Genomic DNA, 144179 nt, shown 5'->3' with positions numbered 1-144179 from the left:
ATGCAAAGGATATCTAATGGGCACAACACTTTTTGTACACCTCAACCTAGGTAATATTGAAATTTTCTCAATGAGGCACACCATCCTGATAAGTACTTGGTCAGATAACACACCTAATGGCGTGTTTTTTTGTGGATGTCCATATCACTAGGGAAAAAATGGTGTATAATGCGTGATCGTCCATGCAAAGCACATCCGATGGTGACAATACTTTGCACGCACCTCAACATAGTTGAAACAAACTTGCGTGCAAAGTGGAGCCCCCATCTGATAAGTACTTATTTAAATAACACACCTACGGCCATGTTTTTATATGGTTGTGCATGACACAAAGGCCAAAACGGTGTTTTATGCTTGATCGACAATGCAAAGCATATCCGATGGGCACAATACTTTGCACACAACTTCAAATAGGTGGCATTGACTTACATGCAAAGTCACGTTCCCATCACATAAGTACTTGATCGGATAACACACCTAGCAGCGTGTTTTTTTAGGGATGTGCATGACACTAAGGCAAAAATGGTATTTAATGCTCGATCGACCATGCAAAGCACATCTGATAGGCACAATACTTTTCCTACACCTTAACCTAGGTGGTATTGAAATGTTCTCAAAGAGGCACACCCATCCGATAAGTACTTGGTCAGATAACATACCTAAGGGTATGTTCTTTTGCGGATGTGCATATCACAACAGGAAAAATAATGTATAATGCGTAATCGACCATGCAGAGCATATCCAATGGTGACAATACTTTGCACACATCTCAACCTAGTTGAAACCGACTTGCGTGAAAACTGGAGCCCCCATCCGATAAGTACTTGTTTGATTAACACACTTAGGACCGTGTTTTTTCATGGTTGTGCATGACACTAAGGCAAAAACGGTGTTTTATGCTTGATCGACAATGCAAAGCATATCCGATGGGCACAATACTTTGCACACACCTTCAAATAGGTGGAATTGACTTACATGCAAAGTGGCACGCCCATCCCATAAGTGCTTGATTGGATAACATACCTTGCAATGTGTTTTTTTATGGATGCGCATGACACTAGAGCAATAATAGAATTTAATGCTCGATCGACCATGCAAAGGATATCCGATCGGTACAACAATTTTTGTATGCCTCAAACTAGGTGATATTGAAATGTTCTCAAATAGGCACACCCATCCGATAAGCACTTGGTCAGATAACACACCTAAGGGCGTGTTTTTTTGCGGATGTGCATATCACTAGGGAAAAAATAGTGTATAATGCGTGATCGACCATGCAAAGCATATTCGATGGTGACAATACTTTGCATGCACCTCAACATAGTTGGAACGGACTTGCATGCAAAGTGGAGCCCCCATCCGATAAGTACTTATTTGAATAACACACCTACAGCTGTGTTTTTATATGGTTGTGCATGACACTAAGGCAAAAACGGTGTTTTATACTTGATCGACAATGCAAAGCATATCCGATGGGCACAATACTTTGAACACACCTTCAACTAGGTGAAATTGACTTACATGCAAAGTGGCACACCCATTCCATAAGTGCGTGATTGGATAACATACCTAGCAGCGTGTTTTTTTACGGATGTGCATGACACTAGAGCAAAAATAGTAATTAATGCTCAATCGACCATGCAGAGGATACCCGATGGGCACAACACTTTTCGTACACCTCAACCTAGGTGGTATTAAAATGTTGTCAAAGAGGCACACCCATCCGATAAGTACTTGGTCAGATAACACACCTAAGGGCGTGTTTTTTTGCAGACGTGCATACCACTGGGGAAAAAACGGTGTATAATGCATGATCGACCATGCAAATCATATCCGATGGTGATAATACTTTGCACACACCTCAACATAGTTGAAACGGACTTGCGTGCAAAGTGGAGCCCCCATCCGATCAGTACTTGTTTGAATAACACACTTAGGACCCTATTTTTTCATGGTTGTGCATGACACTAAGGCAAAAACGGTGTTTTATGCTTGATCGACAATGCAAAGGATATCCGATGGGCACAATACTTTGCACACACCTTCAACTAGGTGGAATTGACTTACATGCAAAGTGGCACGCCCATCCCATAAGTGCTTGATCGGATAACATACCTAGCAACATGTTTTTTTACAGATGTGCATGACACTAGAGCAAAAATAGTATTAAATGCTCGATCGACCATGCAATGGATATCCGATGGGCACAACACTTTTTGTACACCTCAATTTAGGTGGTATTGAAATGTTCTCAATGAGGCACACCCATCCGATAAGTACTTGGTCAAATAACACACCTAATGGCGTGTTTTTTTTGCAGATGTCCATATCACTACGGAAAAAATGGTGTATAATGCGTGATCGACCATGCAAAGCATATCCGATGGTGACAATACTTTGCACGCACCTCAATGTATTTGAAAGGGGCTTGCGTGCAAAGTGGAGCCCCCATCCGATCAGTACTTATTTGAATAACACACCTACGGCTGTGTTTTTATATGGTTGTGCATGACACAAAGGCAAAAACGGTGTTTTATGCTTGATCGACAATGCAAAGCATATCCGATGGGCACAATACTTTGGACAAACCTTCAACTAGGTGGAATTGACTTACATGCAAAGTGGCATCCCCATCGCATAAGTACTTGATCGGATAACACACCTAGCAGCGTGCTTTGTTAGGGATGTGCATGACACTAAGGCAAAAATGGTATTTAATGCTCGATCAACCATGCAAAGCATATCCGATGGGCACAATAATTTTCCTACACCTTAACCTAGGTGGTATTGAAATGTTCTCAAAGTGGCACTCCCATCCCATAAGTGCTTGATCGAATAACATACCTAGCAGCATGTTTTTTTACGGATATGCATGACACTAGAGCAAAAAAAGTATTTAATGCTCGATCGATCATGCAAAGGATATCCGATGGGCACAAAACTTTTCGTACACCTCAACCTAGGTGGTCTTGAAATGTTCTCAATGAATCACACCCATCCGATAAGTACTTGGTCAGATAACACACCTAATGGCGTGTTTTCTTGCGGATGTGCATATCACTAGGGAAAAAATGGTATAATGCATGATCGACCATGCAAAGCATATCCGCCGATGGTGACAATACTTTGCACGCACCTCAACATAGTTGGAACGGACTTGCATGCAAAGTTGAGCCCCCATCCGATAAGTACTTATTTGAATAACACACCTACAGCCGTGTTTTTATATGGTTGTGCATGACACTAAGGCAAAAACTGTGTTTTATGCTTGATCGACAATGCAAAGCATATCCGATGGGCACAATACTTTGCACACACCTTCAACTAGGTGAAATTGACTTACATGCACAGTGGCATTCCCATCACATAAGTACTTGATCGGCTAACACACCTAGCAGCGTGTTTTTTTACGGATGTGCATGACACTAAGGCAAAAATGGTATTTAATGCTCGATCGACCATGAAAACAATATCCGATGGGCACAATACTTTTGCTACACCTTAACCTAGGTGGTATTGAAATGTTCTCAAAGAGGCACACCCATCCGATAAGTACTTGGTCAGATAACATACCTAAGGGTATGTTTTTTTACAGATGTGCATATCACTACGGGAAAAACGTTGTATAATGCGTAATCGACCATGCAGAGCATATCCGATGGTGACAATACTTTGCACACACCTCAACCTTGTTGAAATGGACTTGCGTGCAAACTAGAGCCCCCATCCGATAAGTACTTGTTTGATTAACACACTAAGGACCGTGTTTTTTCATGGTTGTGCATGACACTAAGGCAAAAACAGTGTTTTATGCTTGATCGACAATGCAAAGCATATCCGATGGGCACAATACTTTGCACACACCTTCAACTAAGTGGAATTGACTTACATGCAAAGTGGCACGCCCATCCCATAAGTGCTTGATTGGATAACATACCTTGCAACGTGTTTTTTTACGGATGTGCATGACACTAGAGCAAAAATAGTATTTAATGCTCGATCGACTATGCAAAGGATATCAGATGGGCACAACACTTTTTGTACACCTCAACCTAGGTGGTATTGAAATGTTCTCAAAGAGGCGCACCCATATGATAAGTACTTGGTTAGATAACACACCTAAGGGCGTGTTTTTTTGCGGATGTGCATATCACTAGGGAAGAAATGGTGTATAATGCGTGATCGACCATGCAAAGCATATCCAATGGTGACAATACTTTGCATGCACCTCAATGTAGTTGAAACAGACTTGCATGCAAAGTTGAGCCCCCATCCGATAAGTACTTCTTTGAATAACACACCTACGGCCGTTTTTTCATATGGTTGTGCATGACAGTAAGGCAAAAACGGTGTTTTATGCTTGATCGACAATGCAAAGCATATCCGATGGGCACAATACTTTGCACACACCTTCAACTAGGTCTAATTGACTTACATGCAAAGTGGCATGCCCATCCCATAAGTGCTTGATTGGATAACATACCTAGCAGCGTGTTTTTTTACGGATGTGCATGACACTAGAGCAAAAATAGTATTTAATGCTCGATCGACCATGCAAAGGATATCCGATGGGCACAACACTTTTCGTACACCCAACCTAGGTGGTATTGAAATGTTCTCAATGAGGCACACCCATCCAATAAGTACTTGGTCAGATAACACACCTAATGGCGTGTTTTTTTGCGGATGTCCATATCACTAAGGAAAAAATGGTGTATAATGCATGATCGACCATGCAAAGCATATCCGATGGTGACAATACTTTGCATGCACCTCAACATAGTTGAAACGGACTTGTGTGCAAAGTGGAGCCCCCATCCGATAAGTACTTATTTGAATAACACACCTACGGCCGTGTTTTTATATGGTTGTGCATGACACAAAGGTAAAAAAGGGGGTTTTATGCTTGATCGACAATGCAAAGCATATCCGATGGGCACAATACTTTGCACACACCTTCAACTAGGTGGAATTGACTTACATGCAAAGTGGCATTCCCATCGCATAAGTACTTGATCAGATAACACACCTAGCAACGTGTTTTTTTTACGGATGTGCATGACACTAGAGCAAAAATAGTATTTAATGCTCGATCAACCATGCAAAGCATATCTGATGGGAACAATACTTTTCCTATGCCTTAACCTAGGTGGTATTGAAATTTTGTCAAAGAGGCACACCCATCCGCCGATAAGTAGTACTTGGTTAGATAACATACCTAAGGGCGTGTTTATTTGCAGATGTGCATATCACTACGGGAAGAACGTTGTATAATGCGTAATCGACCATGCAGAGCATATCAGATGGTGACAATACTTTGCAGGCATCTCAACCTAGTTGAAACGGACTTGCGTGAAAAGTGGAGCCTCGGGGGGGTCACTCCTCATATGTAACCCTATCACGTGAGTTCAACAGAAGGACATTTTCAATATCTAAATTTTACAAAAGATTATTTACATAAGGGAGTATTTAAAATAATTTTGGGAAAAATTTACAGATCTGTATAGAAAAAGGGTACATTTTATTAATGAAAATTTTACAGATAAGGGATTTTAGAAATAGGTCTTGAACACACGTGATATAGAGGGTTTGTACATAGTGACCCCCCAAGAGTGGAGCCCCCATCCAATAAGTACTTGTTTGATTAACACACTTAGGATCGTGTTTTTTCATAGTTGTGCATGATACTAAGGCAAAAACGGCGTTTTATGCTTGATCGACAATGCAAAGCATATCCGATGGGCACAATACTTTGCACACACCTTCAACTAGGTGGAATTGACTTACATGCAAAGTGGCACACCCATACCATAAGTGCTTGATTGGATAACATACCTAGCAGGCTCATGTTTTTTTACAGATGTGCATGACACTAGAGCAAAAATAGTATTTAATGCTCGATCGACCATGCAAAGGATAACTTGGCATGTCCATCTGATGAGTACTTGATCGGATAACTTCTCCCGCCAATAAATTAAGTACTAATTAAAATAATAAATGAGTAGATTATTAAAAAGAGACTAATATTTATGTAATTGTTGCTACTACAGCTTGCTTGCGAAGGACTCTCACAAAGGAGATGGCTATAGATTTTGTTCCAGTGATGGATGTGATTTTATGTAGCAAAAGAGAAGTAGTTGCATTTCCTACAATCCATGATAGTGATCCCAATTCAGTTTGCCACTTTCAAAGACTTGGCGAAGATAAGGTGGCAATTACTGTATCAAAGATTCTTAGTGCACATGTTGAGCTAAAGTATAAATGTGGAGATATGGAAACACTTGGAGATGTTATGCCCTACAATACATCCAACAAATCATTTATAGCATGGGACAAAGATGAGACTTATGCAATAGACATTATCAAGAATACAAAGTGCACCACCTTGGATTTTACAGTGGAGGATTGGTCATTTGCACAGATGAGGATTCTAAAAGTCACTGATGATGGTATGGTTGATAACATAACATCCTTATGTGATCCCGCTATGGGTAGGCAAGAATATGAAATGGAGCATGCAATTTTTAAACATGAGAAAGAGGCACGTGGTTTTCAATGATAAAGACAAGGTATACTACAATATCAAAGGACCTAAAAAGTGTGCCCATGTGCTAGGCTCTATCACTTCAAATGTGGATGATTTCAATATACTCAATTATAGAAGTGACATCTTATCTGGAGTGGATGAGTTCATTGGTTCCAAGAAACAAAATAATTTTAGAAGCGAAGCCTTATCTGGGGTGGATGAATTCTTGCACAATGAGAAGGGCAAAGGTTTCAATAGTGATGTCTTGTCAAGTGTGGATGAGTTCATGCATATTAACAAACCTAGTGTCAATCAAGCTTGTGCATTTGTGAAAGCCATGCAAGATGTCCCAATGAGTGATGTTCTCTCAGGAGTGGAAGAGTTTCAAGGTTCTCAATACTCTCGCCGGAATATTGAATTCATTGAATGGTCCTAAGAGTATGTTAAAAACGAGGATGAGATCAACAAAGGATTATTCAATATTTAACTTTGATTGTGATATGGACAAGGATGCAACGACCAATCATGGATGCTTGGTTACAAACAAATGTGAGGAGAGGAAGTGCATAAATACAGATAACAACATGCACGAGGAACGAAAACGGTCATACATATGCATGAAGAGAAAGCGAATCCAGGCAGATCCACAAAAGCAACCAAAGAGGAAGAGAGTAATGAAGGAGGAGAACATGTTAAATGCATTGGGATATCTATGTTGCAAGCGAAGATGTATGCGCTTCATTGATCTTGCAGACATCAGGGAATGTAGAGGACATGTGTGGCAAAGAAGAGGAAGCGAAAGAAATGAATACCTTCTCACAAGTCTCTCTTGCTTTCTTCAGAATGGCAATAAAAGGCTAAGTTCAAGACAAAAGTTAAAACCTCTCGTAAATGGAAAAAGGATTTGCAATAAGGCATATCGCAATATTACTGGATTATCCCATGGTACATATTGGGATTTAGTCACCAAGGCAAAGGGCGGCAACAAATTTAGCATTCACAGTAATAGAGGAAGGTCCAAATCAAGAATCTCAACTGTCAGGGCAGCAGCAATTTTGCAAGACTTCATACATGAAAATGCTTTACCTCAACCCCATATATCTACCAAACTCCCTAACGGTGATGCGATTAGTGAAATGCACCTTCCAATGGGCTTGGCAAAGCTCGAAGTATTTGACTCTATTGCAGAAAAGCAAAGGCAAAGAGGGGATGCTGTAGCTTCTTCTCATACTTTGTATACTCTTTGGAAGAAGAAATTTGGATATGTTAAAATCCCAAGGAGGCAAAAAATGTCAAAGTGCAATGTCTGTGATGATTTAAAGCGAGCGATTGAGAGTGCAACATGTCTAAATCAAAGGGAATTATACAAAAAAAACCGAAAATGTCATCATGACCTTATTCGACATTCTAGACAAAAATATGCATTTTGGAAGGAGCAAGCTATTTTGCATCCCGATGACTACATGTGCCTTATTGTAGGCGGCATGGATCAGAATACAACAACATTGCCTCATTTTGTTGCCACTCCACCTAAATTACAAGGAAAGCACTTTCTAAAGACACATCTATGTGGAGTGTTAGTGCATGGAATTAAGTTCTTTGCAGATATATGGATTGATTCCTTGCATCTACATGATAGCAATCAAGTTGTAACATCTATTATGAAGGCAATTCGCAATGTACATGTAGAAAAATGTCGCCTACCACCGACTTTGAGAATACAAGCTAATAATTGCTGGTGAGAAAATAAGAATTACTCATATTTGCATTCTGCTCCATGCTAGTTGCTCATCGAATCTTCAATGAGGTCGAATGTGGATTTTTGTATGTTGGGCATACACATGAGGATATCGATCAGGTTTTTAGCACAGTCTCAAGGGAGCTTAAATGCAAGGATGTGAAGACAATAGATGACTTGGTAAGAAGATGTGGCAAGCAAGTTGGTGGTCGTAAGGAAAGTACAGTATGTGAGAGGCTCAAAAGAATGTATGATTGGAAGAGCTTCATTCTACCTTTCATACAAACGGGTGGTGATGCATTGACAAGTCATACCAATCCACACTACTTTCGTTTTTTTTTTAAGATGAAAAACCCGTAATGCAATGGCAATAGTATTCTCATGATACAAAATGGGAACCTGAAGAACCTTACAGTCTCTTAACTTCAATTCCCAAGAAGGAAAGGTATCCAACATGGGCTCCTATACAAGAATTCAATGAGAGGTCTAACTGTGAAATAGAAGGATTAAAAGTATTTATTACATACAAAGAGGAAATGCTCCGGAGATATCCTGATTCGAAGCCTACTTGGAGAGAACACACTACCACTGTAATTAACAAGACAGTTCATAACGATTTGCGCCCAGCTCCAGTCTTTGAAAATGAATTTGTATCATTACTCCCATGTCCATATTGTGGACCAAAGAAGAGAGAGTTTATGCCACAAGTAGATATAGAGGTCGATTGTTTTGTTGTGGTTCCGCCATCGGATGATGAATATGAGAATGTGAAGTTTTGGGTTGCAAAAGTAGTTGATGTGCAAAGAGATGACCAAGGAAGAGCTACAACATTTACAGCGGTATGGTATGAGCCAAAGGGCAGGAAGGAGAACATGGATAACAACACATTGTATACTAATTGTATAATGAAGGAGTGGGTCCCAAATGATGAAGCGGTCTCTCAAGTTTTGACAGAGACAATCATAGTGTCTTGGCATTCAAGGGCAAAGAAATCAAAGAAGCGCATGGGATATGAGGTAGAAGGAAAAATAAAAATACCATAGCAAACTATTTTGCATATACACGAATTTTTAAGGATGCTCGCCATGGAGGAAGTAGAAGGAGATAGCACAAATGAAGAATGTCCATGATTAAAGATTTGTATTGAAGTCCATTGAAGGATTTTATTTGGGTTCTAGGCAAGAAGCCAATCCAAGGCAATTATAATCAGAGTCATGAACTCCTATGTCAAATGAGAGTCAAAATATGCACTGGATGTCACCCAAGGGTCAAGGCTTGCCAAGACAATAGGGAGTTAATGCAGATGGCACCTAGCAAGGGACTATCACATTGAGCAATAAGACAATGGGGAGTCAATGCACCCAAGGGGCAAGGCTTGGCAAGATAACTTGTGGGAGTTAATGCAGATGGCACCTGTATTTTGCACTGGATGTCACCCAAGGGTCAAGGCTTGGCAAGACAATAGGGAGTTAATGCAGATGGCACCTGGCAAGGGACTATCGCATTGAGCAATAAGACAATGGGGAGTCAATGCACCCAAGGGGCAAGGCTTGGCAAGACAAGTGGGAGTCAAATTATGCAGATGGCACCTGGCAAGGGACTGTCATGACATTGAGCAATAAGACAATGGGGAGTCAAATTATGCAGATGGCACGAATTGAGGCTCTTTAAGAGCAACAATTTAAATTGTAAACATATGTTCAATCTATATCATTTTGGATATAAAGACTCTAGCTGAGAGCAACATTTGTCAATGTAATCATATAATAATAGCTATAATTGCTATTATACCTCTTTGGTTGAATACAAAACTTGGGTCTTATGGCATCATGTCTTTTTTCTATTTATTAAAAGATTTAAAAATTTTGTGCATATTGCGAGTGACAATGTTATTTTCATGAAATATTTAAGTCTCCTTTCATGGATTTCTAAATTTATCACGTCAAGGAAAAATATTAAAAATAATTGAATTAACAAATAACTTAGATATAGCTAGAATTTCTAATATAGGATTATTTCAAATTCTTGCATGTTGGTGCAAAAGTATAGATTGAAAAAACAATATTTTTATGTGAATATGATAGTGCCACAAAGTGAACTTTTGATTTGGGAAGAATATTTTCAAAAAAGTAAAATTTTGATTTGGGAAGGATATTTTCACAAAGTAAAGTTTTCATTTGGGAAGGATTTTTGGGCTTCGTCCAAAAACAACACAAAAAGTCCAAAATTAATGAAATAGGTGTTTGTAGTAATAGTCTCATTTGTCCACCCAGCTCCTATCCAAACTCTACCTAAGACTCTCTCCTAAAAAGCCAAAACAACCCATATAACCTGCTGATCATAGCCCAAGTTCCACAAGTGCCTGATGAGGTGGGTTCTAGAACTATGTCAGAGGCTTTGGAAAAATCCACAAAGCACTAATAATCCCTCTGTCTCCGTGCCTGCACATCCTAAATAATACATTTGAGCATGAGAATGCGGTCCATGGTCCCATGATCATGTCAGAACCCAGCATGTCCATAAGCTCTAAGCCCCCACATCTCTACGAGTCAACTAATCTCAAAATCAAGCATTAATGCACAAATCTTGGACACGACATATCCAATCATAATGGTCTTGTAGCTTTCTAGATTCATGGGATCCCTTACCTTATGGATAGGTGCAATAGTATTACGAGTCCAAGTGCATAGGAAGCCAGTTTGAAAGCAAATTGGTTCATTAATGAGATTTGCTAAGATCATGGCAAGGATGTTAATCCCATATGTAATGAATTCAATGTATGCACCCTTATGATCTTTCACTCGACCGTTATGAAGCTTCATCACACTGTCCTTAACATCCCCCTTAAAGACAAGTGTACTATCTTGTGTCTCATCTCTATCTGCCGCCTCCCAAGTATAGCCACTGACCCACTGGTAGATGATGCTCGGACTTTGATGTATCTCCATGTAGAAGACTGTGTCACAACTTGTATAGGATTTTGAGAAATTACATGGTTTCGACAAAAGGTTACCATTACAGCTCCAAATGGTGCAAGATACTTGGTCTCACCTGTTTGAGTCCCATAGACCCTATCCCCTTATGTGGGAGAGGGGCCCTATGCCTAACTGAGGCTTATAAGGAGTCACCCATCCTGTACTATTGCCCACTTCCCATCCTTCTAAGCTTGATCTTGCTACTATAATACAGTGCATCTCTCCTCTACCTATAGGGGGTTGATATCATCATCCATGGAGATTGATGGGAGATCTCGTAGGACGGATCTATCATAAGGAAGCAAGTCATGCCTCTACATCATGAAAACATATAATGAGGGGCTACTCTCGATTTGGGTCTCTCCCTACTTGCCAATAACTCTTGCTCTGCTACCCCTAGAGTGGTGGCCACAAATCTATCCAGGTCACTCATCAGTGTACTCTCAGTGCACGGAATGCCACGAACCCTAATTTTTAGAGCCTCACTAGCTCTCTGCTTTGCTACTCCAAGAGAGTAGCCAAAATTATTGGCTTCTCTAGTTCCTGCTTGGCTACATCCACCCATCTTGATGTCTCCTCAATGATAGATTGCATACTCACAATCTTTGCCTCAATAACTGGCATGCTCCTTAGGACTATACAGATAAAGGTGAATTCCTTCCCGAGCTGTGAAATGTCTCGTCTGAGCCTATATATAAGGCCATCTTGTTCTTGAATAACGTGGTACTACTCCTGTATGACACAAGCTAGATCCTCAGTGTATTGGGCATGCTCTTGTGTGAAGTGAGTCACCTTTACCTCAAATGCTTGTATTCTGTGTACCTTTATGAGTAAAGCCTCCCATGTATCTAGTAGATCAGCCAGCTAAAAGTTAAAAGGCTAAGGTACAAAATCATAAGGTTGGGGTAGGAAGAACATCAGTGATAGAACAATCTTGGTAAGAAATGAAGATGGTTGAGATATGGATGAGAGAGAGATGACTAGGGCATCATCTCTGGTGGGGGTGACCCAAGTGATGAATCGGATAAAGGATCTATGACACAAGAGGTCGATGATAGACCACCAGTCATGGGTGTGGATGTAACTACAACTACAGGTGTCACTATAGAAATAGCAGTGGATGAAGTAGACCTCATCAATGTAGTTGTAGCTAGGATGGAAATGGATCCTATTAATGTAGATGTAGGTGTGGTTATCTGACCCCCAGTCGACCATTTTGGGTGGACTAGGTCTATCACCCAATTGAGCCTAACTGACTATGACTGGTGGCTATATAAGAGCAAGCCTGTGAAGCCCATTTCATCACACTGGCTATAGCAACCCTGATTCCTTAGCATCCAGCCTCTGTCTTCTACTATTTCTAGTATGCCATCGAAGCTTCTTTCACAGGAGCACACAGTTGGGAGGCAGCACCATCTATTGTATCAGTTCTACAGTAATCAAATTTTTGATTCTCCATACTATCTATTTTCTCTCTTACGTACGAGATCCTGTTATCTGTTGAGCACAGACGTATTATTTTCTTACATGGTATCAGAGCCTGGACTCTAGTAAGAAGATTTGGTAGTGTGTTTCTATTTGCAAGCAGATTGTGAGAGATGGCCCAGCCCACAAGACTGCGAATCCCACCGTTCGGTGAAAGTGGAAAGTTGGATGGCTCTAGCTATCCTCTCTGGAAGTTCAAGATGAAGACCATCCTAAGCGCATATGAGCTTTGGGACACTGCTACTGGGGTGGACGTGAGGCCGGTTTCGAGACCGAATCCAGCCAATACAGGACAACAGATAGTACCAACTATGGATGAGATTCTCACATGGACAAGAAGAAATGCAGATTCCATCATGGCATTAATTCAACATGTCACCACAGCGGAGGAGGCATGGACGGTCATGAAAAATCAGTATGAGACCACAAATCAAACATGGATTCAGAATTTGGAGACTCAACTCGCGAATGAGAAACTGTCTGATTTTGAAGCGGCAGAGTTCATCACCAGGGTGAAGAATCTGCACGATCAGATGACTGCTGTGACATGAAGTTGGGGGTAATAAACTTCACGCACCTCTTCACTTCCTACTGCTTTCGAACTTACTGACAAAGATATTTATCATTGAGAATGGGACATTAGAAAGAAGCTTTTATGCCAAGATACCACACCATACTTTCCTCCATCAGATGAGAATGAAGATGGTAACATCCCAAGTGATGTTGTAATCAAGCATAGGGAGAAGGAAAGGATCAGTAGAGGCCATAATCTCAGCGAGCTAGTCTGCACCAAAAAGAAGAGCGATACATTATTGAAAGAAGATCTTGTGGCTCAACATGACATGAATTGATATATATCAAGGAGTTTGAAGGGGCTGATAAGGTCAGATGGGTAGATTCTGAGGAAACATTGCACCTCCTTCATAGACACCTTTACACTTAGCTCAAAACACTCTACAAACTACCCTTAGATGTAGAGGCCTATAACCTTCAATAGAGACATGATATCAAAGATTCAAGAACACAAAGAGATACGCCTTAATATGGGCTTCGTGCTGATATAAGTTTTAATGAAAACAAACAGATGGTTGAAGAGATATGGACAGTTTACTGGAAGGGGGTAAAAACTATCATGAAAATAGACTATCAGACACATAGACTCATAACATTTTGCTGCTTTATTTGATTCAAGATCTAAGAACCTAGAGACATGCCACTTAAAGAGAGCTTCGTGCTGATATATGTTTCATAAGAAACAGAGAAGCGGCCAAAAAGTTATGGATAGTTTACTAGACGGGGGTAAAAACTATCATGAAAACATACTGTCAAACACAGAGAATCATAACTTTTGCAACAGTATCTGATTCGAAATCTGATCACACACAAACATTCATCTTAAAGAGAGCTTCTCGTTGATATAAATTTCATTAAAATCACTATTGAGCAGAATGTTATGAGCAAAATACTAACAAGGGGTCAAACTGTCATGAAAACTGCCCTCCACCCATGCTAATTTCGCCTGAGCGGGATGCTCCCTCAAGACTCCACCTTCATCAACGATCCACCCCTCATAGATTTTGCCTAGAAGAGGGGAAGAAATTTTCATGGTGGCTCAGGAAACAGATGGACCATGTGTGCACAGTGAGCAGCCAAATAGAAAGAACTTTTAAGGCTTTGCAAGAAAGAAAAGGGAAGAGACACTCAAGAGAGAGAGAGCCTAAAGTGACCTTCATTACCAATAGAGTGAGAATCCACTCCAACACTACAAACACAAGGCAGAAGAAGAGGTTTCATACATACAGGAGGGAGCAGAAGCTCCAAGACTACTCATAGAGAGAGAATAAACTAGAGAGAGATGGACTCAAGAGTCTACATAAGAGAATATCTACAAGAGGGAGAGAAGGCTCATGGAAGAGGCTGGGGGAGACTAGAGCTACAACAACATGAGGCCTAATGGTGGAAGAGATTGATGACAAGGGAGGGGAGGGCTCCTTTTATAGAGATTTTGTTACCCTCCTTCACCCATTTACAATTGCTGCCTGTAGATTCCTTTCCCCATCAATCACATAAGCACATATGTCACCATCCATGTCCTTTTTGGCTACTCTTGCCATGTGTCCCATCACAAGATGCTCAAGACTCTTAAAATATTGAGAAAGTCAAGAGTCTCCTCACATGGAGCCCATAGGGACCCTCTCTTTTCCACATGTCCACATCCTCCTTATTCCACATAAGAGTTCTAGAAGGATTCCTCTTGACTTCACACTCCTCCACATGCCTTCCACATGCTTGGCATGTGGACTCTCTTATATTATTGGAACACATGGACATGAGCCCACCTCTTTATATGACTCACTCTTCCTATTTTCTAAAAAAACTCCATGATATCCCATACACAAATAACTCTCACCCCATACCAAGGTATTTATAATTCATACCTTTGGTATTTACAATGAGCCATTCCACTCATCCTCTCCATCCCATACAATATTATAGAAAATAGAAATAAGTGAGAGCCGCTAGGCTATCACTTGATACTCAAACTCTTATCAAACATAGAGAAAAACAATACCAATGCCAAATTAAAAATATCAATTTTTGGCGTCTCATCTTTCCTCCCCAGCAGATCCTCTCTAGTATAGAGAGGGTTTGCTAGCCCTCAAGGTGGTCAAGCATAGAAGAATTTAAGGCGATACTCATTGGTGCATTCGGGTATCACCATGCTATCAACCTCCTCAAGCTGATAGGTTCCATTCGTGAACTTCTTTTTGACTCGATATGGTCCCTCCCATTGACCGATAAACTTTTTGTCTAACCGCTTGTCCAAATGGCTATCAAATCTCATTACCAAATCTCCTTCTACAATATCTTTCTTCTTGCGTAATTTGGTGTCAAAACGGGCCTTGCGCCTTTTTTGAGAAGATTCCAAGTTTTGTAAGGCCTGTAATTTGCATTCATCCAAGGCTTCTAGCTGTACCAAGCATTGAGCATAGGCATCCTCCTGTCCTTCTATTCTTGAAACAGTTGTGCGAAGACTATGTATCACCAATTCAATGGGTAAAATGGCTTCTATTCCATACACTAGTTGGAATGGTGTAAACCCAATAGCTAGCTTGTGTGTGGTTCTGTAAGCCCATAAAACTTCTGCCAAGTGCCTATCCCAATGCCTTTTCTTGGTGTCAACAAGCTTTCCCATTGAATTGCACAACAATCCATTTGTTTTCTCAACCAAGCCATTACATTGGGGATAGTATGGTGTGGACATGCTATGATTTATCTTTAGCTTACGCACCACATCTTCAATTAGTTCATTTCTAAAAGAGGTTCCTCCATCAGTGAGAATTTCCAAAGGACAACTAAAGCATGAACAAATTTGATCAAAGAGAAATTTGGCAACTGTGCTTGCCTTGCTATTGACTGTGGCCTTGGCCTCTACCCATTGAGTTGCATAATCTGTGGGCACCAATAAATAATTCTTGTCTTGAGATGAGCGAGGGAGTGGTCCCAAAAAGTCCAACCCCCACCTCTCAAATGGTCCATATGCTGGAATAGGCTTCAAGGGCCTAGGAATCAACTGTCGCCTTCCAAACTTTTGGCATACTTTACAACTTTGACACCATTCATATACATCCTTATGAGGCGTGGCCAAAAGTATCATGCATTAAGAATTCTCCTAGCTGTGCTTGCTGAAGCAAAATGACTAGAGCATTCATGACACATTTCTAGGATTCTCCTAGTCTCAATGGGATGGACCACCCGATGGAGCACCTTATCTTTTCCCAATTTATAAAGAATGTCATCAACAATAGTATAGGGACAAGCCTTCCTTACCAATCTTTGCTTCTGTTGTGGAGTTAACCCTCGAGGAAACATGCCTTCTTCCACATATTGCTGAACATCTTGCAGTTCTGGCCATCCAGTGTCTACCAAAGAAACCACCCCCCGGTCTTGTACTACAATGGCTTGAGTAGCTAACTCATCTGCCCTTTGATTTTCTTTTCTTTTTATATGAACAAACTTGTAAAAATCACACTAACTACATAGTGCCATAGCCTTTTGATTAAGCTCCTTCAAATGAGGACTTCTTGTCTTGTAATGCCCTTGCATTTGCTTTACAATAAGCTGAGAATCTCCTCTTACTTCCAATTCTTTAACTTGACTTTGAAGACAACACTCCAAACCAAGAATCAAAGCATTATACTTAGCTACATTGTTAGTTGTGATACCTGGAAGCTCTTGTCCTCTTGCCCATACCTCTTGACCTTCAGGATTCATCAAGATTATCCCCCCGGCTCCTTGTTGGCATGAAGGACTAAAAGCCCCATCAAAATACAAAACAAAAGCTGCTGGTGGTGTATCCCTTTCATCTTTAATGTTCTCCTTACATTTCTTTTCTTCTCCTAGATCCTCCCATCCTGTGAGCAAATCTGCCATAGTGGACCTAGTGGTATTTTCAGTAACAAAAGAGAAAGAGAACTCTTGAAGCTCTAACAACCATTTTGCCAATCTCCCCCCAAAATTAGGCTTGCGAACTAGATATGCTAATACAAACTGAGAGGTAAGGAAGAAAAATGGTCGAGGTAATACAAACTGGTTGATGAAAAACTCCAAAGAGAGAGCTTGCTGCTCCATTTCTTCATACCTTGTTTCCACATCTGTAAGCTATCGGCTGGCATAATAGATGGGTTGCATTCTACCTGCCTCTCCTTTTTGTAGCAATACAGCACCAACTAAATGCAAAGATACACTTGGATTTACATAAAAGTCTTGAGACCAATCAGGAGGCTTCAATTTTGGGCCCTTACTCATGGCCTCCTTAAGTTGTTGGAAAGACTCTTGTTGCTCCACACCCCATTGGAAAGAAACTCCTTTTCTTGTCAACAAGTTCATGGGATGCACTATCTCTGTGAAATCATCACAAAAGCATTGATAATACTTGCTCTTTCCTATAATTCTACGAACACTAGTGACACTCTCAGGACTTGGCAATGCCATGATTGCTTGAACCTTGTCAGGATCCATTTGTAGGCCTTCTTGAGACACAATATGCCCCAACAAGACTACTTTTATTTGAGCCAAATGACACTTGCTAGGATTTAGACACCCTTTTGCTTCATCAATCCTAGCTAAGGCCATCTTTAACTTCTCCATGTGATCTATGTGCTGAGAATAAATGCAAAAATCATCCACAAACACCCGTATGAACTTTCCCAAGTAAGGCTCCAGAACTTGACTCATGAACCTTTGAAATGTAGCTGGTGCATTGGTCAACCCAAAAGGCATCACTCTATAAGCAAAAACTCCCCAAGGTGTGGCAAATGATGTTTTCTTTTGATCTTCCTCTTGAATACGAATTTGAAAGTACCCAGAATACCCATCACATATAGAATACATCTCATGCCCTGCTACTTGGTCTAGTATTTCATCTTGGAATGGCAAAGGAAAATGATCCCTCTTAGTGCATGCATTCAAAGGATGAAAGTCCACACAAACTCGCCACTTATTTCCTTTCTTTGGTGTGACAACTACAGGAGATATCCATTCTGAATCATCAACAGGAAAGATGAATCCTGCCTCAAGTAGTTGTGTTACCTCTTTCTTTAGTGCCTCAGCTTGGATCACCTCCAATCGCCTTAAGCGTTGTACAACTGGCTTGCTTTCTAGCTTCAACTCAATTTTGTGCTCCACAAGAGAGACTAGTCGAACCTATGAATAGCTTGTTGCAAAGAGACATGGAAAATCATCTAGCATATCCAAGTACTAGAGCTTCTCACTACCTGATAGAGAATCACCAAGAAGCTCTTCATTGCATTGGCGTCGTTTAGTGTGCTCCACATCCTCCACATGAAGTGTCTCTACAGGATCTTCTTGCACCACCACCTTGTTCCTTCCTGACTCATCCCGATCAGCACCAAGACAAAGACCAAAGGCCACTCCTTCCACTTCACCCTCTGAGTTGAACTCCTCAGAGCTACACCCTATCTCTTCTTCTTCATTGGTTAAGTCAGAGCTTGAACTCTCTGATGTTGAAGAATCCTCCTTGACAACTTCCTTTTTGTGGCTTCTGATGTTGTAGCGCACCTTCTTATCATTTCCCTGCAAAATCAATCCTCGAGTATCCCACTTTTAAATAGCCTTCACCTTGCATAGCTGAGGCCTTCCCAAAATCAATGGATAGGCACGTGCATCTGGCTTGGTAGGGATCACCTGAAAAGTAGTTGACATAGAAATTCCACATACATCCACTTCTAGATTCTTCACAACTCCCAAGGTCTTAACCCTAGTGTTGTCAGCCAATTTGATGCGATAAGGAGAGGTAGTACTAGAGTATTTTAAATCAACATCTATCATGGTCTTCTCACTCATGACATTAATCGATGCACCTCCATCAATGTACACATTAGAAATCACTTGACCATCAATGATCACATCAACCACAAGTACATCATCACCAACATCTATATCTACCTTTTGAAAAATAGGAATGGCACTTTTCTTCTTTTTCTTCTTTGACACTCTTGTGCTTGCTAGTTTTCCCCATTCCTTCCATAGTTTTGGAGACAAAGCAAGTAATTGACCAAAGGTGATATGAGCTTCCTTTTCCTTAAGGTCAGACAACAAGTCATAGCTTCCAATTCCTTGTCCTAAAGGAAAGTCTGACTGGCTAATTCTCCTTTTAGATGCCTTCTTTTCCTTACTACGGTGTTCCTCTTCTTGATGTTCCTCATCTACTTCTTCCTTACTTTCTTCTTCTTCTTTTGCTTTACCACGCCCCTGTTTAGCCATCATTACCTCTCTTTCCTCATCCCCTGAAGAAGCTTCTAACAAGGATACTTGTTTTTCTTCTTTCTTTCTCAATCTAGGACACTCGGAGTGATAGTGACCTTTTTTATTACATTCATAGCAAGTGACCCCACTCCTATCTCGAGGCCTATCTTTACTCTTTGGTGCTCTAGGTTGTCGTGCATTAACTAAATGCAATTTCAAATCAACAAACTCTGCCATCAATTGGGAGATATTATTATCTAACTCAGAGGACTTTGGTACCTGAGGAGTGCCGATTACCTCCACCTTAGAAGTTGAAGCTATTGAAGGCACAAAAGAGGATTCGATCTTTAGAGAAGCTTCTTTCTTGGTCGCAATGCGAAGTGCCTCCACGTATGTTGTTGGATTGTTTACTCATTACTTTTGAGCAAAGACGAGGCTCCAAAGACATAACAAATTTTCTCATCTTTAAGTGCTCCATCCCTAAGAGACTTTGAGGGGCCGATGATGCAGATGCTATAGCTCGCAAAGCTGCCCTTTCATACTTTGTCCATAAAGTTTCATATCTGATTGCCAACGCACAGACCAACTCACCCTCTCCTTGATAGAACCAGTCCAACTGCAACATCAAAGCATTTGGCAACTCCACTGCCCCAAATCTCTACTTCATTGTTGCCATCAGTTGGTCCCAGTCCTCCTTGGTAGAGTCTGGCAAGGTCTCATGCCAACTCAAGGCTACACCTTCAAGAAAATCAGGCAAAATCTTCGCCCGATCCTTCATGGACCATCCAGAAAGCCGGCATCCTCGAACAAAATCCCGAAGATAAGACTCCGAGTCTTCCCCTTGGGTCCCTCGAAACACTAGAATCTTCACCATGATGAAACACAAAAAGGAAACACCAAGATCCAAATAATATCCCAAACAAGATTCGAACAAGATCCCACAGAGCCTTAGTATACCAAGACCAACTTATTATGCATAACCACTTGTTGAAAACCCTCCACAATGTGATCCTCAACAAAATCTTCAAAAATAAGTGACCAACCAGCACCATGAAAACATTGTGTATACATGCATTCTAGAATCACCCTTCTCACAATAGGAAGTGCACATAAAAGCTTCAAGATATTGTACTCTTCATCATTTGCATAGCAAAAGAAGTTGAAAGCATTAAGAATCACCACTCCACTGTTATAGTCGAAAACTACCCAAAGACTCAACTCTTCTTCACACCAAGTTGCCAGTGCATGGAACAATCCCTAATTTATCATTGTGCCTGCTGCCGGCGTTGTCGATTCACCAACATATTCAACATTGCAAACATAAAGGATATGATCATGGTGACTGTGCAAATAGCTTGAGCATCACGTTCACAATCTTCAAGTTCTCTTAAACGGGTTGCAATCTCTTCTAATGGAGTTCTTCCAGGCATCTTCTTTATCTCATCAAAACACATGCCTCTTCTAGGGATAACATGCAATCAAGTACACCCGAGACTGTTTAGTAAGGTGGGATGAATCCAATACCAAATGTACCTGGTGTCTCCACCAAAAGATGTGACATGAAGTTGGGGGTAATAAACTTCACGCACCTCTTCACTTCCTGCTGCTTTCGAACTGACTGACAAAGATATTTATCATTGAGAATGGGACATTAGAAAGAAGCTTTTATGCCAAAATACCACACCATACTTTCCTCCCTCAGATGAGAATGAAGATGGTAACATCCCAAGTGATGTTGTAATCAAGCATAGGGAGAAGGAAAGGATCAGTAGAGGCCATAATCTCAGCGAGACAGTCTCTGCCAAAGAGAAGAGTGATACATTGTTAAAAGAAGATATTGCGGCTCAACATGACATGAATTGATATATATATTGAGGAGTTTGAAGGGGCTGATTAGGTCGGATGGGTAGATTCTGAGGAAGCATTGCACCTTCTTCATAGACACCTTTACAATTAGCTCAAAATACTCTACAAGCTATCATTAGATACAAAGGCCTATAACTTTTAGTAGAGACATGAAATTGGAGATTCAAGCATACAAAGAGATACGCCTTAATATGGGCTTCGCGCTAATATAAGTTTCATTGAAAACAGACAGACGGTTGAAGAGATATGGACAGTTTACTGAAAGGGGGTAAAAACTATCATGAAAACAGACTGTCAGACACAGAGACTTATAACATTTTACAGCAGTATCTGATTCAAAATCTAAACACCTAGAGACATGCGCCTTAAATAGAGCTTCGTGCTGATATATGTTTTATAAGAAACAGAGAAGTGGCCAAAAAGTTATGGATAGTTTACTAGACAGGGGTAAAAACTATCATGAAAATAGACTGTTAGACACAGAGAATCATAACTTTTTGCAGCAGCATCTGATTCAAGATTTGATCACATAAAAACATGCGCCTTAAAGAGATCTTCATGTTGATATAAATTTCATTAAAATTGGACTATCGAGTAGAAAGTTATGAGCAAAATACTAATAGGGGGTCAAACTGTCATGAAAACTACTTTCCACCCATGCTAATTTCGCCTGAGCAGGATGCTCCCTCAAGACTCCACCTTCATCAATGATCCAACCCTCATAGATTTTGCCTAGAAGAGGGGAAGAAATTTGCATGGTGGCTCGGGAAACAGATGGACCATGTGTGCATAGTGAGCAGCCGAATAGAAAGAACTTTTAAGGCTTTGAAGGAAAGAAAAGGGAAGAGACACTCAAGAGAGAGAGAACCTGAAGTGACCTTCATTACAAATAGAGTGAGAATCCACTCCAACACTACAAACACAAGGGAGAAGAAGAGGTTTCATACATACAAGAGGGAGCGGAAGCTCCAAGACTATTCATAGAGAGAGAATAAACTAGAGAGATATGGACTCAAGAGTCTACATAAGAGAATATCTACAAGAGGGAGAGAAGGCTCATGGAAGAGGCTGGGGGAGACTAGAGCTACAGCAACATGAGGCCTAATGGTGGAAGAGATTGATGAACAAGGGAGAGGAGGGCTCCTTTTATAGAGATTTTGTTACCCTCCTTCACCCATTTACAATTGCTGCCTGTAGATTCCTTTCCCCATCAATCACATAAGCACGTATGTCACCATCGATGTCCTTTTTGACTACTCTTGTCATGTGTCCCATCACAAGATGCTCAAGACTCTTAAAATATTGAGAAAGTCAAGAGTCTCCTCACATGGAGCCCATAGGGACCCTCTCTTTTCCACATGTCCACATCCTCCTTATTCCACATAGGAGTTCTAGAAAAATTCCTCTTGACTTCACACTCCTCCACATGCCTTCCACATGCTTGGCATGTGGCCTCTCTTATATTATTGGAACACATGGACATGAGCCCATCTCTTTATATGACTCACTCTTCCTATTTTCTAAAAAAACTCCATAATATCCCATGCACAAATAACTCTCACCCCATACCAAGGTATTTATAATTCATACCTATAGTATTTACAATGAGCCATTCCACTCATCCTCTCCATCCCATACAATATCATAGAAAATAGAAATAAGTGAGAGCTGCTAGGCTATCACTTGATACTCAAACTCTTATCAAACATAGAGAAAAACAATACCAATGCCAAATTAAAAATATCAATTTTTGGCATCACACTGCGATTGGCATCACCATCACCAGCGAGAATCTAGCAGGAAGGTGCATACAGATTCTCCCACCAAAGTATGACGGTCTTGTTATGGCGCTGAATAGAACAGAAATCTGCCTCTCAACTTTGAGGATTTCAGCGCAATGCTTCTGGAGGAGGAGATGCATCAAAAGACAAGGATTAGAGAAGATTCGGCTTTTTGGACCGGATCAAAGAAAGGTAAGGGTAAGGACTCTGGTAACCCATCTTCTTCTGATAAAAAGAGAAAGAAAAAGATCAAGTGCTTCTATTACAACAAGGCAAGGTACAAGCAGAATGAGTGCCGAAAGAAGATTGCAGATGAGAAGAACGGAGTAAAGAAAGAGTCTAGCAACAACGCACAGGTAGTACCAATAGAGCTGTTCGTAGCAATTGAGGAGATTTGCACGGAGGTAGTTCATGTACCTACGGATGAACCTTGGATCATCGTGTAAGAAAATAGTACGCAGCAGAAGATAACAACAAAACGCAAGTACACGATGGAAAGCTGGAGAGAATACAAAAATTTTGATATACCAAACTGCTGATACAACTGATGGTTGGCTGTCCACCCGTGCGCTCTACAGACAGAGCTTCGATGGTGATCTAGACAGATGCTGGACGGAGGACTATGAGCGTGAAGAACTGGTTATCTGATGATAGGGGGTGGCCACTTATATAGTGTAAGTGGTTGACGGTCGGCCCTGTAATAGGCAGTCGGCCTAATAGACAGTCGGCCTAGAAGACCAACCGACCCTTCAGAAAACATGCCGGCGGGCAGATGAAGGATCGCGCATAGGTCATACCGCTGGGGGCTTTGCCCCCAGACCCCCACCGGGGGCCTGCGCCCCCCGGACCCCCTGCTATCGGGGGGCTATCGCCCCCCCGAACCCCCCCTTTTTGCAGACGGGTATCTACTCTTGGCTCCTAAGCCGTCTCATAACCATCTGGTCTACTCTAAGACCCCTTCCAATGTCTAAACTGGGGATCCCTTCCAATATCCGATACCCATCATGGCTTCTCCTCATATGGGGGCCTTACAACATTGGGTACACAGAATATTGGTGGGTTACATGATGAGAGGTGGACATTTGAGCTAACTCTAACACATCAACAGTGGTGCATCGTGCCGCATGACCAGTCGGAAGGATTGGTATACCTCTCTATAGCTGGTAGGGAATGACATCCTGGTAACAATCGGCAATGATGTAAAATGTCCAGCAAAAGGAAAAGGTATGATTGCTCTCAAGTCAGATGGAGCTGTAAAATAGTTGTCCGATGTTCTTTATGTGCCACATATTAAGAGGAACTTGTTGTCCGTCTCTGCAATCACGGATCGGGACCTCAAAGTTTAATTCGATAAGAATGGTGCACAGATCCTGGATCTTCAAGGGAAGGTCATTGGTAAAGGCACATGGCACAACAACATTTATGAACTCTCAGCTTTCAGTGCTCGAGCAGATGTGAAGAACACTAAGTTGTGGCATGAGAAGTTTGGTCATCTAAACCTTAGTTCTTTAAAGGAGATGCATAAAAGTGGAATGATTGCAAACCTACTAGAAATTTATGATCTGCCCGATGTATGTGAAGCTTGCATGATGGGCAAGCTGCATCGGCATCCTTTTCCTAAAGAGGCCAGCAAGGCAAAGGCTCCTCTAGAGCTCATTCACACAGACCTCTGCGGAAAGATAAAGACGGAAGCTTTGGGTGGTTCCTACTACTTCATGATGCTGATCGATGACTATAGTAGAAGGATATGGACATACTTCCTGAAGACAAAATACGAGGCTTTCAGTAGGTTCAAGGAATGGCATGTAATGGTTGAGAAACAAACGGCGAGGAAGGTGAAGAAGTTGAGATTAGACAGAGGTGGAGAGTTCACATCGACTGAATTCGAGAGTTACTGCAAAAGTCACAGGATCAAGAGGCAAAAGCCCCCACCACATACATCACAGCAAAATGGAGTAGCAGAATGCAAGATGCACGTCATCTGTGAAATGGACCAGAGTAAGATGAAAGGGAAAGATTTGCCAAAGACTTTCTGGGCTAAAGCATGTAAAACTATAGTTTACATCTTCAATTGTAGCTACACGAAGGCTGTGAATGGGATGACTCCACTATAGGCCTTTTCTGGTAAGAAACCTTCAGCTGCACATTTTAGAGTTTTTGAATGTGACTGTTTTGTGCATGTCCCTGATGCTACCAGGACCAAACGGGAACCGAAGAGCCGAAAATGTATTTTCTTGGGTTACAGTGAAGAGGCGAAGGGTTACCATCTCTATAACCCTATTACCAAGAAATTAATTGTAAGTCACAATGTGGTCTTCTCAAAACAGCCGCATCGATTGGAGGATGCTTCCTTCCTAGACAACCAGGACCAGGATATCCATCTAGTACCATCACCAACAGCAGACCGAACTCCCCCAACGGTGCTTGGGAGGATTCAAGACAAAGAAGATGAAGAAGAGCTTGCAAAACCACAACGGCAATGGCCATTTCCGAAGTGGGTAAAGCAACTTTTAGACAGTAGAGAACCTCCAACCATTGAGGAGGAACCATCCGAACACCGCCGGTCCAAGAGATTAGAGGAGCAAAGAAGGGCGCAGGAACACTTGGTCAATTACGCTTTGATGACAGAGGTGATCCGTGCGGATGAACCCAAGTGTCTTGAAGAGGCACCGGGTGATGATAGGTGGATGGAGGCTATGCCGTCAAAGTATGGATCCATAATGAAGAACAACACTTGGGACCTTGTGGATCGACCACCAAAACGCAAGGTAATCGAAACCAAGTGGGTGTATAAGACCAAGTACAAGTCCGACGGCATGTTGGATAAGTACAAGGCTCGGCTCGTGGCAAAAGGATTTGCACAGGTACATGGTTTTGATTATCAAGATACTTTTGCTCCCATACCTCAACTAACCATAATTCACAGTGTTTTGGCTTTAGCTGCCTAGGGAATTTGGCCTGTGTTTCAGATGGACGTGAAATCCACCTTTCTGAATGGAGATATCAAGGAGGAGGTATATGTGGAACAACCACCAGGTTTTGAGATCCCTAGTTTAGAAAGTAAAGTCTGCAAACTGAAGAAGGCACTTTATGGGCTGAAACAGGCCCCACGAGCGTGGTACCAACGAATTGATGTCTACTTTCTACAAAAGGGTTCAGGAGGAGCCCATCTGATGCAAATTTGTATATCTTCAGAGAAGGAGGCAGGTGTATGATCGTGGTCCTTTATGTGGACGAACTTGTCATAACAGGGAACCATGAAGAGAAGATCGTGCAGACGAAGCATTTGCTAGGAAGAGAGTTTGAAATGATAGACCTCAGACTGATGCATCTCTGTTTGGGGATTGAAGTTTGGCAGGAGCCGCGAAACAGATCTTCATTTCACAGCTGAAGTATGCTAGAGAGATACTGAAGGCATTTGGCATGGCTGAGTGCAAGATAGTTGGTACCCCTATGGAGGTTGACGTGAAGTTGTCAAACGAGGATTCATCACCACCGGTGGATGAAGCGAAGTACAGAAGACTTGTGGGCAGCTTGATTTACCTATGCAACACACGGCTGAACATCAGTTTTGCGATTGGTGTACTAAGCAGGTTTTCTAATAAGCCCCAGGAGAACCATTGGAGGCCAGGCATGCGGGTGCTGAAATACATCAAAGGCACACTTGATTATGGCATCACCTATACCAAGGGCAACATCTTGATCGGATTCTGTGACTCGGATTGGGTAGGAGACATGGAGAGCAGGAGATCAGTGACAGGTTATTGTTTCTCACTTGGATCTGGAGTTGTGTCATGGGTCAGCAAGAAGCAACCCACAGTTGTTCTTTCTTCTACCGAGGTCAAGTACAAATCTACATGCTTTGCTTCGTGTGAGGCAGTGTGGTTGAGGAGGATTTTGGGGGACATGGGTGCAGTGCAGAACAAGCCTACGCAGTTATCATGTGACAATCAGAGTTGCATGGCGATTGCAAATAACCCGGTGTTCCACGCTCGCACAAAACACATTGAGATTCAATATCACTTTGTACGCGAGCTCATCATGGATGGAGAGGTCGACTTGGTGTACTATCTGACCATAAAGAATGCTGCGGACATCTTTATGAAGGCTCTTGGAAGAGACTTGCTGGAGAGGCATCTTCATCGACTTGGCATTGGGCCGAAAAAGTAAGTTCACTTGTGGGTGGACATTGAGGGGGGGTGTTAGATATCAATGCTCCACTCTCATGTAGCTACGCGGGAACCAGCTAACTCTACTTGTAAGCCCCCCATATGAGGAGAAGGCATTTGAGTAGCTCAGTTATCCGGTAGGTCCTGGTTTGGACACCATATGGGGGCCATGATTGGCCTGATGGTTGGACGACTTCAGATAGAGTTGGCACACTGCCAACTAGGCTACATGCAAGTGTGGGAAGGCATCCCTTGACTGACTGCATTGAGGGTACACGGAGCATTTCCCGAGGTAGCCCACTCTCAAGTTGTGGGGCTCGTTTGGAGCCTCAAATGATCCCAGATGGCTCTAGGCCCATTTGGAACCTCAGATGATCCCGAATGGCTCTATTTTGCACACCGGTTCTATCATATGGTCGGTGGCCTATTTCAGGACCGACCCCCAGTCGATCATTTTGGGTGGACTAGGTTGGTCACCCAATTGAGCCTAACCGACTATGACTAGTGGCTATATAAATGCAAGCCCGTGAAGCCCATTTCATCACTGGCTATAGCAACCCTGATTCCTTAGGATCCAGCCTCCGTCTTCAACTATTTCTAGCATGCCATCGAAGCTTCTTTCATAGGAGCACACGGTTGGGAGGCAGCGCCATCTATTGTATCAGTTCTACAGTAATCAAATTTTTTATTCTCCATACTATCTGTTTTCTCTCTTGCGTACGAGATCGTGTTATCTATTGAGCACAGACGTTGTATTCTTTTCTTACAGGGGGGGCTACTTTAGGACCATGGATGGGGGAGCTTCGTTGTGTGACTAGCTAAATAGCTAGGTGGAGTAGGAGCAGAAGCCAAGCAGGGCATAGTAGACAGAGGGGGAGGAGGCAAGATATGCATGAGTTGTAGGGCGAAAGAGAGCAGCCAAGCAGAGAAGTCAAAAGGGAGTGCGGGAGGACAGTATAAGGGTTGTGGGGGGTGTGGAGGAGCTACATGAGCAAGAGCTACAGTAGGCAGAAAGAGCTACAATGCACACACACACACACACACACACACCATATTATGCAAGTGCAAATAAGTAGCCATGGTAAGATAGCTTCGTTAATTTCTATGGCAATTTTTCACACACACACACAGAGCATATTATGCAAGTGCTAATAAGTAGCCATGGTAAGATAGCTTCGTTAATTTCTATGGCAATTTCTATGGAAAATTCTTTATTCTTTAATCTAAATTTCAATGGCAAATGGAAAATTCTTTTTCATTTAGAGTTTAGATTTTAATGTGGGATCATAGCCTACATATTTATTTAGGATTGCTAGTTTAGCAATTTGAATGGAATGCAAATGTAATAATTTCCTTTATTCCATAAATTTTAATTGCAAATACCAAATCTTTTTTATTTATGGCACATTTTGATTTAGAATTGCAACTTGCATTTTGATTTAGGATTGCTAGTTTAGAAGTTCCAATAAAGTTCTAAAAATTATTTTATTCTAAAAATGCTTTAGAGTAATTTGCTTTATCTATAAATTTCAATTGCAAATTATTTTTTATTTAGTGTTGTATTTTCATTCATACTCCACATGCTTCCCTTTTTTTACAGAAGTTCCATTTTCTCCTATTGCACTCCTTGTTCTCTTTGCCACTCGCATGATCTTCGAAATAGTCTCCACCCTAATCAGGCTAATTGCCTTCCCTTTTCCTTTATCTTCCCACTTGAGTCCACTGGTAGAGGGTTGATTTAAATCCTTCACATCCACATTGAATTCTCCTGACCTATCATTTGTCTTCTGCATCACAGGATAAACTTCTCCACCTACTCTTGCTGGTGGCTTATCACAGTGAGGGCTGATATGTCCCCACTCTCCACAGTTCCATCACTTCACATTGCTCATGTATCCCTGTCCTCTACTTGTTCCAGTTGTATTTCCTTCACCCCCAGCCTGTACATCTCTTATGTTGTTTTGCACACCTCGGCCTCTTCCTCTTCCTGCAGTCTCCATCCAATTTAGACTGAGTGACTTCATAAGCTCTACAGCATCATGCAAGTCCTTCTTCAGGGAGTCATCCTGCATAGGAACAGACATCGGCTCTCTTTGTGCATAAGCCTTTATTATTTCTGGACTTCCAATCAGATTCCTAGGCTCTTCTTGCATGCCAAGCTATCTCAGTCTCTGGACTTTCCATTCCTTCTCCCTGGCCACTCTGACAGCATCTTCAAAACTATCCAGATTCTTTAGCTCCACTTTCAATCTGAGTGTAGGCTTTAGGCCAGCTATGAAATGATCACGCTTGATCATTTGAGGTGGTACTTCTGGAATAAGAGCTTCGCACCACAAACTAGATTATGTATTGATTCACATCTTGTTCTTCCTCCTGTCTCACTGAGCATAGCTCTTTCCAGACTTCATTAGGCCTCTTGGCTTGTGCAAAATCTACAAGGAAAGCTGCTCTTACTACTGTATACTCTGGATTTTGCTACTGAGGATGAGCAGTCCTGAAGGTAGCAACTTGAGTCTACAACCATGCTTTTGCATCTCCCTACAAACAATAATTCAAGATCTGAAACAAAATCTCAGGGGTTGCCCTATCTTTCATAAGTACTATAAATTCCATCTTTTCGAGGAATCTTACTACATTTTCATACAACATCCCCCAGTACTCTGGGAAATCTTGTGCCATCCTCACAATCTTTCAATTGTCACACCCTGGCTTTCTCAACCACAACAAAACTGGAAGGCAACAAAACAAACACACTACTGAAGAAGCTCACTCTGCATCCGAAGAGCATTCTTTTTCCTACAGGCAAGCACTTTCAGAGAGCTCTGCACTCTGGCTCAGAGTCGAATCACATGTAGCTAGACTTCAATGCATCTGTCCTTCCTGTGACCACATTCTCCACACCACTCACACTGTATCACTCTCATGTGTGGATTTCTCCCCATTGATTGCAACACAACTCAGAACATCTGCTCTTTCAGTCTTGTAAACTGAAGTGAACTGCCTTTGTGGAGGCACCAAAAAGTGGATGAACAAAATATAGAGCAACAATGGTCTTTACAGCTACCTATATCCACCTCAGCATAACCAGAACTACACAAGAAGTATCAACACAAGATCTTTATACACACAGCATGACACTCTTGCAGTCACTAGGCATCTCCCTCTTCATAGAATTCAACATGCATTATGCTTTCAGGGATATCTTGGGGAATAGCTACTCCTTCTCATTCTTCATCATCTAACTTCAGTATAACTGACCAATAAGATTCATGTTCCACTGACAACACTATTTATGCATTCAAGCCTTCATATGAGAAACTCTCTACCTCTGGACCAAACTAAATTGACAAATACATTTCAATATATTGACCCTTCTTAGAATCTGAAGCTCAAGATCTCTGAAGGATCAGTAGCTGTGTGGGCTTCTAATGAATGTTTTTTCTAAGGACAAGGGAATGCATCTACAACCATGTCAAACATCCAGTGCAACTACTATCATAAGTTTGCACACTATGAAAGAGGCTGCCAAAAGAAGTAGTATGACCAAGGCAGTCAATCCAATAGTAATCGAGGGAATTGGATGTGAAGTCATGCAAATGCATCATGGTTGGCTACAATGAAGAAAATAAAGCATACAAGTTATATGATCCCATCAATCCCAAGGTCATTATCTCCAGAGATGTAATGTTAGATGAGGAATAAAAATGGAAAACCTCAAACACAGAGGAAATAGACTCACCGATTTCACAGTCATCTACAGAAAAGGTTGATGAAGAAGAGCAAATTGTCAGCACCCAAAGCATATGTCCAACACAGGAAAACATCAAACATTTACATGTAAGTCATCATTCCCAACATATAAGCTATAATCAGCCAACCTAAACCAAACATCAAGACACAAAAAAAAACAGACATAAGGATCCCAAGATAATAAACAAGTGCCCAATATAGAAGCCTCAGGTCTTCAGTTTGCCATCATCTTTGCACCTGTAGTTTGTCTCCATATACTCATCAAATGTATTTCAACACTCTCAGCCAAGTCATTTATGGTCAACCAAGCACTCTATTTCTGCCTGGAAAGTATCTCAACATAAGTGAGCATTCTCCAGTGATCAAGAGGAATGAACAACCACCTGATTCGTTCAGTAAAATCAGCCAACAAATTGTCATATTCTTCCTTAGGTTTTTCTTCTTTCCTTTCCAGACAGGTTCCAAATGTAAGCTTTGCTGCAGCAGACTGTCCAGCTTCAGAATCTTGCTTTTCCTATTCAATGGCACTTCCTACCCAGAAAAGACACCTCTTCTGCTAACTCCATACCAAAATCTCCAAAACAATTCTGATTTTTGCTATTTCCAGCCAGTTTATAGGCACCCAACACCTCTATAGACTCCCACAAACATAAACATAGCATCAACCCTCAAGCTACTGATAAACTCCATGTACTGGGCCACTTTTCTAGCAAAAAAATAGCTCCAAACCTCTGTATATGACTTCGGCTATTTCAAGATAGCAAAACTAGGTCGCCAATGCTCAAAATTGGAAAAATCCATCCTCTATGCCCTGCCAGATCTTCAAATTTCCAACCAAACAACTCTATGGCGCATTCTCTCTACTTCCCACACTAAAAGCGGTCAAAATTCAGCTTCAAACAACACCTCGAAATAGGTTGCCTATCTTAGAACAGCTTCTCCAACTTGCCAACGGCACACATATGCTAGTAGAGCCTCTCCTGACAACAAACTGCAGCCCAAAAAACAGGTCACCTACCTCTATAGCACCTCTTGGCATGCAATTTTCAGGTCTTCAATAGGTCACCCTACCCTGGAGCACACCTAGACACTGGCTCTTGCCTTCTGAGGTCCTAGCTCCGTGGGATCACGTCTTGGCACAGTTCTCCTGTTGTTGGAATATCTGAGCTGCTCTCAAGTCTCTTTTGGCTTGTTTGTTTGGGTTTCTACAATTCTTTCTCATCGAGAACACCACCTCTTAGCATTCCAATTTTACTAGTACCTACTATTGCTTGTAGGTCTATCCTTGTCAGCCTGTGTGATGACCAATAGCCCATATTCTTACTGTACCACCCCCATCGCCTGTCACCTTCCCATGATGATACACCTTCCCATCTTCTCTGATACTCTCAGTGTATGCCCTTCATCATCCTCGGTACTCCCAACCTTCTACAGAGACGTTCCCCAAAAGCTCATCAACCGCCTTGTGTAGATACTACCTCCCCCACTTCTCCTCTAAACCCCTGAGTTCTCATCCCTCCTACGTGAAATAACATGCGTCCCCCTTCCCCTCTCTTCCAGGACGATCTTCCATCATCTTCCATCCACCTTCTCCACGTATTTTTCCACTTCATCCTCCAAAAGATTCAACCCGCCATCACGTAGCCTACTATTGCATGCATGGATTATCTTACTTCAAAAGAAGCAACGTCATCCATGATTTTTACTCCTCTCAAAGGTTTTCTTGAACCTTAGGTCCATTAATCCAAAACCTTAGGCTTTAAGCACACCCTTATACACAACCTAAACCTTCTGCCACTTATAATTGAAGCCCTCAAACTAGGATATGAATGCTCACATGACTTACAAATCAGGAACCACTCATGACAAGATAACATAACACAGGATAACCATGAAAGACATGTCATCCCTCACCAATGTTATGGATAAATTTGTCTAAGGAAAAAGGCATTAATATGTGTGTGTGTTTGTATGTGTGGCAATAGTATAATAAAATATGGTGTGCATAGGGCCCAGGGTTGAGGTGGCAGGGCATGACCATGTGCCACGCTTCCACATAAGAGGACCCATAAGGTGTGTTGTACATAATCCATGGTAGTAATATTATAAAATGTAAGGTGGCATGGCTCCTCCATGTGCCACCCCTCCACCTAGGCTACATTTAGTGAGATATGGCTCAAAGTCCATGGGAGAAGTAATATAAAATAGGTGGAGATGGATATTATATTGGGTTATTCCCTCCATATAGGATAGGCCCATGTGGGGGAGCTATAGAAGGTCCAAGAGAGCAAGTTAAATAATGGGGAAAGTAGGATGAGGTGGCAAGATTCCTTTTGCCAACCCTCCACTTGTCCTCCTAGAGGTTTGAACATATTATAAAATTGGGAAGAGACCAAGGGAGTATCATAGACTTGAGATATGGGCCTTGATTTATGTGAAAAATTGAGGCAAAGGGTTGTCGCACACAATTGAGAGTGCGTAACCACCTAGCCCACATGGGACACTTTTCCACACATACCATGCATGTGGGAGGATGCATTAATTGGGAGAGACCCCCTCTTTTGGCTATAAAAGGAGGGGGCTATTCCTTGATGAGACACGCTCATTCTTGTAAAGCCACCTAGCTAGTACTTTGATATTTCCCTCTCATCTTTCAAATAAAGTATGGTCCTCTTCCCTTGATGTCTCCATCTTTACATTGCTCCTCCTATCATGTACATCCTTCTCTTCCCCCTCTCCCTTTCCCCTTGTGTCATAGTCTCCCTCTTCATTCCCTCCCCTTCTAATTCCTTTTCCCCTCCCATGATAATGTTTCGCCCTCACGATCTCCTTTCCTCTATGGCCCTCGAGCGTCGCCATGCTTAGCCTCTAGCCTCTGGTCTTGATTTCTTTTCCGGCTTATAGAAATGGTGTGGATATTGGGATTGAAATCTCCACAGCTAGTGGTATGAAATCTGTTACTCCTATGACTAGGTGCAGCACTACGGCCTCTTCTGTGCACAGTTCTCTTCTTTTGCACCTCTAAACTGTGTGCCTCCCTATCTCTACGACTGCAAAACCTCCATGCTTCTGCACTTTCAGTCTGCTTGCTTTCTGCTCACAGTTCCTACGTGTATTCTGGCTGGCGAATCTTTCGCTCGTACCGATCGCATCTATAGAACTGTATTATCTGTGCTCCTTTAGAGTTCCTGCGTGTGCATTCGATTCGCGTGTCTACTGTGTTCACCTGCGTGACAGTTTTTTGGGCTGCTATGTCTCCTGGTCGCGAACAGTTTTCTGGGCTGCTACGTCTTCGGTCGCGGATAGTTCTTCTGAGTTTCTACAAAACTGTAACAGCAGATCCCGCGCCCCCCCCTCTCTCTTCTCTTTCTCTTTCTCTTCTCCTTCTCCTCTCCTCTCCTCTCTTTTTATTAAAGAGTAGGATTTGAACCCAAGACCTCCCCCTTCACAAAAGGGAGACTTATCATTGGGCCAACAAGTTGAAAGTGATGAAAATGTAATGATTTTTGTTTATATATTGAAATCTTGGGAACTGTAACTCTCTAACTGTGGGGAGTTTACTCTTGCTGTAAAAAGAAAAAGTACTTTATTTCATTTGCTCTATTCACATCTCCTACCAGATCGTCGATTCGGAACTTCTCCAAGTCCACTTCACAGACGCACGCCACATGAGGAGGGTGGATATTTATGTCACTTCTCGATGCGTTTAAGGATTTGGTGCCTGGTCCTTTGTGCCTTACAGCTAATAATGCACGAGATCCCTTTCTTGATCTTCATGTCGACCTTCAACAGCTGATTGTCCAGTGCATTGTTCAAGGAGATGACGGGTGGAATGATACACCGTGGATGATTCATGGTGAAGAACTACTGATATGCTGGGAGAACTTTGATTTTAATTCTACTCATTGTGCGGTGATCGAACTACTTGCTGCTTCAGACGTAATTAAAATGGCATCCTTCATCGAAGAGTGGGATGCTCCCCAAGCTTGGGGAGAGATTTGGCGCATCTGCTTGTTAATTCCTGTAGATAAGCTTGTCTTGAATGGTTTATTCTCAATCTCACTACAAAGGTTTCTAGGCCTCGGCTATGGTTGGTAATGTTTCGACCAAGGAATCCATTTGTACCTAATCAACCTTTTGTGCCTCATTTTGAGCTTCAAGTTGTAATTCTTTTTGGTCTGAAGATAAACTATCCACAAAGGATTGCAAGTTTATTTGGTGCTGAACGTTTGGCTCAAGTGTTGAATTCTCCCCACCCTCTCCTTCTACCTATCCTGGACTACTGAGAAACTTGGGATGTCCAAGTTTTAGTCTTGGTGTGATGACATCTTGGATCCTTCAATTTGATGGAGCTTACAAACCTTCGACCAAGGCTGCTGGCGTGGTTGTGAAGCTCACTTCGTCGGGTGGTAAGGAGTATTGTTATAGCAAGTTTGCACCTGCAAGTACTTGCAATCAAGCTGAGTACTTGGCGCTCATTTTTGGGCCACAAAAGGCACAAGAACATCATGTCAAGCAACTTGAAGTGCAAGGAGATTCTCAACTAGTGTGTGAACAAGTTAGTGGAAGGTGGAAGGTCCAGAGCAAAGGCTTGGTTCCACGACATTAACAAGCATTGGAACTTTGCAACCAATTTGAAGAGGTAAAAATCTAGCATATCCCTCGAGCTCGAAATCTAGTTGCTGATTTCTTGGCACGTGAAGCTTGTACTTCAATCACGCATGATGCGAGTGGAAGCACCACCCCAACAAAGCCACAAGCCACGAAGGAGGGTGATCATTTGTAAGGAATGCAAAGGTTGTGGTCATCATGAAACTAAGTGTTGGGCATACTTGATACGAGTTTACCGACTTCAGAAGATCATAAAAAAGGTCCTCAAGGATGTTGCTTAAAAGAAGGATGCCAGACCGCACACCCCTTGAAGAAATAGCATGGTGACTACAAGAACTGGAAGAAGCTGAAGGTGATGTGCAAGCTCTCCAACTATTGACATTTGTCATGGCATTCTTGTTTGCCTTGATGAACAACCTTATGCAATGCCATGTCTCTAACCCTCGCTTGTAAAGATGGATGTGATATCATGAGGGTTGGTCCTTTTAAGATTGTCTATGTGCTATTCTATGCTGAAGATTCTTCTCGTGTAGTACTTCACAATACACCAGTCACACCCTACCCTGCCTATGTGTGCTTTGTGGATGTATCTTCACCTGATTTTCAATTCAAGCTTCCTCTTTCTATTGTTTGTCCATAGATAAGCCTCATCTTGCCTCTCTCTTTTCCATCTTCCAAGCATGGCTGACATTCCCGTGTTTTGTGGATGGGTGGAAGAAAATCCAAATGAGTATCTTGTGGCCTTCAAGCGCCGTTGTGTTTCTCTCAACTTTCTTACTGAAGACAGATAGCTGTTGGTTCTTCCCACATTTTTAGAGGGTTTGGCTCAAGTGTGGTATGAGAAGCAGGCCGAAGACGCTTGCCAAAGCTAGCCAAGGTTGACAGTAGTGATGATTGAGTATTTTGGCAAAGAAGAGGAGCCAAAGAATGTGTACTTGTAGGTGGCAAACTTTAAGCAGTCAGAAGGTGAGATGGCGCATCGATATGTGGATCGAGTGGCCGTGCTCCTGGACCGTTTAATTGCCACACAGGAGGACAATGCCGGATTTCGAGCTAGAATGACTCAGCATGTGCTAGGCTACCTTGTAGCAGGAGCAAGTGATGAATTCCACCCCAAGCTTAAATGGGAGAATCCAGAAACTATGGTGCTAGCACATGAGATTGCTCAAAAGTTTGATAAAGTTCAATCTGACCCCACTTCAAAGAATAGGATTGTCCCTCCGCAATCCCCTCAATTCCTGCAACAATAACATGGGGGGCCTAACTCAGGGGCATATCCCCACCCCTCATCAGGGATGTATCCACCGCCTCCACCTCAAATGTATGGTCCTCCCTTAGATGCTTACCCTCAACAGGGTGTATATTCTCACCCTCCACCTCGAAGATTTCCCCAGCCTCGCCCACAAGCCCCCCTCCTTTCTACTCCCTCGGCCCCTCCAGCTAAAGAGCCCCCCCCTGCAATAGAACTTGGAGTCAATGACCTAGCTAAGGCCCTGAATGATCTTCAGCTTGAGATGGTGGGCATCAAAAATCAAGCCAACCGCCCTCCAAGAGACCGTGCTAATGTTGTATGCTACAAGTGCCACCAAAAGGGTTATTATCGCACGGAATGCCCCAATATTCCAAGGGTGAATCTTCTAAGTGAGTCTGGCACTAAGGATTCTGATGTGGAGATTCTTGACCTCGGGAAAAGAAGTCATACCACCTCGGACCCCTCTCTAAACCATGGACCGGGCTGCCCTAGCAAGAAGGTGTCCTTCTCAGAGCCCTCAAATGTTGAAATCGCAGACCCACCAACAGAGAAGACTAAAAGATCCCATAGGAGTAAGTGGTCACCCTCGGATTTTCCCATCGGCTCAGAGCAAGAAGACTATTCGGTCGTTCAGGACCTTGCTCATCGTTCTTTGAGCATCACGCTCCCTCAACTAATAGCATTAAGCCCTAAGGTGAGATGTGAGCTGCAGCAAGGGCTCTCAACAAGGAGGAACAAGAAAAAGGGAAAGGTAAGAGAGGTATCTTCTATCTTTGAAGAAATTGATTGGCACCCACACACAGTCAATGTCATCATACATAATTGCAGTGTCAAAAATGTGTGTGTTGATGGGGGAGTTGCATGTAATATCATGGTGCCCCGAATTATGAAGAAATTGAATTTGAAACGTACAAGGCGTTCCTCCACTCGAATCAAGGTAGCAGATGGTCGACGATGTGGGGGAGGTATAGAAGGTCCAAGAGAGCAAGTTAAATAATGGGGAAAGTAGGATGAGGTGGCAAGATTCCTTGTGTCAACCCTCCATTTGTCCTCCTAGAGGTTTGAACATATTATAAAATTGGGAAGAGACCAAGGGAATATCATAGACTTGAGATATGGGGCTTGATTTATGTGGAAAATTGAGGCAAAGGGTTGTGGCACACAATTGAGAGTGTGTAACCGCCCAGCCCACATGGGAGACTTTTCCACACACACCATGCATGTGGGAGGATGCATTAATTGGAAGAGACCCCCTCTTTTGGCTATAAAAGGAGGGGGCTATTCCTTGATGAGACACGCTCATTCTTGTAAAGCCACCTAGCTAGTACTTTGATATTTCCCTCTCATCCTTCAAATAAAGTATGGTCCTCTTCCCTTGATGTCTCCATCTTTACATTGCTCCTCCTATCATGTACATGCTTCTCTTCCCCCTCTCCCTTTCCCCTTGTGTCATAGTCTCCCTCTTCATTCCCTCCCCTTCTAATTCCTTTTCCCCTCCCATGATAACGTTTCGCCCTCACGATCTCCTTTCCTCTATGGCCCTCGAGCGTCGCCATGCTTAGCCTCTAGGCTTTGGTCCTGATTTCTTTTCCGGCTAATAGCAATTACTCTGGAGTGCCTGATGCCCCCCACTGCTTTCCATCATCTCCCAGATGTCCCTGTAGAAGTATCTACCATCTGTACATCTGTGTAGAGTCTTTATGAGAGTATCCATAGCTCATTCGCTCCATCAACTAGCTATGTACATAGCTATGCACCTATCCATCAGCATGCAACAAGTGGAAAAGATATTTACATTTTTTATCCACACACTAGTGGTGCCCATATAACATGGGACGGTAGTACTACTGACAATAATACAGTTTTTACAGCCAGTAATAATACACTTACCGGTGGTAATATAGGGTCTACCGACAATAACAAGGAACTTACCAATGGTATTAGTAAAAGTATTGGCGGTAATAGTTTTACCAGCAATAAATTTGATACCACCGCCTGAAGTTTTTTGTGCAATTACCGGCAGTAGTTGCAGTACTACTGTCAATACTTGGTCGGTTGCTAAGTCAAGGCCACCGGATAGCGCAAAGGCGTAATTTTTCTCGTGATTGCTTTGAAATACATCATTGTGGCACAGGATCACATGAAAAATGGCACGATTTCGTAAATATGCAATCCTTCCTTAAATCAACTAAGTTTAACAATGGATTTAGTAGATTAAATGAACTTTTGAGATAGACGAGAGTAAGAACAAGTAGGTAGGACAGAAGTCTAGCTACCAAACTAATGCAAAGTTCATAAATTCTTTCACTAGATCACAGGGTCAACCTTTGCGAGCCTTGCCTATGCAACCACCTTTCAATCCCAAAGTGCTCCTTCGAGAAATGGATGATCGAGAAGCGCCTAATAGAAGGGTGTAATAATTAGGCAACAAGTTTAATAATAGTACATATTTGAAGCTATGGTTGCTACCAATCTCTACCTCTAGTTGAGGTTGATGAAAAAGGCATAAATACCATATTGAGGACCATTGTGATTGTGGCAAAAAACACTTTGTCCTTTGTGCCTTTTGTTTCCAAGGTAAAAAATAAGGAGGGAACAAGATTATGATAGTGTAGCTCAATGGGCAAATCTTTCCCCATATAGAGTTATAAATATTAGCCTTGCTACCACTTTTAGGGCAAATTTGTCAAATTTGAGACTCTAAAAATTAGCCCACCTTTATTTTTGGGCCAATTTATCAATTTTAAAGCTATAAATATTATCCCAACCAAGTTGGGAAAGCCTCTGAATTAGCCCTTGGGCTAAAATTTGCCCCTAATTTTTTCCCTGCCTGTTTCTTGATTCACTTTCTTCGACGCAAGTAAGATTAACTAGCTTTTTTAGTATGTGAGTACATGCATTGCATCATTGTCCTTGTAAGTTAATGTTGGACATGAAGTCATAGAAAGGTTTTAAGGGAAGAACCTGCTGCTAGAAGAAGATTAAACAAACAAGCACAACAAAATAAATACAATGAGAAAAATGATGCACTTAATGAGGATCCTATAATTCCAGCAATAATCATCAATTATTTTGATCCTTATTCAGCCCAAGATGAGGCGCACACACAAATGAACCGATTGACACAGACTACATTAGTCCTTAGGAAGAGAGATTACAAGTTGAAGCAAATACCACATTATACAAGGTGCAAGTAGATGTTGACTTACACAAGTATAATGTTGATTCTAAATATGCAAGCAAGTTATGAATGGATAGACAAAAGTATTTCATCCCTCTTTTGGTAAGACACTTTGAGTGCATGGAGCATCAAGTTTCTCGGGTACACGTTTCATTTGTCTTAATAAGTATTTGAATGTTTGGTATTCTCCTTGCATCAAAAATTGCTTCCAAAAGTAAATACAATGTCAATATCAAGAAGAGAGGTAAGGAAAATATTGACTCTTTAAGAATGAATTACAAGTCAATACATGTATTTTCTATTGACTGCATGCTTTACAATGGTATGTACGAACATGCCATGGTCTGTTGTCCCAAGTGTGGCATATCTTGCTATTGGCAAGACACACAAGGGGTTAAGGTTCCATGAAAGTTATTGTGACACATGCTTATATTACATGCATAAAAACCATGTGTTTCTGTGTGCCTAATTGAATATTACTATGGATTACCATTCTCAACCACTCCATGGATGGAACATTAAGAATCCCTACAACTACATAGAAAAGAATTGGTTGGAGTTTGGACTTGAGACCTATCATTTGCATCTTGGATTTTCTATGGATGGTGTCGATCCATTTGGACAACAATCCACATTATGGTCCACTTGGCTAGTAGTAGGGACTTGGCTAGTAGTAGTGATAATCTATAGTATTCTTCCATGGCTCACTATAGAGAAGGGGAATCGAACCTTGGCCTATCCTAGACAAGTATTAGGTGAAGGACATGGATGTGTATCTAGCCCCTATGGAGAATGAACATTATGGGCGACAAGCAAGTCTATGACATTTCACATCTGATTGGTGGCACAATCTTTGAGCTCAAGGTTGTGATAATGTGGACCATGCAATGACTACAACTTGCAAGATTCCTCAAGTACACAATTTGTTGCAAGGTTTCAACTCTCAATGAAGTCACCTTCTAATTAAAAGTTTCCAAATTTGCAAGTCTTCAAGTTTCAAGATACCAAGCTTGTCCATCTTGTGGAGATATTTTATTTAGTCACCATTGCTCAAATATTTCAAAGGTTCTGTATGAGAACCATAGGAAGTTTCTTCCTATAAACTATCTATATGCTAGTCCCCCACTCCTGAGATTTGAGGAGTGGGAGCAACTTTGGATGGATTTAGCCACACCCACACCTCCACTTGGGATGGCCATTTTCACATATATACTAAATATATGAGATATTCAAATGAAAAGTCAATTAGGAAGAAATCTAAAATGCTTGAAGAGTGACAATGTTAGAGAATGACTATCACAAACGTTTGTAGAGTTCTGCAAGGGCAATATCAATTGAGGTAGAATTTGATCGAAAACATCTCACAACAAAATGGTCTTGTAAAATAAAGAATAAGGTAATCCTTGAGAGTGTGCCTAATGTATGTTGTGGCCAAAATGCCTAACAAAATCATGTTTTGCAAAAGCAACAAACATTGTAGTGTATTTAATCAACTGCTCCCCAACAAGTTTACGAAAGGGCATGACACTAGAAGAGGCACAGATGTACGAGTCGAGCCACAATAGTGAGACATGTCTAGATATTTGGTTCAATGGCATATTCCCAAATCCACAAGGATAAAAGCAATGAATCTACATTGAAGAGTGTAAAGTGCATATGTACATTGGTTGCATAGATGAGATAAAGGCATACCAACTCTACCATCTAACAATAAGAAATCTTTTAAATAGTCAAGACGTCATATTTGAAGAAAATCTCATGGACACCACATGTGAATGTCATCCTCGGCATATGAAATGCATTTAAAGGCCAATCGAAAAAAGAGTAAAGATATTTGAACATATAGGATAAGCGATGAAAGAGATGTATTGGGACCAGATAACCTCTAATATATTTTAGGTCATCAAGGACTTAAGACATCATCATATCAAATGAAGGAAATAGTTTTGCTCTTGGGAAAAAAGTTGAATAGTTTTAGATAACATCAAAATCTTAACCCAAATTAAAGAGAATATTGATGGAGGAAGCAAAAGATTCTATTCAAGAACAATAAATTAACCTTAAGGTTTATGACTCTTGTCATTTTCAAGAAAATAGGATGTTTTGAAGAAGCAACCAAGTCAAAATATTGGATTCTAGCCATGGAGGAAGAATATAAAGGCATTATAAAGATCAAGTCATGGGACCTTGGCAAGAAAAACATTGTCGATTGGAAGTGGGTACATAAATTCAAACTTAGGGCAAATAGCATAGCCAAAAGAAGAGCAAGGTTGGTGCTCTTTTTGACCATTTATTCCTAGCCCAAAATCATTTCTGAGTAATTTGATGAGCTAAATCTAGAGCTTATCACTAAATTTCAAAGACGATTGGAGAGAAATTTGAAAGGAACACTATAAAAATGAAGACCTACAAGTAAATAATTTGCTTGATATAAAAAGAACAAGTGAGTACAAGTACTCGTGAGCACTGCTTTTTGACCATCTATTCCTAATGCAAAATCATTTCAAAGTGATTTGATGAGCTAAATCTAGAGCTTATCACCAAAATTTAAAAGACAATTGGAGAGAAAATTGAAGACCTACAAGTGGATAATTTGCTTGATACAAAAAGAACAAGTGAGTACAAGTATTCATTAACACTGCCTTCAAAGTGGATCTATCAAAGGAAAACAATTGTCAAGATGAATGAATGATTAATTTGCAACACCTGTGATGGAACCTCGTGTGTAGGAAAGTTTGAATGATTTGCAAACTCTGTGTGTGTGTGTGTGTGTGTGTGTGTGTGTGTGTGTGTGTGAGAGAGAGAGAGAGAGAGATTCTTAAAAAAAGAAAGTGTGTGAGTATGTGTGAAAGAGAGAGAAAGAACAAAGATAGAAAGGGGCCACTCGACAACAAAGTGTGTGGGACACTTTTTAACAAAAATGTAACTAGAGCGCTACCAGGAAGGTAATGCTAACAATGTTATGCAAATATGAATAAAGTTATGTCAAATATCAAGCCCAAGTATGTACCCCCTGACATTTGAAAAATAAAACTTTAGTTGTGGGGAAAAGAAGAGGAGCGAAAAGGAAGAAGGCAAGGCCATGATTAAACCAAGGAATAAAGGGGAAGGGGAGAAGTTTCAATTAAAGAATAATGGAGGGTAGGGGGCATTAAAGAGGAAGCTAATTAAGGGGGTTAGGGACATGCAAAAGGGGGAGGGGGAGGAAGGACCATATATAATATTGTAGTTATCTCATGTGTGTGAAGCACAAGATTATGGGTTCAAAACCCTTCTTGAATTTCATATAATGTGCACCCCTCTTAGACATAGGCTTAAAAGATTAACCTATGCATAAAATCAAATAACCGTGCACAAACATAGGTTAATTAGCCTCCATGGGCCAAAACAAATAAGAATAAAATAAAGGTGCGCGAGTATGTCCCCATAACATTGATAAATGTTATAATAACTGTCCCCCCTTTAGTGAAAAATCACATATTCAGAATTTATAAAATGCCTTTCTAGAATTCAAAACATAAGGAGAGAAACATATGATCTACCCGCACACAACTCAAAAGAGAGCACTTTACACTTGCAGCTATATGACATGTATGTCCCCATAGCATTGATAAATGTTATAATAACTGTCCCTGTTAGTGAAAATTCACATATTCAAAATTTATAAAATGCCTTTCTAGAATTCAAAACATAAGGAGAAACATACGATCTACCCACACACAACTCATAAGAAATCACTTTACACTTGCTCTAAGATCTAAATTACCATGAATATTACTTTTAAATGTAGACAACAAGCATCTTGCGCTGATGAATTCAAATATGGTGTGAAACCTTCCTTATTGATGCCATAGATGTATATGACCTGATTGAGATACTCATTGGCAAGGAAACGTAACTATTCATATTGCTTTCACCACTTACAATCCCAAGTAAATCCTTTCGTAAACCATTCCACACTTGGCCGGGTTTCTGTTGTGCCATTGTGGTTTATATTGTTGTAATAGCATGAGTCCTGTTGCCCACCGTATCTGATTCTCACCGTGTCCCTTTCTCACCCCCAGACTGTGCCAAGGGGTACCATGACGAGAGAGAGAGAGAGAGAGAGAGAGAGCACATTTCGACCATGGTTGAAAAGTTCTGTATAGTATAAGAAAACTTTAATTAAACATCATTCTTCATATAAACTGTAGAAGAAGCATAACCTGCTTGATAACTATTATGTACATGGTTACACAACACTATCCCATTCAAGTGTGTCTAATAGCTTCTCACTTCTCCCATAAAACTATCAACCAGAGGTTTACTTCTAACTTATGGGGCTTGGTATAATACAACAGTATCTGCAGGAAAAGAACTCATTGGTAGCCGTATTATGGTGGCTAGCATTTACTACTGAGTTACAACTTGGATACCTTTAGATATATGCTGATTGACAGAAAGCAATGGGGCTTGGTATAATACCACAGTATCTGCAGGAAAAGAACTCATTGGCAGCCGTATTATGGTGGCTAGCATTTACTAGTCAGTTACAACTCGGATACCTTTAGATATATGCTGATTGACAGAAAGCAACAAGAGATTGCCTTATCCAGATAAGAACCCCCATCTAGATTTCTCTCTCTCTCTCTCTCTCTCTCTCTCTCTCTCTCTGTGTACAAGTATCTCAGACAGTCGATCTGTGATATCTTGATTAAGCACAAGAAGTCACAATGTTGCAGCAAACTGAACATAGCTATCTTTGAAAGCTCCCGCTTTCTTGGCCGCACTTTTTGCTTCCTCGGGACTACCTGAATTAATGTAAAACTCTTCCTGAAATAAAAATAATCTCCAACGTCAAGCATTTGATACTGCAAGTTTTTTATAAGAAAACCTGTCCATATTTTAACGTCTTACATGTCTGGATATATACTGAAAGAATTGATATTGAAGCCATACCATTAACTTCCAAGTAAAAGGTGATCCATGCATCTCTTTTATGCGTCGGTGCAGAGTCTCTGACACTGAAATTAAAGCATAGCACATTAAAACTTATGTAAATCAATTTGCCTTTGACGTCAAGAGCTTCAAATAAGGAAACTTCCAGGATATCAGAAACGAGTAGTCTGGGAATCACAGAACCTTCTTGAAGGTGACCAGAACGAAGAGCCACAATACACCACAGCTCTTCGAAGACATCTAATTGTTCATCCGATGCTCCAACTGCCTGCTTTCAACAAGGGTTTGAAAGATTGAAAGGTGTCGCGAAGGAGATTTGATAATCAGGAATAGGGTTGATAAAATAAAAATACAGTTCTCATTGCAATGAGAATCATAAAGATATACACTTTTGTCTAGATGACTTACTTTGAGCTTGTATGTGTTGAAAGAAGGACCCAGGGCAGTGAAGGCATTATCATAACTACCCCTTCCAAACTCATGCAACCCATCAGCAAGCTGCACACACAAATCTGGTCTACATTAGATTTCTGACCTCACAGTACACCCCCTCATGCTGGAAGGATGAGAATTCCCACCTATCCTTCAACTTGACATTCTCCCAACCCATCTGGGACACACACTTTTTTTTTTTTTTGGTAAAATCCAGTGCAGTGTATTTATAATGTCATAACTTTACAAGAGGGAAAGTCTCCAAGATGGAGAGTATTCCACAGATCAGAAGCATAAAAAGAAAAGCTCAATGCAAGATGCATGTATATCACCCTCATGCAGGCATCATATAAAGATTGCCGCAATGAGGCTCTAAAGGACACACACACAGCCTCATCATCCACATACTACCAGTATGTTTTTACAACTCCATACATGTATCTATCTCACCTTCCTCCTAGAGCACCAAGATGAGCAACCAGACATGGATGCCAAATCCTTACCCTCACTATTCCATCCACATCGCAGCACAGCAACAATTCCCTTCACACTACAGAGGAAAGCCATCCAAAGAGTTTGTAACTCAAAATCGTTGGTATGATGACGAGTACAAAGTGCTTAGGCAATATTGCCATTCCAAGATCAAACAAGGACACCCTGACCAGGAACAAACTCAGAAAGAGTATCAACATGTAGTATGATGCAAGAAACAACACTTTTCCTGTCCACCATGAACAAGAGCTCCATATAGCACTTACTCCTAAGAATTCTAGATGAAGCTCTTGGATCGGGATCACCACGTCCTATCAATGACCCTAGTGTTGGAAAGTTTATGTGGACACACTTTCCGACATTCCTGACCAGTCCATGCCCATCTTACAGCACATCCCTCGCCCCACTACCTCCAATCTCTTCATCACAGCAGCACACTTAAAATCGGCGATCAAGAACGTATAGAATGGCAAAGACAAGTACTGGGAAGTTGGAATTACTTGCCACAATCAGCCAGCCTATTTAAGGAAGCCTTCTACAAAGGTTTTCCGACCTCTTGCACCACAAACGCCATCATACCATCCACAAGATAAAGGATTCCATATGGATCAGCTCTTGAGATACACACCAATAAGCATTGCTAGGAGCGTGAGCGTGTCCATGTGCGTGATTGGACGTTCATACGAGATCAGGATTACACCTTTATGCTTCGAGTCCTTCTATGAGGATGAAGGTATGATCCAATGTGGATGAACCTCTTAGAAAGGAGATCATCATGTCCTATCAAGGACCTAGTCAAAGCTTACAAGACACGTTCTTGAGCAGCCCCTGCCCATCTTAGACCCACCATCTCTTACTCTCTTCACCACAGCATGTCTAAAAGAGGCGATCAAGTTATAGAATCCTAGCAAAGCTATTTAACAAAGAATTCTACGAAGACGTTCCAACCCCTTGCACAAAAAAAAAACCCATCATACCCATTCACGAGGCAAGGGGCTCAATGGATGCAGGTAAATATCGGATATGATTGGTCGATTGATGGCCCAATGAGATCAATCCACACTATATCACATCTTCACACTGAGCCTAGGAGGCTCAACACCAAGAACAGAGCATACGGTTGCTGTTTGAACTTTTGGAAGGCCTTCAAATTTGTACCACGAGTTCGTGCCATTGCATGACTCCTACACTACAACGTTATAGGGCAATCATGGCTTTTTATGAGAGAGTGACACGCAAAGTTCGCACCAAATAGGGGTTGCCAAAAAAGGTGCACACCCCCTGCCATCCTCTATGGCATTTACAATGTGAGCTAGCCGTTTTTGTGGACGCATTAGAAGGTCAAAGGTTGATCCTAGCATAATCAGCCATACTGACACGACCCCGCAAGATCTGACCCTATCACTGACCTAGAATCTCGTCCTCAATACAACCAAAATCATAGCGTAGGTGCCTCGATCCTCCCGACCACCCCCGAGCACATGCGCTATAGCTCGACTCATCCATAGGCCCATATATAACCCAGGCGTCCCATACCACCTGAGCCCGTCCAGAGGACCTTCGATACACCACCTATGATCCGCCATGTAGATGGCCAGAGACCCGCCCTAGGTCCAAGTCCCATCCATCAGTTGAGGAGCGCTCAACTGATCTACACAATAGCACTGGCCCTCCCTCTATATAGAAGGAAACCTGCTATAGATAGCACAATGCTATGAATAGCTCCCTCCATATAAAGCGAGCACTATATATGAATCAATCTCTATATATAGCAATCTCGGCTAAAAATAGCCATCCAACCCTATGCTATCCCGTAACCCATGTTAACCTACTATCCAACCCTAGGTACACCATGGTCCACATCCATCAGTTGAGGAGCGCTCAACTGATCTACACAATAGCACTGGCCCTCCCTCTATATAGAAGGAAGCCTGCTATAGATAGCACAATGCTATGAATAACTCCCTCCATATAAAGCAAGCACTATATATGAATCAATCTCTATATATAGCAATCTCCGCTAAAAATAGCCATCCAATGCTATCCCGTAACCCACGTTAACCTGCTATCCAACCCTAGGTACACCATGCACATGACATACTCCCCTTCCTCTAAGAACTCACTCCTGAGTTTACTAGAAAGCCCGAAAACTCTCTCTGAAGATGAGTCCATGCCAATAACTATACTTTGACTATCAGTTTGAGTGTGCTATACTTTCCATGAGATTCCAATCAAAGAGAATCTAAGGCCAAAGCCACAATCTTTGATAACTAACCCGGAACATCAAGTTCCAAACAAGGCACTGACATACCATCATCAGAAGATATGCGGTAACCCGCCCTGAGATTGAGTCTAGACTATGGAGCTCCAGGGTTGAACCCAAAAAATACATGGCTTCTCTCAGGGTAAAGAATGCTAGCAAGCAAGTACCACGAGCAGCAATCGATTGCATGCATAGCTACTCCAACGCCAATTGAACGACAAACATGAGCGCAAGTGCATCGTGGACGCAGGTTCGTTATCGCATCATGCATGACGATAGTAGCCCCTTTTGTTCGTGGATTCACTAGCCCCTTTGGTTCGTATACAGCTCGCTGGCCTTTTGTTCATTGGCAGAATTTCTACGTGCTCCTTCTTGCCATGTGTCGTTGCGTTGGAGCCTGGCAAGTAGATTGCTGCATGCATGATGCTGCTAATTGCCAGTTAGCTAACTATTAGCTAGCTGCTGTGAGCATTGGAAGCAGTTGGCTGGTCATATTCATTAGTATACATATTACTTACTACTACATTCACGATTCACAATAAAAAATTTATTGTAATTTGTCTTGCTTGAAGCAACAGATAATCAAAGGGATTATTGGTTGCCTCGCAGGTCAAAGACTCGAAGTGTCAGAGGGCTACAGAGTAACCTATAACCAGTTCCAACTTCCAAGGACTTAGGATAGTATAGCTTAGAGATGGGGTGAGCAAAGGACACTGTTTGGGAGCAAGTGCATGTGGAGCAACAGTATGGTGCTTCGGGTTCGAAACAATGGAAGTGTAAGCATTGTGGTGGCTCATTTTGTGATAGTGCACCTCGTGTAAGGGCACATCTTCTTGGTTTCACTGGAAAGGCTGTCAATCCATGTGTAGGAGAAGTTCCAGATGATGTAATTCTTTCCTTGGGAGGCACACCAAGTGGCCCGTCAAAGAGGGCACGAGTTGAGGCCTCATCAACACTAGTAGGTCCTAGATCTCCTCCCAGGAGTCCCATTATATCTGTGACATCTGGACTAAATAAGGAAGCATAGAGCCCTTGCAATTTTTCGGCAACATAGCTCCCATGAGATTCTGAAGCCCTCAAAGACCCGCTTTGCCTATCCCTTTATAGTCTTGTCACGCTTGGTAAAGGTGAAACCTAACTTAAGGCGCATGGTAGTCAGTGAGGAACGGTTGAGCTGGGATAAGTCCAGCAAACCAAAGGCACTTGCCTTTGAGGACATTGTGTTTGATGGTGATTTTTGGCATGCAGCTGAGAGATTGTGGGAATTGTGCGGCCCCTTTTCAGTACCCTTCGACTTGTTGATAGAGAAGGATGCACAATTGGACTCGTGTATGAGTTCATGGAGAAGGTTGGAGAGGCATTGAAAGGGTGCACATGGCTTGATGCAACAAGGTAAATGCAAATCAGGAATCTTGACTTTTCAATTCACTGTTGGTTGCAATTAATTTTCTTATTTGCAGCTTTAAGGCTTTGCATGTATGATGTTACATTTGTATTTAGAATCTAGAATCTAGATTCTAGGTTTGCAGCAACCTAAATATATTTCATTTGCACCCTACAGAGAGCAAGAGATTATGGCCTTGTGGGAAAAAAGATGGACATGGTTCCATAGGCCTATTCATGCAGTAGCACACATTTTGCATCCTCTATGGAGGAGGGAGGACCAATCGGATGATGCTGAGTTGACTGCAAGGTGGACAGGTTTCCTTGAACGTGCATATCAAGATGCAATATTGCAAGATGCTTTGGAGGACCAACTCCTCTCATTTAGGAACTCCTTTGGGGAGTTTGGATCAGCTCGTGCATGTCTCCGTGATGCTCAGTTGAGGCATGTTACCTGGTGGGAGAAGTATGGTCAAGGCACGCCGAAGTTGAAGCGCATTCCCCTCCGAGTCCTTTCACAAGATTGCTCATCTAGCGCCTGTGAAAGGAATTGGAGTGTGTTCTCACTTATACACACTAAAAAAAGGAATAGACTAAGCACTGGACAACTTGACAGGTAATTCATATTCGCATTGATAATTTTGTGTGTGAGCACTCAGCATATCTATTTTCTTTTATATGCACTCAGCACACAGTTCATTATTAGCATTTGAATTATAGTTATGCTACAACCTACATGTATTTACTGTTAATTCATTTGGTGTATGGTAGGCTTGTATATGTCCATGCCAATCTACGACTTATTCGACAAATGAAGACCATTGAAGGTCCACAAAGGTGGATCCTGATAAGATACGTGTGCAAGTCCCTAAGGATGAAATGCTTCATCCTATGCATGAGGATGATGATGCATGTGCATTCATTGCTGAGTAGCGGGCATCGTTGGCACGTGCCACACAATCTCCGGCACGTAGACGAGCAGGGAGAACAGAACCAACTTTAATAGCAGCTGCTCCAGAAGAACAGGAGACCTCCTCATCATCAAAAGAGGATTCATCCACTTCTGCAGATTCTGATAGTGATGATGGGGAGGAGGAGGAGGGGACTGAGGGCCAAGGAGAAGATGCCCAAGCACCTACAGATCTTGATTCTAATTAACTTGCTACTTTCTTTCATATTTCATTAGAGTTTGAACTTTAGTTTTGTTTGAAATTTAAAGTTGATGCCTTCACTCTTGACTCTTGAGTTATGTAATCTAGGTTCTAGTCTATAGACTAGCAGACTATTTACAAGAGTGAAACTGAGAACTTGATTTATGTCCAGACTCCATGGTTGTGATTCCTAAACTTGTGAAAACTGAAATATGATAAAGTTTAAGGCTTGAGCTTGTAACTTGTAATTTGAAATCTGATTTTTTGCGACCTATCTAGTATCTACTCAACTGAAATCTAATTTCTAAAATTTAAAGGCTTAATTGAGCTTTGTAATCTAGACTCTATTCTAATTTCTAGCATTGGCCATTATAGGCTTGTTGATAAAGTTGAAGGCTTGATTAAGCTTTCTAATTTGGAGTCTATAATCTATTCTACCATTGGCCATTATAGGCTTTCTGTCAAGTCTTTTTCTATGTTTTTAGCTAGTTTTGCACAGTTTTGGCATAACAAATGTATGCAGGCATAATATTTATATTTTTTAGACCAAAACAATACAATCTGGTTGTTTGAAACTTCACCAATTTTTTTGAAACGTTGATAGGACAAAATCTGTATCAAGTTTTTTACCACTGTATATGGCTGTGGGTAGGCACATAGCTCTACACATCTAGGGTAGGTGTGGGCTTTTGGCATTTGTGGATTTTCTTTCACAAGCATGATGGACTGTTGTATTTTTTTTTTGAGATAATAAAGTATGTTCTGCAGGGACTTCGTGGGAAATGATGAAATGCAATGTGGTTGTACCAGACTTCCAGAGCAAGGGTGTCCAGTGTGTGGTCAAATGGAATGTTTTTAGGGTCATGTAAAGTCAAGTCATGAAGGGTTTTTTAATGTTTTCCTGAGTCAATGTGCACTTGCATGTTACAAGAATTTGATATGTTATGGTGTCCATGTCAAGGGGCTTTTCATGTGTGTGCACGGGGTTGCATGCAAGCTTTAATGTGCATGCTAATGTGTGTGGGAATTGTGTGACTAAAGGTCCAAAATGTGCATTTAACGTGATTTGGGGGGAAATGTCTTGAGAGTGGTAAAATGTCACTGATGAGGTGGCAGATTAGGCTAAGGTGGTTGGACTAATTAGGAAGGCATCCTGCTCATGCAAAGGTGGCTACGTGATGGATGAAGGGAGGCTTCTAGTCGACGAGCTGGACGTAGATAAAGGGACAACTTGCAGGAAGAGGATCGTGGGCTCAGGAGCACTGAGGCATAGAGAAACACTACACCGGGGGGTGTATGCTAGTGTGTGGAATATGCCTAAGGGTAGCTTTGCATTGGGTGACGTGCGTGGGTTGAGGGCTGGAAAGAGCCGTACGGGCTTTGTACGGGCTGATGCAGTGGATTGTGTACGGGAGGAGCAATTGAATGCCAGCTAATGCTGCTGATACAGCGACGTACAGACGGACATTAAATTCCGTACGGACTGGTACGGAATCTCAGGCGTGGGTTTGTACGGGCTGCAGTACGAGGTTGTACGGGCCTTAATTGCTGATTGCTACAGGCTGGTAGTATGGTGCCTTGATTGCAGGCTGTACGGGCACTTACGGGTCATTAAAGATGTCTTCTACGAGCTGTACGGAGGATGGTCGTCATTGAATGCAGGCTGTACGGACTACTGTGCATGGTTGTATGGGGTGTAAGTACCTGCTATCGTACGTATGTACTGTGCATGGTTGTATGGGGTGTAAGTACCTGCTGTCGTACGTATGATTGTACGGCTGCTTGTACGGTGAACGTACCTGCAGGTTTACACATGATTGTACCCGCTAGTTCTTTTGGACAGCTTGTGGGCACGAGGATCATAGGCTGACCGTTGCCTCAAGTTGTGTACTCATGGTTGGGCAGTGTTAAATGCTAACTACCTGGGAGTGAGCAAAGCAATGATTAATCTTGGGGGTCTTGCTGGCCATTGAGCAGTGGGCTGTGGGTTCATAGTATTCTGAGGCTGACTGTTTTCTGAGTTTTTTGGGGGGGAAGTTCAGTTCTAACTTCAGTATGTTTCGGGTTGTGTAGTCTTTCCCCTCTTTCAAAGAGTCTATATGTGTTCTAGTCAGATTGTGTGGGAGATAGACTTGTTATTTGTGTGCTCTGGATATCTGCTCCGGAACCTGGTTCATAAGCTCATCATCTACGAGCCCACATTGCAGCTGATCCCTATGAAGTCTCACCTATCTGACGTGGTGAAGTACATAATTCCTGGTTGTCTTTCCATTTTTTCCTTATCATCTTTTTTGGCGATCCTGCCGGGGAGAGGAGTAGTTTTGAATTGAGATTGGGTACTCAAGACAAAACGGCCCAGAAGAATTGGCTAGGGAATGTTGCTTGAATTTCTGTGTGGTTAGGGATTGAAACTATGAAGACAAAGCCTTGCATGAGAGTAATTCATTGTGAGTTATGTGGGGAGTGTGGACACAGGAGAGAGAGATGCCTTGATGTTGAACTTCGGGTGATACGTCTCCATGCTAAGATTCAAAAGGCTTTGAAAGTGATTGCTCTTAGGAAGAAGAATGCCAATCAGATGCAGGGTAAGCTTTCTTCAGTAGAGTGATTATTTTTTGCTTTCTCCCCAAAAGAGGTTGGGTGGTAGTTCTGGTTGGAAGTGTGTTTGAGAGAAGTCAGTTAAGAGGAGAGATGGCTCATGAATTTCCTCGATTTCATGGATTGCCCAATGAAGACCCAGAGAGATTTTTAGAGTGCTTGGAGTTCACAGCTCTTATTAAAGACAGGACTGCTCCTGAAGTCCTTCTTCAGATTCTATCCTTTTGTCTATTGGGAGAAGCGAGAACTTGGCTGCAAACTTTCTCTGCAAGGATGCGTGATGATCACGGTGCTCACAGAAACCTGACTTATCCAAAGGTGAGGACAGCTTTCCTGGACAGGTTTGTGTGTGTTAGAGATCCTGATGGCATTTGGAGAGAGCTATGTTTATTGCAGCAACAGCCGACTCAGTTAGTGGATGAGTATGTCGGTAAGTTCACTGTGTTGTGGAATAAATGGCAGGTGGCCTTATTACCTGAGGTTCCTCCCAGAGTTATAAAAGGAGATAGGTTTGTTGCTGGTCTGACTGAATAGGTGATTGATCCATATTCTGAGATCTGTAAATTTTTCACACACCGTGTAGGTAACTGATGCACAACTACCTTTGCTTTTCCGATAGAAAAAAATAATACCTCAACAAGAGGTGTCTTGCATTCACAACTTATGCCAGTGCCGGGCTGTCTATCAACTCAAGGCATAAACTCAAAGCTATGTGCCCTTTTTCTTGCTACTGCAAATGACTTCAAAATGCATCTGTTTTTCCCTCTTTTCTCTGCTCAAAGGCATGCATATTCTTTTTCTGCAAATCTCTGATTTCTCTGCTTTTCTCTGCTTTTCTGCTGCTTTTTTGACAGTAAAAGTCTGTTTTCTCTGTTTTCTCTTTTTTCTCTGCTTTTCTGCTGCTTTTCTGACAGTAAAAGTCTGACAGGCAGGTGAAATCTGCTAGCAGAAACAGTCTCTGCAACTGTTCTTTTTTTTTTTTTTTTGGGGGGAAAGAACAGTAACCAGATGGAGTAACTGGCTAGTTACTCTAACCAGACTGACTGGTTCTGGTCTGGTTCGTCTGCAACTAGACTAACTGGTCTGGTCACACCAACCAAACTGGTCTGGTTAGGCCAGATTAGCTGGACCAAAATTGAACTAATTAGATACTGGTTCAACTAACCAGAGTTAACTTGCTGTAGTTAACTTGTGCAAAGAAGGGGAAGCAGTTTGAGGAGATGATGACCTACCAAAAGAAGAAGAGCAGGAAGCCCAGAAGGAAGTACAGAACTGCAGATTATCCCATGGGGAAGGAGCAAGGAGATTATGATTTGGTGGAAGATCTTTCAATGAGGAAACCGGACATTACATTTGCTCAAATGATTGGTCTATGCCCAAAGCTTAAAAAAGAATGGAGGCGGGCTGTAAATCCAGCAAAGAAGAACTCTCATAAAGGTACAACTACGCTGATGTCTATCTCAAAGTTGCCGGATCTTTTACCTGCTGTAGAAGCCTGGCATAAAGGAAGGGATTCTGGAGAGGCCTATATAGATGGAGGTGCACGGATTTGTGTGATTACCCAGGCTTGTGTAGAAAGATTGGGATTAAAGATATCCCGCTCCTCTAGTTATCGCATCCAAATGGCAAACCACTCCAAGGTGAAGACTTTAGGGATAGTACCTGGTCTGGAGGTTGAGGCATTCAGTGTTTCATGTCGAGTGGATTGTCATGTAATGCCTGCAGGGTTGGGAGCCTATCCTTTGATTCTTGGAAGGCCGTGGTTGAGGAAGGTAGGTGCAATTCAGAATTGGCAGAAAGGAATCTTTTCAGTACATACGAATGGGAAGAAATTGAATTCCGATATGGTAAGCAGGGCTGAAGTTTCAAATTCAGCAAGTGAAGAGGAAGAGAGAAGTAAAACCAGCAGTGAGGATGAGAGTTCGGTGACTTCAGAAAGTGATGAAGGAACAATAGCATTGGTGGATTTGGTAGATGAGGAATCACAAGTGGATTTTGTGGGAGCAACAGGGTTCAGTGAGGAAGAAGTGGATAGGTTTGAGGTTATCGAGGATTTAATGCAGCCCAAATGTTCTCAAGAATCAACCCAGGTGTTGATTGAGCAATCATTGAATCCTGATCTCAATGTTGAGGAGAAACAAGAATATTTGAAGATGTTGCAGAAATACCCCAATTTGTTTATCACTTCTTATGAGGAGATCAGGGGATTTAAAGGGAAGCCTCTGAGGATTGAGCTGAAGGAAGGTGCCAAACCTGTTTTTCAGAAAATAAGGAGATTAAGCCTGGAACAGAGAGATGTGCTGAAGGAAGAGGTGGATAAACTTCTCAAGGAAGGAATAATTTATCCTGTAGTTCACTCTGATTGGATAAGTCTTGTGGTCATAGTGCCAAAACGTGTAGACAAATGGAGAGTCTGTGTTGATTACAAACCTCTAAACACAATGACAAAGAGAAATCACTATCCTCTGCCTTTTCTGGATGATATTCGTGATAAAGTGGTGGGTCATGAAATGTACAGCTTGTGTGACGGATATTCAGGGTACTTCCAGATAGCCATAGCCCAGGAAGATCAAATCAAGACTACCTTCATTACCCCCTGGGGCTGTTTTTGTCACAGGAAAATGCCTTTTGGAGTTACCAACGGCCCCTCGCACTATCAGGAGAATTCAGATCTGATTTTATCACCCTTCCTGGATAAATTTTGTAAAGTGTTTATTGATGACATCTGTGTGTACAGTGGAAGAAGGGAGCACTCTGGAAAGCTGGATCAGGTATTCTATGAGATTGATAATAATGGTGGTCAATTAAATCCTAAGAAAACTCAGTTAGCTCGGACCAGCATTAAAATATTGGGGCATATTGTATCTGAGAATGGGATTGAGCCGGATCCAGGTAAAGTAAAAGCTTTAGTTATGCTGTCCTCTCCTGAGAATACCAAGCAGTTGCATACCTTTCTCCAGAAGGTGAAGTATCTGTCGAGATTTATTCATATGTTATCTCAGATTTTGTATCCCCTTCACCAGGTGGTAAAATCTGAGCCTCTGAAATGGACGACAGAGAGTGAAGAGGTATTTGAGGTAGTTAAGGAATCTTTGACTCATATTTCAAGTGTAAAGCCACCAGATTATTCCAGGACTTTTTATGTGAATCCGTCTGTGGGACCAAATGCTATTGGTGCTATTCTTTTGCAACACGGAGAGGGTTTCAGATATATGAGGCCAATCTACTATGCCAGTAGGGTGAAGAGTGAAGTAGAAAGAAAGTATTCAGCGGCTGAATTGGTCCTGGCTAGCCTCTTGTATGCCTGTAGGAGATTTCGGTCTTATCTATTGTCCAGGCCTTTTGTGGTTCTCACCTCATGTTCATTACTGCCTCATATGTTGAATAGTACAAACATCTCCAGGAACATGATTAAATGGATAGTAGAGTTACATGAGTATTCTTTTACCTTCTTGGTTGAGAACTCTACCAGAGCTTCCTTGGCTGATCTCCTCACCTATAAGGAAGGACCTATTTTAGTTGAAGATGTGGAGAAGAACACTGACGTGAATGAAGAAAAAGTACTAGAGGATGCATTTGTTGTACACTTTGATGGATCTTACAAAAAAAGTTTAAATAAAAGTACAGGAGGAATTGTCATTTATGATCCTAGAGGAAATGAGATTTGGAAAATGGGAATTCAGCTTGAAGCCAACAGTAATAATGAAGCCGAATATGCAGCCCTCTTCGAAGGTTTGAAAGTATGCATTAGTCTGGGTATTACGAGACTCATGATTAAGGGAGATGCTCATCTGAAGAGATGGATAAGTGCGGTGAAGAAACTGTTAAATCAATTGGATGCCTGGACACTCTAGCATATTGAAGTGCGATGAAGAAACTGTTAAATCAATTACAGCAGCCTATGTTGATGCAGTAGAAGTGCAGGAACCCTTATACAAAGGAAGGAAGACATTAGCTTGTGAGGAAAGCTTCCTGTTAACTGGTAAAGTGCCTGAAGAAGTTCCGAAACAAAGAAAATACAGATTTATTAAAAGCTGTACTTATTGTTGTCTGATAGATGATGTTCTTTACATGAAAGGGGCTGATCTGGTGCTCACAAGAATTCCCTGGCATGAGGAAGTTTTTCATATTTTACAAGCTAATCATGAGGAAGTATGTGGAGGACATTTTGCTTTCAAAATCATGCTAAGGAAAATACTTACAGAAGGATATGTGTGGCCATCCCTCCAGAGAGACATAAGACGTTGGTGCAAGTCATGCCTACAGTGTCAACAAATGAGTAAGAGGACCTTACATCCAGAACTCAGAAATATCATACTTGCTTATAATATTTTCGAGAAATGGGGAATAGATGCCATCGGTCCTCTACCCATGACAGCCAGGGGACATTGTTATATGCTGGCAACTGTGGATTATTTGACGAGATGGGCTGAAGCACGAGCAGTACGGGATGTCAATGCAAAATTTGTATGTAAGTTTGTGTATGAGGATATCTGCTGAAGATTTGGTGTGCCATTGGAATTGCTTTCTGATAGAGGTCCAGGTTTCAGGAGTGAACTGATGGATTTATTATGTGGAAAGCTGAAGATGAAACACAGATATGCAAGTCCGTATTACTCTCAATGTAATGGGATGAATGAAAAATTTAATGGTTTGTGTACTAATATCATGGGAAAGATCATGAGAACCTATGAGAAGGCGTGTGATCTTGCTTTGCATTGTATTACAGATGTTAATGAAGATAAATGAGGATTCAAATTCTACTTTCCAGAACTGGTTATTGGATTTGCATGAAGTACAACTAGATAGACAAAAGGCGGTGGAACATTATGCTTTAGTTCAAGAGGAGAATCAGAAGAGAGCAAACAGGATATTCAAGGATAAGAAAATCAAGGAGGGTGATCTAGTTTTGAGATACAACAGTAGTCTGGATTCTACCTTCAAGAAGAAATTTGTTACCAAATGGGGTGGACCTTTTTGTGTGACGAAGAAATTCAAAAATGCATCATATCAACTTGAGGATTTGGATGGTCAACAGCATAAGAATAGAGTTAATGGCTTCAGACTGAAGAAATACTTTCATAGGATCATGAGTGTGGGCGGCTGTGGACCTACTATGATGAAACCAGATAAGCCGGAAGACCTCATGGATAAGGATATCTCTGAAGAAATGCAAATCTTATATACCTCTATCTACAAGACATGAATGTCTGCAGACTTGGGGATGGGCAAAATGACAGGACAAAATCTGTATCAAGTTTTTTAGCACTGTATATAGTTGTGGGTAGGCACATAGTTGTACACATCTAGGGTAGGTGTGGGCTTTTGGCATTTGTGGATTTTCTTTCACAAGCATGATGGACTGATGTATATTTTTTTTTAAGATAATAAAGTATGTTTTGCAGGGACTTCATGGGAAATGATGAAATGCTATGTGGTTGTACCAAACTTCCAGAGCAAGGGTGTCCAATGTGGTGAAGTGGAATGTTTTTAGGGTCATGTAAAGTCAAGTCATGAAGGGTTTTTTTATGTTTTCCTGAGTCAATGTGCACTTGCATGTTACAAGAATTTGATATGTTATGGTGTCCATGTCAAGGGGCTTTTCATGTGTGTGCACGGGGTTGCATGCAAGCTTTAATGTGCATGCTAATGTGTGTGGGAATTGTGTGACTAAAGGTCCAAAATGTGCATTTAACGTGATTTGGGGGGAAATGTCTTGAGAGTGGTAAAATGTCACTGATGAGGTGGCAGATTAGGCTGAGGTGGCTGGACTAATTAGGAAGGCATCTTGCTCATGCAAAGGTGGCTACGTGCTAGATGAAGGGAGGCTTCTAGTCGACGAGCTGGACGTAGATGAAGGGACAACTTGCAGAAAGAGGATCGCGGGCTCAGGAGCACTGAGGCATAGAGAAACACTACACCGGGGGGTGTATGCTAGTGTGTGGAATATGCCTAAGGGTAGCTTTGCATCGGGTGACGTGCGTGGGTTGAGGGCTGGAAAGAGCCGTACGGGCTTTGTACGGGCTGATGCAGGGGATTGTGTACGGGAGGAGCGATTGAATGCCAGCTAATGCTGCTGATACAGCGACGTACAGACGGACATTAAATTCTGTATGGGCTGGTACGGAATCTCAGGCATGGGTTTGTACGGGCTGCAGTACGAGGTTGTACGGGCCATAATTGCTGATTGGTACAGGCTGGTAGTATGGTACCTTGATTGCAGGCTGTACGGGCACTTACGGGTCATTAAAGATGTCTTCTACGAGCTGTACGGAGGATGGTCGTCATTGAATGCAGGCAGTACGGACTGCTGTGCATGGTTCTACGGGGTGTAAGTACCTACTATCGTACGTATGATTGTACGGCTGCTTGTACGGTGAACGTACCTGCAGGTTTACACATGATTGTACCCACTAGTTCTTCTTTTGGACAGCTTGTGGGCACGAGGGTCATAGGCTGACCGTTGCCTCAAGTTGTGTACTCATGGTTGGGCAGTGTTAAATGCTAACTACCTGGGAGTGAGCAAAGCAATGATTACAGAAGAATGCACACAGAGGTTATGCTTGGGGGTCTTGCTGGCCATTGAGCAGTGGGCTGTGGGTTCATAGTACTCTGAGGCTGACTGTTTTCTGAGTTTTTTTGGGGGGGAAGTTCAGTTCTAACTTCAGTCTGTTTCGGGCTGTGTAGTCTTTCCCCTCTTTCAAAGAGTCTATATGTGTTCTAGTCAGATTGTGTGGGAGATAGACTTGTTATTTGTGTGCTCTGGATATCTGCTCTGGAACCTGGTTCATAAGCTCATCATCTACGAGCCCACATTGCAGCTGATCCCTATGAAGTCTCACCTATCTGACGTGGCGAAGTACATAATTCCTGGTTGTCTTTCCATTTTGTCGTTATCAACGTTTCACGTTTCAACGTTCTGAAACGTTTCATTGAACTATGTTATAGATGCCACAAGTTACAAATCATAACCAAATTAACCAAATCCTGGTCAATTTAATAACAAGACAGTTTATAATTCATACAAAATTGGGGAGCTTCTTGAACCAAACATGGTTCAAAAGATCCAGTCGAGCAAAAAATAATTGGGTGTCGGTCAAAACTGAGGATTTCAACTTCTTCATTGCTTCTCAATAACTCAAAAGCGGTATAAAGACTCTAAAACAAGCTGTCTACACTTAGAACAGCATAAGCCTTCTTCAATATATTTCTGGTACTGAGGGGTTTTATAGTAGTGAAGAGCTGCCCAGAGTTCATCCATCAAGGAATCCATCTCTCATAGCAGGTCATGAGGTCTACAAGGAATAACCTCCAATGTAGCCTCATCCTCCATCTCAATAAAACAGTAATCCAACGTAGGTGTCTCATAACTTTGATGTCCTTCCATGGCTGGAAAATATCTCGCACGGGAGAGGGACTAGAAGAAAAACAGCTGCGTCCAAACGCGTGCTCTTCTCACTAACAAAAGAGAATCTGGTGCTGCGTGGAGTCAAGGAAGAGGGCGAGTAAAGGACAGCAAGAAAGATGGCGGAATCTGATAGGCTGATCTCAGACAGAAAGAGGGTGGGAAATTCGCCTTCATGCGCTGAAGTGCTGAAGTGAGAAAGAGAGAGAAATCCCGGGTATATAAATAGGCAAGAAGGGCCATCAAAAGTTAGGCGAATTTAGGGTGGGTGCTTGATTTAGAGCAAGTGCTTTCCTTGCTAGAGAAAAACAAAAAAGCAACCTGCTTTTTTTTAAACCAAAAACAGTCTCGCTTTTGATAGATCTGGTCCCGCTTTTCTCCAGCCAGCCAAAAATAGCCGAAACGCGCTAAAATCAGGCCATACGCTCCTTCCCAAAGCCAAGCGCCTGCCCCCAATCATATCGCCCCTATCTCTCATACCCGAATTTCCTAGACAAGCCGTTCTCTGGCTTACAAACGCCCTCTCTTTCCTCCTCCTTCTCAACTACAGCAAATCTAGGTCTCTAGGGTAGGAATCTCATCCTTGAGAACCTAGAGTGAATTCTTTCCCTAACCAACGCACTCTCACGCGTCCCCACACAACCAATCACATCAACAACCCAAGCGTGGGTAGTTATAGGTCAAAAACGATCCATCCTCATATCTCTTGCTGAAAGCATCAAGTCTTCTCATCGCCTACCCTTCTCAGGGAATCACGATTTCCAAACACGTAGCAACCAAGAGAGCACACAGCCTATGGACTTCTATTTCTTTCACAAATCTCTCAATCATGAGGGCACATCATCAGCCAACAATTCAGCCCATACATGAGCGGAAATTCAGATTTGCAAGAGCAATCTCAAAAAGCGTACCTGGAAGACATCTTTTCTGCATACCTCGCGTTGAATTCAATTGTGATAGGACGGCTCTGATACCAGATGACACGACCCCGCAAGATCTGACCTTATCACTGACCTAGAATCTCGTCCTCAATACAACCAGAATCATAGCGCAGGTGCCTCGATCCTCCCAACCACCCCCGAGCACGTGGGCTACAGCTCGACTCATCCATAGGCCCATATCTAACCCAGACGTCCCATACCAACTGAGCCCGTCCAGAGGACTTCGATACACCACCTATGATCCGCCATGTAGCTACTATCGCATGTAATCCCATGTTCAAATTTTCTTAAGAAAGTAATGATCTTGTGGTGCATTTGTCAACATGACTACTTAATGTACTTCCCCACCACGTTCACCAAGAAGGCCATCAAATTGTGTGACCCATATCATGATGGGAATTTAATGACATGGGATGAGTTGAAGGCTATGTTTTGGAAAAAGTTCCAATTTGGTTATCATTTGGTTTCCATAAGGACGATGTATTACTAAAGGTCAACAATCGCGAGCAAGTGAAGGCGAAATGGTAAAATGACTTTGCATGAGGGTGTTGACTAATTTGGCCTCCCCTTGGATCAAAGCTACACAACAAGGGGAAGGTGAATCGACGCTACTCAACAAAGGGATAGTGTACCCGATGATGACGTATGATGAATTTCTCCAACGAGTGATTGCATTAGAAAATGGTAACATAGAGTCCAAGAAGAAAAATAAACTTCCAATCCAAGAAGTAGAGAGTGAGGAAGATGAAGAAGAGAACAATAAAAGGTAACAAATAAGGACACCATATTGAGCTTTCTTGGGTGTTATTAATTTCATATATTCCTAGTCACATTCCCATGCAATCTTTAACCTATTAACCACAGATACGAGGAAAAAAATGAGGACACATGGCCGCTTGGAGGAGAAGAGCCTACCACGTGTCACAAAGAAGGAGCTCTTGGGTGGAGGCTTGGAGAGGGGAGGAGATGGAAAGATAAGAGGCATGCTTTGAGTGGGGAGGACATGGAAAGACAAGAGGCAGCTTTGGGAGGAAGGAGGAGATAGAAGGTCAATGGAATGGAGGAGATGGAAGTTCAGCTTTGGGAGGAGGGAGGAGATGGAAGTTCAATGGAATGAAAAGATGAGATGGAAGGTCTAAGAGCCATGCGTTAAGACCTAGCTAGAATTTTAAAAGACAATCCAAGTTTTTGACGATCTCAACAACACGCATCATCACTAAATCAAACCTTGAAGAGGACGCAAGGTGAATTGATTAGCAATTTAAGAACCAATCAATGAATGTGCCAAAAGCAGCTCTGAGTGTTTGAAACATGCATTTGTTTTGACATTGGCCATTTCTCAATTACTTTTTAGTTGATCTGTTTCCTTGATTCTAGAAAATCTTTGCCCATGCAAAGCAAGGGGTTCAATACTCGTAGCCTATGGGACAGAGATTGGGGCGAGTGCGTGGATCTGGTTGATTCGGTGGCGCAGGCTTTGCAGGAGTCCAGCCAGATTTGCCAGCTCGCAGCCCTATAGGTTCGACAGGAGTGGTGGGGCAGAGAGAGAGCTCTTCGGAGGAACCTCGCTTCCATTCAGCGACTCCAGCAGGCAGCCCCGGGCTCGAAGGAGCTTCGGATCCAGGCCCTTCGAGCCAGAGCCCTTCTTGAGGAGACTCTCCTGCGCCGTTCAGAGTTTTCCTATCACGCCTCTCTCTCTTTCTAGGCTCGGAAGGGCGACCGGATGTGCATGGAGTTCTTCAGGACGCATGGCCAGAGAGCAGCAGGTGATCAGCTACGGAGTCTTAGGACAGCGGAGGGGCACATCGTTACTGATCCGGGTGAGGTCTTGGGGTTGGCTACCGACTTCTACAGGACTCTTTTCCAGCAGGAGCAGCTTGCCCCTCGCACTCGACGCTCCCGTGAGGAGGTGTGGAGGCACATTCCATCCCTGGTCCAGCCCAGCATGCAGGCGACGTTGTTGGCACCGTTCACTACGGACGAGATGTTGGAGGCCTTGATGGCCATCGACAGGCAGAAATGCCCTGGCGAGGATGGGCTATCCCGAGCTTTCTTCACCTCCTTCTGGGATCAGATCCATCAGCCCCTCCTAGCAGCTCTTCAGAGGATTTTCAGCAGCGGATATATGCCAGAGAGCCTCTCCTCGAGACTGATTTGCCTCATCCCGAAGGGAGGAGATCGACAAGAGATCCGTCAGTGGCGCCCGATCACCCTCCTCACCACTGCCTACAAAATCCTTGCCAAGATGATCAGCGCTAGAGTTCGGCCTCTACTTCCAGACCTCATTCATGACACTCAGACAGGCTTTGTCCAGGATCGCAGTATCCTGGATAATGTCTTCACCTTCTCAGAGGCGGCGGAGTGGGCTCAGCACAGTGGGTCACATTTAGCCATCCTACTTCTCAACTTTGAGAAGGCCTACGATCGAGTGGACTGGTCCTTCCTGGAGGGGACTCTGGAGCGACTAGGTTTCCCAGCAAGATGGATTCAGGGTATTTCAGCGTTATACAGGACAGCTTCTAGCAGGGTCATCATTGGCGGCAGGATGGGAGAGCGTTTTCGTTTGGAGAGATCAGTGCGTCAGGGCTGCCCCCTTGCTCCTTACCTGTTTCTCTTCTTCGCCAAGGCTATGACATACTACCTTCGGGCGAGGTCTACCGGGATCCGGGGTGTTCGCCTTCCCCTCAGGGAGGACACGGAGCTCCTGGACTTGGAGTATGCGGATGACACAGCATTGTATGTCCAGGATGATGAGATGATGCTGGAGAGGGTGAGGATGGCCCTAGAGGTCTTCTGTTCGGCAGCCGGTGCGGTGCGAAAATCAACTGGAACAAATCAGTTAGTTTTCTCACAAACCCCGGGGCGTGCTCTCAGTGGGGGAGGTTTTTGGGTTTCAGGTGGATCCCGCGGGGACAGACAGCTAGATATCTCGGCTTTCAGGTCGGCCTGGATATCACGCCAGCTCAGCAATTTCTCCCGGTGCTAGATTCCATTCGACGGAAGCTGGCTTTCTGGAGCACTGCTAAGCTCTCCCTTGCAGGTCGCGCTCTGGTAGTCAACCAGGTCCTCCTAGCCACGGCTTGGTATGTGGCTTCCTGTTGGTGTTTCTCGAGATCCAACGTGGCACAGCTTAGGAGGTTGGTTCGGAACTTCCTGTGGTCCGGGGGGGATGGTCTCAGAGATACCAGAGCTAGGGTTGCTTGGCAGACAGTCATTCTTCCGCAGGCTGAGGGTGGCCTGGGGGTCATCGATCCAGAGCTTCAGAGTCAAGCCCTGCTGGGCAAGCTAGTTATCCGCGGTTTGACCCCGGGGGGGCAAACGTGGAAGATGTTACTTCAGCAGGGGGTCGGTTCTTGTGTCCCACGCCGAGGTGGAGAGTGGCTACCGTCCCTCAGGTGGATCTTCACTTCAGCCCCGCTCCCCACTCGTTCGTAGCCTCCTCATGGTTTGGAGGCGACTCCGCCTCAGTCTCATTCAGTCCCCTCCTAGCTGTCAGGAGGAGATCGATCGCCAGCCGCTTATCTGGAACGATCAGGTCAGAGATGCCGAGGGCCTTCAGCTGGGGGAGAGATCACACATCAGGTGGGACGGCTAGATGCGGGGGCCACCCCGGTCCCTTCGAGTTTGGAGGGACACGTTCTCACATTTGGAGACCGCTGATCTTGCAGACGCAGCTGGAGGTGCCCGTGGAGCTCAGGCGAGACGTACGGAGATAGACGGAGCGATTCCAGCTAATTGGTTGGTTCCACCCGAGTTTCAGATCCTCATGCCTGGTGATGACCGTTGGCTGGGACAGTTCACCCCCCGTGGCATCCCACTGGTGGTTGCAGGTCGGATGGACGACTCCTCTGTTTCCTTCTTCGCGGTTATGGGGGACGGCCGACTTAGGAGAGAGGATGTGCTCATCGACCCCCTACTCCCATGGCAGAGGGTTCGGGTCGTAGGCCTCGTGGAGAAGGTTTGGCGGACCGATCCTAGCATAGAGCAGGATCAGCTGCAGCTTTGGCGACTCTGGCTCTGGGAGGGGCGGGCCTTGTCAGAGCTTGATTGGGACCCAGGAGAGTGGAGATGGCCAGAGATTGTGACAGGTCAGGTGCCGACCTCTTTCTTTGCCTACAGCACGACATTGGGCAGGCGAGTTCTCGGGAGGATGCAGAGCCGCCCTCCCACCCAACGGCCCAGTTGGTATGCTCAGGGTATTTCCAGGTTATTTTTGCAGGCCTTCTGGAAGGCCTTGTGGGAGAGCTGGCGGCCGCGGAAGATCTCCTACTTCCTGTGGCTTCTCGCCCACAAAGGTCTTCCAGTGGGAAGCTAGTTGCGGCAGATAGGTCAGGACGGACGTTGTCAGATCTATCATGAGGACGAGGAGTCACCAAAACACTGCCTATGGAGCTGCACTCGCGCCCAGGAAGTGTGGAGGTGGACCTTCGGGATCCTTACTCGCGCAGCACCGGAGCTAGGTTTGATTACTTGGGGCGCATTCTGCTGGTGCAGCACCGCACCTGGTTTTCATCACTTGTTCGAGGCATGTCAGCAGGACCCCACATTCCTTATCACACAGGGGACGTGGGGGCCGCTCGAGAGCATTCCGCCGCACCGGGCATAGGCTGGCACAGGATCTCAGGAGAGGCAACCAGTCTGGGAGATTATTAGCAGCATCGCGATGGCACATTTGGACCTCGCGCTGCGCGCAGATCCTCGGTGGCACCTCCTTATCGACTGCCCAGATCATGACTGACATCTGGAGTGAGATTATACACACCCTCAGAGGCCAGTGGGACCAAATACAGGGAGACTCCCGGGCCGGCCGGGAGAAGCGGAGACGTTTCCTCCGGGTTTGGGACACACAGGGCCTCTTCTTCGAGCATACTTCGCAGGGCCTTCAGTGGCGCTACTCACCACCTCTCTGGCTGTTCATTCACACTCGCCTGATCCCTCCGTGAGAGAGAGCTTTACTTTTTGTTACCTTTTGGGCTGCGTCCGATTTGTGAACGCAGCCCGTCAGTTGCAATGCTGACCTCTTGTATCTTGTTTTCGAAGTAATATAATTAGCACTGTTTTTTCGGCAAAAAAATGATCCGCCATGTAGATGGCCAGAGACCCGGCCTGGGTCCAAGTCCCATCCATCAGTTGAGGAGCGCTCAACTGATCTACACAATAGCACTAGCCCTCCCTCTATATAGAAGGAAACCTGCTATAGATAGCACAATGCTATGAATAGCTCCCTCCATCTAAAGCGAGCACTATATATGAATCAATCTCTATACATAGCAATATCGGCTAAAAATAGCCATCCAACCCTATGCTATCTCGTAACCCACGTTAACCTGCTATCCAACCCTAGGTACACCATGCACATGACACATACCTATCCTACGATATACTGCAGGGTATGAGGCTGTAGATAGAATGAGAAAACCCAAATGGGTGGGGCCACTATGCGAGCATCCACACAAAGACGAAACTAGAGAGAATGAGAAAATCTAAATGGGTGGGGCCACTATGTAGGTATCCACACAAAGACGTATACATATATCTAAAAACCCATGGAGAAAAGATAGATATACAACGTGGTATCACCGTGAGACAGTCCTTTGTATGCTTTCTGATAAACTACATCCACTGGCCAATTGAGAATGGATAGGAGGGTCTTAGCGGACAATGGTTCCGGTAGAGGCTGGCATCACTGAGAGATGAAACCTATAATGGAGCGCTACTGATGATCGACCTACATGGTCCTATGTGTCTGCCTCCCAATAGCTCTCTGTCAGACAATTGCATAGTCACTCCATCGGCTCTGTCCTTCAGCCAACGAACATAGAGGAAAGATCTCCAAGCCTCATGCACGGGTCGATGCACTAACAAGTCTATCGTGTATCCCTCTCCAGGCTTTACTGCTCGCACGGATGATACGACTCTGATAGGTTGGGGCCATAGACCCATGTACAAAGAGTACACTGCATCTCTAGTTTGGGTAGTCAATTACTGTACTCATATCGGTGTATTCATGAGTAAACAGATAGTGGTACCTTCCTCGAATCTCATAGTATCTTGGGCATCACGCTCCTATTCTCCACCTTATGTCTGTCACAAACAGTAGCGAGCCTCATATGTTGCGTTGTTGTGTGATTGCAATCTTGCATCCCACCTCAATCTGGAATCCATGGATGAGTTATGATTGCATGTCTTGGTGTGGATAAGGATATGCTTCTCAAGTGGAAAAAATGCTCGTTGTAGAAAGCCATCTTGGTTCCATGTGGTTGTGGGGGTATACCCATGTCCTATGGATGTATACATGCATGCCATAGGTCATGTCGGATGGTTTATGAGTGTTGTGCTATGTCAAATGCAAGAAAGGGACAACTAGTAAGTACATGGCACTAAATGATCGATAGGCATGCCCAACGATCAAAACATGTGGAGACTTGTGCATACCAGCATTGCTCGTTAGTCAAATGTAAAAGAGCCATTATCATTATGGTAGTCGCTTCTAATCCCATAAATCATACATGGTCTCAAGCGGACTTTAATAGAATCATGTCATATCATCTCTCTCTCTCTCTCTCTCTCTCTCTCTCTCTCTCTCTCTCTCTCTCAAGTCGATTTCAGGCCCCCAGAGGATGATAATAATAGTTTCTTTCTTTCTTTCTTTCTTCTCTCTCTTAACCCATCACTGCTCTAGGACATCCCCTCCCTGTTTAGAGTCGGAGCCCGACCGACGGGGGCCACAATAGCCCTGGTTAGACGTAGAGCAACGACCAAGAGACATGCCAGGACTGCACCTTTGAGTGGCCGACAGCACTCAATTGCCGATTTCATGCCCCCGTTGCCTCATCCACCCTGATATCCTATTGCTGATGATGATGAGGATGTTGATGATGATGCTGAGATTGATTTATAGTCAACCATTGACATGACTATGTTGTACTTAGGACTTAGTATTACCATTCTGCATTTTTGCATTTTGCATTTTGCATTGGTGTGGATGCTCGTTTAGTAGCTCCACTACCATAGCTCATTTGTACTAGGATTTTCACAATCTCATAGACCCATCGGTCTTCCGAAGACTTTAATAAACTTTCTTTCTTTCTTTCTTTCTACTCAGAGGAGACCATCTGACCTAAGGTATCACTCTTGATATAGCCCACCGGATATAGAGATCACGAAGACCACACCCCCAGCCACAACGAGAGATGGCTTGACAGACGCGAATATGAGACATCTTCATGTCTCCTTGGAGAGCCACCATGGCGCCTTGATATGTATTTGGAGCACTAGCTTTACATGTTTGACTTTAGAGATTATTATTAGCTTAGCACTCAGCAAGGACCTTAGTGAGCCAACCTGCAGTGGCTTGTATGAGATACTTTCTTAATTGTACTGTCTCATAGGCCCACGAGGCTTTCCGAAGACGTTAATACTTTGTCTCATAGGTCCACCAGGCCCTCCCTCCCCAACCTGCCACCCCCCTGCCTCCCCGCCCTCCCAACCCCCTCCCTCCCCAGCCCTGCTAGCCCCTACTTCCCCACCCTGTTGTCGCTGCCACGTCTGCTGTACTGATGATCGTGCATTGGGAGCTACTGCTACGTCTGGACTCACATCTGGCCATCGAAGCCCCCCCTTGTGAGTGCATCAAATCGTCAAAGCCCCTGCAGGCTGCTGCCTCAACTGTGTGGCCTGCTGCCAGCGTGGGATAGCCTTCCAGGCCCCCCACCCCCTTGCACACACCGCGGGGCTACTGTCAGCCCCCGCGCTCCCTTCTAAATCCCTTATAGGGCTGTGCGACCCCAAATAGACACGAGGGGCTGTTGTCAGCCCCCGCGCTTCCTTCCAGCCTCCTCAAGGGTCTGTGCGACCTCAAAAAGACAGACCAAGGCCTCTCCTTCCCTCTACCTACCTCAACATAGGCCAAGGACCTATCCCCCTAGCCACCATCTCCCCCATGCCCCTGCAGCTGCCTCCAAACCTGCCCTGCTTCTGCACAGCAAACAAAAAAGCCTCGGAACAAATCAAGAAAATCAAGATTTCAAACAAGAGATACTCACATGGAATTCCACTCAGCAATATCTCTCTCTGAAGAACCCTGGTACCCAGGACCTGATTGCAAGCAAGCATACAACAATATGAAGGGAAAACAGTATGGAAAATACTAGATACAGAGATAAATAGCGGACAGCAGATAGCACAACATGCCAGGCATGTGAGCAAGAAGGAAAAAATATTTCTCTGCATTCAAAGGCAACAGAGAATTACAGAAAAATATGTTTAAATGCCTACACGAGGCTGCACGGAAAAAAGCAAGCTTTGGAAGCTGCTACCTACACATCAGGAGTGACAAAATTGGAAGGGTAAGTACGATTACATTGGAAAGTTTTCAGTGGTGGAGATTGTTTTGAAGTGGGAAGAAGGGACACATTAGGATGTATTGCAGGTGGATGACAGTTAAGCTGAAAGGAAATTTAGAGGGCATGTATTGGGTAAGAGTGGCATGGAAGATGTCAAGGGGAAAGAAGCCACATGGCAGTGGCACAAGCCTCGACAGCACTCCAGACCAACACAGGCCCAGGGGAAAAATGAGCATTTATGTCTCGGTGGCCGCCATAGTCGCAGTCAAGAGCAAGCCTAGGGCCCAGCCATGTGTCATTCCATGAGCTCCCACAAAGTTCCTTCTCAGTTCATTTCTCCCTCCATGCCTTGAGTCTATTGAACTACTCTTCTGTCCCTATGTTTAATTCCAGGTGGATAAATCCAACTCCCATGTCCACGTGGCATCACCATAAGCCACGTCTTATTTTCTTTGTTCCATGGAAGTCTGAAAAATATTAGCTCATGCGTTGGAACATTTCTAATTTGAAAATGTATTCGTGAGTGCATTCACATATTGTATTCCAAACTTCAAGCCTCTCAAACATTGAAAAACGTGTTATCAACAAGAACTGACCTTAAGACACAGCTGCAATCTCTCTTGTTCCTTTATCTCTAAGGCACGAACTCTGTCCCAAAGACCAACTAACCACGTATTAATATTGCCTCTTTGTAAATCAAATTCTGAAAGTAGATTCAGTGCATCTGCATGCCCCACCGACTTTCCAACTGTTTTCGCAGGATGTCTGATTTAGTTGATTGATTCATGTAAGCTAGTGCCCAAACTGCCAACAGATCCAGAAGCCCCTCCTTGTGCCATAATGACTGCACATCATCCCTAAAAACTTAGTCTTTCATGGGTCTCCCTAGTTCTAAACTGCACAAGAGATGCAAAATAACTAACATTTCAGGGACATGAAATCCCAAAAGCAACATCAACAAAGCCACTAAGATCTTCCTTGAGTTAAAAGCAGAGCGACCTACTAAGGGGCATTCTACTATTAAGTACATCTTGGCACGGAACAGCACCTACATTACAAATTAGCTGCAAAGAAGGCTAAGCAACTACAGCACATTGAGAGTCTTGCAACCTTACTGTATTAGAAAGATGTTCAATTAGAGCTAGCATTCGATCACGTATACAATTTGAATGCCCACGCAGCTGAAGGCGTAGAAAGAGACCAAGAGCATTAACCAATACCTGTCAGATGAGGAGAAGAAAAGGAAAAGAATGAGAAAGTACCTGCACAAGATTACATTACATGTCTGGAGAGCCTAAAGGCTGCTCTTGAAGTACATTGGAATCTGTAAAAGCAATGTCTATGGAGCCACAATCAATGTCACCAAACATCCCAACAGACAACTCTCAAACTTAATCCATCATCCAAGCAGAAAAACATAGGCCAAAAAGCAAAGCTATATCAGCACAAAATCTCACCAAAGACATCATTGTTTTCTATGGTATACTCTTATATGATACAAGAACCTTGTTAGACAGTAGTCATGGTATTTAGATGACTTCACATAGGACATGAAAATAAATGATACTAGTGTGAATGTTGCATGTGTTTCATGCAATACCAAGAGCAACCTCCAATCTCATAATACGCAGAACTTGGAACAGAAAGGAGTATGGGGGCCTGAAACTGATCTTGTGAGGATCTAAAGAGTTTTGAAAGTCTCATTAAACATCCAATCGAATGACAATCAAAGCTACCCTAAGAGAGGCCTACAACACTTGCATGGGAATGCCTACTACCTAGCGAGCATTTGTACCGCAGCTCTATTGCAGCCTTTCTGTATGTTTTGGTGGCCAGCGTTAGGGCTCCTGGTAGGCCATAGCCTCCAAGGATTGCTTGACAAAACAGTGGCAAACTTCCTCCGCATTCGCTTGCTCTATGGAACTCATTAATAACCAATGCAGCCACTTTACTATTTCCCACCAAGCTACCCTTACACAAAATACATCAATGTCCAATAAACCATGGCAAGTGGGTTGCACGAGAGCACCAACAAAGCTTCGACGCGATACCACTGATCGGATGTTCAATGAACAACTCTATCCTCCTAGTTGTGCTTGTGGCTCATCGCATCACTACCAGTCAAGTCCAAGTCATTCTCTTCATTCAAAGTTGATCTATGAGTTGGAGGCCATCATGTTGTTTCAGGTTCACCATTGGGGTTGGTCACATCCTCCAACACTCTGTGGATGAGACTGCACCAAGGGTCAATAGCCACCTCTATGAACTAAAAGCCTTGGAGAAACACAAGCGAGAGGCCATGTGACAGAAATACCAAATACCAAAATAACAGACACAAGCGAGAGGCCATGTGACAGAAATACCAAATACCCATACGGAAGAGGCTTGTGCAGCCAAGTGGAGAGCATTCATGAGGGGAAGAGGAGAAGATGATGAAGGAGAAGAAGGCAATGAAGAGGCTAGAGTGAACTCTCCGTTAGGAAAGAGGGAGAGTAGCTTCCTTTGGCCTCCCTCAACCTCATTCCATTGGAGAAGCAAGGAGGAAGGAAGAGAGGAGAGTTGGCTCTGATACAATGTGTTGGAGCAAAGAGGAGTAGGGAGAGGAGGTAGGGTAGGAAGAGGAAAGCAAAGATTGCAACTAATGGAAATGTAAATAGAAAGAACTGAAAGAGAAATGAAAGTACTAAACCAATGAAAGACTTACATTCTGAAAGCTTGAGATTGACTCCAATGATGTGACACACAGCACAAGTACATCCTCATATAATCTAGAGACACTAGAATACCAAAGTGCATATGGGATATCTTCCAATATGCCACGTGGCATCCATAGGACATATCTCAACTTGACTCCATTTCCTAACAGCTCCTCCAGTGTTGTGATGAAAGACTCGATGTCTATCTAGAAGCCTCCTTACCCTGTAGCTCTAAATTCCTCACTCCGCAGACCGACTAGCTTGAATGTCAAGTGCTGACGCATAAATCTTGGACATAACATGTCCAATAACAGACACATTTTTATTAATCTCTTGTAGTTCTTAAAAAGGGAAAAAATACCCATGAAGGCAGTGCAGAGTGCTCCCTTGTTTCTTACTTTACGACGCAAATCTTAGGCCAACAATATACCTTCACAAATAGATTGCAAGTACATAAAGCTCTTTCACAGAGATAATGCAAATTAATAAAAGTCCTTCATTGGCTGCCTCATCTCTCAAACTCTGTCGCTGGTACTTCACTATCCTTGTATTATCATTTGAGAGGTAGCATGATGATAAATTTCAAGCACCTTAACTCCATTAAACAACATTGCAAACACTATGCTACATTGGAGCATGCCAAAGCCAGAACTATCAATTTGCAGTCTAAGTCAAGTTCTTTATGCTCAACAGTTGCATCTCTTCAAAAGTTGAAAAACACTAATCCAGGAAAATATGCTTTCATAGCCTTTAGTGATCCTTAATTTAGCTCGGCTCAACAAACATGTACAAAATGTGTGCAAAGAATCATAAAAAATTTTAATAACCCTAGATAGTGCAACAGTGCCATGTGATAATCCTACTGGTTCATTACACCCGTAAGCTGTTAAATTTAGGGACTGCTTGGACAGCAACCTTAACTATGCAGAACAAGCAACTCGATCTCCCTCAGACAGAGCAGCAAACACTCACTGAAAAGCACTCAGACAATATAGCGTGTACAGGGAATAGTACTCAGTATATTCATCCACCAAGCATAAAAAACACTGCTCAGAAAAGAGCAAGAACATCCAGCCGAGCTTGCTGGGTAAAATTGCAGGCAAAAGAAGACTGTTCCTACTGAGATCTACAGGAGAGAGAATCTGCCAAAATGTACAAAAGTCACGGGGCCTTTAGAGGCCTCACTTTTCTAAGTAGAGGTGACCCAAAATGGATGCCTATTTTATAGGTAATGCAGGGACCTGGAGTCTGCCCAAAAAGGGCCAACTGGTCAGTCTGGAAAACCCGACCCAATCTATACATCTGACCCGACTTGGTCTGCTGGAAAACGCGACCCGTTTGTTGGATCTTCTTCCTATAAAAGGCACCTACTGGCCTTGGCAATGTACTATACCTGCTATATTTCCTCAGAGAGACACGCAGACAGCCCAGTTGTCATCGCGGCCGTTCCAGATGCAGTCAGTCCTCCAATCCTAATGGAAACTCTCTTGAGGTATGCTCCCTACCTACAGTGCCCTGACCCCTTGTCCTCCTCATCTAGGGGCTCACAGGGAACACTCCAACACCCCCTCTCAATGACTTGCCTTTGGGCCAATGCCCATGCGTCTTATGAAATGCTCCAGCTGCTCTCTAGGAAGAACCTTGGTAAAATTATCAGAGATGTCCTTTGATGAGCAATACAACATCAATCCTTTGGTACCTCTATCTATTAGCATCCGATGGACTCCAAGACCAACCAATCTCATGGAAGTAGTCATCAATCCCTTGGTACCACTTGCTTCAGCCCGTACAGTGCCCGACGAAATCTCCACACCTTCTTTACATCACCTGGATGTCGGAACCTTTCCAGCTCCTCAACATTCATTTCTTCTTGAAGTTCACCATTTAAGAAGGCTGACTCCACATCCATCTGAAATATTGGCCACTAATGGTGGTCTCCCAAAGCTATCATTGTGTGAATGGTAATCATCTTGGCTGTAGGAGCTATCACTGTGCATAGCCTTTGACCACTAGTCTTGCCTTGTCCTTACCCAAAGTGCCTTCATACTTGTACTTGGCACAGCACACCCACTTGGTTCCGATAATCTTCCTCTTTCGAGGTCTATCAACAAGGTCCCAAGTGTGGTTCTTCTAAATGACATCCATTTCTGCTTTCATTGCAACTTGACACTCTAAGACTCCCTTTGCTTCTTCAAAGGTACTTGGTTCCACAATCTTATGGATCTAAAGGTAGGAGTTTTCTTATGAAACCTCACTATCTCTTAACTGCCCCAGAATCTTCATTACTCCTGATTCCTCCAAGCTCTTCAAGTACCATTTTGGTAAATTTCGCTCATGTGCCAAGGTTGGTCTTGTTAGCATGGGCGCCTCAAACTCTGTCCCTGATTCTTCAGCTTCTAGAATCTTTGTCTCCTCTTATTGCATAGCCCATCATCATTGGCAAGTGCACCAACTTGACATCAAGACTGCTTTTCTTCATGGGGATCTGCAAGAAGAAGTCTATGTCACACAACCTCCTGGCTTTGAGGTTGTTAATTCTGAAAATAAGGTATGCCGGCTTAGAAAAGCCCTTTATGGTTTGAAGCAGGCACCCAGGGCATGGTATGACAAAATTCATGCACAATTACTATCCCTTGGTTTTCAAAATAGTCCCACAGAACCCACTCTTTATGTCCGTGGGAGTGGATCTGATTTTTTAGTGCTGATTTTATATGTGGATGATATGCTCATCACGGGCCCAGATACTCAGCAAATTGCAGCTTTCAAGGCTGATTTGCAGCAGATTTTTGACATGTCAGACATGGGACGGCTCCATTATTATTTGGGCATTCAGTTTGCTCATGTTGAGGGGGGTATCATGATGTCTCAGTCCAAGTATACTGGACAGCTCCTTGATCGTTTTCAGTTTGAGGATTGCAAGCCAATCTCTACTCCAGTGGACCCTGGCTTCAAATTCTCAGCTCATGATGGGAGCCCACCATGTGATATCACTCTTTATCAGCAGGCTGTTGGATGCCTTATTTATTTATGTCACACCAGACCTGACTTGCAGTATGCAGTATCTCAGCTCAGCAGATTCGTGCACATGCCCAGTTCACAGCATTGGCAGGCAGTGAAGAGAGCCTTCAGATATCTCAGAGTGCTTTGGCCATTGCGCGTAACCCAGTATTTCATGCGCGTACCAAGCATATTGAAGTTCACTATCATTATGTTCAGGAGCGGTTGTCAGCAGGAGACATAGAGTTGTCCTATCTTCCCACAGAGGACAACATAGCAGATATGTTTACAAAGGCACTTTCTCGTCCCAAGTTCGAAGTCTTCTGATAGGCTTTACACTTGGTTCCCTTTGTTACATGATCTGACATCCCTTGTACATTCATAGGGGGCTATATCCTTTTGGATGAACATGTGCCACCATGACCAGAAAATACCAGATATTCTGAGAAGTTTCCAGAGTACTTCAGCCCATCCCATGGAGGGGGGTTTGTAGGCCATCTTCTGGTGGTTCTAGTGATGCCCTATAGGCCATGGTATGTGCCTTGTAGGCATAAATGTAGGCACTTGTAGTGTTAGTGGCCACATAGGACACTTAGTGCCTGGCAGCATCAACATCTTCCTTCAGCTCCTATGTGACACCTAGGACACTTAGTCCTAGGTCTAGGTACAAGTACCTTGTACTCCTATTTTTCATTATCCTAGTTTGACATGACGGCGTTTCTCATCGACCTTTGTATCTTGTACGTGCTCCTTTCAGTCTCACTGACCCTTCAACACACTCACTTCAAGTGAGGTAAATGGCATTTAAAAACTGAGAATTCACCCTCTTTTCAAGTGTTCACACTTGCTCCAATTTTTAGACATCCAAGAACATCAGAATTGAGCACTAACAGTCCACTTTTGAGCACAACTTGAAGCATGTACCAATGCACTTATGGCTCTTCCAACTTTCTGTAAATGAGCGTATTTTTGCATCAAACTACCACAAATTGCCTCCACATGTGCTCTTGCAATGGCTTATCAAACTGAGAAAGGAAAGAAAGAAAGAAAGAAATTTTATTAGAGTCTTAGGAAGACCGATGGGTCTATGAGACTGAAAGAAAACCTGATACAAATCACAGTAAGGGTGGAGCTACTAAAACGAGCATCATCACCCGTGCTGAATCCTAAGTTTGATCATACATAATCAAATACATATGGGTATGGCAATGAAAAGAAAAAAGACTGGAGCGGAACGTAATCCTTCGTATGTCATGTCACACTGGCTGGTGCATAGCCGATGATGGGGCACTGGCGTCCGTCAAGGGGTCCCGTGCGTCTCGGTCTCCTCAAGGAGGCTCAATGCAAGACCAGAGCCACCGTGACTCTTGTGGGACGTATCCTGGATCTAAACAATGACGGGAGGTCTCCCAGAGTAATCTGTGTGTCCCCTCGATGTCTCGTGTGTCGTGCTGCGATCGTCGGGTCGGGGTCTCTGTCACGTCTGCGGCTAGAGATTGGACGATCAATGTCACTCAATGGGAAGAACTCTGTGATCTTGCTCTGAGAGGTGTCTAATGGTGTGGCCAAGCCCCATCGCTTGAGTAAGGCCGCGGGGCATCTCTGATCTAGGTAGGCGAGGAATCTGGAAAGGAGCCCGGAGCCATCTCTAAAGAGACAGTGGTAGCGACCTCGAATCTCGTAGTACACTGGGCACCTGAAAATAAAATGCTCCTCCGACTTAACCTACTGACAGTCGCACAATATGCATATGTGATGCTCCCTAGGGATCCCCTCTGCTCTGCCGCTCTCTATGCGGAGGTGGTGTGATGATACCCAAAACTGTCCGATGGAGATCCGTAGTAAGGCATATGAAGCTCATTGTACCTGTTCGAAAATAGGAAGGAATGAATCACTCAATCCTCTACCCAAGATCTCTCCAACTCTCACACATTCAACTCAAATAGATGATCACAGATGCAACAAACACACACTCAGAAATATAGACGGAGAGAGAGAGAATATATTCATCCACCGGATGGTGGGCAGAAAATGGCTCCAAGAGAGCAATACAAAACTCAGCAGGGTGCTGGAAAAAAATGATGAACTCTCTCTCAGAAATTGCTCCAAATCTGAGTGCGGAACACAGCCTTGGAGAGGGGCTTTCAGTTTCGCACTGGATGGTGGAGTGAATGGAGAAGTGGGCCTTTTATAGGCTTGGCCCTGGTCGGTGGCCCTGGTTGGGCCGACTTGACCTGCCACAGGCCCCTATATAAGGGTGCCCTGTGCAGCCAGTCTGCGCTGCTGCAGGAGCCTCCATGTGAGGCCTGAAGCCCCTATATACCTGCTGTTGAAGACAGCGACCAGCCCGTCGCCTATTTCTGCCATGCTGTCCTCCCTCTGTTTCTGGCCTGAGTCTCTCTCGCAGCCCTCGTACCTCTCACTGCCCCTTGTCCCCTCAAATCAGGGGCTCACAGGTGGGCACAGTGAGAATCTAACAGCCCCCCTCAATGTCACAACTGTGGGCCAATCCCCATACGTCTGATGAGGTGCTCCATCTGTTCTCGAGGAAGTGCCTTCGTGAAGAGGTCGGACAAGTTGTCAGCGACCGGGTAGTACATGAACTCGATCACGTCGTCGATGATGAGCTCTCTAACAAAGTGGTAATGAACTTCAATGTGCTTGGTCCGCACATGGTACGCTGGATTCTTGACAATGGCTACACAACTCTGATTGTCGCACATCAGCACTATTGCGCTCTCCTGACACACGTCCATGTCCTCCAGAATCCACCTCAACCACAGTGTCTCACAAGCCGCTGTACACGCGGCTCTGTACTCTGCCTCTGTAGATGAAAGGGCCACTGTGGGTTGCTTCTTACTCAGCCAAGAGATGGCACCAGATGCAAGTAAGAAGCAATACCCTGTTGTTGATCTTCTGGTGTCAGCATCACCCGTCCAATCACTGTCACAGAACCTGCCTTGTTCGATGCCTTTGGTAAGGTGCAAGTACCCTTTAGATACCTCAGCACCCGTAAACTTGCCGGGGAGAAGCAGAGAACTGGCATAATAGCCCAACTGCATAACAAATATCAAGTCGAGTATTGGTAAGGTAAAGCAAACTTCCTACCAATCATCGGTACAACAAAGGAGTATCGACCGGCTGGGATGTGTCGTGAACACTTAGCTTGAGCCCGACCTCCATGGGAGTTACTACTGTCTTGCAATCCTCCATCTGGAATCTCTTCAGAAGTTCTCTGCAATATTTCTCTTGTGAAATGAAGATCCTCTCTTTGGCTTGCTTTAATTCTATCCCAAGGAAGTAGTGTAATAACCCAAGGTCAATCATCTCAAACTCAGACATGAGTAGCTCCTTGACCTGAGAAATCTTCTTGACATGGTCACCTGTCAAGATAAGATCATCAACATAGAGGATGAGTACCAATCACAACCCCTTCTCAATGAACAAGTAGAGATTTGCCTCAGAAGGGCTCCGACTTAGCCCTATCTTCTGAAAGAATACATCAATCCTTTGGTACCAAGCTCTGGGGGCCTGTTTCAGCCCATCTAACACCTTCTTCAACCTGCAGACCTTTAATGGGGACCCTCGATCTTGAAAGCCCGGTGGCTGCTCTATGTATACCTCCTCCTCCAGGGTTCCATTGAGGAATGCGGACTTCACGTCCATTTGAAAAATAGGCCACTGGGATTGGGCAGCAAGGGCAATCACTGTCCGGATAGTAACCATGCGAGCTGTGGGAGCAAAAGTTTCATCAAACTCCATGCCTTCAGTCTGAGCAAAACCTTTGACCACTAACCTTGCTTTGCACTTATCCAAGCTGCCGTCGGATTTGTATTTAAGTTTGTATACCCACTTAGTGCCGATGACTTTCCGTCGCGCGGGCCTGGCCACTAAGTCCCAAGTATTATTCTTCAGGATAGCATCCATCTCTGCTTGCATGGCAGCCTGTCATTCTGGATTGTCCTTCGCCTCCTCGAAGGTCCTTGGCTCTTCAAGTTGAGCCACCAACGCAAAATTCACAAATGGGGTCTTCTGAAGATGTTGGGACCGACGCAATCCAAAACTGCTACACTCAGGTGTGTCGGTGACCCAAGAGTCTTCCAATGTTCTTAGGTACCATTGGGGCAACCTCTTCTGCTTCTCAGTGGGAGGAGGAACTGGAACTACTTCTCGAACATCCTGCTCTTCCTCAGTACCTTGTGGAACATCAGCTTCCGATTCTGCCACCTCTTGGATGGTCAACTTGGGGCGGGGTGGGTTCGAGGGTTGAACAATCTCCTCCTCCTCAATCTGAGGCTCCTCCTGGGGTTCAGGTTCCTTTTCCTCAAAGATGACATCCCGACTGATAAGGATCTGCTTCTTCTCAATGTTGAGCTAGTGCTGGAACACAGTACGTGTGTGCATGCAAGAGGAATACTATTGATTCAATCATGACAAACCATATAAAGTAAACTTTAAAAGCACAACCCTTTATTAATTCCCCTATACACATGCTAGCACTATTTTAAAAATCTCCTAGAGTGTGTAACTTTTAGCTAGATTTTGAGACCCCCTCATATATTGTACACAATCTATGAATTTGTACTTTCTATTCACATTAAAGTGCTAAAACCCAAATTCATCACACGCTCTCTCTCTCTCTCTCTCTCTCTCTCTCTCTCTCTCTTAATTAAAGCTTATGTCTAAAGTCATTCAAAAAGAATGTTACCAAGGACAACAAATATGACTTTGCATATGCTTCTTCCGCACGTCATCGCATAGGCTCCCATTGCATATGATGGTGAGTGGTATGCAAGTTGCCATGCTCTTGAGTAAATGGACCTGGTCAAGAGCACTACAATTGGCATTACCACCCAGAGGCCTACGCGATGGTGACATGGAAGAATCAAGTCTTCAAAGCCAAAACCCTAAGCACAAGACATTTACAATGCATGATGAGACAATACCATACTCCCACCCATCAACAGCATGCACGATATGACAAAATAAAACCTCTCTCTCTCTCTCTCTCTCTCTCTCTCAATTAAAACTTATCTCGAAAGTCATTCAAAAAGAATGTTACCAAAGACAAGAAATATCACTTTGCAGATGCTTCTGCCTCACATCATCGCATAGGCTTCTATTAAATTGTTTTTGTAAATCCCAAACAGTAAAACCCATGCTTGTTTTTAGTATATCCCAACAACCACCATGTTGCTTTCCCATAATGAATCCACACATCCTACAAATCCATTCATCTTGTAATAATGGAAGCAAACCACCACGTTGGTGGCTATTCATATCCTAGTGCAAACCAACCACCGCACTGGCAATAACTTATCTTGCACTACTACCGTTACTGGGTCGAAGAGTCGATAGGCCTTGGATTCTTCGCTATACCCAACAAAGATACATTGTCTGCTCCGGGAATCAAGCTTGGTCCTGTCTTCCTTGTGCACATGCACCCATGCGTTATTCTACTGAAATCATCCACAAAGAGAAGTGAGTACCTGGATCCTCCCCACGATGCTGTAGACATTGGGCCACAAATGTCGGCATGAACCAACTCAAGTGGTTTGCTGGCCCAAAACGAGGAAACTTGTCCCTGTGCCGCTTGCCTTCTAGACAAGCCCTACAGACACCATCCTTGCCTGTAATGGGTGGAAGTCCATCCACCATCTTCGACTTTGATATTTCAGCCAAGGTTCCATAGCTGATGTGACGGAAGCGCTCATGCCAAAGTTTGGACTTTCCATTGTCTTCATGAACCAACATTGCACTGAGGCGATACAGTCCGTTTTCTTCAACTCCTTGGACCACCAATTGTCCATTTTCTTTGGATGTCACAGTGACCTTGCCGTCCTCAAAGAGAACTAACATGTTGTTCTTGTCCATCTAACTTACAGGTTCTTGCAAAGGTTGGGTACATAAAGTACTCCAGAGATATCCTTCTCCTCACCCGCGGTCGTAATGAAAGGAATGCTACCAATGCCCTTCACAGGACATGCCCAGCTATCCCCGACAGAAACTTTGGAATCCGGGTGTGTACTTTCCATGGTTTTGAACGAAGTCTTTCTGTTAGACATCTGCTTTGAAGCACCGCTGTCAACATACCAACCCTCTTTTCCTTCATTGACTGCATATGCTGAACAATGTTCACTGATTAAAAACAACTTTCCAGTCGTCACATTGGCAAAATCATTCTTAGGCTCTTCTTTGTTCCTAGCTTCTCTCTTCTGCTTCTGATCTGCCTTCTTCTTTCGGCATTCTTTGGCGGAGTGGCCAAGCTTTTCACAATAAAAGCACTTCATTTTCTTTTTTTGGTCAGCGTCCTCTGACTTCTTGAACTCCTTTGACTTGCCTTTTCCAAGCTTGTCTTTGGCCACTAATGCCTTCTCGTCGATTTGTGTAAAGAGTTTCTCTCGAGCCTCCTCCTGAAGCAGGAGTGGGCCAAGCTCCTCAAAGGTGATTGGCTTAGTCCGTTGACCCGCAGTGACCGTAGTGACAAACTTTTGAAACTCGGTGGCAACTTGTGGAGTGTGAGTAACGCCAATTGACTCTAGTCCACCTTCTGACCAACCGCTGCGAGCTAGTCCCGCACGACTTTCACCTTTGTCAGATGGTCATGCACACTATCACCCTCATTCATATCAAGATTATCGGTTTCATACAGCTCCTTCAGTATGGCCCACGCCTCTAAAGACGTCTCTGCCAACTGGATATGAGGAATCACAGCATCTGATGTCGTGCCAATTAGCATTGCTAAGGCTTGAGCATCCCTCTCCTCCCATGCACTGAGTTCATCCGCATCTGCTTCAAATAGAACATCACCTGTTTTGTCCACAATGTCCTCCGGCTTCATCTCGGTCCCAATCACTATCTTCCATAGCTTCCGTGCCACCAGATGGCTTCGCATCTTGACTTTCCAAATTGGATAGTTCGTCCCATCAAGCTTTCCAGCTTCACCAAAATTGGGAATGAATGAAGAAGGAAGATAACTGGAGGAGGAGGAAGGACGAGCAGTGGGTGTAGAGGCTTCTGAACGCTGATCCATCTCGGTGAATAGCAAACTCAAAAAAAACTGAAGTAAAAAAGATGTACTGACCTCCCGTGCTAGCCTGAGCTGAAAACGGAATCGCCTTTCTGCAAAGGGACTCCTTCCTTCAAAGAGTGCTTTGATGAAGAAGAGTTGAGAGCCTATGGCTCTGATACCATGTTAGAAAATAGCAGGGAATGAATCACTCAATCCTCCACCCAAGATCTCTCCAACTCTCACACACTCAACTCGGATAGATGATCACAGATGCAACAAACACACACTCAGAAATATAGACGGAGAGAGAGAGAGAGTATATTCATCCACCGGATGGTGGGCAGAAAATGGCTCCAAGGGAGCAATACCAAACTTAGCAGGGTGCTGGAAAACAATGATGAACTCTCTCTCAGAAACTGCTCCAAATCTGAGTGCAGAACACAGCCTTGGAGAGGGGCTTTCAGTTTCGCACTGGATGATGGAGTGAATGGAGAAGTGGGCCTTTTATAGGCACTGCCCAGGCCCCTTCAGATGACCGACCAGCAGGGTTGGTACCCTGTCTGGTGGCCGACCACATGGGCCCCATTAAACCACCCAGGGTTGGCCCTGGTCGTGGCCACTTGGCCTGCCACAGGCCCCTATGTAAGGGTGCCCTATGCAGCCAGTCTGCGCTGCTGCAGGAGCCTCCACATGATGCCTAAAGCCCCTATATACCTGCTGTTGCAGACAGCGACCAGCCCGTGTGCTGGTCGCCTATTTCTGCCATGCTGTCCTCCCTCTGTTTCTGGCCTGAGTCTCTCTCCCAGCCCTCCTACCTCTCACTGCCCCTTGTCCCCTCAAATCGGGGGCTCACAAGTGGGCACAGTGAGAATCTAACAGTACCCTGGTGGTGTGATGAATCCCTCCTCCGAAATACGATGACAGTAATCTCTGTAGAAACTCATCTTCACTAGAAGCTCCCTCGACTCCGACCAGGTCCTAATAGTGTGTAGCTGCAGGAGATCTTCTCAAATGACCTGGTTGGTGTGTGGCCCGATCGGAATGGTGGGTAAGAGTACCGGAGGGGCATCTAAACTGATTCGTGGATGTCGTGTAGCAATTTTCATTTCAAGTCTCCATCGACCTTGGTAATGCAACTCAGAAAGGCTTTATAGGTTGTTTGAAATTGGACGCTAAGATCTGCCTTGCCAAGATCCTGCAAATCTAGCACGCATTAGTGCTTCTCCATTGCTTGTAAACTGTCAAAAATGAGTATGTCTTCTCCATAGTCAATCAGAAGAGCTCCACAATTACTAAGCTTCTTTGATAAGAAGAGTCTCAAGGATTTGGATTGCTTATTCCACCGCCATTGGTATTCTTATCATCAAGTAGATAAAATACCTTCGCATTCTCAGCATCTGCACTCCGTGATTGCAGACTTGTATTTTCCCATGATCTTGAAATGACTATGAGATGATGAGACCTCCCTATATTGATGCCGCCTGAGTCGCTCCAGGTGGCGTTGTAATGCTCTTCACTTGGAATGCGTCACGCGAATGTCTCTGATTCCTTCTTCGACTGCTTGTCTACATCGCTCCATCTATCTGCTTCGCCATCTCTGAAGCTCATGCATGTTCATTTCCCTAGATCTCTTTTCTGCAGCTATCATGCTCCTTGCAGTTTGGTGTGTCACCTCTCTGATTCGTTATCACCTCCTTCTGCAGGTGCTGGATATTCGTTCTATCAAAGATTCATACTTCTAGCGATTGAGATCTCCTTTAGACTCCACACAACCTTTTGCAACTTCTGGACTTATCAAGATCTGCCATTTAGATCCAAATCACCTGGCTGTAGAACTCTTTGCACTCTCTGTTTACCTTTGTGTTTTAGCCCAACACTATCACGACTCTGTCTTGTTCCCACAGCTTCCTTTAGCCCAATTGAATGCTTGCCCTTTGCCTTTGTTTTCTCGGCTTCTATCTGCTCTTCCTTCTCTTGCACTTAATGAACAATACACTGGGCCAACTTCCCGAATTGCCCAATTCTACTCTGTCTACTCTCAATCGAAATGCATTGCTTCCTTTACCATTTTTCCTGGTCGCGACCTTTACAAACGACTACTCTGCAGCCTTTTAATGACTTAGTAGTTGCTACAAGGGAAACTCCATGGAAAAATCTCACTTCTCAAACCGTCTCAAAGAAAGAGGTGTCCTCGCTCTGATACCAAACTGAAAGTGCAAAGGGGGAAGACAAGGGAGATGCTCATGAATCCTCCATCTATCATTCCAGAATGCCAACACACTCTTCTCTATACAAGAGAGTCCTAAAAGTCATATGCATACACATAGCTATGCATCTACAATATATTGTTTTGGTAGCTTCTATATCTGGCTAGATTATTGTCTATTGATGAGTCTGCATATCTATTTGATGCACATAAGTTAAAGAAGGTTGTGATTCCACACCCACCCCACACACACTGTGTGAGCTCCTGGGCTATTCTATCAGTCTTTCGCTGTGCGTACCCTCTGTTGGTCGATTTCTAATAGGTCCATGCACCAAACGATGTATCCGCAAAATAAGCAGGAGAACTAAGTCTGCAGTGGTGCCGATGATGATGGCTAGGGCTTTCACATCACATGTCACCCAATCCCTAACTACCACTGGATCTATTGGTGTTACTACTAGCCGCATTTGTTGTGAGCTATGGCATCGCCTCAACTCCAATATGATCTCCCAAATCAACCTAACCACAAGGTGACTCCAGACTTCCACAAAGGATAATTTGTACCATCAAGTTTACCTGATTCTCCAAAGCTTAGAATTGGATACCAAACAACCATGATGCGAATGTGAAATGCTTAGGGGAGCTTGCTTGAATCGAACATTGAATCTTCTTCTTCCTGAAATGGGGTCGCCTCGTTCATTAGAGGGGCTCCTTCCTTCAAGGCGCTCCTTCCTTCAAGGCTGAAGCGTGTCAAAAGAGTCGTTCTCGTACCTTGTTAGATTTGGGAACTGTTTGGATATTAACCCTAAGTGTGCATAATAACCTCAAACACTCACAAGTGTCCCTCAAACACATCTGAAAACACTCAATGAAAAGCGCTCAGACAATACAGCATGTAGAGAAGGAATAGTACTCAGTATATTCAGCCACCAAGTGTGGAAAAAACTGCTTAGAAAAGAGCCAACACATCCAGCCAAGGTTGCTAGGTAAACTGCAGTCGAAGAAGACTGCTCCTATTAAGATCTACAAAAGAGAGAGTCTGCCATACTCTACACAAGTCACGCCGCCGTCAGAGGCTTCAGTTTGCTGAGTAGAGGTGACCCAAAATGGCCGCTTATTTATAGTAATGGAGGGATCTGGTGCATGGTTAGAGGAAACAGAAACGGGGAAACATAAAACAAAAATGTTTAGGGGTTATTGGGAGGGCTGATATGGGGAAACACAACGTCATCAAGGGGGGGTTTTGAAAAGGGGGCTTTAAGCTGAGCACACACATTTAAAATGCCACAGCCTAAAGCCTACCTGTAATTAAAACATAGTGCATAATACATCTGTGAAAGAGATACAGTACATAAAAATAGGACGAAAGAGAGGGTTGAAGCCTGAAAGAGAGGGCTGAAAGAGGGTTCTGAAGAACAGCTGAAAGAGGGCTGAAAGACGACTGGAAGAGAGGGCTGAAGGAGTGGAGCTGAAGGAGTGGAGGCTGAGCTTTGAAGGAGGGCTGAAGGGAAGTGGATGATGAAGGAGGGCTGAAGCAGCCTGTAGGAGTTAAAGGACTTCAAAGGAGCGAATGGGGCTCAAGGAGGGCTGGAAAACCCTCAAGAGTGCAAGAGTATAAGGCTGAAGGGGTGGCGGGAGTGCAAGGATAGAAGTGGAGGCCAAACCATAGGTAGAAGCAATGGAGAGACTTGTTGTCTGAAATGGCGAAACGTTTTAGATGACGCTTCAGAGGTCTGAAACGTTTCAGACCTGAAATGGCATTTCAGACCTGGACCCTTTCTGAAACGGCATTTCGGGGCAGGCTGGGCCCTAGAACACGTTTTAACGTAACTACGACCTGGTGTCTGCCCAAAAATAGCCAATTGGTCAGTCTGGGGAAAACCCAAGACCCAGCTTGGTCTGCTGGAAAAACCTGCTCTATTGCAAAACCCGCCCTATTTTGCTGGATGGTCTTCCTTTAGCAGGTGCCTACTGCCCAGGTTGTAGATGGGCCCAGGTAGTGTACCATACCTACTGTATTTCCTGCTACCAGCCACGCAGACAGTCCACAGATCCTGATGCAAACTATGTGCAATCTTTCTGTTAAGGTACGCTTCCTATCTACAATCGCCTAAGCCCTTGACCTCATCATTTGGGGGCTCACAGGTGGGTCAATGACACTCCAACATAAGCTCCCCTAGCTGAGCTTATCCAATATCGAAATTTAGAGAATTGGTTCGTTCAAAAAAAGACATCAAAAATACATGAAATTGAGCAACAAAAAGAGACTATGATGGTTTCTATGAGCCGAAGATGATGAAGGGAGAAGAGAGCATCACCCTAAAAGAGGTGAAAACCACACGTGTATAATGTTAAGCCAGGCAATCTCCAACTCTAGAGGACAGGATAATCAAAGGCCAAACTGGTGCAAAGGTCAAATAAAATACAGGTAAAAAGCCACAGGTGAATCTCCGTCAGGACGAAAATCAAAACCAAAACACTGTGTTAAAACCTCGTCAAAAACAGGCCCTAGAAGAGCCCAGAATCGGAGGCCAAAACTGGCCACATTCTGGCCGACTAAAAACTGGCCGACCAGACTGACCAGGTCGGTCAAAATCTGGCCGACCAGACTGGCCAGGTCGGCCAGATCTGGGCCAACCAGCTGGCCGACCAGCTGGTTGACCGACTGGCCCTTCCCTATTTAAAGGGGGGGGGCCTAGGTGCTCCACCATCACTTGTGCTCCTGAGGTCCCTGCACACCCTGAGCTCCTGCCTCCTTCCTGCTTCCTGGCTGCCTCCTCTCTGCCTCTTCTTCATGCCTCCTGGCTGCCCCCTCTTCTGCCTCTCCTTCCTGCCTCCTTCCTGCTCCAGATCTGCCCCTCCTTCCTGCTCCAGATCTGCCCCTATTTCTGCTTCAGATCTGTCCCCTCCTTCCTGCTCCAGATCTGCCTCTATTTCTGCTTCAGATCTGTCCCCTACTTCTGCTCCAGATCTGCCCCTACTTCTGCTTCAGATCTGCCCCCTACTTCTGCTCTAGATCTGTCCCAACTTCTGCTCCAGATCTGCCCCAACTTCTGCTCCATCTACTGTTCTTTTTGCTCCAGATCTGCAGCAACCCTTGCATCAGTTTGCTGTCTCCAATCTGGTTCAGTTCCAACTTGTGGAGCTAGTGCAGAAGTCCACTACAGTTGGCTTCCCTGGAGGACTGATGTTTGCTCCCTCCAAAGCTTCTCTCTCATACCTTCTCTTGGATTGAGTTCCTTTGGTGATATATATTTCTTCTTCAGCTATCATTAGTCTTCAGTATTGTTTTATTTGTCGCCAAGAACTTTCTTTATATATACTTGAAAACAGGAAAAAACTGCATTTTGCAGAGTTATGTTACGGAAATTATGTTTTCTAATATATCTTGCTTTGGATACTATTACTGTAGTCAAGTGTGACTATGGCAAAGTACTCCATGCGAGCGCACCGGACGCGGCGGGGGTCCTAGTGGATACTTTGTGTGGTTAGTTGGGGACGCCTGACTAGCTTGTGTTTTGCCATGCTAGATGATCGGTATTGTGGGTGATTCCATGTTAATACTGATGTCGCTAGTGTTATTGGTGTTGTGCTTGATTATTGTGCTTTGAGCGCGGTTATGTTGGGATCGGTTGATTCGGTGATTCGTTCAATCGATTGTTAATAACTAATGTAATTGGCGGCTTAAGTACAGGTGATGGAACCCATAGCGAGAATTGGAGTTAGTGCGAGGGTACCGATCGAGGTGTCACACAGCGCATTATATATGGCCATGGGCCAATTTTGTATTTATTTTATTATTGCAAGTTCGAGCAATATATTTTTTTGTGGACATAATTCATTTTGGGCCCTAAGATGGCTATGTAAAGCAAATCCCTCATTTTTGGATGAGAGGGATAATTTTGGCTCCTTGGTGTTTTTATGAAATATCATAAATACTCTAGATGAGGAAGCGTGAGCCACTCATCTAAGGGGGGGAGATTGTACCCAGTCTGCTGTCGCTTTCATGGTGTGATTGTGCTTTTCTTCTCCAATTGATTATGTGGTGAATTTGTGTGTTGAAAGATTACCTTTTGGTTTCACTGACCTATCTCTTGCTAAAAGGTAGGCTTAAACAAAATCAAAATGTCACTCACGTTTGTCGAAATGCTGAAACATGCAGAACAAGATTCAGAGCTGCAGCTGCAGTTAGTTCTTCAAATTCAATCTCATGTTTTATCATCGAGTATAGCACCCAGCAGTGGGAGCTGATGTGCGGCACTGGAAGGGCTAGATAGCCCAAGCGGAGTCATGACTCTCATAAAAGATCTAAGGCCCAATAAGGGAGAGCCAGGCCACAAAGCCCAAAGTATTGAAGGAAGGGAAAAAGGAAATTTTGTGCATCAGATCTGCAATCCCCATCCAAAGGATCCTCACCTGTCTGCACTCCAAAGACAGTGCTGAGCAGACTCAATAGCTGAAGACCACCAAGGACAAGAGGCATCAGCTCCAAAAATACTCCTCCACTATTTCACTACAATCCCTCCATGGAAAGCCAGCAAAAGAGAATGGCTTTTCTATTCCTGAGAGAGCACCAGAGTCTCCTCCAAAAACACCTCTAAATCTCAAAGGTGATTTGAAAGCTCTCCCAATGGTGAGCTCTGGACAGTCCAAACCTCTGGCAGTGATATAAGACTGATCAACAAAGCCCACAACTGTGACTAACTCCAAGTGTACATCAAAAAACCACATCTCAATCCAAGAATCTAACCAACTTACTAGAGCTCCAGAATGCACACTGAAGACCAAAGTGTCATCTCCACTGTCCCACGAGATCTATGACCTAAAGAGGGACGCTTGTGCCTAAAAAAACACCCATCCATCTGATATGGTTATGCTATGCACCTGTCTGAGTAATCCTCCTACCGTTCCCTCTAAAATAAGTAGTTAGTTGAAGTCTGGGACCTTCAGAAGATCCTTGTAAACCTTCCTGGAACCAAAAGAAAAAGTAGGACCTCTCTTCCACTTGAACCACTGCAGATATCCCTAGGCACCAAGAGGTCTGCCAATCTCATCTGAAATACTGTCATTTTTACCGAACTGGATGCCTATCAATTTCATCCTGCAAAATTGGGGAAAGCCTTCGTGATGATCTGATAGTAGCAAAATTGGGGAAACCCTTTGTAGCAGGCATAAGAGGTGAAGGAGGCATCCTGATGTTTGCAGAAGAAAAAAGCCATCAATCCCAATCCATCCAATAACCGCTGAAAGAGGGAGTGCAAGGCCCAATATATCGAAGAAAATTTATTTCCAAGGCTCCTGACTAGCATTCCCCTGACCACAAGCTTGCAAAGCAAAGCTCTACACTGATTAATAAGAGTCAATAATGTTCAGCCCTCCCTCCTATTTTAAAAGAACCAAAGTCTTCCAAGCCCTCTGGCTCACGTATCTGAGAACCCATGAAATCCACTCCAAAGAAATTCATGATAGAGAAATGTAGCCCATAGAATGCTGCCAACATGAACAAGCAAACCACGCAGTGGCCAGCAAAACTTGCTTAACAACTGAATCCAGAGGCTGATCCATCCTGGCTAAACCCCAAAGAGGGGTTTCCACTTGAAACTCTCCAACACGGGAGTAAACTGTTGTGAAGAAGAAATGCCTATGCTAACTTGCCAGCCTTAAGCCCAGATACTGAGCCGTCTTTTGGGTCCAAGTGAAGCCAAAATCCAACCCCGAGGCAAGAGAGTCCTCATCACCAATTAAAAATCCATTGGGTTTATGCCAATTAATCCATGCCCCTATTGCAAGGCAAAACAAATCCAAATCTGTCTTGAAAGCTGTGAGGATCAGAGGATATCCATCCAAATAAACTGTCATGCCATCTACAAGCTCACTGTCTAGAAGCTCCTCATCCCGTCTAAGGGGGAGTCTCAAACTAAGGCCCCTACCACCAACAAATACAACAGAGAAGAAAGAGGGGATCCATGATGGACTGATCTAAATCTCTAAAAACTCGCTCCTCTAGCACCTCTGATAAGAACTTGAGTATGAGATAATCTATAAAGAAAGGACACATCCTCTGATCCATGAATTAGAAAAACCAAAATGCTACAACGTAGCCTCCAAAAATCCCTATTCAACTTTGTCAGAAGCTTCCTCAAAATCCAAGGGGAGAATAGCAATGTCCTAGCCACTCTGTCTAGCCCACTCAGAGGCCTCCCAAAATGAAAAGACAATTCTCGAAAATGTTGTGCCCATTATACAAAGCCCATCTGTGTGCCATGAATCAAGTCACAAAGTAGAGATTGTAAATGAAGGTCGATTGCTCTTGCTAGAATTTCATACATAGTGCCCAACAGTGTAATCAGCCTCCACAGATTTATCAAATGCTTACACACGCTTATCAAAATTTTAGAAGCTGAGTATACCCCTATGCGCAGCGGAAAATGAACGCAACTCTCTCTCGATACACAACAGTAAACTGAACCACGGAATGCAAATAAAATAAGAAATAGAGCAGCAAAGAAGTTTCCAAAACATACTCAGTTTAGGTCACCACGAAAGTGGTTGAAGTGCTTTAGGGTGAAACAACAAACATCCAAAAGGGTGCCAGGCAAAATAGAGCCAAGGACTGTGCAAACTAAGGTTTAGATGAAGAGAAGTGCTCAAAAAAACTTATGCTCCTGCGTGCCTTTGAAAGGGCTTCAATGAGATACATAGAGAGCAGCCCTAGAAAGTTGACCAATTGGGTTTGCCCCAACCAGCCGACCAGCGGACCTAGTCAGGTCTGTTTGACCGGACTAGATCTTGCCTTTAACCTGACTTGCAGGTTGGTTTGACCACGGGAGGGACTTGTATTTTTGTTTCAGCCACCATTCTTCTCTTTATGGTTGGCCATGGTATAGTAATTTCATCTAGGGATCAATGGATTTTTTTGTTGCTAGATGGATGTAAGATATGCTTCCTCAACCTCTATGCTCCCTAGAGGAAGTGTTTCTAGAAGGAGCTTCTTTGTGGGCCAATCCTAGGTAATTGGAAGTGACTTCAACATGGTGAGGTTGCCCAAAGACAAACATCATTGGGTTGATGATGCTTTTCATGCTGTCTTAGTCACTCCTAGTGTCTTGGTCGAATAGGAGATGCTTGAGTCCCGTCCACACATGGATTGACAGATTTTATCTAAGTAATTGGACTTTGGACAGAGGTGGTACTATATGCACTGCCCTTGGGGTATCTACTTCAAATCACTGTCATGAAATTATTTATAGATATATTATAAAGAGGAGCAACTTTTCAAAAATATATCATGCACAAAAAGGGAAAGTCTCCAGAATTGCTACAAACACTCCTATACCATGTCTGTCTGTGATAGATCTGCTATGTATGTTATAGTACTAGCAGGGATACAAATGTGGTAGCCATCAACTTACCAATGTGGAGAGTCCCTCATGTACTACAACCAACTGTGACCATAATCTTGTAAATACATCCGGGAAAATATAATGCACTCCTCATCCCGTTTGGGGTAGAAGGGGAAGTAATCTTCCAGCTTCATGAGCCATACCTCTAGCTCAGCGGGAGAGCATGTGTCACCTTTAAAGTTGTGAATTGTGAGCTTATCCTTGACATCTTTCGCATATCATCAATCCCATGCTGCTGTCCATAGCCAACACTAGGCTAAAATGTAGAGCCAGTTGTCTGATGCACATGCTGTGTATGGCTATAAGAACTCATCGATGGCGCAATGGGAGCGTGAACCCAAGGCTATGTATTCTTGCCAAATGCATCTCAATGCAAGGACTGCATACTAAAAGGTTGAGAGGAGGATTGACCTCTCTCCCACTACCATGGACCATCATGTGAACCCAAAACAACTCCAAGAATGCTGGCTAGTGTAATAAATGGACTAATTGTGCTCATAGGAGCACTCAAAGAATGCACACCAATGGGTTGGCCCAAGATAGATGGCTACATCTCCAAAGGTGCAAAGAGCTGCAAATTGTAGGATGGCCTCAAGTCCGGCAAAAGGGTGCTCGAAGGTGCAGAGAATGCATCCTCAACACCAAGATAAACCCCATACTAGGGAGTAGACTGCTCAGACTGAAACGATATGGCGGGCTGAGATCCAACAGTGCATCGAGCATTTGCCATAAAACCCTCATTATGCAAAGAATGCATTCTAGCTATCCGATTGAATCCCATGTTGGGGTATAAACTGCTTGCCTTTGTCCAGTAATGCATGAGTGGCAACTTGGTTGAGCTACTGGACAATCTGCTAAGAAACATGCTGACCAATCTGTTGCCCCAATTGTAGAAATGTACCGTGAAGCATGGAGGAGAACACCTCAAGGAATTGAGCCTAGATATCCACAAACGTATGAGATATAGTCCATAAAAACATCTATGCCCACAGTGGGGAGCATCCACTATAGAAGGCAATTGCCTACGCTGAAAGTCCCAATCTGACAGACACCGTTGCTTTGCAAGCAAGTACGACGACAGTGCAAAGAAAGAAAGCAGCTTTACAAAATAGATAGTAACTCAAGCTGCGGTAATAAGCATCTGATGCTGATGCAAAAGCACAAGAAATCTTGATGGAGAGGCTCGAGAGACAGGTTGATGAAAAAGCTTCGCTCAAATGAGAACATCCTTCCTTATAAGGGCTAGTAAAGGTGAATAGACACTTTTTTTGGGAAAGGTCACCTAGGACAATTAGGTCACTAAACTAAGAGAGCTAAGACAATAAGGAGACTCGAGTAACCCCTAGTTAGTTTAACCTAACCCAAGCCATGGATTAACCTAACCCTTGCTTACATAACCCAACTAACCTAACCTCAGCTAACTTAATCTAACCCAATCTAAACTAGTCCGTAACTAACCTTGTTTAAAGCTAATCTAAACCTCACCTAATGTTTGCAGAGCGCAGTGGTGCGATGAAAATGGGCTGTGTCGTGAGCAATGGTGACGAACAAGAGACGAGATGGGCACGAGAGTGGCGGCAGTTGGCCAATTCTTGCCCATCAGTTGCCATCGCTCATCGTCTTACAATCCATCATCTGCTGTCGGAGCTGCTAGCTTTTCCCCACTTGGATCATGCAACCAATTCATGTCACATCGGTCAAGCCTTAGGTTGGACTAGTTTCTGAGGCTATTTCAAGTGCGCACCAACCAGATATGACTGACGAGGTAGAAGTTAAGAGCCCTCCTTTTCTTGTTCGAGGATGGGACAGGGAACAGAGAAGGTAATTAACGAATTCACTCATTCACACCTACTAACTGACACATCATCATCAGTCACCCCTAAAGTCAGGCACACCTACACACACGTGTTCACACACTCACTCATGTGATCACACTCACAACCATAGACCTTAGTATTGACCCATTATATCAATTTGTCCCAACATGCTTCCATGGGACATGGCTAGCTTATCCACGGTGCCTCTTCTTGCTGCACCTGCCTCACTGCTTGCTTTGCTGCTGTTCTGTAGTGGGCTATTGGTTAAAAAAGGGCTGAAAATGGCCCATTTCATAGGCCTTGAAGCCCTCTTCTGTGAGTTGAATTTGTGGTGGGAAAACTGGCGGACTAACGGACTGAGAGCAGCCAACTGGCTGCTGCTTCAGTCAGCTGCTATGTGCTTGATGCCTGCTGCGTAATCGCAGACGTTGCCTGTTATGGCTTATCAACTGGCTGCTTCTCATGTTCAGGTGTTGCTACACATTCTTGGCTATGCAGGTGACCTTATGCTGCCCACATGTATCTTGTACAATGGCCTGACCACATGTATCTTGTACAATGGCCTTTGCTATTTATTGGTACATGGCAGAGACTTTCCATTGTCCCACTAATCAGGACTCGCAAGAAGAGGATTTTCTATACTGATTGAATTATGGTTGTGAGTGTGATCACATGAGTGAGTGTGTCAACACGTGTGTGTGTGTGTGTAGGTGTGGCTGAGTTAGGTGTGACTGATGATGATGTGTCAATTAGTAGGTGTGAATGAGTGAATCTAGGAGTCTGGTGTGTGATTGAGAGATAACTGTGGATCTAGAGATGCTCTCTTGAGCTCACATATGATGTCACTCTTAGATGTAACTTGTACCTATATATTGGGCATATCTCTCATGAATAATCTCTCTTTTTTATCACCTTGGTATCTCCATCTTGTCTCCATGCTACTCCAACAAGGCAGCCAGCAGAGGAGCACCTGCCTTGCCTGCCTCCCTTCCACTGTCTGAAGCAGCCAATCATTGAGCAAGCCTCTTTTTCGGGTGGTCAGAGCGGGCAAGCAGGCGTAGTGGGTGTCAGTATGGGTGTGTGTTGAGGGGTGGAGGGGCAGGGCGGGTTGCAGGGGGTTTTGAAACCCAATGCAACTGCAGTGGTGTCTTTTATGCTTCACCATTGAGTTCAATTGCTCCTCTCTTTTTCTGAACCCTAAGAGGCCTTCTATACTAGCCAAATTTGCAAATAAAGAGAGATACAACCTCCCTCTTCTTCTTCAGCTGGGAAATCCACTCATAAGACACAAAACAAAGAATTAAAGGAGCAGCATTTATTCAATCACCTTCCCCAGGAAAGCAATGCCAGACATTGAGAACAAAGCATTGCTCAGTAAATGTGACTACACAAAAATGCCCTAGAAGAATGCCAACCTGCACAGAACCACCCATATCCCGGCGTCGAGCAGGCCAAATGTGGCGATCGTAAATGGCAAGAACCTTGTCTAATGCATGATCACACCCCCATTCCATGTAACAGAGAGCTAGATGCCACCAATTGTGACTGTACCTGAAGTCCAAGAAAAAGGATATTTAGCTTGTTTGGCCTTGCTGGTAAACAAAGCATACATCATACTCAACATTTAAAAGTAAATGACAGAGAATACTTTAAAGCATTTGGTTTCAGTGATTTCATTACAGAAAGAAATACAAGATGTTCCAGTGTCAGGGTTACATAAAAGAGCAGCAGCTATTCCAAGATTCACTGTTTTCCTCCATAAACAGTATTGCTTCCTGAAACAGGCATTTGTATTGAAGCACATGACAAAGCTGCACACAAATCCATACAAACAAATCAACGCTTCCTCCTTGAAAAGGAGATAATGATTCATTGACTTGCTTTCTTGACACACTACGGATTGCACAAAAGGAGGCATAATGCAGACCAAACATGATATTCTAACTGTACCGCATGTTGTGCCCACTGGTCTTTCTTCAATATTGCAAGTCCTTTTCTTGCTGCATCCTCTGCATCGTCAAACCTCCGTGTCTCCAGGAGAGGAAATGCCAGCATTCCATACATGTATGCTGTCTCCTTGTTTGCAGGTAAAACCTGTTCATTGAATGCACAAGGTCTCAAAGTCCAATTTTAAATTTTGCCATGATAGCATAATGCATTACCGGCACAATATAAGTGTAATGTTTTCAATGAAACTTACCTGCAAAGCGAGTTTCAATGACTCATCAGACCTGCCCATGGAGAAACAAAGCACTTGAGCTCGCTTCAAGGAAACCAAATCTCTTGGAAACTGCTCTAGAATCTGCCAAACAACAGGACAGAATAAATAAGTAAATGTTAACACCGTCATGGAGAAAGGAATTTAAAAAACCCACAGATCATCATTAAAGGATTAAAAAGCTCCTTATTACACCTTAGAATGCAAGCTTAAAGCAGCATCTCGCCGGCCTTCTATTAGCACTGCTACAGCTGTGACCACCATCTTCTCATATGGAGTCGCCTCCACCTGTACATCTCTTTTGCGTTACAGAAATACTCATACATATGCGAAATGTCTACCCCAAAGGGATGTTTATGGTGTATCATAATGAAGCCTTATAACACAAATTCAAAGCTTTGCATATTAATAATGCAATCTACATCACCACAACTTTGCTTTTTGTCTGAATAGTTGACATAGGGAGTTGCCACCTGTATATATTCCCACATTACAGAACTCAAAAGCACACAATCAAAGCAGGTGATATTCTCATCAAAATCATGAAATTCTTGACTGCTGACTAGAAAAACAGGGCAAAACCCATTTAATTATGAGTGCCCAGCTCTGAAACACAGGAAAGCTGCTTCCCATGTGATGCGTCACAGAAACAGCCAAGACATTTTGGGGATAGACAAAAGGGATGACAGTTAGGAAACCACCTCCTTTTGCTGGGAATGAAAGCAAGAGAAGGCAAGAGAATTGCGTTGAAGCAAGCTGGAATGAAATTAAAAGAACTAGTGTATTCGTAGAGACAAAACCCCAAGATGGACCCTAACTGGGGTCAAAAGATGTGTGGTGACTCACCTACAAACTCAGGTTAGGGCTAAAAAACCTTAATAAAGGGAGAAAGTGCCCCTAGCCCTTTATTAGGCTAATGCCTTAGGATAAAGGTCCCCATTCAAAAATGCAGTTTTGATGTCCAGTTGATGGATCTTCCATCCATGAAATGCGGCCACCGCAACCACACTTGATGGTGGTCATAAGTGGGGACAAAGGTTTCATCATAATCTATGCCTTTCTGATGTGCATAGCCCTTTTCCATGAGGCGAGCTTTGTACCTATCTATGGACCCATTTTTATTTTCTGCTGAGATGTACATCCACTTCGTGCCAATTCCCTTGGCAGGCAACTCCACCAACTCCCAAGTGTGGTTTTTCTTAATGGAGTCAATCTCCCTTTGCATTGCTAGCCTCCAATGCACATTGTCCCATGCATCACCAAAATTGCTAGCCTCATCTGGCCTCAAATTTCAAGTATGCTGCTGACCCATGCAGACTCACACTGTATGCCCACAAAACTCAACGATTCATCTCAGTGTTTCCAGAAACGTTTCTAGGTTCTAACAGGCGAAACGCCTAGAAACATGGTCAAAATGCTTCCAGATTCTTCTCACTCTCTCAAAAGAGCTCTCAGATACTGTTACAGCCTACAAGTGACAGGTGAACCGTGACAGCCTACAGGCTACAGTCTGCTCAGTGCTGCAGCCTGCCTACAGCCTATAGGGCCATGGGCCATGGCCCATAGTACATAGGCCAAGAGGGCTTAAACTTTAAAGTTTAAACAGCCTATGCATAATTTATATAATTTAAACTTTAAACTTTATAATTCAAGAATCAAAATCAAGATTCATCATTCAAGAATCTTCACTGTTCAATCATCTTTAAATTTTAATATTCAAAGCCCATGAATGAGATGCAATGGCTCAATCCTCAAGAATCAATCATCGAATGAAAAGAGAACAAAATGAAATACATCATACATGTCATAATATTGCACTCGTTAGTGACTCAGTGCCAGGTCACAAGTAGTAACTGCATATATAATCCATGATCCATGAAACACTCTACAGTACTCTACTATCTAGTGACTAGTCTCTAGAGCTAGAGCCTAGGACCCTAGAGGCTAGGGCCCTAGCCCCTCTCCAAGATCCTCTGCCTCATCACTGTGATCACTAGATGAATCTGCATCCTCTGAAGAGAAAGAGGATGTACCACCCTCAAACCAACCCGTGGCTCACGACTATCTGAGTCCTCTGAGTCTGTAGTGTCTCCTTATGCCTCCTCCTCTTGCTCTGGCTCATCTCTCCCTCGACGTCCTCGAGATGAAGATGCAGTAGTAGTAACAGATACATGTGATCCCCTCGTGAGGCTCCGGCTCGTGCTCGACGCTGATAACCACGCATCTGAGGAGAGGCCTGCTGTGACGATACCAAGCCCATGGCAGGTATAACTATATCCTAAGTAGCAGCAGCAAGTAGTCGTGGTGCCCGAGCTCGAGTGTCTAAACGTGTTTGACATCAGAATCGGAGCATATCCTGTCGTAGGAAGTCGTAGACATCATCGTTCTCTCGACTTTATTGGATAATTGACATATCAACAGGCTTCAACTTTATTTTATCGGGATCAACTTGCTTCGGCTTCTACTCAATGCTACCAGTACTGTCTAGAGACCTGTACTTCTCGATCAAGCGTAGGTTGGCATTTACATATACCAACCTGTTGAGCTGCTCCACGCTCAACCTGACACAATTTATAAATACAAAGAAGTCAATTCTCATGACTGAAGACTTATTTTTAAAAATGTTATAAGCTATATAGTATACATAATAACTTATAACTTATAAGTTAAAATATATTATATATACCTTATAAGTTAAATTATATTATACCTAGATGAATCCAGGAAACATTCCCAAACTCATCCTCTAAAAACACAACATAGTGCAGTTTCAATCTCATGATAGTCACTCACAAGGTTGAAAACCATAAACTCCATCATGCATAGTAGGGACTAGCTACTATGACATCCCCACTGACGTCATCAGCGCCCAACAGTGGGTGTAGACCATAGTATAAAAATATGCTCTCACACATACAAATCCACACACCCACACATACTTGAGCATCCATTTATACAAAGTCTTCGTACTGAGTTTTTGTCGGCACTCCGGAGGTGAAGGGCAGACTCAGCCATGATGAAGGCTAGCACTAAAGGAGAAGGCTAATCAAAAGGTAGTCCAAAATCTCTTCATTCAAGCTACAACTGCTTGTGAAGTCTAAACATTTTCCTTTTAGTCTCTCCCCAACGAGCATCTAAATCTAAATCTAGCTAGTAGGGCAATGCACCATTTAAGATAGAAAGAATTATCACAATACCAACAGGCCGCAACTTGGTAGCTAAAACTTAAGAACGAACTTGTTTCTCTTCCTGGTGTGTATGTCTGCACATATTCTCCGTATCCTCTCAGCCAGACCTGATGTGCAATCTTGGGAGAGGATGCGAAGAGCTAGGGTCTGCAATGAGGGATTCAAAATCCCAAATTTCTCCCACCAAGTAAGAGCCAACAGCCTATCGTCTCTTTCCTTGGCAATTGCACGGAAGAAATGACCCATCATTGCAAAACTCGACTATGTCCTCTTCAATTATGTTGCAATTTGCAAATTGCAATACAAAAAAGATAATATAAACAATTAGGCATTAATAGACATTAAATATAAAGCAATTAGCACCAAGCGGGCAGCGGGCTGCATTAATTTACTTTGTGACCTCACCTATTCTGGACCAATGAGTCGCAAACTTTCTCCAAGTACTAGGTCCATCTGCTCACAAGCACCCGATCATTCCATTTAGCAAGGTCTTTCCATAGGGGATGGAGCATATGTGCCACAGTGTGGATTGGCCTATGAAACCAATCCCATCTTTTCCTCCAAATTCCTAGTATGTCATCTTTTCTAGAATTTATCAAAAGGAATCGACTTTCAAGTTAGAGCAAGACTGCAAGTTACAAGACTTTTATTCTACGAAGAACTTGGAACTTGCAAGTCACAAGAGTCAAGACTTTTATCCATACCTCCTCTGCTCCAGGATAGATTGTGGGCAATCCTCCGTTGCTTTTCGAAGCTTCAGCATGAACTCATAGAGCACGCCCATAATACAATCCTCATGATCAAAGAGCACAAAGTACAAGGGCTCTATGGCCATCTGGATGGAAAGCGCTCCCTGCCAAAAGTGATTGTCGACGACAATCCCCTCAACATTTTGTCCAGCAGGGAATCTTGAGTCATTCTAGTCCAACCAATCTGAACTGGTCATCATGCGATGGAGGCTTTCTTTGGTCTTAACCAGCCTATGAGAATGAAACGACAAGCCCTTCATGAGTACTTGGTCAAGAAAAACATTCCAAGATAGCCTGCTAAGAACCAAGAACATGTAGCCAAATCAAGTCTTCGATGGTCTCACAAGCTCCCACTTGCACTCCCTTCCAAATAGGGCCAGCGTATTTGGCTTACGAGTGATATAAGTCACTAATTGCATGGCTTTATCGACCACATCAGACACCCAAGGCAACTTTCCAATATCCTCCATCATCAGGTCAAGAGAGTGTGAAGCACAAGGATTCCACACTATCGTGGGATACTTCTCCTCAAGGAAACTTCCCATTCTTCTGCAGTCGGAGCCATTGTCATTGATGACTTGCACCACATTCTCTTCACCAACCTCCTTGATGGCTGCCTCAATATGGCTCCATATCCACTCTCCGGTGATGTGAAGGCCGGCATGTGATGCATCAACCACCCTCAGGAAGATACTTCCAGCACAAGAACAGACCAAGATATTAATCATGTGTCTCCTCTTCGTGTCACTCCATCCGTCGGAGACTATGGTGCATCCATACCGACTCCAAGCTTCCTTGAGTCCCTACATGTCTTTCTTAATCAATCCCACCTGCTTCTTCAATTTTGTGGTGCGGAGAGTCTCAGAACTAGTAGGTGAAAGGGATGATGCTCCTGCTCTACCAACTACTACAAGTGCATGGTAAAACTTTTTGTAGGTAGGAATCCTTGCAACATTGAAGGGAATATTGCAAGAGTAGAAAAATTGCTCCTCTGCAATTTCAGCCTCTTGCTTCAAGCGTGGTGCCCAAGTAGCCTGTATAGGAGTAACTCTCGGAGTGATAGCTGCTGGACCATGTGTCCGCTTGACAGGAGGCCGGGGAGGAGCTGAGGGCATAGCGGACAGTCCAACTGACATGGATGCCGATGGAGTCGTGCCATGTCAAGGCTCAGTAAAAGCACTCACATGCACCTGTGAAGACGATGCAGCCTTCCCGTACCCCTCTTGCTGTAACTGTGACATATCCACATCCCCTGTATCTGATTGGGATAATGTGGCAGTGGATGTGACAATTGCATGTATGCCCAACTTATTCTGCTCTTGCAACACATTAGCATGAAGAACCTGTTCTGTGACCACAAGATGAAGGAGGGGTCAAATCTCTGCAAATTTGGATGGGGTACCTCCATATGCCAAGAAGATTCCCTCTGGAATGGCTTGGTAAGGAAGGACCTTTACCATGGCCTTCCTTCCATAAAAAATGCGCTCGAGCTCGAGGGGCGGATCCTGTCACTGTCTCACCACAAAACTTGCATACTGACCTCCTTCTGCTAGCTGACCCATATCTCTTTATAAAAATGGTATCCTGCCATACATCCCGCCTTGGAAGCACACCGGCACCACGACTCGAGGCCATGGTATGGATAATGGGAATCAGGATGAAGAAGGGCTTAGAAGTGTTGGAGAGGAAGCCAAGTGCAAGGGGTTGACAAGGCTAGAGGCTAGAGTAAGGGTTGGAGAGGATAGAGAGAAATACAGAGGTTCGAGAGGGTAGAGCGATGGAGAGGCTGAAGAGAGTAGGAGAGGCTGAAGAGGCTTTGGTAGAGCGAATAGGAAGGGTAAGTAGAGGGTTTAGCAAGGAAGGGTAGAGTAGAGAGTGTAGGGAGTGATAGGCAAGCAGGACATGGAGCAAGAGCAGCAAATCAGCGGCCCAAACAATGCAAGCAGAAAAAGCCCGTCGGAATTCGCGCGTATGGCATTTTTACAGCAGGCATTTCTTCCAAGTCAAGCCGTTTTGTGAATTTCGGTGAAACGTTTCGGGGCATTTCGGTGCCCCGAAATGCGTTTTTTGGTAATACAGATTCATCTCCAAATCCCAGTTTTTTATATGACTTCCCGTCATCTTAGTCATCATCAATTTGAAGTCTCATTGAAGTTCTCATTCAAGCCATTACACTAAGGGTGATATGGAGTGATATACTTATGATTAATATTCAGCTTACTGCCATCACCTCTCCTCTAAATCCAGGACCATAATCTGACAGCTACTCCTGGGGAATTCCAAATCTGCAACATATGTGCTCATATACAAAATCAGCAACCCCTTTGCTGTCCACTCTCTTTATTGCCTTCACCTCTTCCCATTTTGACAAGTATTTCACTGCAGTAAGCATGTAACACTTCCCTCTGGCAGTTATGGGTAGAGGACTGATTGCATCTATACGCTATCCCTCGAAAATATCATAAACCAGCATTATATTTCTCGGCCCCATCTTAAGAATTCTTCTTCCCATCCTCTGGCATTCATGGGATGATCTACACCAGTGCTGCACATCTTTCTATATTGAAGGCCACACATATCCCCCCAGAAGTATCTTCTGCAAGGTAATCTTAAATGCATAGTGTCCTCCACAAGCTCCTTCATGACTAGATTTGAGATAAGATATGCCCTGAACTTTCTACAGGCATACACCAAACTTGATAGAATCAGCTCTGCCTCTGTATATTTCCTCTTTGCTTCTGTCTTAACTCTGCTGGCATAATACACAGGTTTCATATATCAAGACTCCTCTCCTTTTTGCAATAAGATAGCTCCCTCGGCATCTAGACCAAAAGAAAGGTTTACATAAAAGGTTTGAGAGAAATCTGGAGGCTTCACACATGAGATTTCTCCCAACACTTCCTTCACCCTGTTGAATACTGCTTCACAGTCCTCATTCCATTGCAAAGGCTCTTCCTTCATAGCTTGTTGCAAAGGGTAAAACAATTGAGTTAAAAGAGAGTATCACACACACTATACTTTTCATACCCTGCTACTCTGTCCAATATATCATCAATAAAAGACAAAGGATAATGATTGCTTTTTGTTACCGCATTGAGAGGCTTGTAATCAATGCATACTCTCCATCCTCCTGTGTGCTTGGGAATAATTACCACTAGACTGTCCCAATCTGAGTGCTCCACTGGGTAGATCAGCCGTACTTTGAGCAACTTATTTAACTCCTCCTTCAGTACAGGGAAAAGCTCTCTGTGTATCCTTCTCAACTTTTGAAAAACGGGTTTGCTGCCCTCTTTTAACTCAATGTGCATCTGCTCACATCTGAAATTTCTGATCTCAGGTGAGGTAATAAACAGCTTTGGATACTGATGAATGACCTTCATATACTCCTCCTTTTCCACCCCCTCCAAGCTGAAATTCAGCATAGACAACAACTTTTCTCTCTCTACATGGGAAGGCGGGGGTTGCTCGTTACCTTTTCTAAGGATTGGCCAATTTCTTCCATTCTCTCTTGAGCTTCGGGCATAAACCAAGTTATATTGGTTGTCTTCCTCTTCAAATCATTCATCACTGTGTATTCCTTCTGACCCTGACCAATATGCAAATCCGAAGTTTTGTAATGCTTCATGGGCTTCAGACTCTTCTTTTTAGGTTGAGGGCCAAGATCAAACTCCACATGCTTCCCTTTCTTGGCAGAGGGTCTATTCTCTCATGTTGCACTCCTCATTCTCTTTGCCACTGGCATGATCTCTAGAATAGTTTCTACACTAATCAGGCTGATTGCACTTCTAGAGTAAGGGCTTCACACCATAAACTCCACAATCTACCAAACTGAAAGGGTCAGAAGTACTTGGCGTTTTGTTTAAGGGTTTTTGTGTTGAGGTTATGCTTTCCTGGTTCACAGAGATTATTGGTCAGTGATAGTACATGTGAATGATGAGGAGTGGGCTGAAGTAGAATGACTTCCTGAAGACATGTGGCCTAAAGATGTTTTGAGTGTTGATGTGTGTCGGGATGAAGACTTTGTATGAGTGTTACTTTGTTCTATGTTTTGTTTTCCAGTAGCATATTTAGTGGATGTGGGTGGCTATGAAGGCAGAATTGGTTCTATCACTTTTGTCACTTGTGCATCCACGATTTTGATGCCTCCACGGAGGAGTTTTGCACTTCAGTTTACAAGTGAGTGAAGCTAGTATAGATAGACTGCAGTGGTTGCAAAACTGTGAAGGATGGCACAGGATTTTCCTGAATTTTGGGGAATGCCTTATGAAGATGCAATAAGATTTTTGGAGAAAATGGAATTTACAGCTCTCATGAGGGAAAGAGCAGCCCCAGAAATCTTGTTTCAGATTTTGAATTATTGCCTACAAGGAGATGTAAAAGCTTGTCCAATGGCTACTTCTTGTGAGTCATCCATCTAATCTTAAGTACATCAGAGTAAAGAAACCTCTCAAGAAGAAGCCAAAGTTTGTCAATAGGAATGTCACAAAGCTTCCAACTAGATCTCAAGTTCCCTACTACTATCAGTGTGGAAAGAACCTTGGTTTTTCAAATTTTTCTTTTATGGTGATGGTTCTTTCTAAAGAGTTGTAAAGGGATTAGACACGCCATTATAAGTAAGATCTTCCCTATGGCTACCAAAACAAAGATAGACAAGTTTGAGGGTGAGGGGTTTCACACATGGTAGACGAAACTCAAGTTTGTTCGTATGAAAAAAGGAATTTGGAATATTGTTAATGGGAAAAAGAAGAAACCTACTACTAGGAAAGAAGAAGCATTATGGTTACCTCGAGATGAAAAGACATTGGCTATAATTGCACTAGGGTTGAGTGATTCCTTTATTCATCACATTGATAGTTGTGAAACTGCACAAGCTCCATGGAGGCACCTTGAGATTGTCTTTGGAGCACACGGAAAATGTTCCAAGTATAACATGCTCATTAAGTTCTTTGATATGAAGCTGGACAAAGTAGAAGCAATATCCTCACATCTAATCTCCATGAAAAGTATATTGACTCAACTAGCGAGCATCAAATTTGACTTGATGATGACATTGTGATTGCTATATTGCTTAAGAGTCTACCTGATGAATATGGTACCATTGTGACTACTCTCACTAATCTACCAGAGTCCAATTGGTAGATATAGAGACATCCCTCTTGGAAGAAGAAAGAAAGATGAAACAAAGGAATGGCTACAAAGAACGTGACGCATATCTAGTCAAAAGCCACTTCAAAGAATCTAAAAGCAAGAGTAAGATTAAGCGCAATTTCTGTGGAAAGCTTGGTCACTTTGAAAAGGAGCTATGCAAAGAACAGACTCTCAGCAAATCTTATCGAAGAATCAAAGAAAGAAGAAGAACCAGAGGAGATTAATGCTCTCATTGCTTTCACCACCCAAGTCAATCTTGATGACAGTGATGACCCATTTATCTTCGAAGTTGTTTTGTGTGTGATCAATAAGGGTTCTCTGCCCTGGGATGTCAATATTGTTAGTCTGATGTATGAGTTTTACCTTGTCAGACCTATGGGAACTTCCCATGCATAGTCATTGTCCATTCTCCTGGTTGTAAACTAAGAGCCATAACTAGAATGAGTCACAGGTCGGAGTCATGAGTGTTGTTACTAGATGTGAACAAGCCATAAAGCTTCCCATGTACTACTACTGGGGTGAGGTCATCAATTTGTGGGGAATGGGGTTGTGCCAAGGGGTACAAGGTCAGTGTTTGTTTGTGTGTCACCACATGGTGGTTAGTGTAACTAGGTTAGGTGGTAGAAGGTTCTAGTAGGTGTGATTGAGAGAATCGTGAACCTGATTGAGAGATCAGTGCAGAAATTAGTGGATCTCGAGATGCTCTCTCTTGGGCACATGCATTGTATCAGTTGCCTACATAAGGGCACTTCTACTCATGAATAATTAAGTCTCTCTCCATTGTTGGTACTCTTCATGCTTCCATTGCTGTTCCATCATCAACCACAGTCTCTACGATGCAGATATATGAGGGTGATCCCCGTACTGAAGAGATTGGCACGCAAGGAAGAAATGAGACACAAATATCTTGATAAAGCTTAGAATGATAGATGAGGGTATACCCATGGTTGATTCAAGTACACTCAATGTCTAACAACTAGAACTTTGTAACCATTGTTAAAGGTTAATATCCTTGTCAAATTGTCAAATTAAATGTGGAGCTTCAAATCATTATAACCAAAGAGGCAAACTCAAGGAGGCACGTATGAAAGAAGAGGCAAAATGAGATCTTGGTGAAGGTGAGAACATCCCTTAGTTAACCTAGAGCTCAATCCAAGATAATTCCAAAGTTTGATAATTCGAACACAGCATGGGGTTTGATACCATTGTCGACGGTTAGCATAAATAGAATGCTTGGGTTGTGTCAAAATAATGACTTTAAATGCGAGTACACGGTTTATAGGTCTACAACAAGCATAAGGCCGAATATGAATGATGCAACCCTCTCCTTTGGCATTACGGATGCCTCAAGATATTTCCTTCCAATAACAAAGCCTATTCTGCAGTTCCAGGTAAGCCAACCTACCCTCGTTTACTAGCCCCGCCATATGGGGACTCACAGTTGGGTTAGTGACCATTCTTCTACAATATGCTCATACTTTGATTTCTTGTGTGTAAGCTTGCTTGCCATAATCCAATTTTATATGTGCAAATCACTCTCTACATATCCAGTGCAATTTAAAGAAACGGTGTATGATCAATTGCACTTTAGTAGGCCCTTATATAGGACCCTGACCAAGTCGGCCAGCTCACAGACCCAGTCCAGGTCTGTAACAATGCCATAAAGGCAGTCAACCAGCCCAAAACAGGGGCGAGCAAGGGTTGCAGCCTATAAAGGTCCCCAAAATCCTCAGTCTGGATGGCTCCAGCCTCAGCCTATGCAGCAGCTATTATAGCAGCCTTCAGCCCCCTTTGTATCAGTCTGCGAGTACAAGGGAGGAGCACATCTGCCCCTCTCCATTCCACCCTACAAGAAGGCCCGACCTTCATCGTTGTAAAAAGCCCAGAGGCTAAACCTACACTGACTTGCACATGTATTTCTCTCTCTCTTCGTTCAGCTCACACTCTATTTCAGTTCAGCAGTTGGCACATTGGTAAGTGATTAATTAGCTTGCTTGCCTGTTACAAGGCAAGATCCAACCCCTGCCAAGGTATCTTCTCCAAGAAGCTGACCATGCCCATCTCACAAAGGGATTATCCTCGGCAGGCTTAAGTTCCGCCCACCAAAGCCTCTAGGATGGCTCATCTATCTCAAGTATTTAGCAACTAGCTCCTTGTAGGACTCCAAAGTCTCTACTCTGGAACAAGCCGTGCATTGCTACTTAAGGTGCCCAAGCAGCTGGCTTGGCTGGTCCACTGTCCACATAATGTGCTTACACAGAGGATATAGAGCATAGTGCACCAAAGCTTTCTTTGCAAACAAAAACTTGCACTACATGCTAGCCAACACACATATCTTTCTTCACAGCGCTTACTTACGTACGTGCACTGTATATACCAGTTTACGTGCACTGTATATACAGTTCATAATTCTTCCGTTTACACAAATTTGCCTATTTAGGCTGCCCTAAAGCTTGGAACACATGAAGCCTGCCCGTCGACACAATAGGACTCAAACCACCCTCTCAAAAAAACAAAATAGAAAAATAGATGGTCAGCTCATGCATTTGTTTTTATCACTGCATTTTCATTCGATGGTATCCACCATTTAATTTTATCATAGTTTTAACTATTTGTCCGAAGGACATGTAGATTCTCACATCGAATAATAAAATTTCCTGTGTGCTCACTCCTGGCATTTGAGCTGGTTTTTTTGTTGCACAAAGTTGAACTGGCCAACATTGATCCTTTCGCCAGACTGGAGAGCAACACAAGCTCAAATGGCATGCTGACAAAAAAGGCTTTTCACGTTATCCGTTCCCAGCTTGGGATTATTTTTAGCAGCCCTTCCCAAAATAAGATGGGTATGAAAGAATTTACACAGCCGGCATGAAGAACAAGTTTACCAGACGTGACTTAGCAGCCGTCAAATGCGAGAATGCCCGCTCAGAACCATGTGAAAAAGCATACACTGCTGCGAGCACCAAAGCCAGGGCACAGCCTCTATCGGCTTCAACTGCTTCAAGAATGACCTTTTGATCTCCGTAAGCTAACACCTGCAAAGCTCATGAATATCCTCGAATTAAAAAGGCACGACTTCACCAAACACAGCAGTGTGAATGAAACCGAACCACTACCGTGAAAATCTTGATATCAATCGATGGTCTTTCTCGAATTCTTGTTTACTGATGTACCTGTTCATAGTAAGAGTTGACATGAGCAATGCAAGAGTCCGACACAGTGTGCACTGGATAGCCCCAACGATCCAGCTTGTAATGGAGAGGCTGATGGATGGAATTAGGGGTTGGCATAATGAAGAGGTAGCAAGAGATTTCCGAGGAGAATGATGATGGGAAGGTGAGGCGATGCAAGGGAGGGGAATGATGAGATGAGGCGATTGGAGCGAAGTGGGAGATGAATCAGCTCACAAGGAATGCACAAGCAACGCCAGTTAGCGTAAGATACAAGCCATTGATGACAGTAGCACAGCATAAGATACAAGCCAGTAACGGATAATATATTCTTTTTGTCACGCGTGGTGTTGTCATTCATCAAAGCATTTCGTCGTCACGTCACACGTGTCAATGGGGCACCTTGGGACCTGGATTGTGCTCATTGCTTGCTCTTGTCGCTCTCCATATATTCTATGTGACTCCGTCGTTAACAATGTTCACAAAAAACCAAGGTTTAGTTTAGTGTTAGGTGAATGGAAGAATTTTCATTTTCACCCATAGAAAATAAAATTGGCCCTCGCGTGGCGCTACCAACCCCCCCGCCCCCTCCTGCCCCTCCCCGCTAAGGCGCCACGCTGCCCCCCCTTTTTCCCTCCCCTCCTCACCTCTCCTCCCCACCCCCCTTGTGCGGCGTTGCCACACCCTTCCTTCCACTTCCTCTCACCCCCCTGCGCTGCGCTGCCCCCCCCCCTCTCTTTCTCCTCCTCCTTCCTCCACCATCCCTTTCGTCACCACCCTCTCCCCCCCGGTTTCCCCATACCTCTCCATCCCTCCTTCTTCCCTCCCCCACCTTAATTCCCCATCCCCGCCCCTTCCGTTTCCTTCCCCTTCCCCCGCCTTGGAGTGTTCACAGTTAGTCAATGCGATATGGCGGCCACGTGCCCGAAACCGGTGGCCTGGACGGACCCCCCCCTCCATCAGCCTATCGCGTAACATTGACAGAGCACCAGGTCTCCTTGGTGAAGCAGGCCGCCACGGACTTCTCCCAGACATCCGTTTATGGGAGAGTCATTGGCTACTCCCCTTCACGAGCAGACATCAGGGAGGACTGGTTGCAGTCCACCCTCTACCTCGAGGACAGTCACATCGAGGAGGTTGCACTCATGGGACGTGGCATCTTCTTGCTTAAGCTCTCCTCAACACAGGCTGCGAGCGACATGGTCAGGCGATCCCCTACTTCTGTGGGTGGGAAGATCATCCTCATGGTCCCATGGTACAGGGGTTTCAGTGTAGCGGACTTCGATGCCCGCTTTCGCATTCCTCACCATCCAGTTACCCTTATCTTCCCGGGTCTCGCAACCGAGTTTCGCCCGATCATCAAGGACCGGGGGGCGCACTTTGGCTGGCCTATGCAATACACCTACGTTGATGCGGCGGCAGCCCAAGGGGTGCCACGTGTCAAAGTGGCAGCAGTCCTCGATCCACAGAGCATCCCCTCGAAGTTCGAGATAGAGACAGACACAGGTGTGGTGACCCAGCATATTCTGGTCACTGGTCGCCCAAACCAGTGTCTGAGATGCCATGGCTTCGGGCACCAGGCGCGCTCATGTCCTCGCTTCACGGGTACAGAACCTTAGAAGACCCCCGTTCAGGCAACTCAGGATCCTCCTTACTAGTCAGCGACATCCCCTCCTGGAGGGGAAGGCTGGACGGAGGTCAAAAGAAAACGGAAGGGAAACAAAGCAGGCCCCAAAAAACCTGCCCATCTACAGCAAGAGCCCCCTCCGGTGGTCCCTACTCATCAGCAGCTCGGTAAGGGGAAGGAGAAGGGAAAGGAGAAGGTCAGCGAGCCTCTCCCTCATCCTTCACCCCGCCCTCCTCCCCCTCCCCCCTCCTCCTCGATTCTCGACCCCCACCCCCTCCAGGATCCCCCTCCGCACTGATGGTTTCCACTCCACTCTCTTCCTCGAGCATGATCCAGAGGGAATCCCCCCCTCCACCTGTGCCACCTGCAGCCCCGAAGCCAGCACAGACCTCGCCCGCGCCTATCCCTCCAAGCGCGTCGGAAGGGAGAGGCACTTCCCCGCAGGCGGCAGCACCCCTCTCTCTGGTTCAGACTCCTCATCTTCGTCCCCATGCCCAAGGGCTGCTCCTAGAGCTCTTCCATTAGAGTTTTATCGAGCAGGTCCTTGGGATTATTTGGATGCAGCGGGTATTGGCTCCTTCCTTGCATGCCTAAACATTAGCATCTTCTTCCTCTGCAAGGGGGCGGAGGGTAAGGTGTCCGCCGTCCTTGCCCCACATGATGGTCCTAGCTATTCCTTCACTATCTCCAGTGAAGGGAATGAGCAATGGACGAATGAAAATGTTTGGGAGACGATACGAGATCAGTCCCAAGAGCAGGTGCAGGACTGGATTGGTAGCAGAGCAGCGGAGCTTCTTCAGCAGCAGTGGTAGGAGGGTAATGTTCGTCTACGTTGGCGCCATAGCACCAAACGTTTCCAACTCCTGGTCATTATTATACCACCGCTGGAGTGGGCCTACGCGGAAGGGCTTCGCCCATGGAGGACCTCAGAGGTAGCGGGCTTCTACAACATTTCCTTGGTAGAGGCGTCGAGCTGGTTAGAGAGAGTCTACCACCACGGGACGAAGGGCCTCTCCCCTCTGCTGAAGGTTTTAAAGGATGGGTCCGATGATTCGGCCTCTCCTTCGAAACCTTCACAGAAGCACCTTCGTCTCCACACACGACATCCGCCAACCACTTTGACATCGACCGCAAGCAGACAGCTGTTTGTGGCCCACACCTTCCCTCCTCATGAGTATACACATTATCTCTTGGAACGTTAACGGGTTCCACTCATCAGGAACCCGTGGCCCCACGAAGATGGTGCTCAGACAGAAGCTCCAGCCAGCCAGCCTTGGTGGGAAGGGTAGATGTGCTCCTACTATAGGAACACAAGCTTTCGGCTTCTTAGACCAGTATTTGTGGGAAGGTCCTCACAGGACGCTCCCACACCTACTGGGAACCTTCGATTGGCGAGCAGGGGCGGAGCGGGGGTGTCTGTACCTCCATCGATGCTTCTCTAGTTCAGCATGTGTGTGGTTTTGGCACTCTGATCCCAAGACGTGCGCTTTGGGTGGGCTTGCATATTGAGGGATCCCGTATCGGGATCCTCAATATCTACGCCCCGACCGATCTCAGACGTAGAGCCGCTTTTTGGAGATCCTTGACAGACTTGTTGCCAGAGATGGACTCTTGGATTGTAGGAGGGGACTTCAACAACCTTGAGACCTTAGAGGATCAGGAGGGACGGGGCCCAGAGTTCCTCGGTATAGCTCAGGCAGAGCAGGCAGATTGGGACTCCTTCCTCTTCGCGGTGGGAGGCCGGGACAGTTGAAGGGAGCCTTCCTTTCGTAGATGGTCAGGGAGTCTGGACTTCTCTTGGGGTAACAGGAGGGAGGGAGGTAGACTTCTGGAGCGGCTAGACCGTTTCTATGTCAGCGATTGGGCGCTTGGCAGAGGAGGAGAGTCAAGAGTGGTTCTAGGGACGACACTCTCAGACCATGCCCCAGTCATCCTAGTCCTGGACTCAGCCTCTCATTCCTCACCTCCACGTTCATGCCGGATCCCAGACTCCATCTACTCCAGAGCAGCGGTTCACAGTAGGATAGTGGACCTGTGGGAGCAGGATTGGGACCCCACTAGGGATATGGCAGCACAGGTAGCTCAGGCGCTTGCTGAGTCTAACCTCATCTGCCAGCAGGAGGCGATTCAGGTCAGACAGCAGTGTTGGGCGTGGGAGAGGGGTCTCAGACGTGATCTCGCTTCGATTCAGCGGATGCAGCAGTTTTCTCCAGGTTCTGAGGAGCTCAGATAGTAGGAGGTTCGGGCCCGAGCCATGCTAGAGGAGATCACCCACCGTCACTCAGAGTTCTCATTTCATGCTTCCAAGTCCTTCTGGGCTAGGAAAGGCGACAGGATGTGCAGAGAGTTCTTCAGGACTCATGGACAGAGGTCAGCAGGGGAACAGCTCCGTTCTCTTAGGGCGCAGGATGGTAGTGTCAGGACAGATCCAAACGAGGTCCGGGACTTGGCGACAAATTTCTATAGATCATTATTCTAGCACGAGCCCCCAGACCCTCGTGGCCACATTTGCAGGGAGGAGGTGTGGAGATCTACACTACGGCTCGTGCAGCCCAGCATGAACAACGCCCTTCTCGCCCCTTTCACCATGGTGGAGATGCAGGATGCGGTGAGCGCTATTGATGGGCAAAAATGCCCAGGTGAGGATGGCCTCTCTAGAGCTTTCTTCACCACCTTTTGGGAGCAAATCCACCGGCCCTTGCTTGCAGCCTTCCAGCATATCTTCTCCAGCGGGCAAATGCCAGAGAGCCTTGCGACAGGCCTGATTTGCCTCATCCCCAAAGGGGGGGACCGTCACAGGAGATCAGACACTGGCGCCCTATCACCCTCCTCCCGACCGTCTACAAAATCCTCGCCAAGATGATCAGTAGCCGCATCTGCCCCCTGCTACATGACTTGATTCATGACACCTAGACTAGTTTTGTCCAAGATCGCAGCATTTTGGACAACATCTTCACTTTCTCAGAGGTGACGGAATGGGCACAGCACAGTGGCCAGCACCTTGCCATACTCCTTCTCGACTTTGAGAAGGCGTACGACAGGGTAGACTGGTCCTTCTTGGAAGGTACACTCTCTCGGTTTGGTTTCCCGGACGAGTGGATCAGAGGTATTGCTAGCCTTTACAGATCGGCCTCCAGTCGGGTTATCATCAGTGGCAGGATGGGGGAGAGATTCACACTCGAGCGCTCGGTGCGTCAGGGCTGTCCATTAGCGCCCTACCTCTTCCTATTTTTTGCGGAGGCCATGACCCACTTCCTTTGAGCGCGTACCACTGGTCTTCGCGAGATGCGTCTCCCTATTCGAGATGATGTAGAGCTTCAGGACTCCGAGTATGCAGACGACACAGCCCTATATGTGCAGGATGATGTCGAGTCACTGGAGCGAGTGAGACTATCCCTATAGATTTTTTGCCTTGCGGCTGGGGCGAAAATCAACTGGCATAAGTCAGTTGGTTTTCTTACGGATTTGGGAGCCAGCTCACAGTGGGGTATTTTCCTGGGGTTTCGCTGGATCCCTAGGGGACAGACGACACGTTACCTGGGATTCCAGGTAGGCCTGGACATCACACCGGCTCAGCAGTTCTTGCTGTTCCTAGCCTCAATACGACAAAAGCTTGCTTTCCTTGGCAAGCAGGGCCCTTGTGGTCAACCAGGTCCTTCTTGCCACTACTTGGTATGTGGCCTCTTACTGGTGTTTCTCGAGATCATGTGTAGCCCAATTGAGGAGACTGGTGCGGAACTTCCTATGGTCTGGTTCAAACGGTTCCAGCACCACCAGAGCTAGGGTCGCCTGGCAGACGGTCATTCTCCCCTAGACAGAGGGCGGCCTCGGCATCATAGATCCAGAACTGCAGAGTCAAGCACTTCTTGGCAAGTTAGTCATCCGCGGTCTGACCCCAGGAGGGTAGACGTGGAAGCTCTTGTTACAGCATGGTCTCAATGTGTGTACTCCCCAGAGAGGGGGTGTTTGGCAGCCTTCTATCCGATGGATCTTCACTTCAGCTCCTTTGACTCAGCCCCATTCCCCCTTCCTACGTAGCCTCATCTCGGTCTGGAGGAAGTTGCGACACAGCCTTTCCCAGGTTCCCCCTAGCTGCCAAGAGGAGATAGACAGACAGCCCCTGATCTGGAGCAGCCAGGTGACAGATGTTACAGGTCGCCAGCTTGGAGAGAGATCCCATATCCCTTGGGCGCTTTGGGCGCGTGGGCCCGCGCGCTCGCTCCGGGTTTGGAGGGATGTCTACAAGCGGCTGAGCCCAGGCGAGCTGGTAGCAACAATAGGTACGACACGTGGGCTCCAGGCTCGACGAGCGGAGATTGATGCTGCCATTCCTGCAGGTTGGAGGATCCCCATAGTCACCGGACAGCTCTTCTCGGGAGATGAGAGGTGGCTAGGACAGTTCACTCCACGAGGCATTCCTTTTGGTGGTTGCAGGCCTCTTCTCGGACTCCTCGGTACACTTCTTCTCCGTCACTGATGACAGTTGCCTATAGAGCAGAGAGGCCGTGATCAAGCCGTGATCAACCCCCAACTTCCCTGGCAACGCCTTTGCATTGTAGGGCTGCAAGGGAAGACATGGCATATAGACCCCCTGATTATGCAGGACCAGGATTGGAGACTCTGGATATGGGAGGGTCGTTCCTTGACAGAGGTGGAGTGGGACCCAGGAGAGTGGCGCTGGCCACCATCCGAGACCTCAAAGAACCCTACCCCCTTCTTTTCTTACAGTGCACGCACGGGTCGGCGTGCTCTTGGGGCTCTCCAACGCGGGCTACCCACACAGGCACATAGGTGGTATGCCCAGGGGATATCTTTGGTCTTTCTTCGCACTTTCTGGAAGACTCTTTGGGCTAGCTGGCGGCCAAGGAAGATCTCCTTCCTTTGGATGGTGGCACACAAGGGGCTTCCAGTTGGCAGCTGGTTGAGGCAGATGGGGCAGGAGGGGCATTGCCAGATGTGTTTTCAGGAGGAGGATTCTCTGAAGCACTGCCTTTGGAGCTGCTCGCATGTGCAGATGGTTTGGAAGGGAGTCATGTGGATCTTAGCGAGGGCTACACCCGAGCTAGGACCGATCACTTGGGGAACCATTTGCTGGTGCAGCACTGAGACGGGACATCACTTGGCCTATGAGTTCTCTAGACAGGATCCCGTCTTTTTCATCACGCAGGCCACCTGGGCATACATGGATAGCTTCCCTTGGCATCTGACAGAGATAGATGCAGGAGCGATGCCTCGGCACCCAGTTTGGGAGATCATAGGGAGCATTGCAGGCTGGCATATATGGACTTCCAGATGCACGCAGACTATAGGAGCTCAGACTTCTTCTGCTACCCAGACCCTAGCAGACATTTGGAGCACGATCGTTCACACGCTCAAGGGTCAGTGGGATCAGATTCAGGGAGAGTCCCGGGCAAGGAAGAAAAAGAGACGACGCTTCCTTTGCGACTGGGACCACCGGGAGTTGTTCTTCCAGCACTCTACTCAACGTCTTCAGTGGCATTACGCCCCTCCACCATGGCTGTTTGTCCACTCTTAGATGATTATGCCCTGAGAGGCTTGTATTTAGCATTTTGACTCCTCGGGCTGAATCCGTTTTGTGATTGCAGCCCGCTGGCCTTTAGGCCTTCTTGTACTCTCGCTTTCAAGTAATATAACTAGCACTACTTTTTACGCAAAAAAAGAAAATAAAACTGGAGTCATAACATTTGTGAAAACCTCTAGATTTATGAAATTCTTATGTCTCCCATTTTATGAGCTTGGAGGTTTTGCCCAAATGCGCACATCTGGGTGCGAGTGTGCAAGCTCCTAATGCAGCTTATGCAAGGATTCGTGGATGGGTGGTGATGGCTGACAAAGCATCTGGGTGCGAGTTCTAATCCCTCTTTTGGTAAGGCTCATTTGTGCACCCAGGTTGTATCACTACTTTTGAAACTCTACTGACTATCTTTCTCAAATCTTCTCATACAAAAAATTCTGAACACCTATGGCAATGAGACATGTGACAACACATAGCAAAATGCTTTGATTAATGATAGCACATTACCAAAAAGTAGGAGACTCCAATGACACACTACTTACTCCAATAAGCATGCAATGGCATACATATATTCGACCATTTCAATTGCGCTTTGAGTGGGCAACCTAAAACTATGTATCAGACATGTGATGGGGATGAAAACGTGCAACTAAACACTAGGATATACTTATGGAAGGCACTTAGATCTTTATGTTGAGCTCCACACATGCATAGATGATTGTACCCGACCATGGTCATGCCCACGGATCATGGACAGGCAAGATTGCATACCCACATCTAGCCCACAGCCTAGATGCATTCAATGTACCATGGGTGTGCATGGGTACCTGAGACACCTAAATAATGACCTGTGTTTGATAATCACATGTCCACATCATTGGGCCCTAGGTCATGCTTGGCAAGGAGGGAAAGGATTTTTCAACACGTTTATCCCCAATGCACATTTAAAAAATGCCTCTCTCTCAAGAATTTTCCCTATGACATCAAGCCCCTGCTAGAGACTTAGATCTCGATGCAAAAACCCTACTTCTAAGCCAACTTAATGCCAATGTATTAAAAGTGCCCCATTTTGCCATCACTAGGCTCAATGCCTTACCAATCTCGGTGCCAAAATCCAAGATTGTGATGCTCCATTGGAGAAGGGAAAAATGTCTTGGTGGAGGATTAATTAATTAAGAAATAAAGATGTATGTATGTATGTATGTATGTATATGTATACACACACATACTGATTCTTTTCAAGTAATATAGTGTATAGTTAGTCATTTGTGGTGTGCCCTCTAGCTGTGCCCTCTCTCCTCATCTCCACTATTCTCCTCTCCCTCTTCCTATTTGTTATGGTATCAGACCTCCCTTATCTTTTGCTATGACATTGCAATCCTTGAGAATGTCAAAGAGATTGAGAGATTACTTAAGTTCTTTGAGTGTTCACTCTATCATTCCATTGGTGGTGAGAGAGTTTTTGTTCATACATTCACTTTTTGTTCATAGTGAGAGTTTTTCTTTTCCTATCTATTCTCTAAGAGAGATTTATTGAGAGAGAGAGAAAGAGAGAGAGAGAGAGAATAATAACTGGTTATTCTACTTTAGTTTCCAGAGGCAATGATGCCAACTTCCCTTTTCTGTGAGAGAGTGTACAATGCTCTAATATTACTACATAGCTCTACAATGACAAAGATGCCATAGGTAGTGTAACAACCAATGATAGACAGCTAGCAAGATGCAGGATTCCTATGACATCCTACAAGCACACAAAATCTAAGGTAAGAAAATGCAACACTCACGAGCTGATGTAGACATAAGTTAGATAGTTGACTCCTACAATGGATGACTGACATACAAGCATGATGTAGCAAGACACAAACGTGGCTCAACAAGGGGATCTGAGTAATAGCAGCATGAGAATCTAGTAACATCAGTCCATGCAAACACAAAAAGACAACCAAGTAGCAACAAAGAACTAACAAATGCGGAACCACATAGTAGCAACACATGATAATAGTAAACCCTCTATGTAGGGCAAGTGCTTCTACAAGCAGCAAGAAACTAGCACAATGAAGAAGACACTTCAATGATAACCAAGAAGACAACCCTAGACACAGATGTGCAACTCAACAATAGACAGCAAATGTAGTAGCAACAAACTACAAACTACACAATTCCACAACAACAAGCATGCATCATCGGACCCAAGCAAAGTAGAACTAGCAAACATCCTAGCAACTCACTACAACAAGTTTAATCAATGGAAGGCAGCAACATCAACAACAAGGTTCACCAACGGAAGGCAAAAATATTACAGTAAGGACTCCAATGACACACGCGAATAGCCGTACATTAGTACAAACAGCCATACAAGTCAAACTTTTTTTGGGCGGTCAAAAGATGGGTTCCCATGAGGCCTCAGGTTGCATGTACAAGCATTTGGGGTCCAAGGTGCTAGGTGTAGAGCATGCTATGTGACCACATGAGCAAAAAGCTAGCAAAGAGTTGTGCATTGGCTCATGCAAGAGCTTGAGATGAACTTCCGGTTGGTAAAGGGCTCACACATGCTTTCTAATGATTGCCTAAGAGCAATGGGCCATGTTTTTGAAGAGATTTGCTTGGTAGAGTGATCATCACAATGTATGCTTGCAAATATTGTTTGTACTTCTAAGCATCGAGGGCAGCTCACTTATGCTTTCAACCATCATTTAGGTATCCTAGTGGATCAATGAACACTTATTGGGGAGCATGTGGCCTTGCTTGGGCTGTAAATAATGGCTCCCATGTTAAAATGCAGGTGTTTGCATTGAGTATAGATGCTTATGGTCACATGGGTGTGCGTAGGGCTAATGTGTTGTGATACCGATGCCTCCAAGTGAGGGAAGAGCATTGAATGCACATGAGTACCAACCACAAGAACAATCTGATTACACAATGATAGAAACAAAGCCAACATGCCAAGTAGTCAGACTCTAGGGACCTTGATGAATGGTCTATGGATGAAAAAGACAACAAAATCAACAACTGTGTTGACATAGTCTCAATAGATTTCTAAAATTCTTCTCCACCTTATCTCCACCAAGGTTGGTCAAGCTTGAGAGACATGGCATCTTTCTCAACCACAACAGGTTGTCGCCAGTTTTGTGGCATGTGGCATCCTTATCTACCATCTCTTCAGAGCCCCACAATGCCACATCATCAATGCAAATGATAGCCCATGTCATCTACCACACCAGACAAGCCATGTCATCAGGGAAATATCACCCCTACACCTCATCATTACCACTTGGCGCACACGTTCCTATCTAGGCAGTATTACCCTTGATAGGACAAAGAGTGCACTATGCATATCCACATGGTTGCCACATCATCATCCTATCATCATTGTGCTTCATAGGCTCACATCTTCACAAGCACACATTGCATGTGCACTTGATTGCCACAGCACCTTTTTGACCCCTCTTCTTGATCAAGTCGTAACTCTTGATCTAGGAAGAATTTGAGGGTTGTTTGAAAAGAAAACCAACCGATTTTTTTGCCTACATGCTATAGTTTTGAGCCTCTACATGAGAACCCCTCCTTTTTAACTTGAAGCTTGTTTATCAATGCATCTAGCCCTAGCATGCTAAAAAGAAAAGACAAGACAAAATATTTTTTGCTTTTCATTGCTAGAACGGTTGGTATATCATAGATTTGAATAGATTAGTTTATCTTAGAGGAGATTCAACTCCACAATTGCCAATTGAGCCCTTGCTTGAAGTCGCATGACTATGTCCTATTAGATTCAATCTCTATGCTCATCTACTATTTCTTTCTCATCAGTACATATCCTAAAACCCTACCATTTGTAGTCCAATGAGTAGAGTTCACAATCTTCAGAGGTATTAGTATTGCTATTGTATCAATGGGTAGATTGCAATTTACCAATCTTGCACTTCACATGCATTAAAATGTTGTAAAGCTTTATCTACTATTTTTTTGGCATTTGAGCACATATTGAGAAAGCTGTCATTTGAAGGCCATTCACATATGCATATACTTCGTAGTAGAATGCAATAGCTAAAAGGAAGGATAGGACTTTAGTAGATAATGCTAGAGCAATGCTACAATGCTAGAGAAATTCTTAGTGAGAAGCATTTTCTAAATTAATATTGGGCGAAGTAATCCACATTGCAAACATTGGCTGAGCTGAAGTAGTGCATTGTGCTCTTTGGGCCACTTTTTTGTTTTTATTGGTCTTAAGATTCTCTACAACTGGGTAGAGGTTTGGGATGGTGGCTGGTGCCACAAATAAGGGTGACTGAGTTGAGAATGTGTTTTCAAAATCAAAACATCCAAGGCCCCTCCAAGGAGGTCCCTTGAAGCCTCAAGGTGACTTGAGGGAGACTAAGTTGATGATTGGGGTATTACCACAGTTTGATGTAGTTTTGTTGTGGCTCTAGATGGATCGGGGTCTTAACTTTAGGAGTCCATACTCATTGAATCTTTTGAACTTGAGTCCCCAATGAACAATGGTCAGTGTATAGAATATGTGCTCAGTAGGGATTCACTCGATCTTAGTGTGGCAAAGATTGGCAGATGAGTTGATAGTATTATTTTTTAGGCAATATCTTTAGGTTTGGGGTCAATTTCTAGTATCCATTTAGATCCTAGGTGCAAATAAGAGTTTAGGCCAATTTGAGTGTCAACTTAGGAGTTGATATCTGTGTGGTCACTTTGTACATCCACACTTGGATGTAGAGGTTGACAATTCTGAGCAAATGGGTGCCTTAGGGTGGTTCCCCCCAACAAGTATGATTTGTTCCTAGATGGCGCGATGTGAGTGAAAGTAGGGACTTGAGTATCCATGGGTGGATACTGGGCGTTAATGAGTTGTGGCAAGTCTTATAGAGGTATCATGGAGGGAATTGGGGTGTAGAGGATCTAGGTAGACTAACCATGCGTGGCTACTAAGAGTTGCTAAGTTGCACTTTAGTTGACTTCCACTGATGGTTTCACAATTAGAATAATGTATTTCAGCACTGAGTAGGCAAGATTTCTACATGTGGATATAGAAGTCCACATTGTGTCGCATAGATGCAACTAAGGAACTCAAATGCTGTGAATAAGAGTGCAAACGTCACACGTTCTGGTCTAGATAACTTGATTCTGTATCCATTCATGTCCATCCATGAATACTGCTTTTTCTTGGATTGTAATTCTGACTCAAGGAATGGAGTTCAAGACGTATACTTGTGTGGTTTGATTAAATTTTGGCAGCACTTGGGCATGTTTTCTTCATCCAATTGTGGATTTAGAAAGTCATTGGTTTGACTAGCTTGACCTTATGAGAGTATCAAGAAGATGTGGAGAGTTAGAGAGTTGGGGACACTTATAGCATCCACATGAGGATAGTAATATTGATGTGTAGGTGGGATTGGTGAGTCCTAGCTAATGTTGATGTGTAGGTGTGTTTGGTAAGTGTTAGCTATAGAATTGAATGTTTCCCAACCACCCAAACAATTGTGTAGTGGACTTTGAATTTCCACACATTGATCATGTCATGGATGTGGACATATCGAGCACGTGGATGCATAGTCAAGAACTTTCTAAGGACAATTACTAACCTTTTATTGTTCGATTTCTTGAGGCTTGATTTCTTTGTCTCATCGATCTGACAGCATAGGAGTGTTTTTCATTGTCTTAAAGGGACTATTGCTAACACTTTTTTCGAATTTTGTGATGGTTTTTGTGATTTACAAAAACTATCACATCATACAAATTTCGAAAATGCTACAGAGCTACCATATTTTTGTCTACTTTTTTATGTCTCACAAAGATTAGCAAATTTATAACATGCACTATACTATGATGGTACACTAATTCAACACTAGACCAACATGTGGAAACTATCTGATTTGCATGAGCATATTCATCCCTTACTTCTCTTGATACCTCCTCCTTGGACAATGCCTAGGCTGCTGCCACTACCACCACCACCTGCCACTGCTGCCACCACCTCTTCTTTTTAGCCACATTGCTTCATGTGGTTGGTTTGACTTATTTTTCATCTCCTTGTCTTGCTTTTTCTATTGTTTGTTGATGTTGCACCCAATCCTCCACACAAGCGAGAAAGAAGAGGTGTATGGAATTTCAAGATTTTGAAAGAGTAACTTGATGCAGATTTCCATGACATTGATCAAAGGATACACTACTATTTCAATCATGATTGTGAACGATGTTCTGATGCATGGAGTCTAAGGCACGACAAGCTTCAAATAGGTTTTTAGATTTAGACTCTATGATTCAACTTCCACCTCCAATTATGATTATGATTGTGATTGAGATACTAGAGGAAAACCAGTAATTAAATCTCCAATTGGAAGTAGTTCTTCTTGAAATTGAATGACTTCTTGTAAAGAACTATTTCCCTTAAATCCAAATTTGTGTGATTTCCTCCTTGACTTGTCTGACTTTGTACCTCAAATTTTTCACAAGATGAAAGTTTGTTTAAAGACTACAAAGCTAATAGGAATGAATGGGTCAGATTCTACTCTTTTGGAATCTAATTAAGAAGGATATGTTTGACTTTGTGCAAACAATTAGCTTTCTAGGTTGATGTTAGAAAACAAATGACAAAAAAAACTACTATGTTAAGAAGGAGGGTTTTCTAAAGAAAGTACAAGTTTCAAATTTCCTTGATAAAGTTGCAACTGTTGTGGTTGACAAAATCAAAAGCACCTTCTTAGAAACTGGTTAGGGCTTACATTAAGCTAGGTTATTGGATGAGGCTGAATTAGATCTCTTAAATTAAGTACATCATTTAGCTTAGCGAAGGTCCAAGCATTGCACTTAGGTCAATATGAAGTAATGTGAATTTCAAAAATGTTTTTCGAATTCATTTTGGGCATGACATTTTTATACCAGAAAATATAGAAATGCTAGCTTTGGTGCATGCTAAATAGAGTCATCATCTATACAATAATTTTACAACACAAAGAAATGACCACGTTCATCTAGCTACACCATAGAGAAATACCAATCAAGAATACTCAAAAGCAGGCAAAGGTGGGGTGGAGGGGGGATTAACTTAGGGTATTATTTCATTTTTTATGGGGCACCTTGCTAACCAAGTTTCATTGATTAATTTTCATGGTGGCGGAGAGAACTAGCTAATGGGAATTCTGATTTTACATTCAAAGGGGGTACATAATCATGAGTGATATTAGCATTTGATAATACTTTATTTCTTCTCCATTCATACCAGACATGAGGTGACTACTTAAGGCCATAAACTATAGCATTATGAAGCTTGCAAACTAGGTTTTCCTAACCTCCATGTGACACACCACCCGTTGAGCATTGAAAGAGTAAGAACGATGCATCCTAACATGGTAATCATATTAGAAAACTCAATATGTTGTGTTATTTAAATCCTTCAGCAGTAAAATGCATCTTGAAGCAAGCAATGAAGCATCCTCTTGGGTCTTGTTTTGGGCCAAGTGTGACACTGGTTGGGGACCACCTGGACCCGTGTGGGGTGGCTTACAAACCCCCATTTAGGCCACATGCAAGAAACGACCACATAATCACTGAGGAGGTAGGCATAGGGGGCAAATGCATGAATGGAAACCCCATTAAAGCCGTGATTGGCTAGGCATTGCAATCACTAAACGTAGCATTGTGACATGAAGTTGGTGATAATGAAACTTCATGCATCTCTTAGCTTCTTGAATCTTAATAATAGAGACCCTCATCACTTGCAAAGAGAGATGAAGAAAATATTTTCATGCAAAGAAAACCACAACATATCTTTCTCCTTGCTTCCCTTATAGGAGAATGAATATGGTGACATCCCAAGTGACATTGTAGTCTACCATCGAGAGAAGAAAAAGATCCGTAGAGGCCATTATCTCACCAAGCCGGTCGGTGCCAAAGAGAAGAGTGATGCATTGTTGGAAGAAGATCTTTCGACTTAACATGACATAAATTGATATATATCTAGGGGCTTGAAGGGGTTGATTTGGCTGGATGGGTAAATTCTAGCGAAACATGGCACCTCCTTCATAGAAGCCTCTAGAAATGGCTTAAAATCATTCTACAAACTGCTAGAAAACACAGAGGTCTATAACTTCCACCAAAAAAATTATATCAGAAATTAAAGTAAATATAGGGTTGGGTCACACATTGAGCTTTGTAGTAATATAAGTTCCGTTGAATATAGATAACCGGTTGAAGAGAGATGGATAGTTTACTGAAAGGGGGTAAAAACTACCATAGAAATAAATAGTTATACATAGAGGCTCATAACTTCTTATTTTGAACCCAATGCATGAAATAATTACATGGGAGGGAGACTCTTAAAGAGAGCTTTGTGCTGATATAAGTTTTATTGAAAACAGATAACCGGTTGAGGAGATATGGATAGTTTACTGAAAGGGGATAAAAACTGCCATAGAAATAGACAGTCATACACAGAGACTGATAACTTCTTGTCTTGGACCAAATGCAAGAAACTAATTACATCGCAGAGAGACTTAAAGAGAGCTTCGCGCTGATATAAGTTTCATTGAAATCTAATCATCGAGGAGAAAGTTATAGGCCAAATACTGATAGAGGGGGTCTAACTGCTATATTAACTGCCATCTACCCATACAAATTTTGCCTAAGCAAACTACTCCCTCAAGGCTCCACGATTATCAACGGTCCAATACCCCTAGAATTTGCCTAAAAGAGAGGAAGAAGCTTGCATGGTGGCTCGGGGACCATGTGTGTACAGTGAGCGGCCGAACAAGAACTACTTTAGAGACTTGAATAGAGAGAGAAAAGAACATAGGAATGGAGACTCAAGGAAAATGATAAGTGACTTTCATTGCCATGAGAGTAAGACTCCACTCAAATACAATCAAAATACTACAAACACAAGGGATAAGAAGAGGTTTCATACATACAAGAGGGAGCGGAAGCTCCAAGACTACTCATAGAGAGAGAATAAACTAGAGAGGGATGGACTCAAGAATCTCCATAAGAGAATATCTACAAGAGGGAGAGAAGGCTCATGGAAGAGGCTTGAGGAGACTAGAGCTACAGCAACATGAGGCCTAATTGTGTAAGAGATGATGAAAAAGGGAGAGGAGGGCTCCTTTTATAGAGATTTTATCACCCTTCTTCACCCATTTATAATTGCTACCTGTAGATTCTTTTCCCCATCAATTACATAAGCCCATATGTCACCATCCATGTCCTTTTTGGCTACCCTTGCCATGTGTCCCATCAAAAGATGCTCAAGACCCTTAAAATATTGAGAAAGTCAAGAGTCTCCCCACATGGAGCCCATAGGGACCCTCTCTTTTCCATATGTTCACATCCTTCTTATTCCACAGGAATTCTAGAAGGATTCCTCTTGACTCCACACTCCTCCACATGCCTTCCACTTGCTTGGCATGTGGCCTCTCTTATATTATTGGAACACATGGACATGAGCCCACCTCTTTATATGACTCACTCTTCCTATTTTCTAAAAACCCCATAATATCCCATACACAAATAACTCTCACCCCATACCAAGGTATTTATAATTCATACCTATGGTATTTACAATGATCCATTCCACTCATCCTCTCAATCCCACAATATCTTAGAAAATAGAAATAAGTTAGAGCCGCTAGGCTATCACTTGATACTCAAACTCTTATCAAACATAGAAGAAAACAATACTAATGCCAAATAAAAAATATCAATTTTTGGCGTCACATCTTCCCCCCCCAGCAGATCCTCTCTAGTGATAGAGAGGGTCTACTGGCCCTTAAGGTGGTCGATCATAGAAGAATTTAAGGCGATACTCATTGGTGTGTCCGGGTGTCACCATGCCGTCAACCAAGTTGATAGGTTCCATTGGTGACATTCATATACATCCTTATGGAGGCGTGGCCAAAAGTAATCAATCTTTGCTTCTGTTGTGAAGTTAACCCTCGAGGAAACATGCCTTCTTTCACATATTGCTAAACATCTTGCAGTTCTAGCCATCCAGTTCTACCAAAGAAACCACCCCCTGGTCTTGTACTACAATGGCTTGAGAATCCGTGGTATGAAAAAATAATTATTATAATAATTTGGATTACTGAGAATGAAGCAGAGCGAGAGGCAAGAAAGAGCATTAAAAAAACATTTCTCCTTTTTTGTTGTAAAAAAAAACACATTAAAAGCATCCGCATAATATCCAAAATGCAACATGTACAAAAAAGATGTCTCCAAAAGCATCACAACTTCCATCAGAGTTAGAGATACAGTCTATACCCAAAGCATCTACACCAAAAGCATCCTAACTTGGAGGGAAAAAAGAGATTGAGTCCCTATTGGAGGAATGATAGCCTATAGAGGAATCCAAAGCATCATAGCCTTCAAAGGAAGCATCACAAGAGTCTATAGACTCCATTGTCTCCATTGTGAAGAATGTAAATGACATTATTTTAAAGTAGTCCAAATTTCTTATAACAAAAGCAATATGAATTAAGTCATTATGTTGTTTTTGTTAATTATGTTCAATGTCTTAGAACATGAGGGACATTTACTCACGATGTAAATTTATTCCATGTGTATTATATAATTATATGGATGCTTAATGATGCGGCTCTTTAGAAATATTGAGTGTGGTGATGAAAATATAATTATTATAATAATTTGGATTACTGAGAATGAAGCAAAGCGAGAGGCAAGAAAGAGCAGTAAAAATACATTTCTCCTTTTTTGCTGTAAAAAAAGACACATTAAAAGCATCCGCATAATATCCAAAATGCAACATGTACAAAAAACATGCAAATGTAAGTGAATTTTAGTATTAAAAATTTGAAATAAATGCAATGATATAGGATTTGAAGACAAATCTTCAAGCATGTATGCAATATCTACAATGCAATTTGCACACTAAGAAAAGATTTGGAGCCAAATATTCCATTGACTTTTGGTGATATGTTGTACCTAATGATTATACTAACTTTAATCATGAATGCTTGTTTCAAATTTAAGGCCATGCATGTTTGTTTCAGAATTCATGCTTTCAACAAATTCATGTTTCTAAAAGAATCATGTTTTTCACAAATTCATGCCATGCATATTTGTTTCAAAATTCGTCTTTTTTAGACCCCAAAATTGTTAGTGCGAAAAAAAGAGGAACTTGGGATTTTCCCATTTTCCTAATACGGTCTTGTTTCATGTTCCATGTATATACAATGTGCAAGTAAAGCAATTTATCAATGAGCCACATTTCCATATGCAACACAAAAGTGCACTCTTTCTTATGGAATTTTTAATATTGGATCCCAAATTTTAACAATTTGATCTTTATTGGGTGCAAGATCCTGATTGCACCTCATTACTCCATTATTCCAATACATATGATTGCAAATTGAAGGACTTGGAGAGCCCTCATCATTGTCTCCATCAGCTCACATTAGTGAGAGCAAGAGCTCCATTGACTTGAACAAACAAGGCTTTGATGAAAAAGATGCACAAGAGACTTAAGTTGATGTTATTTTACAAGTTATTTTGAATTAATGTTCTTGTATTATCGAGATTTAATATATTCATGTTGTATTTTTAGGGTGCCTTTGAAGTAGAAAATTTTTGGATGTGACATAGGGGTCTAAGAGAGAGCATAGGTGTGGGACTCCTCACTTGCACATTACATGGGATCTTTCAAGAGAGAAATGCTAGTGTGCTACCACTCTACCTTCTTGCCAAATGAAGAGGTGGAATCGGTGAATTGTAGGGCACTACCAAAGTTAATTTCCCTTGTGTCCTTACCTGACACTGCACGTAAATGTATTCTTGTGAGGCAACATGTGGCGCTATTGGCTTTTTGTGTTTTATCGAAGCTATGGTTATATATTAATATAAAATCTTGGTGAAAGATCGAGCCATGCAATGCCAAGTCTATGAGTTGGTGAGTGATGAAGGAGCCACCATTGATGTCTCTGCCAGAGTCTGCAATGACACCCAGTGAGGCACATAAGGTGCAGTTTGTGGAACCAATTGTTCAATCAGAGATGAAGACTCAAGCCAAGTTCAAGGTACACTTACTAGGAAATGGTCCGAAGGTGATCGAAGCAACTCTGTTGCAAAGGGAGCTGGGGTTGGAGTGCATTTTGTAGTCTCCTATCCAAATTTCATTGGGTAGATTGCTTAATCTGGTTTCAGGATTCCATCGGCAATTATTGCATTCCCTGCACACGGAGTCTGGACCAGAAGAGGTGGATCTATGTCAAGCTGAATCATGCCTAGTTCTAGAAGTTGAGATGAGGAGAGAGGGCACAGCTAGAGAGCACACCACAAATGACTAATTGTACACTAGATTTAGTTGAAAAAATAGAATATATACAAACCCTTTTAGGGTTAGGGTTATGGGATCTAACCCTTTCCTTTATAGCACTCTATAAGGTTAGTGCTATGCACATATGATCACGTGATGGTGCTATGCACACATGATCAGCATCAGAGAGGAGAAGAGTGGAGATGAGGAGAGAGGGCACAACTAGAGAGCACACCACAAATGACTAACTGTACACTAGATTTAGTTGAAAAAATAGAATATATACAAACCCTTTTAGGGTTAGGGATAGGGGATCTAACCCTTTCCTTTATAGCACTCTATAAGGTTAGTGCTATGCACATATGATCACGTGATGGTGCTATGCACACATGATCACATGATGTTGAGCGTGAACTCTCAACACCTTCCCTCAAGATCAACATCATGAAGTAGGCCTTCCCTCAAGATGATGATTCTGGGGAATCGAAGAAAGACTGAGCATTAAATTCCATTACATCCCTCTAATGGGAATGTCCTTCCTCTGCATCAAACCAAGAGCTAGTCGGTGTTTCTCGAATAGCTCTTTACCGAGTGGTTTGGTAAAGATGTCTGCAACATTTTCTGTGCTATCACAATGCTACAGTGTGATGTCACCAAGTAACACTCTTTCTCTAATGAAGTGCTCTCTGACATGAATGTGCTTTGTCCTGGAGTGATATACTGGATTTTTTGCCAATGCTTGAGCCGATTGATCATCACAGTATATTGTTGTTGGCTTTGACTCATCAAAATAATCTATTTCTGAAAATAGTCTTCTGAGCCATATAGCCTCACATGCACCTGTAGTGAGTGCTCTATATTCTACTTCAGTCGAAGACAAAGAAACAGTTGGCTGTTTGTCTGACAACCATGATATAGCACCTTGACCAAGGAAAAATGCATATCCCTATGTCGATCTCCTGGTCTCATGATCTTCGGCATAGTCACTGTCATAGTATCCATGCAACCGTGGATGACTTCCTCTGTATTCTATCCCAAACTGCCTTGTACCTCTGATGTATCGCAAGACTCTTTTGGCTGCATTCTAGTGAGACTATTTTGGATTTGCCATAAACTATGCTAGTGAGCTTACTACATAACAAATATCTAGCCGTGTGATTGTTAGATATATAAGAGATCTGATGAGCTACCTATAGTATCTGTCATTGACTGTAGGCTTTTCTGAATCTTTGGTAAGTTTCAAACTCTGTTCCATGGGAGTGGCTGCAATCTTGCAATCTGCCATATGAAACTTCTTCAAGAGACTGTCAACATATTTGAGCTGAGTCATGAATGTGCTATCTGAATCTCTCTAGAACTCAATTCCAAGACAATAGTGCATAAGTTCAAGATCTTTCATGTCAAACTCTGCAGATAAGTCTTGTTTTAATTTTTTGATGAAGCTATCCTTGCTTCCTATCATAATCAGATCATCTACATACAAAAGTGCAATAGTAATGTCTTCCCCTTGAACTTTGTAGTAGAGAGTATGATCTGCATTGGATTTCATGTATCCCAGATCAGCAAAATACTTATCAATTTTGCTGTACCAACTTCTGGGTGCTTGTTTTAAGTTGTAGAGACTTTTCTTGAGATGGCAAACCTTATTATCCTTTCTTGGTTCAACATAATTTACTGGTTGTTGCATGTAGACTTCCTCATCTAGATAACCATTGAGAAATGTGTTCTTGACATTGAGCTGATACACATTCCATTTGCTGAGTGTCGCTAGTGATATCAAGAACCATATGGAATCCATCTTTGCTACTGAAGCATAAGTCTCATCATAGTCTTGACCATATTGTTGTGCAAATCCTTTTGCAACTAATCTGGCTTTGTATCTCTGAATACTGCCATCTGGATTGTACTTCACTTTGTATACCCATTTGTTGGCTATGGCCTTCTTTCCTGGTGGAAGGTCACATAATTCCCAAGTGTTATTTTTATACAAAGCATCCATTTCTTCATTCATAGCAGTTTGCCATTCGGGCTTGTCTACTACGTCTTCGAAGTACACTAGCTCTTTTGTAGCCATGATGGTAGTCATAAGAGCATAGTTGGTGGTTTCCACCTGAATTGCTTTGCCTTTTTGAGCATATGTCAATCTGGCTGGTGGTCTGCTTTCCCTAGTAGATTGTATGAGCTGCTGTGGCTCTGCTTAGGGTGTTGCTGGTAATTCTTGCTCTTCTTCATCAACCTATTCTATAGATGATTGTGAAGTCGATGCTTCTATATCCTGTGTAGGTGAGGTTTTCCATTCTGATTCCTCATCAAAGATTACATCTGTGGAGATAATGACTTTGTGGTTGATGGGATCATACAATTTGTACGCTTTGCTTTCTTCACTGTAGCCAACCATGATGCATTTATGTGACTTTGCATCCAATTTTCTGCAATGATCATCATGTATGTGGGCATATACTATGCAGCCAAATATGCGGAGATGCCCAATGCATGGCTTGTGTCCAGTGAATGCTTCATAAGGAGTCATACCTTGTATCGGTTTGGTAGGAAGCTGATTAAGCAAATAGTTAGCTGTAGCTATTGCTTCTGCCCAATATTGATTCAGAAGATTCTTTTCACTAAGCATTGCTCTAGCACTATCTGTTAAAGTCCCATTTTTCCTTTCAGCTATTGCATTTTGCTGAGGAGTATCTACACATGTGAATTGTCTTTGTATGTCATGATTTTTGCAAAAGTTCATGAATGCTAAATACATATATTCACCTCCTCTGTCTGATCTCATGACCTTGATCTTTCTGCCTATCTGGTTTTCTACCATGGCTTTGAATTCTTAAAATCTGGAAAACACTTCAGATTTCTCTTTTAGAAAGTAGACCCAACAATATCTGCTGTAGTCGTCGATGAAGGTCAAGTAGTAAAGTGAACCATTGATGCTGCGGGTCTGGGCATAACCCCATACATATGTCAAGAATACCTCATGCATGAGAGGTACTTCTGACAAAGTTGGTTCGCTTTTGTTTGTCGAAGCAGCATGCTTCACAAACTTTTTTAAGAAACTGTAGTTTCGGAATTCGAATTGCCATATTCTGATTCCTAAGATCTAACAAATACTTGAAGTTGACATGACCATATCTCTTGTGCCATTTTGCAGATAGTGGCATCTATTGCATTTGAGCTAACATGGCATGCTTATTTGGTACTGTAGCTAGCATCCTGTATAAGCATCCTTCCTTGACACCTTTTGCTACTAGCTGACATCTTTTAGATTTGTCTCTGATAGTGCATTCATCACTGTCGAAGATGACTTTGTAGTTGTGTTCCGTCATTTGACCTACTAACAAAAGGTACTTGTTGAGCTTCGAAACGTAGAGCACATCTTTGACTAATCCTTTTGTACCAGTGAAATTGTTCATAGGGATAACACCTGTCCCTTGAACTGGATTCAGTGTATTATCTGCTATGTAGATGACATTCTTTTGAACTTCTAATGGTTTCATTTCTGTGAACCATTCCTGATGATTTGTCATATGAGATGATGCACCGCTGTCGATGTACCAAGGATCCTATTCCACCACTTGGTCGACTTGATAGCTGTAATCCTCTTTGGGATTGAAATCAGTGTGTCTAGGTACACTATATCAGTCTGATGCAATTCCTCGCTTGCAAGAAACATATTTCCATGTTCATTTGCAAAATGACTGTGACTAGAATGTCCACCACAATGATTTCCTCTTCCTTGAGAATTCCCTCGATTACTGCTAGATTGATCGCCTTGGTCGTATTACTTCTTGTGGCAATCTCTTTCATAGTGTCCAAACTTGTGACAGTAGTTGCATTGAATGTTTGATACATTGGTGGATGCATTCCCTCGTCCTTGAAATCTTCCTCGGTTGGAATGATTTCCTCTTTGCTGATTTTGATTTTGCTAAGGATGATGTTGATGCTAATGTTGATGTTGATGCTGACTTTGATTTTGTTGATGATGACCACTTTTCTAGTATGATCTACCTTTGTTTTTTCCTTTGCCTCTGCTTCTATCTAAAGTTGCAAATGTGTGATCATTAGAATGACCTTTACGTGCTTGAATGGCCCGAGTCCTGAGTTCTTCACCAAGTAGGACGAAGTTCTTCCAATGTCGGAATTTGCCGTTGGGATGGCAATACTCTAGACTAGATTCTCATATCCTCTCCTAGTTCATTCAGAATGACTTGAACCATTTCTGCAGGGTCCATAGTCTCTCCTGCTACTGCAAGTTGATTGTTGTAGTCTTTAATGCAGAGTACATAAGCATGACCGGTTTCACTGCTATTGCAGAAACTCTGGTTGATCTGGTTTCTCAAGGTGAGAATCCTGGATGTGTTCTTGGACTCGTAGAGAGCTGCGAACATATCCCATGCTTCTTTTGATGTCTTGACTATGTTGAGTTGTCCTAACATGACATCTTGCACATTCTGCTTGATCAGGTGATAGGCATACTTGTCTTTCTTATCCCATTCTGCTTGAGCTCGGGCAATGGCAGGATCTGCTATTGGTGCAGAAACTATTTGTGTAGATGTAGATCCCATTGTAGATTTTGTTGCTGGTGCTGTGACGACAGATGGAGTAGAGCTACTGGTGGCTAGATCGGCCAATGGTCTAGGTGTAGACGCATTGACATACTCCCATTTGTCCTGAAGCATAAGAATGGTCTCCATTTGGTATTTCCATGTATCGTAATTGGAGTTGTCTAACTTAGCAGATGCCTCCAGATTGAGGTTGCTAGTCGACGTGGTGCAAGAAATGTACTCAAAAGTGTCGTGAAGATCTCTGTATGAATCAACTGCAAATATACTGAATATGCCAAGTGAAATCTCTGAACCGTCAGTGAAGATAGAACTACATTTGTGGCAATGATGTTGGGAATAGCCACGAGGCTTTACAAGGCTGAAATGATGTGCACGATGCCGTGAGATAGCCAAATAGGCTTTACAATGGTGGCATGTGTGTGTGAAATCAAATGCTATCTGCCCACTGAATCAATTTGCAATGCCTCTGAACTCTGAAGTTTGCTCACTGAACTGATGAACGTAAGGTTTCAGGTAATGTGATGATGTGAAACCATATGTGAGCATATGGACTGACTCTGAGTACTGGAGTTGGCTATGAGAGGCTTTAGCATTGTGTCATTGTAGGCGTGGAGCCGGAGCTAGTCATTTGATGCAGCTACTATGTCGTTTGTTGGAACTTCAATTGGAGTGCTGTGTTGTTTGCTGGAACTCTGGATGGAGCACTATTTTAGGAGCTTGGGTCTACTGTGTTGCAGAGTTGATATGGAGAAGCTTGGTGTGTAGGAGTATGTTGGAGTCTGGAAGGAGCCGAGCGTGTGGGTCATTGGAGCATGGCTATAGATGGCTTGCAAGGGCCTCATTGATGTGGCTGTTGTATGGAGAATCCCATTGTGGGCTGGAGTCTGCTGGGTCATGCAGGTTGTGTGCGCTCGTGAGGCGCATCAATTGGTAGAGAGTCAGCCATCGGTGTTGGAGGATACCCAAGACTAGTTCATGCAGCAACAACGTAGTTAGAAGTTGTTGCTCAAAAAGGTGTCGCAGGAGTCAAGAAAGCTCGACGACGGTCTCTATGCTATAGTCACTGCTGTCGGTTGGGTACAAAGAGCTACAGATGAGCCGTGGCCCATGGATGGCAAGCAGTCCATAAAGATGTATAGAAGTCATTGGAGCATGCGCACTGCCTTGCTTGTGGTAGTAGTTTGAGAGCCAAACTGTGTAGGAGTAGCTTGCTTTATAGCTGACTTGAAGGATCTCGTAATGATGGATCTCTCACAAAGATCTATTTCCCTAAGTTCTCTCAGGAACAGAAGACTCTCACTTGAATTCTTATGAGTATCTCTCTCAACCAAACATCTCACAATGGAACTTTCTCTCAAAGGATCTCTCTCTCACACACAATGAAATCTCTCAAAGAACTCACTAAGTCTCTCGAAGAAGATCACTCTCTCACAGAAGAAGGATTAGAAACTCAAAGAGAATACCTCTCATGGATGGAATTCTCTATCACTCAACGGACGTGAAAGGAGGGTTCCCATTTGATCGTTGGATGAGCAGATATGATCCTAATTTGGAGCTGCTTCCATTGGATAAGCATGCGTGCGTTGAGGTGATCTTCCACTTGTAGAGTAGCCACAAGCTCTTGGTACACCACCGTTGTGCATTGTAGTGGGGCTTCATTGGTGTTGTCTTCCATTGCCTCATTGTTGTGCACTAGCAATTGGAGTTCAACATTGGAGATGATTATCTTTTAAGAGCGCATCTCATTCATTTTTTCATTGTATTTCTGGTAGATGGTTGTATATGCCTCCTTAAGCTTTCTCATTTGCAAGGTGACCTTTGCCTGTTGAGGAATGTCTTTAGTGATCTTGGACCATTGGTCCAAGACTTGCGCTTGTGAAGTGCTAGCCTCTTTAGCGGTAGAAAGTTGGTCCTTTAAGATTCTGCATTCCCTTGTAAGCTCATCAATGCTGAAGGCACGTATTGCCAAAGGAGGAGGAGGGAGGAGGAGGAGGAGGAGGAGGGAGGAGGAGAAGGGAGGAGGAGGGAGGAGGAGGAGGAGGGAGGAGGAGGAGGGGGGAGGAGAGGGAGAGGATGGGTTGCAAGGTTGGAGGAGAGGGGAGGAGGAGTTGCAAGGTTAGGACATGCTTTTGGACGTGGAGTGCAAGGAAGCATGGATACTTGAGACAATTGCTTAGAATACCAAAGCAGAACTCAAGACAATGCCCCAAAGAGTGTGCACTTCATTCCATTATGGGGTATTTATACAAGTTGGAGACTTTCTCTCTTTGCATGTAGGAATTGTAAGACATTCTCTCTCTGCATGTAGAACTTGCATATAGAAGTTGCAGGTAGGAGTTGCAAGTTGCATGTAGGAGTTGCATGTAGAACTCGCATGTTGCATGTAGGAGTTGCATGTAGAAGTTGCAAGTAGAACATGCATGTAGGAATTGCATGTAGGAGTTGCATGTAGGAGTTGCATGTAGAAGTTGCCAATGTTGCCACACATTATTTGCTCATGCTGCTAAAGTGGTCAAATCATTGTGCCTTGGATATTCCATTCTACACCAGAGTATGGTTCGATCATTGGCCAATTAATGGTGTGATCTTCATCCAAAGTGTGTATGTTGGCTTCATGTCATGGAACTGCATAGAATTTGGGATGGGTTCTAAGACATGGATGTGCATGTAAGTACTCTTTTAAGATGATTACATCAAAGAGCTTGGGATAGCGCCAATCAGGTTGTGGATCCAACATGCTTATCCAACCTTCACTAATTTGATGCTAACTAAGGTTGGTAGGAAAGTTGTCTTGTCCAAGGTCCATCCACCTCGAGTTTTCATATCAGGATATTTGCTCTAAAATTCCTTGATGGGGTTACTGGGAAGTGGTATCTCATCAAAATCATACCCATCATTGGAACTTGGCATGGGAGTATGAATTGGATTATTCGGATCTTGATATTCAAAATCAAATACTGTGTCATTTTTTATTGATGGAAGCACAAGTAGTGTTGGAGGTGATGACGGGGCAGGGAGAGAATCTAGGGACATGGGGGAGAAATATGGAAGAGTGTTAGTTGAGGGGAGGGGGGGGAAAACTGGGCAAATGGTTTGAGTAGCTTGGTAATCCTCAAGGGTAGGATTAGCAAGGGAAGGGAAGAAGCTAGGTGTGAGGGGCTCGTAAGTTTGTGACTATTGGGTTAGTTGAAAATGGTGAGAGGCATGAGCAAAGAGACGATGGAGGGAATAGATGCTAGGATGGAGCTCAGGGAAGGTTAAGAGGGTGGTAGCAACAAGGGTAAGTGAGATTATGAGGTTGGTAGAGAGACTGGTTAGATATGGGAAGTTGGATGTGAGATAGGCACTGTCATCTTCCGATACTTCTTTTTGCTGGTCCGATGGGATCATCGGCTGCATGGGTGGGATGTCGGTTATGTCATGCCTTGCAAATAATAGTGACGGCCTTTGTAGAAATGGCAACAAACTAGCAATAACCTTGAGGGGAGGACTACCCATGAGGCATACATATGCAATGAAAACATCCATCCTAAGTGCTATAAACCTGTCCTAGACCCCTTTGCTCTAAGTAAAAGATGTTGCTTCTTGGGAAAGAGCATAAGTTGATGTAGGTGGCCAAATATGTTCCAGTGACTGGGCTCGGAGCTATCGCTCTGGACCACAAATGCCTGTGGTCACTGTGGTTGAGAGGATGTAGATGGCGCCGAACTCTGAAGGGGGTCTCATGGTTGAGGCAGTGGAGTCTTTCTGTGCATCCTCTTTAGTGGTGGCATTTTTTCTCAACCTGCATTCATGTGCATGTGGTGTACCATTGATCATTAGATTAGTTGGCATGCAAGTATGACCTTTGTGTGTGTTTGTGAGAGATCTTATTTTTATACATGCTTTGAGAGTGTGGAATGAAAGTGTGTGGCACAATTATTCATGCAATCATCTATGTGTCTAAGCAAAAGCATGTGAGTGCACATGACCTAGTAGCTAGGTAGGGACTAACTATATGCTTTTTTTTATTGTTGGGATTTCATAGGGCATCTAGAACTCAGGCATCACTTCTGAGCCCTAGGTTAAAATTGATTGATGCTACCTATATGTGCAAAGATGTACATATGCAAGTGAGTGCTCGTGATACAATCTAATCCTAACTAAGAAAGACATGGTTTCCCAAATCTTTGTTTTTGTCGGGGATGGCTTGCATGTTGAAGTAGTAGCGCTTCAGTCAGCTCCTGTTTTTTGTTGTGTTGAATTGGATTCCATCCAATGTTTCTAGCAACATAGCTCCGATGGGAATCATCTTTCTTACTTGGTAGGGTACTTGACCTAGATACTTCAGTTTCCCCTTGTGTACTTTGGCATTGTATAACAAGACCAAGTCACCTTCCTTGATGTCTTTAGCTTTAAGATTTTTGTCAAACCATCCCTTTCTTCTATGTTTTTCTATTGTCATGGCCTGGTAGGCGACTAGTCTTGTCTCTATATGCTTCTTCAATTGATAGAGTCGTTTTTTCAAGGATTCATGTTCTCCCATGTGTTCCTGTATTGCTATGCATAGGCTTGGTATTACAAATTCTAGTGGGACCACAGCTTCAAGGCCGTACACCAATTGAAAAGCTTTGTTCCCTATACTGACCTTGAGTGTGGTTTTGTATGCCCATAAGGCCAATTAGAATGCTGTGGTTCTACTACCTTGGTGAGGATAATGCATAATATTTTGTCAGTGGATTCGGCCTATCCATTCCCTTGGGGGTAGTATGGTGTGTTTTTTCTATGGATTACAGCCAAACAAGAGTTCTTAGATTATCTCATTGACAAAATGTGTGCCTCTATCTGACACAAGTTCAATGGGGCATCGCCTGTGTTCCTTTTGCTACTGGATGGATGGGACCCACATAGTAAATCCAATCAGTGTGCTCTATCTCATAGATGAATCCAGCATCTAGGAGTTTTTCTAGCTTGTCATGATGACATACTTAAGATTTGTGTGATAAGGTCCACATACCTTAGGGTCAGCACCTTCCCTTACAGGTATCATGTGTACTGCCATGTCTGGTGAAATTCCTTTCATCTCTTTGTATGACCATGCGAGGTAGTCACGGTATTCCATTAGGAGTGCTTTGAGTTTGGTTTCATCTTCCTATCAAAGCTGTTTCCCAATGAAAACTAGCTTTTCTTCCTCCCCTTCTAGGGTAAGGTTTATTGTGCATGTTTTTGCCAATCCCTCATAGATTGGAGTTTCTCTAATGCTATCAATTTCTTGAACTTCAGATTCTCTTAGTGGTCTTGAAATTGCTATTGGCGCACTGCCATGGGTAATTCTTAAAGTACTTCGGCACTTCTTGAAGATCGGCCTCTGATGGTGTCAAACTAGCCTGACATGTGCCATGTGTACTGGGTGGCATAGTTTTATTTATCAATTTGTTAGGCTCTTTTTGACTTTTTTTTTGGAAGTCTCTTGATCGAGGTTCTCATCCGCACATGTGGCTTATATTTCTGAAACTTCTTACATTGGGAACTATGGGGTAACTTTTCCACTGGTAAGGTTTTTCCTAGAAAGGGTTCATTTGCTGCACATACTCCTTCCAATCCCTCAAAGGATCATTCAAGAGGTGGTGGTTCTGATTTTGAGGGAGCTGGGTTTGCAAGATACAATTCGACGATCCTTGTTTGGACTCGTTCGAATTCATTGAAGTGTGTGGCCTTGGCTTTTCTGCGATTTCCTCCTTCAGCTTTCTTGCGAGATCTTCTGCTGTTATTCAACTTTGGAGGTTTAACTTTTGGAAGCTCGAATGCCATTAGGGCATGCAGAATGGCTAAGTCATTGTCATAGACTTGATCTTCAATTTCAGCATTCTCAGCCTCAGTTTCAAGGTCCCAAGGAAAATTGGAGTCATCATTGGTATGGGTACCTTATTTAGGTTCATTATTCCACTCGAGGTCAGAGCCATAAAGAATGGCAACTCTAGATCGATTGGTTCTTCATGTGTGAGTGGAGGATCTACTTGTAGCACCTTAGCATCTATTTGTGAGAAGATGGGGTCTAATGAATGGCAGTTGTCGATGGCTGCCAATGTTTGTATCCAGTTATTTACATTGTTTTGTGAATCGCCTGCTATGGCATGCTTTTGCAAGGGAGCTGATTTGCTTGAGATTGTCGTTGAAGATGTGTCATCCCCACATTCACCCTGACTATAGTGTCACGATTCTAGATTGTTAGTCTATCAGTTCCCTCGATGTCAATGGTTCCCGCAGTGAGAGCAACACTGAATGTTTCATAGCTACTACCCTTTGTTCATATCCTTTCGGATTCTCTTTCTTAGTCCTACAATGAACCAGGTCATGAGGTACTTTGCATCGGGGCATGGGTCACATTTGGAAAATTAATCTTTTCATCTTGCCTAGATATGTGCGTACATCTTCTCGACAACCTTGTTCGATCTTGCTTAGTTGGAGAGCAGGATCACCTTTTAGCCTCTCCGTTTGAAAGAGCCTTTTGAATTTTGTTTAAAGCAGGTCCCATGTGGCTCCCTCTTCCTGTAGAAGGTCTAGGTACCATTCAGATGCTTCATCGCTTAAGGCCATGGGAAACCAGGCCACCTTGGTTTCATGGGATTGATCTCCACCTACTCAACATGTGGCATCAAAATGCTGGAGGAATCGAGCTGGATCTCCCCTACCATTATATTTGGGAAGTTCCAGTTTTCCCAAGGGGCACTTGCCTTGATTGTTATTATTTATGCGATTAAAGAAATTATTAGCCTCTCCATCGAGGTCAATATCCCCATCATCATCTCGCACGGCGTCTAGCCATGTTGTGGCATGGAGGAGTTAAAGGGATTTCTTGAATTACAGGGGGGGAATCGGAGTATTGCAGCAGAGTTGTATGCAGATTTGGTGAGCGTTGGAGTTAGAGGCATTGGCCGGAGCGTAGTTGCATGCAGATTGGGTGAGAGTTGCAAAGGGTGTCTTTGCCGCAAGTGCGGATGTTGATGTAGTTTTGTTTGGAGGGTTAGAGTGGTGTTAGCGTTGTAGGGATCTTCATGTTAATAATGTGCCTAAGATTGTCCCACGTGTGAGGGAAATGTGCCGGTGCAGATGGTTCATCAATCGGAGGTCATGGCATAAGGATATGAGTGAATTAATGCGAAATGAGGCCCACACAGTGGTGCAAAAGAGTGAGTGCTAGGGATGCCAAAATGGTGTGCAATGGGCTAGAAAAATACCCTGTAGCATGCTGTTTTCGTGTGTGAAATGGTGGTTCAAATGGGGTCTAGTTTGGGTCCCAAAAGGATGAGTTACGAGGCATTAAAGAAGGGGGAAAATGGACCTTTTTTGTTGGGGGGGCACCTTGGTCTTAAGGTTTGGTGTAAATGGGCTTTAAGTATAATTTGAGGGGTAGTAACTGACCCAGCTCAATTGACCTAACTAGCCAAGTTAGTCTAACTAACCTAACTATCTAGTTAGATGCTTAATAGTTAGTCTAACCTAACCTAGTTATGGTTTAAATTGATTGCAGTAACTAAACTAACCATAGTTAGTTGAGCTAACCTAGTACAATCAAACTAACCTAACTATCCAGTTATGTAACTAACTAATAGTTAAACTAACTGCAAGTAACTAACCTAGAGTTAGACAAGCTAACCTAGGTTAAATCTAATCTAACCTAAGTTAATCTAGCCTAGGTTAATACTAACATAACTATAGTAAGTTAGATGGTAGGTTAGGTTAGGGTTTTTAAAAAAACTTTATTTAAATTTTTTAATAAAAAATTTTAGGGGGGGGTGTCATGCGGCGATTGGCGGCGGTGTCTTAGGGGGGGGAGGTTTTCGCAAACGGGGGGAAGGGATTTGTGGAGAGGAGCGGAAGGTTGCAGAGGGGGATGGATGAGGAGGATGTAGCGGAAGGAGGTGCAACGGTAGAGGAGGTGTTGGAGGGGAGGGGCAGCATTGCCACGGGCGGCTCTACCACTGGTTGCAACCTTGAGACTAAGGGCTTAAGCCCTTGGTCCTTAGGATAATTAATCAGTCGGCCGAGGAGAGGGGGAGGGGCCGGTAGGAAGAGGAGAGAGAGAGGAGACATAGAGAGAGAGAGAAGAGGGAGGGGGGAAGAAAGAGAAAGAGAGAGGGGGTAGAGAGAGAGAGAGAGAGAGAGAGAGAGAGAGAGGGGGGGGGAGAGAGAGAGAGAGAGAGAGAGAGAGAGAGAGAGAGAGAGAGAGAGAGAGGGGGTAGAGAGAGAGAGAGAGAGAGAGAGAGAGAGAGAGAGAGAGAGGGGGGGGAAGAAAGAGAGAGAGAGAGAGGGGGGGAGAGAGAGAGAGAGAGAGAGAGAGAGAGAGAGAGAGAGGGAGAGGGGGGTAGAGAGAGAGATAGAGAGAGAGAGAAAGAGAGAGAGAGAGAGAGAGAGAGAGGGGGGGGTATAGAGAGAGAGAGAGAGAGAGAGAGAGAGAGAGAGAGAGAGAGAGAGAGAGAGAGAGCGGGGGGGGGGAGAGAGGGGTGAGGGGAAGGGTGGTGGAGATGGAGGGGAGGGGGGTGTGGAGATGGAGGAGAGGGGGGGATGGTGGAGATGGAGGGGGGTGGAGATGGAGGAGAGGGGAGGGGGGGTGGATCTGGAAGGGGGGGGGATGGAGATGGAGGGGGAGGGAAAAGGGAGGTGGTGGAGATGGAGGGGGGAGAAGGGGGGGGGGGGAGAAGGGTGTGTGGAGATGGGGGGGGAGGGGAAGAGAGAGAGAGGGGGGGTGGAGAGGGGTGGTGGTGGTGGAGATGGAGATGGAGGAGAGGGGGGGGGTGGAGATGAAAGGGGGGTGGTGGAGATGGGGGGGGAGGGACATGGAGAAGAGTGGGGGGAGGGGTGGTGGTGGTGGTGGTGGTGGAGGGGGAGGGGGAGGGGTGGTGGTGGTGGTGGAGGGGGAAATGGTATAGAACGACGGGGAAAAAAATTTGACGGACACAAAACTTTGACGGAAATCCAAAGGGAGAAAGAGATGGTCACGTGAACGCTTTCCAAGTCTCTCTATGTAACAAGATTGTTGAGGACGAATGGACGGTGGTTGGATGGCTATGTTACCACTACAAGATGGGCTTAAAGTAACTCACCGTGTGAGGATGGGAGTAGGGTGGTGGTCGATGGAGAGGGAGGAGTGTCTTGCATAGGGCTCGGAATGGGGAAGAGGATGGAGGCAAGATGTGAAAGAAAAAGTATGAGAGGGATGGGTGCACTTTTATAGGGCAGGAGGGGGAGCTGTGGATTTAGTCAAACACATGTGCACCTTTGAATTTGTCCACGTTTGAGTAGTCAAATACATGTGCAACTTTGAATTTGTCCACGTTTGACTAGGGAGGTGGTTTTAATTTTCTTTTGGGTTATGGAATTTAGAACCTTTAATAATTGATTGCGCATAACTTTTGGTGGTTGTGTCAAAATGTGCTTCTGTAAAAAGGAGAAATGTTTAGAATTTCAAGCTCTACACTCTGACAACAATCACATGGTCTGATTTATTCCTTAAGGTGCTGTTTTTCCAAAAAACATGCATTTTCCTAAACCAGTAATGAAGAGTTTCAGCTAGGAATTATTATTTATTTATTTATTTACTTGAGTGATATGTTCATGAGTTGGAAAAATTTCAGCTCTCCTAGCTCTTGAGTGATATGTTCATGAAAGTTCGAAGTAGTTTGTTTTTTGCACATACCTGCGTATGTTTACTCGTTACTTGAGATGCTAGTCTCCCCTGTAGCGGTGCCAAATGTTGGCTCTTTCTCACAGCTTTCACAGGAAGAGCAGGGTATTCTCAGTATGCAGGGTTCCGAGGCTTTTTGTCACCTACAGATATATTGGGGTTGTCATTTGTAGTATATGGGTAGCTTAGGACCTCGAGTCATATTCCGGTGAGAGACGTAGGCTTAAGTGTGGTAAGCAAACATAGTGCATGCATGTGTGAAAGAAACATGCATCATCATGGTTGAGGTTATGAAGGCTTTTGCCTTCATTGGGGGTTGAGGGGTTTAGGAGGAGTTTAAGGGTTAGAGGGAAGTTCAGGGTCTAGAAGGAGGTTCCAAGGTTTAGAAGGAGGTCCAAGGTTTAGAAGGAAGTTCCAAGGTTTAGAGAGAGGTTCCAAAGTTTAGAAGGAGGTTCTAGAGTTTAGAAGAGGTTCCAAGGTTAGAAGGAGGATCCAAGGTTCAGGGTAGAGTACATGGTGGAGAACTCGTCTCCCTTATAGATCATGGAGGTTAAGGGATGAGGAACTAAGGGTTTAGGGGGAGCATAGGATGGGAGAGGAAGAAGGTGTAAGAGCATGGGGGAAAGAAGAGAGACGAGGGAGGAGGAGGAGGAGGAGGAGGAGGAAGACGGAGAAGGAGGAGGAGGAGGAGGAGGAGGAGGGAGGAGGAAAGGGAGAGGATGGGTTGCAAGGTTAGAGGAGAGGGGAGGAGGAGTTGCAAGGTTAGGACATGCTTTTAGACGTGGAGTGCAAGGAAGCATGGACACTTGAGACAATTGCTTGGAATACCAAAGTAGAGCTCAACACGATGCCCCAAAGAGAGTGGGCTTCATTCTATCATGGGGTATTTATACAAGTTGGAGAGCTTCTCTCTTTGCATGTAGGAATTGTAAGACATTCTCTCTCTGCATGTAGAACTTGCATATAGAAGTTGCATGTAGGAGTTGCATGTAGAAGTTGCAAGTAGAACATGCATGTAGGAATTGCATGTAGAAGTTTCAAGTAGAACATGCATGTAGGCATTGCATGTAGGACTTACATGTAGGAGTTGCATGTAGAGGTTGCAAGTAGAACATGCATGTAGGACTTGCATGTAGGAGTTGCATTAGAACTCGCATGTAGGAATCGCAAGTAGAACTTGCATGTTGAGGATTCCTAAGAGAGATTATTCCTAGCCTTATGCAAGTACAAGCGAAGCTTTGCCGCTACTCTACACACATATTTTGTACCACCTAAGTCCATGTTGGCACAGAGACAACAATGAATGAGCAGAGTCACACAAGTTTAGGAAGGTGCTTTGGATAGTTTTATCGCAAAGCAGATGGCGCATCTAAACCAGTCAAAGTCAGCACTTTGTTGACAACTGAATTCCACAGTGAATTGATTGCTCTCTTACGGGAATTTTCCGATGCGTTTGCCTGGGACTATGTGGATATGAAGGGTCTAGATCCAAAGTTTTACCAACATCGAGTCAACCTCAAACCAGATGTCACTCTGATGAAGATACAGAGGTATCGTATGAATCCGCATGTGGCCAAGCAAGTGCACGAAGAATTGGAGCACTTGTTGTGGGTGGGATTGATCGCACCAATTGAAAATCCAGAGTGGATTTCCTCGATTATCATTGTGCCAAAGAAAAATAAGAAATTGTGGATTTGTGTTGACTACCGCATGTTGAATGTGGCCATGGTACCTGATCCATTTCCCTTGCTCTATATGGATTCTATGCTCGATGAAGTGGCAGGGCATGAGGTGTACTCCTTCTTGGATAGATATCGTGGGTGCAATCAAATCCGAATGGTTTTGGAAGACCAACCCAA

The 144179-nt window shown here is 43.6% G+C and overlaps 1 protein-coding gene across 1 annotated transcript; it reads right to left on the bottom strand.

Moving 5' to 3' along the window:
• Positions 1–43920: 43920 nt before the first annotated feature.
• Positions 43921–108967, bottom strand: LOC147902631 (uncharacterized). Its single transcript, XM_087373793.1, has 14 exons — positions 108658–108967; positions 108370–108519; positions 96595–96687; positions 96382–96483; positions 96132–96275; positions 95898–95992; positions 95597–95732; positions 71166–71270; positions 70788–70894; positions 70647–70698; positions 45449–45538; positions 45224–45308; positions 45041–45105; positions 43921–44914 (listed from the first exon to the last, which is right to left on the bottom strand). Exons 1-14 carry the CDS (start codon positions 108772–108774, stop codon positions 44810–44812), a joined length of 1446 nt encoding a protein of 481 aa, XP_087229919.1. The 5' UTR covers positions 108775–108967; the 3' UTR covers positions 43921–44809.
• Positions 108968–144179: the final 35212 nt, after the last annotated feature.

The sequence above is a fragment of the Dipteris shenzhenensis genome, chromosome 4 (genome assembly GCF_047967505.1).
Source record: "Dipteris shenzhenensis isolate YYH24624 ecotype China chromosome 4, Dip_SZ_1.0, whole genome shotgun sequence".
Taxonomy (NCBI): domain Eukaryota; kingdom Viridiplantae; phylum Streptophyta; class Polypodiopsida; order Gleicheniales; family Dipteridaceae; genus Dipteris; species Dipteris shenzhenensis.
This window is presented reverse-complemented; position numbering and strand designations above follow the sequence as displayed.

Coding starts and splice junctions, on each gene's coding strand:
- LOC147902631 (XM_087373793.1), bottom strand. CDS start 108,774: ATGCCAACCCCTAATTCCATCCATCAGCCTCTCCATTACAAGCTGGAT. Junction 96,688..108,369: donor CGGCTGCTAAGTCACGTCTG/GTAAACTTGTTC, acceptor AGAGATGTACAG/GTGGAGGCGACTCCATATGA. Junction 95,993..96,131: donor ACCAGTGGGCACAACATGCG/GTACAGTTAGAA, acceptor ATTTGTGTGCAG/CTTTGTCATGTGCTTCAATA.